Raw genomic sequence first — 109,266 nt, forward strand, 5'->3', positions numbered from 1 at the left:
TTCAAAATGATATCCAATAAACTGCTGAGTCGTTGGGTGGGTGCTGCAGGTCCTCCAACAATAGGACGGAATGTTAAATCTGCGGGATGTTCACAAGTAATGTATTCAGAATTCTGTTTTTGTATAGCTTCTTTGATTGTTTTTGATTTGTGAACTTTTGGTAACCCATAGAAGGAACTTTCTTTATATTCAAACTCAGTGACAAATTCTTTCTCCTTATCTGTTAAAGTAGAGGAATGTTTGAGTAGCAGTTTTTTTTATTTTTTGTAGGATTGCTTTGTCCTGGTTTTCAGATATTTCAGTATAAAATTCCGTGTTTGAAAGCATATCCATTATTTTTTGCTCATAATATACTGTGTCCATAATAACCACGGCTCCGCCTTTATCCGCCTCTTTAATTACAATATTTTCATCACTCGCTAATGATTTTAAGGCATTGGTTTCTTCTTTAGACAAGTTTTGTTTAGTAGATATACATTCAGTACTATCTAGTGTTAAGTTCTGGAGCGTTTCACAAACAGTGTCTAGAATGTTGTTTCGTCCTTTCTTTGGGTTGAAATTAGATTTATTTTTCACTAAATCTAGTTGAGTATTTTCATTTTCTTCGTCGCTCTCCGTATCATTGAAATATTCGGCCAGACGTAATTTGCGAGTGTATTCTTTTATGTCTTTTCTTAATTCCTGTTTATTACTACACGGGGTTGGTGTGTATTTCAATCCTTTTGATAGAAGCTTTATTTCGGATTCGTTTAATTGTTTGGTGGACAAATTGATTATTTTTGGATCCACGCATTTCGTCGTTGCTGTTGTTGTCGTTGTCGCTGGAATCTTTGTCCATGTCCTGGTTTGCCTCCGCCTAAAAAATACTTATTTAGTCCTCTGCCGATGTACGTTGTACCGTTTCTCCGATATGTATTCCCTAGAGAGCAGTTTGGCCTTACATGCCTGTTATTGTTACTGCTGTTGTTCTTGTTGTTGCTGTTGTTATTGTTGTTGTATGAGTAACTGGAAGTTTTCCTTTGTTTCACTTGTTGTGTTCCATTGTTTACTCTTTTTTCATGGCCCGTATATTGTGGCACGTTGTGCTGTTTTCTTCCATATCTGTTACGTGTATTTTCTTGTGGTCGCAACGTTGACCGTTGTTGCTCATTGCTCGTTGATTGCTTTCTGTTTTCTTGTGTGGAATTTTGATTGACAATTTCAGCAAAACTCGGTTTATTTCGTGCTGCTCTATTTATTACGTTTTCTTTGGGGATTTTTAGGGGCCAGAGTGCTTAAATTTTGACGCAATATATCTAGAGGAGACATATTTTGTTAAGCAATGAACAACATTCTTAAATTTTGACGCAATGTATCTAGAGGAGACATATTTTGTTAGGCAATGTAGAAAAGAAAATGTCTGCATTGATGATTCTAATCGATTCCACTAATCAAAACACCAATGTCTGTCCCCATTAAGGATCTAGAGGGCTGGCCCCTAAAATATTTGTATCTCAAAAATTGGTGTAAGAACGAACAATTGTTAGTGTTTGTGAGACCTTTCGAATCAATTCAAGAGCAAGAGGCTGGCCCTTAAATTAGGGACCAAGACACTCGTAATTAATATTACAGATAACTTAAAAACAATCAAGATTTTGTAATGCATTATAGAAGAAAAGTTGTTGATCGTAACAATATCTATCAGAAAAAATTATTGCCATGCCCATTTATTACGTAATATGGGATTTTTAGGGGCCTGAGTACTAAAACTTTGACGCAATATATCTAGAGAAGGAGATATATTTTATAGGCAATGTAGAAAAGAAAATGTTTGCATTTATGATTCAAATGGATTCGACTTATCAAAACACCAATGTCTGCCCCATGAAGGATCCAGGGGCTGGCCCCTAAAATATTCAATCATTTGTATCTCAAAAATGAACAACAATTTTAGATGGTTGTAAGAACAAAAAATGTTAGTTTTCGTAAGACCTTTCGAATGAATCCAAGGGCTGGTCTCTTAAATTAGTGACAAAGGCAGTGGTAATTAATATGACAGATAACTTAAAAACAATCAATATTTTTTAATGCATTATAGAAGCAAAGTTGTTGATGTAACAATATCTATCAGAAAAAATTATTGCCACGCCCATTTATTACGTAATTGTGGATTTATAGGGACCAGAGTACTTTAACTTGGATGCAATATATCCAGAGAAGGAAACATATTTTGTTAGGCAATGTAGAATAGCAAATGTCTATATTGATAATTCTAATCAATTCCACTGATCAAAACACCCATGTCTGTTCTCGTGTAGGATCTAGAGGGCTGCCCCTAAAATATTCAATCATTTGTATCTGAAAAATGAACAACAATTTTAGATAGGTGTAAGAACATAAAATGTAAGTATTTGTCAGACATTTTAAATGAACTCAAGAAAAAAGGGGTTTGCCATTTTAATTAGGGGTTAAAAGACTCGTAAAGCCTTTTACACATACCTTAAAAAAGATAAAAATGTTGTAATGCATTATAGAGACAAAGTTGTTGATCGTAACAACATCTAACAGAAAAAATTAATTGCTACGCCCATTTATTACGTAATTAGGAATTTTAAGGGGCCAAAATACTTAAACTTTGACGCAATATATCTAGAGAAGGAGAAATATTTTGTTTGACATCATAAAAGAGAAAATGTTTGCATTAATGATTAATATCGATTCCACTTATAAAAACAGCAATGCCTGTCCCCATGAGGGATCTACAGGGGTGGCTTCTAAAATATTCAATTATTTGTATCTCAAAAATGAACAAAATTTTTAGATGGTTGAAAGAACAAAAAATGTTATCATTCTTGGGACCTTTTGAATGAACTCAAGGAAAAGGGGCTGGCCCCTTTAATTAGGGGCCAAGACACTCGTAAAATCTAATGCCAATAGCTTAAAAACAATAAAGAATTTGTAATGCATTATAGAAGCAAAGTTGTTGATCGTAACAATATCTATCAGAAAAAAATTATTACCACGCCCATTTGTTACGTTAGTAGGGATTTTTAGGGGCCAAAGTACTTAAACTTTGACGCAATATATCTAGAGAAGGAGACATATTTTGTTTAGCATTGTAGAAGATAAAATGTTTGCATTTATGATTCTAATCGCTTCCACTAATCAAAACACCGATGTCTGTCCTGATTAAGGATCTAAAGATCTGGTCCCTAAAATATTCAGTCATTTGTATCTCAAAAATGAACAACAATTTTAAATGGTTGTAAGAACAAAAAAACTGTTAGTATTCGTGGGACCTTTTGAATGAACTCAAGGAAAAGGGGCTGGCCTCTTTAATAAGGGACCAAGACACTCGTAAAGTCTCTTACACATACCTTAAAAACGATCAAGATTTTGTAATGCATTATAGAAGCAAAGTTGTTGATCGTAACAATATCAGTTTGTTAAACTCATTGCCACATCAATTGATGACGTAATTAGAGATTTTAGGGGACTAAAATCTTAAATGTTAAATGTGCTGTATGTGAAAAAGCAAAATTCTTTGTTAAGCATTTTAAAGGGTATTGACAATCGTATGCATTATCTAAAAGGGAGGGGTTGAGTTGAAATTCTGAAATTTCATTGATATTTAATGGTAATGTTTAAAAAATTAAACGGAAGACCTACTCGGTATATGTACTCGTACATGTAACGAGATCGTATCTAGTTTTTTTTTCCAAATTTCGTGCACGAGATTTCTCGAAAACTTTTCGACTGATTTCGACTATGTTTACACAGATGTTTGGACGTGATATAAGCTTTATACTGTTTTGTTATTTTTTCATACTCACTTCCGGTACCGAACAATCGGCCATTTTGTAATTTTTGACGACCCATTTTGTGCAGCTTTAAGCTCAGAAACCATAAGAGATATGAATATGAAATTTTCAGGATAGGTAGACTATAGTTTGAAGTTGTGCAGCATTTACTTGTTTAACGCCTGTTGCGCCATTTCTTGGAGCTCGTCTGGGTGCGAAAATTGGGCACGAGTTTTCATTCAAAATTTCTAACGTTTTCATCTGTATCTTTTTATCAGTTGATATTTTGTAAATACATATATTACAAAAGTAGTAGATAATCAGACGTTCTTTACAAAAAAATAGAGAATAAGGGGCTGGCCTCCTTTTTAAGGGGCCAAGACACTCGTAAACTCTATCACAAATAATTTAAAAATGATAAAGATTTTGTAATTCATTATAGAAGCAAAGTTGTTGATATTACTAATATCTATTGCAAAGAATCATTGCCACGCCTATTTATTACGTAATTAGGGTTTTTTGTTTGGCCAAGGTACTGACATTTTGACGCAAGATATCTAGAGAAGTAGACATATTTTGTTAAACATCATAGAAGAGAAAATGAATGCATTATTGATTTAAATCAATTCCACTTATCAAAACACCAGTGTCTGTCACTGTTAGGGATCCACATGGCTGGCCTCTAGAATATTTAATCATTGGTATCTAAAAAATAAACAACTAATTTAGATGGTTGTAAGAACAAAAAATGTTGATATTCTTAAGACCTTTTCAAAGAAATCAAGAAAAGGGGCTGGCCACTTCAACTAAGGGCAAGGCACTCGTAAACTCTATTACAAATAACTAAAAACTATAAAGATTTTGTAATGAATTATAGAAGCAAAGTTGTTGATCGTACCATATCTATCAGATACAAATCAATGTCAAGCCCATTTATTACGTAATTAGGGATTTTTAGGAGCCAAAATACTTAAACTTTGACGCAATATATCTAGAGAAGGAGACATATTTTGTTAGACATCATAGAAGAGAAAATGTTTGCATTAGTGATTTTAATCAATTCCACTTATCAAAACACCAGTGTCTGTCCCCATTAAGGATCTACAGGGCTGGCCTCTAGAATATTCCATCATTTGTATCACAAAAATGAACAACAATTTTAGATGGGTGTAAGAACAAAAAATGTTAGTATTCTTAAGACCTTTTCAAAAAAGTCAAGGAAAAGGGGCTGGCCTCTTAAATTCGGGGCCAAGGCACTCGTAAACTCTATCATAAATAACTTAAAAATATAAGGATTTTGTAATGCATTATAGAAGAAAAGTCGTTTATCGTAACAATATATATTAGAAAAAATCAATGTCACGCCCATTTTTTAAGTAATAAGGGATTTTTAGGGGGCTGAGTACCTAGACTTTGACGCAATAAATCTAGAAAATGAGACATATTTTGTTTAGCATTGTAGAAAAGAAAATGTCTGTATTTATAATTCTAATCGACTCCGCTCATCAAAGCACCAATATCAGTCCCCATGAATGATCTAGAGCGCTGGCAGCTAAAATATTCAATCGTTTGTGTCTAAAAAAAAAAAATAAACAACAATTTTAGATGGGTGTAAGAATAATAAATTTTGGTATTCTTGGGACCTTTTGAATGAAATCAAGAAAAAGGGACTGGCCACTTAAATTAGGGACCAAGAGACTCGTTAAGTCTCTTACACATACCTTAAAAACGATCATTATTTTTAACGCATTATAGAAGCAAAGTTGTTGATCGTAACAATATAAGTTCGTAAAAGGCATTGCCACACCCATTGATGACGTAATTAAGGGACTAAAATCTTTAATCTTTAATGTGCTGTTTCTGAAAAAGCAAAACACTTTGTAAAGCATTTTAAAGGTTATTGACAATCGTATGCATTATCTGAAAGGGATGGGTTGAGTGAAAATTCTGAAATTTCATTGTCATTCTAATCGTATCGTTTAAAAAATCAAACGGAAGACCTACTCGTTACTCGTAACGAGATCGTATCTAGTTATTATTATTATTTCCACAAATTTTGTGCACGCGATTTCTCGAAAACTATTCGGCCGATTTCAACCATCTTTTTACAGATGATTGCCAGTGGTCATAATTTTAGATGTTTTTTGAAATTTTGAAATCGTCACTTCCGGTTCCGATTTACGGCCGATTTTGTAAGTTTTTACGACTAATGTTGTGCAGACATAAACTCACAAATTATCAGAGATATAATTATGATATTTTCAGGATAGGTAGACCATAGTTTGTAGTTGTGCACAAAGCAGTTTTTTAACGCCAGTGGCGCATTGTTTTGGAGCTCGCCTAGACTTGAAAATTGGATACGAATTTTGAATCAAAAGTTTCATACGTTTTGACCTGTATCTTCTATTCAGTTGATATTTTGTGAAGACATACTACAAAAGTGGTAAAAAAAAATTAAAAGTTCTTTCCAAAAAAATCAAGAACAAGGGGCTGGCCATTTTTTAGAGGCCAACAGACTCGTAAACTCTATTACAAATACCTTTAAAATAATCAAGATTTTGTAATGCATTATAGAAGCAAAGTTGTTGATTGTAACAATATCTATCTGAAAAAAATATTGCCACGCCCATTTATTACGTAGTTAGGGATTTTTATGGGCCAGAGTACTAAAATTTTGACGCAATATATCTAGAGAAGTAGACATATGTTGTTGAGCATTGTAGAAGAGAAAATGTTTGCATTGATTACTCTAATCCATTTCATTAATCAAAACACCAATGTCTGTCACCATTAAGGATCTATACATTACATTAGGGACCAAGAGACTCGTAAACTCTTTTACAAATGGCTGGAAAATGATCAAGATTTTTAATGCATTATAGAAGCAAAGTGGTTGATCATAAAAATATCAGTTTGTAAAACTCATTGGCACACCCATTGATGACGTAATTAGGGATTTAAGAGGACTTGAATCTTAAATCTTTGATGTGTTGTATCTTTAAAAAGCAAAACAATTTGTTAAGCATTGCAAAAGATATTGACAATCGTATTCATTATCTAAAAGGAAGGGATTGAGGGAGAAAATTCTGAAATTTCATTAATATTTAAACGTGTCGTTTAGGAAATTGAATGGAAGACCTACTCGTTACTCGTAACGAGATCGTATCTAGTTCTCAATAATTGTTGTTGGACCCAGCCTCATAAAACCTCCAACAAGCCAACACGCGTGTTAGATTTCAGACGTTTATATAGACTTTACATGAAATATACTTTTTCGTGAGTTTGGTATGCATCAGCACCAAAGGCCTGATTCCAACTGACTTTAATTCAGAATAATATGTAATGAACAATGGAACAACACAATGAAGGATTAACATAATAAGTGTTTATGTGAGTTCAGTTCTCAAACAGTTACTGATCAAGTAAATCATGACATTTTACATAAAAGGATTAATAAGGTGAAAGATGGAGTGTCAATAAACATAAACAGAAGTCAATAACTGATTGTGCCTCAGGTGGGATTAAGGCTGTGCGGAATTAGAAACGTTTTTCAGAACAGTTGTTGAAATAGAGGGAAAGTTTTTGTACAATTAACACAAAGTCCAAAACAAGTTAATTTACACAATAATTAAAAATAATCCGAATGACTGGATGTCACACCTTGACACCATATTTTAATCTCTTCATCTCCTGGAGTAATTGGGTCTGGATAGGAAAAACTTCAAGAGTCAATAGTTTTTTTTCTAAATTCTGCAAATCTAAAGTCTAAAAAAACAATATTTTTGTGTTTTGTCCCATTGATACCTCAATAATCCACAGACTAGATAGTACTTATAAACCGACAAGGGTGAATATTAACTTTCGTCCTTCTTTCAAGCATCACATAAAAAGCGCGTAAAAAATAGCTCATCGTTGAGACAAATTCAATCGGCACTCTCTTGTTTTCCCTCCTTGTACCAGTTTTCGAATATGCAAAATGCCTAACTAATATAAAAATATCCAAGCATTTCAATATCAATATTCTGGATTCTGGCAAGTGCCGTGAAGTAATAACGTTTATATCAAACTCATTTTCAAAACTGATTTAATGCAATAAAATCATGTCAATGAGTTCGGTGCGGTTACAAATCTTATTATAATGCTTTTATACGTTTTTTTCTGTAATATAAAATGTGTTTATCTTTCGTTTATATATCCGTGTGCTAAACCGTTTCACTTGTAATCTGCTCTCTAAATATCACTAACATTTTCTCCAATCAAAAAATATTTAGAACATTCTACATCAATATGAATTCGGTTTGATATTTTTATGATTTTGCAGGTTAACTGTGTATAAACTTCATGATATGTCTACGCCCGGACTGCGTTTCCCCTCATTAACTAGTTAACGAATTCTTGAAAAGTTGAAGGTTTTTCCACATCTTTATTTTTTATGTTTAAACTCTTGGTTTGAGGTAACTCTTGCTCTTTGACGTCCAAAATAAATACGTCAAATTTGTTAAGTTTACATGTACCTATGTCAAACAAATTGTGCACTATCAGTATATCACAATTCTTTAAACATAAGGTAGCATTTGCATGCTTAATCCATCGGAGCAAATTAATACAAGCTTCGATAAAAGTAACAACAATCTAAAAACACTAAAGAAGAAGGCAGAATCGCTTACATTACATAGATAAATCAAATAAACCAAAGCATAGAGTAACATATTTAATAGTATGCATGAAATGACTGTAATATACATGTTTGTACAACTTTCTTTTGTCTAAAATCGCTAGGTGTCGCTAGGATATGAGTTTTAATGTTTAAATCTTATTACTCTCAGTTTGAATCTGGAGTCTTGAATCTTCAAAAACTTTTTTCTTTTCATATGCCATTTATATCATGTATCATTTTTAAATGTGTTTTTATCTGATCTCCCTTTTGATAATTTGTTTAGATTTGGCTGAAAAGGAAAAACATTGGACTGAACGTGTGAAATCACGGGATCTTCAGAATTTGTTTGGTTCATTCAGTGCTAAAATGCCAGAGGATCACTTAGAATTGTCGTTTGCTATGGATGTTCTCAATGATTTAAAATTCAGTGACTTAGTCGATGATATCAGTTCACTTTCAACGAATATCGTACTTCACAGACACCTAAGAGACAGGAACAGTGTACGCGTTTGTGGTTGATGTGGAATGTAATAACAATCAAGTACTTATTTGTGAAAAGGTAATGTTTGTCTTTTTTATCATGTTATTTATAAGTAATCAAAATATATTACGAATGTTGATCTGATAACTCTATATATATGCACTATAATGAAATAATTATATTTTTCAGGCAAAAAATATCGTTTATATTCTGTATTTGAATTATGTTTTAGGACCCCGAGGAAAAACTGATATTTTTCCAGGAGAAAAACCAGAAACTCATTAAAGTTATCTTAATCACAGGCATTTCACAAGAGGTTTCAGAAACAAAAAAGAAAGTGTTCCAAAAATACAAAGAATATTTTTCTCTTGAAACATTTCATTTGCAGCATGTATCTGAGAATTATGATGCAGTATCAATGTTATGTGCGCATCAAGCAATTATGTCATTTCAGGAACTCATTGAGTCGTTTATGGAACGCATATCATTGCAGAAAATTAATGATAATGTCAAAGATGTTGTTGATTGTGTTTTATCGAAAGAGAATATCACAAAAATGTGTTTGAATGTTGACTCAAGCTCTTATATAAGAGATACAAAACGCGAAATGATAAAGAAACCAATTGAACACATAGGATCAGAAATTTATGCTGAAATACAACGACAAATGGAATTGAAATTCGAACTGAATTTTGGACCAGTTTTATGTTGTTTTCCCATTAATTGTGAATCTGAGAAAGTGCCTGGAACATTGCTTAATATTGTCAGGTCCTTAAATGCTAGTCCTATTAAACGAATATTGGAAACCGCTTTGCTTCCCTTATGCGCAAATGGAAGTTCATCCTTGCGACTGACGAATGTTGTTGATGAAGTTTATGTAATGATGCTAAAAAACAAAGAGAATATTTTAGAACAGCTATCAAACCATATAAACCGAAAATGTAAGATTACATCAGATCATTTAGAAGCAATTTGTGAACAACTGGAATGCTTTAGAAAGCGTATAGATGCAATCAACCGAAGACCACGTGAGTATCTTTTAAAATGTACAATATTTTCACAGTGTACACTCTAATTATATACTTTTTAATATAAGTTTTAAGTTAAAAAAAACAATTCTAATATTGAATAAGTTTTAATTACACATTTCTGAATTTCTAACTTGTTTTTTGAAACATCTTTTTGTGCTTTTATCTGGGTTTTTTTCATTTGCATACTCTAGCTTAAAGTGTAAAATGCTAATTAAAATAACAGTTATCATTGTTTAAAAACTGTAATACTGTATGACAGGAAATAAACTCGCGGACTTCATTTTCGCTTATAAATGAGGAAAATTTTTTTACTAGATCGTTTATATCATCACGAAAACACAAAATATGTTTTCGTTTTAATGGCTTAGCATTATAGTTGACCCCGCTTACTGTAATAGTTATTTTATCAGGGAAAGAAATGCTATTAAGCATTAAGTCATACTAACCAACGGTTATTGTTACTCACTAGAAAAATTGCATGATCCACCAACAAACTTTTGATTAGCTTTCATTTCATTTTTCCTCTACGTCCGGTTTTGACTTATCTATCATGGGGGCAATTTGTTTTTAAATAACTTCTTTTAATAGAATAATCAAAGAACCCACAAGAGTTGTGCAAAACCTTTCTTTCTCAAGAACATTTTTCATATTACATAAACGTTAAAAAACTATAGTAATCAAAGAAACACTTGACATGAACCCAATCCACGTGCGGTAATTAGTGTGGTAGTACAATGTATAAGTACAGCTATAAACTTAGCGAAACAATTCCCATGGCATGTGTGATAGCACGAGGGGATCGGAGAAAACACATTTGTCCAAGCGCGCGTCAGCCATACTTTATTACATACAACCACGGGGATCAAACTAAGGTCGCAGTGGTAAAACGCGCATGGATGTCAACTGTGTGTGATGACAAGTTTTAGCCGTCTCCGATTGTGTATATTACATTTTTTAAAATTCAACCAATACATCATGTAAATATATTTTTAAAAAATCATAATTGTCAACTCTTTGCTTGTATTGATGTCTAAGCATAGAGATAATTACAACACTAAACAATTTGCTCTATAGTATGAACAAAATCAAGATAAACGTGTGTACATTCAAATTATATGAAGATGGGCATTGCAGTTGCACCAGTTTAAATCTTTCAAAATAAATCATTTTATTCGTTTGGTTAAATTAAGTTATTGATAGAAACTAAAAATAAAATATTTTCAGAAAACAGTGTATTTCTTCATTTGTTCAATTTGTTCAACATTGTCTTATCAGTAGTATTTCATTTGAAATACTTTATTGTAGTTTGATTGATCAGCGGCGATACTATGGAGTAATAAAATTCCATTTTGATATCACACATCAATCGGAATATCACATCTGTTTACAGCTGCACGAATTAAATCAAAACTTTGATATACAACGTGCCAAAAAAGCATACTGTGCTTAATAAATGCATGTCAATAGCCTCCTATAAATGATGCTTTTGTAAATAAAAATGTTGCATTTTCTGTTTTAGACCAATTAATCTAGCATACATGCATGTTGTACATAAATTGTCATTCACAACACTTCTGTATGCTGTATATTTTTTTTTTATTTTTAAACTGTTGTATCATTTTGCTCTTACAATCTGTATCTTCACAGTTAAACAGGTTTGAATTCAGCTCCAATGCTTATGACAATTAACGAGAAGCCCCTTTCAGTGTTATAATATATCATGCCTTTCCATGACCATTGTATTTTCGTTGTTAATGTAAACGTTTACAAATGGACGTTTTCTTATTTGCATTTAATGTATATACATTTACATAAATTACAATGTTATATCTCTGATTGACCAGTGAATGAAACTATTAGATGATCAAACATACAAGAAAATAAGACAAGTTCTATTCAAGTGAGCGAAAGACTTTAGTTTCTTGCATAAGCACACGAACATAACGCCTTGCTGTAGACGATAAGACTCAAAATACTTTTGTATATCAGTAAAAAGACTGACACAATCTGATCAGCATTATTGGAATTATCAAAATATCTTGATGTAATGCACCTTTTTGAAAAAATTTCACAAACTATAAAAGATGTGTATGTCACTATCTTTCTCTGAATAAAAGGTTTATATCTATTTATTACGTTTTAGAAATTTTATTTATCAATTTCAGCTTTACTGAGTTGAAAGACGGTAGTATCAATGCACAGTGGCGTGTAAAATGTCAGACATTTTGTTTTAAAGCTGACGTAAATTCCTTTTTCGAAGCGAAAGTTAGATGGATATATATTTCTAGTTAACTCAACCCCCCCCCCCCCCACAAAAACACTGTCCCAAAAATCAAGCAGAGTGGAATAATATGTCATCTGCTATCAATTGTAGAGCAGAAAATGAATATATGTGTTTGCCGTTGTAACGTAGAATAATGACCCTCGTAGAAAAATGACTGGGGGTCATTTTTCTACGTAGAATAATGACCCCCGGTCATTATTCTACGTAGAAAAATGATCCTTTTGCCTGACGAATGAGTGTTCTTTTATAAAAATGAGCACACTCTACATAAGAAAAAGTGACACCTGTAGAATAATGACCCCGTGATATATTACAGTTTTTCAGTATAATTTTTTTTTATTTGTGAAATTTTTACTTGTAATTTTTACTGCAGTTAACATAAAGTAACAACAATTATATTTTATATTCAAAAAAACTTAAAGTGAAAGAAGGGGTATATCTTAGAAATGAAAGTCCTTTTGCATAACAAGATATACTGACGTATTGTAAAGGGGTATGGTTGTTATCTTTTAAAACGAGTTACATTTGCCTGTATATCTAATCTGTATATACAAGACACTATAAAACAAAATTCTGTTTATTGGCAATAAAAGAGTAGACTCGATATTGTTCATGAATCATAATTGCATTGACGATTTTCCCCTACTATAATCTACTGGGTATGCAAGTGCATCACCCAGAATTAATGATGAAACCAAAATTATGAAAAGTTTACTCTATTGTTAGGCATTATAACCATGCTGAAGTTATCAGCCACTTACAGCAGCCATTCAATAAGGGAAGTCGTCAAAGTACTGAGAGTACTCAAACAGAAAATATATTTTACTTTATAATCGGCATACTTTAATTAACATCTATGTGATTAATACATCAATAGTTTGTGGGAGCATTGACAACTTCGGAGGCAGTAAAGATCGTGTGATCAAGATCAAGGTAGATATAAACACCTCTCGGAATTATCTGGTGGTACCCGTACAGCCCAAATTTGGGACAAGGAAATAATAGCCCTATCGGTCTCCCGCACTGCCCTGTTTTTTGTTTGAAGTACACTATAAAGAAAAGGGAGATAACGGCCCAACAAACACCACAATATCAATTTAAAGAGTTAAAAAAGAAGACAATGTTCTAGTGAGCTAAAAGGACATAATTAGATATGATAGAAGCCCTCAGACCATTGTTATTAATATTAAGAAACTTCCTCACTTAACGCGTGTGTTTCTAAGTTCGTATGACCAAAATCAAGGGGGATATAAACCTTCAAAATGAGCCCTTAATCCTTATCAACGCTTTTAGAAATAACCACTTATTACGTTCGATCAGTGTTTATTATCTATCTAATTTTTACTATAGTCAGGTACTCTTCACTTATTCGCTCTAAAAAAGTATATTCATGATCACAAATACAACATTACAATAAATGATAAGAATATTGATGTATATGTATTACATGTACATGTTCGCAGAAGAAAACAACACTAACGTAAAATGCTTTTTTTAAATTAAGGTGTAATATCCTTCCGCTATTAATTTTACAATACATTTTCTTTTTCATTTTCATCAAAGTTCGTGTGATGAAGATCAAGGGAGATATAAACCTCTCGGAATTACCTGGTGGTACCCGTACAGCCCAAATATTGGACCAGGAAATAATAGCACTATAGGTCTCCTGCATTGCCCTGTTATTTGTTTGATGTACACTATAAAGAAAAAGGGAGATAAAGGCCCACAATTCCCCACAATATCGTTGTGAAGAGTTAAAAAAAAGAAGTGCTAGTGAGCTAAATGGACACATTTAGATATGATAGAAGCCCTCAGACCCTTGTTATTAATATTAAGAAACTTTCTCTACTTCATGCGTGTGTTTCTAAGTTCATGTGATCAAAATCAAGAGGGATATAAACCTTCAAAATGAGCCCTTAACTTCTGAAAAACGCTTTTAGAAATAATCGCTTATTATATTTGACCAATGTTTGATATATATTTAAGATTTACTATAGTCAGGTACTCTTCACACATTTACTCAAAAAAGAGTATTTTCATGATCACAAATACAACAATAGAACAAATATTTAGAATATCGATGTATATTTATTATATGTAAATTCTATATGTTCGTAGAAGAAAAAAACCCCAACGTTAAATGTTTCTTTTCAAGGTGTAATATCCCTCGCTATTAATTTTACCATATATATATATTTTAATTAGTTTTGATTTTCATCAAAGTAAGTACCAAGAGATTCCAAAGAAACAAAGTTAAAAAGATTAAGCGCTGCTAGATTTCTCCAAAACTGACAATGTGTGTAATCATGATATGAAGAAAAGCAGACAAAGTGATTAAAAAACCAAAACTTAAAATTAAAAATATTGAATGCATATGAAAATAATATTTAGTTATATACAATGTCAAATCATCTTACAAAACATAGTGAAGCGCTGCTTTTTAGTTCAGAGGAACACTTTGTTGTCAAGGTTTGTAACAAAAACTGCTTCAAACAGCATGTGTTATCTACAAATTGCATCTTTTAATATTTGAATTAATTAAAAATAAATGTCGCCTTCCAGCATAAAATGCAGCCTAGTATATACCCCGCCATTGTTGCTTGTTGTCCTTGTTGCATTAATAATTATGAGTTATCGGAATCAAAGTAAGAATATTTTCTACAGAAGTTATCTCTCTTATCAGAGGAACATTCCACCTTAAAAATCCCTTTCCCCAGCACGAAAAGATATATATCATTCTTGTAATATGTAACAATAATACTAGTAAAATGAAGTGAAATTTACCGTGTGAAACATCTCATCGTGAATGAAAAGTCTCACCCAATTTTGTGACGCTGTTTCAAATGAAATATACATGAAGTCGGGTTGGTGTCGTTGCGTTCAATGTATTCACACCTATTAGCCAATGACTGAACAGTTAACCACGAGTTAGCCCCGCCTCGATCAAATCGGAGTTTGTCACGTAATGCCGAAAGTCCAAGCACGTGTAATAATGGTTCTAAGAAGTAAAAAAATATTAACTTCAGTAACTGTTTCATTGTGTAGAAAAACAGTTTCTCTGTATGTCTGTCTGTCTGTCTCTCTTCTTCTTCTCCTCTCTCTCTCTCTCTCTCTCTCTCTCTCTCTCTCTCTCATGAGACTCAGATAGTGATTCATGCATGTGATGATTAAGTATAATTATGTTGTAAGGAACGATATGAATATAAAAGAAAGAAGTAAGAATTTACACGGATATGAAGAGAGTATTTCAACATAGAATTTAGTTCGATATATCTTAAGTATTCCTGGCTTTTATACGATTTTGATATTTTACATGCCAGGAAAAGGTCAGGCCCTGGGGCCATAAAACTTAGACAAGCTTACTTTTGATCTAAGTCTCACTTTTCCACTACATGTTCCTTTTGTAAAAGTGAGACTTAGATCAAAAGTAAGCTCGTCTAGGTTTTATGGCCCCAGGGCCTGAAACGACGCCAATACAAAACTGGAAAGTCACTGCCCCCAAGTGGATATCTTTTAAGATATTAAGTGAGCAGTCCCTGTATTAGGGAAAACAGGGAAGAGTTTAATTCAAAAATAGAAACATATACTTGGGAAAATCACAAAAATACTGAGAAAATCCGTTTATTTTCACACTCATATAGTATACACTAAGGAAATTATATGGGTATTCCAATTTAATTGCAACATACTTATAGTACTATATTTGACTTTTAAAATTCTTGTGAGAAAAAAACATCTAATATCTTGAAGGGGTGGGGTGGGGGTGTGTGTTGGAATTGCATCAATGAACATATGCCAAAAGCCAAGGACACACGTAAAGTTTCTCATTTTAATATTTTTGGGAATGTGCACGAGAGTTTAAGAAAATTCACTAATTGAAATATTTTTGAAATTTCCAATTTGAGGATCACGTTAAACCGAAACAACGTGTTCAAGGAAACTGTGTACTAAAGTTGCTGTACCCCTTTTTGTGGGGTTTTATTGATGGTTCAAGTTTTTCTCACTTAGTCAAGGCTTGAACATGTGTGTTTAGAATTTATACATACATACTGTGTCATTTTTAATCTTAAGTAACGTCCATTGATATTTTTGAGCAAGCCTTTTCCTATTCATCTTTAAAATTCGAAATACATGTGTTAATTTTGATGCATTTGACATAGATATTTGGTTACTTTAGATAAAAAAGGAATAGCTATATGAATTATCTAAATAGTTACTTGCTAATAAAATTAAACAATTTAAGAGATGAATATTCCCACAGCTAAGCTATATAGAGAAAAATCTCTCACATGAAAATGCGAAGAAGCTATTTTAAGTAGTACTTGTATTTTCAATCGATTGCATAGAATAACAATAATCCCCTTCAAATCTCTCTCTCTCTCTCTCTCTCTCTCTCTCTCTCTCTCTCTCTCTCTCTCTCTCTCTCTCTCTTTCATTAATTCTAGCTTCGATCATGCGGGTTATGATTAATTTAAGTGTTATAAATATTTATTTTTTTTAACATAAACAAGCTTTTAATTAACTGTAAATGACCCGAATTCTCAAGCAGAATATATACGTCGATCATACTTAATGTTTTTCCATAACTGTGTATTTAAGAATAACATTTGATGTCATAACACCAATTTTTATTTGTAGAAAGATACTAATATAATACTTAAGACTATGGGGTCACCGGGACCCACCATCCTTATATTCGAGCGTTTATAATCAAATGTTAAACCAAACAATGCATTTCACCTTACGTATACTTAGACATGTCTATGCTCTCGATATTTTAATTCAAAATAAATAATAAAGATCGTAAGGTAGGTGATGTTCCATGGTAAAATTTCTTTAATATTTTGAAAATAAAAATCAATTACTGGTAGATGGTTCGGAATGGATACTCTACCTTCCCGCAGTAAAATTAAAAAGAAGTTGCGGCCTATATTAGACAAAGAACACATCTAGATCTCTGCAGCTACATGTAGTATCTATGGTCACCTAGGAAGCCAAATATGTACGTCATAATTTTAAAAATATTGCCAATACAAAACTTTAAAATTCGAAATATTATCTTTATGTTTACATCTAACGCCCTTTAACCTGCGTTTTAATTACTTACTGCTGATTCTTGATTACTTTCTATATTTCCAAGTAAGATTGCTTTTTGTTAACTTTCAAAATAGGTTTTTATTATCGATATTTCGAGGTACAAAGAAATGAACCTTGTTCAAAATTACTCTAAATTTTACAGCGTTTTTGACACTACAGAGGAAAGACGATTTATAAGCCAATATTTTCCACATGCAGACAGTAACTGTTTTATGAAAATTTAAAAAAAAAACAACAATCGTATAGATAAACCACAGGAAGTAGGATTCGCCCCCCCCCCCCCCTCACACATACCAACACCAACTCCTCTTAAAAATATTTAGTTCCAGGGTTAGCTCCAGAATGTGAAGTTAGAGGGGGCGTCAGTATAAGACAGGGAGTCTGGAGAGGCCGTTTTGTGGCCTCCAGATGGTCCAGGGCAAAGTCCTGTTGGTGACCCAGGGGGCAAAGCCTGCCCTAGAAGCTCCAGGATTCTAGAGATTTTGTAGGGTAAAAAGGAAGTCTTTAAATAGACGTTTAAGATATTTCTTCCCGTGATTACCGGTATACTTAAAGTAATAAAATTATTTACAATTTTTAAAGGTTTGTAGATTTAAGACCTACAGTCATCAAATTCCTCTGTCTTGTAGAAATCCAAGAAACATATCCTTTTTTTTTTTTTCGAATGACTGTAAATTAATCAGTTTAAAATCAAGTTCAATGGGACAATGTAAATTAATGAAGTTTTAATAAAAGATAACTATATATACCAGCTTATATTATAATAACAATGGAAGAGTCGTTAAAACACTAGTTAGTATGACCAATTACTTAAAGGTGGGTATATGGGTGACACCAGGCTGAAGCTAGCAGCCACTAACAGCAGCCACTAAGACCGTAGAAGCTAGCAGCCAATAAGGAAATTCATCAAAGTACTGAGAGTACTCGAACAAAAGTTTTTATTTTACTTAATTATCGACATATTTTAATTAATATCAAAATGATTAATGCTCAATAATTTGTACGAGCATTGGCGACTTCCGAAGCAGTAAAGCTCGCCTGGATAAGAGTTATAAATGCGTCTTTGTTGGATAAAAATGAAATACGTTTATACGGGTCATAAGTTATGAAATAATGTTATCTTAAGTGTAGTCTTATTGATACAAATAGAAAAACTATATACATCGTATGAGGTGATTAAAAATTAAAAGACATCGTATCATTACAAATATGAGACAATAGAACACCCAGCATTGTGATTTTATTCTCATAAAAAAATTATCATATGTAGCAGTCAAAAACAGCGAAAATCATCATGTGAAATTGGGATTATTTTGTCTCAGCCATGTTTTGACGTGAACCTTCGAAGAATACAACAATGACAATGAAAAAGGTCGGTTTAGCTCACCCGAACTTTGTCATATTTTAGCATTTCACACTGCTATATGGGTGACCAGCGGGCCATTATCTCTTTTATCTTTGAAGTGTGCATTAAACGGATACCAGGGCAGTGTAGGGGACCTATGGGGCTATTATTTCCCGGTCTCAAATTTGGGCTGTAGGGGTACCACGAAGTGGCTCCCAGGGGTTCTGGCTCATTTCAGGGGTTTATATCTCACTTGAGATTGACCACAAGAACTTGATAACACTAGGATTAGGTAGAGGGCCTCAATAGGTATTCATAATAAGCGATAGAGGGCACCTATGACCCCTGCAAGGGTCCAGTTATCTCACCCGAACTTTGTCATATTTTAGCATTTCACAATGATATACGGGTTAAAAGTGGTCCATTATCTCTTCTATCTTTGAAGTGTGCATCAAACGAATAACAGGGTAGTGTAGGGGGCATATGGGACTATTATTTCCCGGTCTCAAATTTGGGCTGTAGGGATACCACTAAGTGGCTCCCAGGGGTTCTGGCTTATTTCAGGGATTTATATCTCACTTGAGATTGGCCACAGGAACTTGCAAACACTTGGATGAAGTAGAAGACCTCAAGAGGTATTCATAATAAGCTTTAGAGGGCACCTATGACCCCTACAAGGGTTCGGTTAGCTCACCCGAACTTTGTCATATTTTAGCATTTCACAATGATATAGGGGTTAAAAGTGGCCCATTATCTTCCTTATCTTTTAAGTGTGCATCAAACGAATAACAGGGTAGTGTAGGGGGCATATGGGGCAATAATTTCCCGGTCTCAGATTTGGGCTGTAGGGATACCACCAAGTGGCTCCCAGGGGTTCTGGCTCATTTCAGGGATTTATATCTCACTTGAGATTGGCCACAGGAACTTGCAAACACTTGGATGAAGTAGAGGACCTCAAGAAGTATTCATAATAAGCGATAGAAGGCACCTATGACCCCTACAAGGGTTCGGTTAGCTCACCCGAACTTTGTCATATCGCAGGACAGATAAGGCAACACATCGCTTTGATATGCTAATGAAGGGATAATGAGTTATGACGTCATAATATACGCCCCGCCTATGATTACCATATATAGAACATATACCGAAAACAGCAGTTTAAGCATAAAATACGGCTGATTTGATACTTCATAAGCAAAATATAACTACGAATCACTCATGTGTGTTTTTATAAGTTTACAACAATCAGAATGTACGAAGAATTTCCATAACGCATCTGTCGTATGGGTGTGAATCTGCGTCCCAAAAGCGCTCGTCAGACGATGTAAACACGTGTAGCTGGTATTCCCGATGATGGCGATCTTTTGATGATTTATCAGGTATGTAGAATATATATACAGTGTATTTGTAATATACCAGATAGCTCAATAACTATTTTATTGTGATTTTATACTGTTGATGCATTTCTGATCGACTTGATGTGTTGTTTCGTTCAAAACATGAGGAGAGACTGCATTGTTTACATTTAGGCCTATACAATGTACATTGTACATGTAGCTTTATTGCCAGTCTGTTAAATTATTGATCATTTTCACCAATCGACACGAATCAGTTCATAGTACTTGTACTGACAATATTTAGCTTTACACAGCTGTTTGTTTTTATTTCAATTTGTAAGTAAACAATACAAAGACTGTGTAAAAACAGCTGATTTGATTTTCTGAAAATCAGTACAGTGCAGGCTAAAAGATGCTGATTTCATTTTCTGGAAATTGATGAACAGCTGATCAATAACACCTTTCTACTGTGTTCAAAATTCTTCCATGACAGTTCATTTATATTTTTTACACATTCATCCAGTTGATATATTAAAATGTTTATGCACATTAGTTCTTAATTATTACTATAGTTTGTTTTTAGAACTCAGTATATATACTACCATAACACTGTTTGAAATCTTGTCACCTGGGTTCATACTTATGATGCTGTACTATTGGTAATAAAAAAAACCCCAATAATAGTAAACAAATGACTGCATGTCTTCATCTGATTTTCTCTAAATGAGGAATCTACATTCATGGTCATATATGGTACTGTTTGTGTAGAATGTGCATATGTAACTTTCAAATAAAATTTGAAGTGTTGGTCATTTTACCCATCCATGCATAATATATGTAGACCTTTCACAAAAATGTTCAAATTACTGTTGACATGTCCTTATAAGCATGTCAATTAAATTGTATGACTTCTCATAATTATATTTTGTTATTTGCAGAGTAATTTGAAAAGTGTCACACTGATTTGAAAAAAAAGGCTGAAAAAAAAAGTAAGTAAATAACATACATGTATATAAGTTCAATAATTTATCAATGAAATAATGACCAATCTGATTATTCTATGAGACAATTCAATTAGAAAAAGTATTTTCAAGTACGAATGGTTTCATTTAATGTTTTAAAATGATTGATATAAACCTATGTTATTTATAAATCTACAATTTTGAATATTGCTCATTAACAAATCAACAATACATGGTATGTTTTAATTCACACTGACTGCACCAGCATTATATAATATCAATCAATCAAATCAGTTGTGTGTGTGTGTGTGTGTGTGTGAGAGAGAGAGAGAGAGAGAGAGAGAGAGAGAGAGAGAGAGAGGTGCATTTTTAAGGTCAGGCCGGGTAAAATAAAGGGGTGCAAATGCAATTAAACTAATATCATACACATATCAGGGGTGAGGATGTGAAAGATTTCAAATCGATCAAACTGAAAAGCTGTATTTGAATTTGTGCAAAATGAAATGCACATCTAAACATAATGAAATGTTTATTAAGATAAATAAATTCCATTGACTATCAATTGTAGAAAATCCTCCATTTCAGTCGTTCAGCCATTTTGATAACAAGTTAAACTTACTGAAATATATATAATTTTCATTTTAGCTGCTACCTGCTTTGTCTTGAGATATACATAAATGATGTTCTTATTGGTGATCATTTACCCGCACCCTTATCCTGGTGTCATATACAAGATGAAATGATGGAAAGAAAAACCTGAACTTTAGGAACAGGAAGACTGTGTTTTTGAAGAGAGAAGAGGACCAGAACTAAGAAGTCATACAATATACACATTGACCTCATAAAAAGAAATTGCAATTTTGAGTTTGCATGCATATGTCAGGTTTAAATGTTGTCACAGAATTTTTTTTCAGAAAGTCCCTTTACCTTCTTGAATTATTAAAACAAATGAACCAAATATAATTGTTTCTCTATATATAATTTTGTTTGAGAAGTGAAAAGGGGATGGTATGTAAATGGGCGGGAGAGAGAGTCTCTCACATAGGAGAATTCAGACTCATTTAAATTCAATATATTGATGTGAACCAAAAATGGCTTTTGATCGCCTTGTTGCAGGATTTACACACTCTCTTTCCTTTCTCGGTAATGAGAAATGAGCGTTTAGAATTTATTTTGTGAATGAATAGATATGCTCACCCTCCCCCCTCTCCATAATCTTAATCATTCTGCATGTGTTGAATAAAAATAAAAGTCAATTTTAATGAGTGTTTAAATTACAAGTGTAACATGTGTAATACAAAGGTGAATACTGTTGATTGCTTATGGGGGATGGGAAAAGGCCTCATACATGGGCAGATCTAGATGTATAGTCCCAGTGGCAAATTCTAATTTAATTCACAATTTACATAGTGAAACACCATGGTACCTGGCCCCTGGCAAACAGAATAAAGTTACCTCTTTGAACCCCCTCCCCAGAATAATATTAACAGACCCATGCAGTGCTATAGAATATGCAGTCATTGGGCAAAGGCTGCACATAAATAATGAAAAAATACTCCATATCTTATTTTTTAATATATATTATGAGAACAATTTAGTTAGTATATTAATATCAGGGGCTTCATTTGTCTCTGTTGACATCTAATCCCTCAAATAATTGTGTACAATTAGCTCTTATATATTTTTCTCCCATTACTAAAAAAATATTAAGAAACCAATAACTCCGCGAATGCGGTTAACCAAGAGAGCTGATACACAACGGTTTTTTGTTTACATCCATGATACAACAGAGGAAATGCGGACAATTCATCGTAACCATCTTGTCTCTTTTAAAATAAATAAAACAGAAGCACTATGTTTAAATAACCATTTACATAATGTACTGTTGAAACATATCTTAAAATTAATTCGGATTATGTGATAAAATGACATCGCGCCTATATCAAGAGAGTTATCGCTCAAAGAGTTACCCCCCCCCCCCCCTTTGGGATCACTTGTGCGTTTGAAATGTGTAATGATTTGAGAGGACTTCTACATTGAGAACTTAAATGCAAAAGTTCAAGTGCAAGACGGCTATAGATATTATTAAACTTGGTATGATTTTCTTCCCTTTTACGAGTTCTTTATAAAAACTGATGCTCATTTGTTGAGAGATGAAGGTTTACTTTGTAATTTTAATGAAAATATACAAAAATGCACTATTTTAGGAACAAGTAGCCAGTTTTTAAAGAAATTTATATAACTAGTAAACTTTACAACTGAATGATCATTGATTTCTATGATGTATGGATAATTTTGAATATGTTGCCATATTACTTACTCTTAAATTTCTTTGCCTTGCCCTTGAACTTTTTGTCTCATTTTAGCATTGACGATTTTTGTCTAAAAGACGCCCACGTGACCCTAAAAAGTCACGTGACCGACAAATTTAGACATGGTTAAGTAAAGGAGACCCATATCTTTACAATAGCACCCAAAATAGTTTAGAACTATTCATTATGCAGAAATAAATAGACAAAAGCAAAACAACCTCCTTTTACTGCTGTTTAAAAGCAAAATGTTGCCTTAACTGTCCTGCGATTTTAGCATTTCACAATGATATAGGGGTTAAAAGTGGCCCATTATCTTCCTTATCTTTGGAGTGTGCATCAAACGGATCACAGGGTAGTGTAGGGGGCATATGGGGCTATAATTTCCCGGTCTTAGATTTGGGCTGTAGGGATACCACAAAGTGGCTCCCAGGGGTTTTGGCTCATTTCAGGGGTTGACAATGGGTCACATGGCCGATACAAAATAATCCCAATTTCACCTGATGATTTTCGGTTTTTGACTGCGACATATAATAATATACTTATGAGAATAAAACCACAATGCTGGGTGTTCTACTGTCTCATATTCGTAATAATACGATGTCTTTTTAATTTTTGATTGATGTTGTTTCCGGGGGAGTAAAAAGGCCCGAGGATAAATTTTTAAACACGCACATGTTCACATCGATGTAAACAAATTATCTAGCCACACTGAGTTGGCTTTGAGTTTTTATTGTATTTGTATCGTTTTATGCCTTTAAATTTACTTTAATTTATCATTTCTTTTATATCACAATACGCTTGCATATCACTCAATACGATGCATATAGTTTTTCTATTTGTATCAATAAGTCTACACTTAGGATAACATTTTTTTCATAACTTATGACCCATATAGACGTATTTCATTTCTATCCAACATAGAAGCATTTATAACTCTTATTCAGGCGAGCTTTACTGCTTCGGAAGTCGTCAATGCTCGTACAAATTATTGAGCATTAATCATTTTGATATTAATTAAAATATGTCGATAATTAGGTGAAATATAATTTTTCTGTTCGAGTACTCTCAGTCCTTTGATGAATTTCCTTATTGGCTGCTAGCTTCTACGGGCTTAGTGGCTGCTGTTAGTGGCTGCTAGCTTCAGCATGGTTATGGGTGACTGGTCATATTTGAAGGACAGCGTAACCAAAATGTTTTTTTCTGGGTTTTTTTAGTTACACCATTGAACACACGCGTTTTCTTCATATTAAAACAGTCTAATGTAGAGAAATCCCCCAAGTTAAAAAAAAAGATAATTAAGACTCGCAAGTTGTACATTTTATTTGCCAGAAGGAGTATGATTTAACTTTATTTGGACAATTTTTTTTTTAGGGCTGTGGGGGGTGGGGGAGGGGGGACGCCGGGTGCGACCTCCTTTACTCCGCCACTGATTTACCGCTTATTCTATAAAATGTTTCCCTTTCCAAGTTTTGTGGCATGCAACATATATGATAATTGCTTAATAAGTAAGTATTAGAAAGCGTTAGACTTTTATGCATCCCCTATACTTTGTAATGTTTAGAACTAACCTACATTTTCACTATAATCAAAAAATGGACCCAGCAAGTACATCTGGTTGAAATTGATTAATAACGATACATGTACATTGATTTCTTTGTTTTAAATGATTGGGTGTATTGGTCGTATTTGACAAAAAACAGAATTCTTAAAAAGTCGAGCTAGTCAACGGTAGTATTTTGTACGTAGTTATACATGTATATGTACATTGATTAATGAAGCAAACTATCTAAAAGTTATTTTGATAATCTTGGTTGCAGTTCGCCCTTACTCTTAAATTCACCTCCTTTATATCTAGATATGTCATTAATAAAATAATTCATATACATGTAAATATGATTAAATTAGAGCGTATAATACAGCAACGTTACAATATGAACAACATTATATGTTTGCACTGCATTTTTATATAGATTAAATGTCTTGAGTACGACTTTGAGAAAGCTTCAAAGCTTACTCAGAAAATCGCATTTTTGTACTCAGCCGGAGTACGAGTAGGAGTATGAAAAAGTTTTATAACCTCGATATCTTGAGTAGGAGTACGATTTGGAGCACGGAGTACGATTTGGAGTACGAGATCGTACTCAAGAAAGTTTTATAACCTCGGGGCCAGGTTTCGTCAGTCTATGAATATTGATGAGCTAATTCTATCAGCGAATCAGAAAGTAGGTCAGTATTTGACAGCTTGTTTTGCTGCGCAAACAAGATAGTCACCTCCTACCGAAAGTCCAAGCTCGTGTAACAATGGTTCTACTTTCATGGTAAGAATTCACCATATGTTTTTTCAGTTATTTAGATTTAACACTACATGTAGTATTCAAAAAGTGTAATTACAAGCGACTTTTTTCTTTGAAAAAACCCTTCAACTTAATGTCTCTGGTCCGCGAAACAATTGATAAAAGTCAAACAAAAGATTGAAGTTTTTGAATAAGACGACCTCATTCCTCTCGTTCAAAATTAAATTCATGGGTTACATACCTATTTCTGAGTCCGCGTGAATTGTAATGAAAGACTTAAAATAATACAGTGACTTTTTAAATTCAACCAAAGACTTGTGCAATAAGAACCTAACCGTTATTAATTAATTGATTCTGAATTTTTTATTTTCAGAGAAAGTTAGAAGGCTATACGTTTCCAGTTTACTCAACAGAGTTATGTCCTAGAAATCAAAATGTATGTTGCATTAAACTGCATTGACAAAAATGGATACAAACGAAAACATCACGGAACTGTTAGAGTTCTGTTATAAAGGCTCTTTCTTATGGATGGAGGAAAGTAAGTTACCTGAGCAATAATTATATAACACTAATAAACTGAACATGGTGTATGCAAAGCAAAAAAGCAACATATAACCTTCCTTTCATGCCCGTTTTCTATTTCGATAAATATGTAGACTTTAAAAAAGACGGAACTGTTAAAGAATACAGTGGCATCGGAAGCAAATTGAAAGTGGCGGTGGAGGGGGGGGGGGGCTTGATTTATCATAAATCTTGACGAGCAAAAAAAATGCTTTTATTGGTCTAGATATTCTTGCTCGGGTTAATTAGTGGGAGCAATCTTTGGAATGAACTACGTAACGGAATGCACAAAGACCTTGACAATTTACTTTGTTGATGAGCTCTTTAATCAATAGAACATAATAAAAGAATCAATAGAAGTTGCAGGTTGAATTGAAATGAAGTGTTTGTGATTATTCATTACAGTTTACAACGTTATCTGATATTTTGAAAAGTTGTGAATTCTATTGCCTGAATGCTAACTGACCTTCATGCGCGAGCTTTACACCTGAATAGGCATCCTCACAATGTCAGGGGTCCCGAGTCAACTCGAGGCCGTGGGATGTTCCTTAATTAAGTGCAATATCTAACTACATGTTGTACTGAAAGAAATCATTGACCGTGATATTACTAAACCTTTAAAACTGTCACTTGCTGAAATATTAAATCTATGAAAATCAGTGCCCTTGAAATTTTATGACAGCAACGTAATCGGACATAAATACACGTTACTATAATCATTATAAGAGTTAGAGATGTATGCTTGTGTTATAACGGTTTTCTCTGTATGTACTCGCTTTGCTGAGGTACCGGGGAATAAAGGATCGTCGGGGACTTCGAAATAAAACCAAATATTGAAATAAGGCCAAAATATAAAGTTTATTAATTTAGATCGCAAATGTCAAAGGTGAAACTCACAATATAAACAGTTCTTAAAATTGACAATTAAAAATAACATAAAATGAAAATATATTTACCTTCGAAATAAAACCAAATATTGAAATAAGGCCAAAATATAAAGTTTATTAATTTAGATCGCAAATGTCAAAGGTGACAATTTGCGTTTGGCTTTTGGTTTTATTTCGACGATAATTACAAAGTCACGCCCATAAAGTTAATCCCGAAATATAAAATATAATTGGATATTTAATTACTTATGGGCGTGGATAAAAATGAAACGAACAGGTAACAATCATTATAATTAGTGTTAATAACCACTGTTCAAATTATGTAATTAAAACGCTCACAGGTGCCAGGTAAGATGTCAAAACAGGTTGAATTATGTAATTAAAATACTAAGCGGTCCTGTGAGGCTTATTTAACAATTGACGTTAATTTGAAAATTAAAGAAATAAGTAATTAAAGATTTCGACATAAAAAATAATATTAACTAATTATTAAGTAGAATCATTATTGTGACATTTGAATATTCCCTTTTTTTCTTCTTTTTTTCTATTTTAAAAACGTATATACAAAATAATTTATCTACAAATTAAGAACATAACATTATTAAAATAGCATTTGATATGAATAAAATATACACAAAATATACAGGGTAAGTGATATATAAAAATATAAACAAAATATATACACGGAGCATAAAATTCTGTAACAATGCACTTGGTGCATAATTTAGGAGAAACCCCTGTTGGAAATTTTCTAACCGATAACCAAACTTTGTCACCTTGCTGGAATTCTGGAACTTTTGCATTTTGGTCGTAATAGGATTTTTGTTTGTCTTGTGCTTTTTGCATGTTGGAGGCTGCGATTTCTCGAATGAGCTTTAGTTTGGCGATAAGATCTTCAAGATGAGATTTGAAATCCTTTGACACTGTTGTATTTGGTGTTAACGATGTGTCAATTGGCAGTCTCATTTGTTTTCCAAACACCAACTCGTACGGTGAATACTGTGTGGATTGGGTTGCTGGAGACATTCGAAATGCCATCATAATCCCAGGAAGAAGTTTTGGCCAATTTGAATGAGCATTGGCATACATCCTCAAAGATTGGGCTATGGTAGAGTTCAATCGTTCCACAGTGCTGTTTGTTTGAGGGTGATATGAACTCGTGTGGTGTCGTGTAATATCAAAAAGTTCACACATGGCTGCAACTAACTTCGAAAGAAAATTTTGTCCTCTGTCCGACACAAGAATGAGTGGTGCACCGTAACGACAGATAACTTCTGCAAATAGCGCTTCAGCAACAACAGATGCTTCTTGTGATTTTAACGGTATAGCTTCACACCATCTGCTGAATGAATCAACCACTAATAGCACATATTTGTAGTTTTCAGATGTTGTTGTAAGTTCCAGAATATCCATATGCCAGCGATGGAAGGTATCTGTGATAGGCATGGGTGTCAAAGGAGCTTTCCTGGCATGAAATGGTCTTTTTGCTTTTTGGCAGGCAATGCACGATTCTATGTATTCTGTAATGTCACGGTACATCTTTGGCCAGAAGTATTTGAAACGAATCGCTGTGTAAGTTCTGTCAATGCCTAAATGTGCACCTCCTGCAATTGAATCATGATATGATGCAATGAAGTCTTCTCGGAGTTCTTTGGGAACAGCTAACTGTTTGATGATTCTTGCTGGTCGTGGTACTCCTCTAGTTCTGGCTGTGTAAAAATGATATAATACATCATCCGTCATCACATAGGATTGTGCTTGTGCAGTAATTGTTCGGGCTTCTCTTGCATTGTTTGGAAGTTCTTCTAAACAGATGTAATCAATGATTGGTTTGAAATCTGTACACTGTTTTTGAAGCTTGGAAATATCTTCCATAGTAAGTTCGCGTAGAAGGCTAGGATGAATTGGAGGTAATGTATCTACGTCATTCGTCTCTTCAGGTGCTGTGTACACTGGTTGTTCTTCTGTAACATCCGCAGCAAGAACACACAGAATTGAATTTTGATTTTTGTAAAAGAATTCAATCTGCGTATATGAAGTGCTCTTTGGTTCATCACAAGCGACTAGGACTGCTGCATTGTCAGGATCAGATGTATTACCATAGTCTCGTCTACTAAGGGCATCTGCATTTTGGTTCTTTGGCCCGGGTTTGTGACAAATCGTGAAATTATAAGCCTGCAACTTCATTGACCACCGTGCTAGTCTTCCAGTTGATTCTTTAATACTTTGAAGCCATTTTAGTGCAATGTGATCTGTATACACTATAAAATGGTTGGAAGCAAGGTACGGATGAAATTGTTTAATTCCTTCCACTAAAGCTAAACATTCCCTTTCTGACACGTCCCACTTGAATTCAGCACCACGCAGAGATCTTCCACCATAAGCAATGGCACGTTCTCTGCCTTCGCTATCAGCTTGGCTTAGCACGAATCCGATAGCTGTTGATGAAGCGTCTGTTGAAAGAATAAATTCTTTTGATGTGTCTGGAAGAGCTAGAATTGGTGGGGAAATTAAGGCATCCTTTAACTTTTCAAAAGCAATGGTACATTCACTTGTCCATTTGAATGGTTTATTCTTATGGAGCAGCTGGTTCAATGGATTTGTTATCTTTGAGTATCCAAGGATAAAACGTCTGTAGTAATTACACAGTCCAAGGAAACTCCGCACTTGCTTTTGATTTTTGGGTTTTGGAAAAGATTTCACAACTGCAATCTTTTCTGGATTGACCTCAATTCCGTCTTTGGAAATAATATGACCTAAATAATTCACTTTTTGTAGGGCGAATTTGCATTTGGATGGCTTCAGTTTTAAATTTGCTGATCTTAAGCGGTCAAACACTAGTTGTAAATGTTGAAGATGATTTTCGAATGTATCACTAAATAACAGAATATCATCCACATAGACTAGCACAAATTTCCAGTTTAATCCTTGTAGCACTTGTGTCATAAGCATTTGAAATGTTGTTGGAGCATTACGTAGTCCAAATGGTAGCCGTTTGAATTGGAAAATTCCGTGATGTGTTACAAAAGCGGTTTTGTGTTTTGTTTCCGGGTCCAGAGGGATCTGCCAAAATCCGGATCTCAAATCTAAAACAGAAAATATCTTAGCTTTGGAGTTTCCAATGGTGTCGAAAACGTCCTCTAAACGCGGAAGTGGAAAACATTCAGGCTCTGTAACACTATTTAGACGGCGGTAATCCACACAGAATCTCATTTCGCCGTTGCTTTTTTTCACTAGCACTACCGGACTATTCCAAGGACTGGTAGACGGTTCTATAATATCATCATGAAGCATTTCTTTGGTTTGTTTTTCAATTTCGTTTTTCATAGTTGGCGATGCTCTGTAGAATTGTTGTCTTGTTGGACGAGCTGTTCCGGTGTTAATTCGGTGTTGATGTACACATGTCTGTCCTAGTTCAGTCATGTCTTTGGCGAAGACGTCACGATTCTTGCGTATGAATTCAAGGAGTTTAGTTTTGTTGATTTCTGTTAGATCAGCATCATCAAGTGAAATTCCAAGATCTTCAGCCTTTTCATTGTTAGTTTTCGATGAGGTAGTCCTTGTTTCACCTTTATCATTGGAAGGATCTTCAAGTGGTTCTATGAAGTTTACATCAACAGGAAATAGCTTACCAACGATTTGTTTGGGATGAAGATGAATTGGAATGTTTGTATGGTTGATTAGTTGGCACACTCCTCTTCCGTTCCTGGCTTTTAAGAGAACTCTAGCACTAGTCACATGTTGTAATGAAGTCACTGGTTCCAGGAGACAAAGTGTATTATGTGGAACTCTTGACAAGTGAACGGGTATATTTGTAATGCAGTTTGGTCGAATGGTAAATGGTTTTGAAGCCCTGGCAATGCCAATGTCAAATGTAGTAGAAGAAAGAAAATTTACCGTTTGACAGTTTGGTAATGTGATAATATTTTGAGAGAAGTCAAGAATAACATCATTATTATCCAAAAAATCCATTCCTAGAATAATTGAAAAATGTAACCTTTGAAAAACATGGAACTTTTGGAGCACTATACAATTTTGAATATTGACGTTGAGTTCAATACAACCAACAACATCTAGAACTTCACCCCCTACGCCTCGGACATGGGAAATGTTAGATTTTTGTAATTTTGTTAAAGATGGGAGTTTGGAAAGTTGGGACATAGAAATGCATGAAATACTTGCACCAGTATCAACTAACGCTTTCATAGGAACACCTTGAATTGAAATAGGTAGCACATTTGAATTTAAAGTCGTCATAGCGCCAATACTGATACAAGAATTTCTGTTAGTAGGCCTAACTGACGTTGTCCCTAAGTCGTTAGATGGCAAACACCTCTATAATGCAGAAGGTTTTAAAGACCTTTTCGTTGTAACGCATGCTGTTGAAATATGACCTTTTAGTCCACACCAATTACAGATAGCATCCCTGTATCTACATGCTGATCTGAAGTGACCGGGTTTGTTGCATGAATAACATGTGTAATTTGAATGAGGTTTAGAAGTACTGAAGGAATTTGGTCTTTGAAAATTTTGATTTTGTCTTACAAATTTTGAATTTTGAAGAGGAGTTGTAGAATTTTGAAAGTTACTTTGATTGAAATTTCGTACCCCTTGACTTTGAATTGCCTGGATTGAATAATTTTGGGTTTTGATGAGTTCAGACATAGCTTGAACTAATGTCTGAAGTTCAGATTTTGAATTTCCAGCTTGACAGGTATTACTTGAATCGGTTCTGAATGCAGGATTAGAGCGCGCAGTCTCTGAAAGTACGGCGGCGCTCTCCAAATCCTCAAGAGTGCGAGGGTCCTTCATTATGACTTTTTCCCGAATCTCGGGAAGAAAACCATCCATGATGGCCTCTAACACTTGGCGATCTGGAGTGCCTAAACGTGCAGCCGTTGCTCTCATAGACGTAATGTAGTCTTGTACATTTTCACCTACTCTTTGTTTTTGTTGGAATAAAGTTGCTGTTGAACATTTACTCGGGTTTAAAAATCGAGATTTAAACGCGTCCGTTATTGTTTTGATGTTTGTTTTATCTATCTCCGAATGAATAAACCAACGTTTTGCATTTCCCCTTAGCAGCGTCGGAAATCCCAGAACAACATCTTCGTCTTTTAATTTATGAGCTTTTGCATAATGTTCTAAATCTATCAAAAATTCATATGCCGCATTATCGTCAGACCCATCAAATGTGCCGTAGTACTTAATAAAACTCTCCATACCTGATCGACGAGCCGGTGTTGCGGTCGGATGATTAATTGGTGACGGTTGTTCGAATGTAGGTTCGGGCAGTCGCAGTGTTACTTCTGAGTCTGAATCCTCAATATCTGAAGCGGGTTGTTCCTGTTCCTGAGTTGGATCCACAGTGGATGGTTCCGTGAACGTCAGTTGAGTCCGGGCTTGCAGGCGCGTCACTGGTTTCCGGTTTGCTGCTGTGGGCATTTAGGTTCTTCCACCACTTGTTATAACGGTTTTCTCTGTATGTACTCGCTTTGCTGAGGTACCGGGGAATAAAGGATCTTCGGGGACTTCGAAATAAAACCAAATATTGAAATAAGGCCAAAATATAAAGTTTATTAATTTAGATCGCAAATGTCAAAGGTGAAACTCACAATATAAACAGTTCTTAAAATTGACAATTAAAAATAACATAAAATGAAAATATATTTACCTTCGAAATAAAACCAAATATTGAAATAAGGCCAAAATATAAAGTTTATTAATTTAGATCGCAAATGTCAAAGGTGACAATTTGCGTTTGGCTTTTGGTTTTATTTCGACGATAATTACAAAGTCACGCCCATAAAGTTAATCCCGAAATATAAAATATAATTGGATATTTAATTACTTATGGGCGTGGATAAAAATGAAACGAACAGGTAACAATCATTATAATTAGTGTTAATAACCACTGTTCAAATTATGTAATTAAAACGCTCACAGGTGCCAGGTAAGATGTCAAAACAGGTTGAATTATGTAATTAAAATACTAAGCGGTCCTGTGAGGCTTATTTAACAATTGACGTTAATTTGAAAATTAAAGAAATAAGTAATTAAAGATTTCGACATAAAAAATAATATTAACTAATTATTAAGTAGAATCATTATTGTGACATTTGAATATTCCCTTTTTTTCTTCTTTTTTTCTATTTTAAAAACGTATATACAAAATAATTTATCTACAAATTAAGAACATAACATTATTAAAATAGCATTTGATATGAATAAAATATACACAAAATATACAGGGTAAGTGATATATAAAAATATAAACAAAATATATACACGGAGCATAAAATTCTGTAACACTTGTCAGGATATTTTTAAACAGAATTAATCTCTTCCAAAGCAAACATTTTATTGTCATTGAATATTTCTGTAATTATTTGGACAAATATTGTCGGCTAAAAAAAAGGTATATCATTTACAGAAAATAAAAAGGGCAACTTTGCAATAATAACAAAAATATCCAGAAACCATATCACTGTGAATAAAAGATTTAGTTCTTTCCAATAAACTGTCTTTAAATGAGTGAAATCTGTTGAACAATGACTTTTTCCTCTTTCCTCTTTTCTTGCTTCTCTCCGCATTTCTAGTTCATTCTCACCCTCTCTAAAATTTAATGTAATACTATTTGCAATAAAAAAGACTTGATGGACAACTATCACTTTCCCCTTCATACACTAATTCACAAATGTCACAATAGAAATGATCATTAGCTCTTGCATGTTTCTGATTATAAGCTTCATTTGTAATCTTTTCGTCTACAAATAAAGCAAAAGTAAAAAAAAAAATCCTGTTTCCCGTTTCCTTATCAAAAACATTAGGGTAGGTACGTGGGGAAAAAAAATAAAAATTATTTATTTTTAAAAACTTGGTGTGTGTCATAATGAGGGAAAGATGTTTATTCACTGTGTATGATACTGTAATGACGATTTTCAATTTCCAAAGATCTTAGTGTTATTTATACATGTAATGTATAACGTTAGTCAACAACAATTAATGAAAAAAAATTGATTTGTTAGGGATCACACGTCCACGAGTTGACTCAGGACCCCTGACATTGTGTTTTACAAAAATTCGACAAAATTTTTTTATCATTTGAAAATATAAACTTTTGAAAAGTTACGGTGTTCAAAAGTAAGAAATCAAATTAAAAATAAAAAAGAAATATAATTTAGCGTTGGGCCAGCACATAAATATTGAGTTTCCCTTCCGTGTTATAGCCACGCAAGCGCGGGACGCTCAAGTCAAATTAAACAAATCCGTTTGTTTACATTTGTAATTTCCGGATGAGTTTTAACTACTTGTAAACTAATAGGTGATGGCTTATGATGCGTGAAACCTTCCGTATGCTGAGCTTTCGTATATTTCTTTGTATATCCTTTGTCATAATCAAAAGGTAAAACATCTTTTTTAGTCACCGTGTCATTTTAACTTATGCCAGTAGAAATAACGTTCCGATTGACAAAAATCTGAAGTAAAGTATCAAGCAGGTTACGGAGTTATTTATTCACTCAAATGTAAGAAAGCCTATATTTGTTTACATATCATGTAGAGTAAAAATTTTCACTTTTTATAGATGAAAAATGGCATTAAAATTTGATAAAATCAAAGTATCATTATATAAATAGTGCCTGTTTGGGAGGGTAACACTTGAAATTGACACCCCGAGAAAACCATTGTCAACCGACGCGAAGCGGAGGTTGACAATGGTTTTCGAGGGGTGTCAATTTCAACTGTTATCCTCCCAAACAGGCACTATTTATTTTGTTATACTGAATGTCTTTGTTAAAATTTTTAAGAAAATTTTACTGCTTTTATATAGGAATAACGTGAATTCTACAGCGAACCGTACGCGCATAATTTTCGCGCATGTAACATTTTTTAATGTTACCCGTTGCCAAGTGAGTTGCTAACGCTGAGGGTAATAGTAAATATTATTAACTGCGTCTTAACCAATCAGATTTCAGTATTTAACATGAAAGTATAACAATGAAAAATATCGGGGAAAGAGATTAACTGTTGAATAAAACTGATACAAATCCAACACATATTTACATGTAACTCGAGCCTTGTTAATAAAACAATAGATATGCAATTCGAATTTTTTTACAGAGCATTAAAAATACCCATATTGCCCATTCTAGACATTAGAAATTAAGACTAGAGCTCAAATGGTTTATGGGTCCCTTTAAGAATATCAGCAATATATATATATATAATATTTTTTCTTTACAAATAGATCCGAATCACGACTGGTACAACACAATTTGGGAAAACTCGTGATTATGTAATAAATAAATGATATCTATATAAAAAAGATACAGCGAAGTATTTATGAAACAAAAAAACATTTTCAGATTTTTTCAGAAATAATGCTTGATCCCTAGTCAGCAAATCCCTACATACTGTCATATCTGAAATTGTGTATACTGAATGTGTTCGAAAGAAACATCTAAATGATATTTATCTGGTTCCTACAATGTCCATGCGAAATAATGATCCCAAAGAGCCAATCTGCATTATTATACTTTCATGTAAAATACTGAAATCTGATTGGTTTAGACGCAGTTGATAATTTGTTCTATTACCCTCAGCGTTAGCAACACACTTGGCAACGGGTAACAAAAAGAATTGTTACATGCGTGTAAATCATGCGCGTACGGTTCGCCGTAGAATTTATGTCATTTCTATATAAAAGTAGTAAAAAAAATTTCTAAAATTAAGACAGTCAGTAAATTTAAATAAATAGTGCCTGTTTGGGAGGATAACAGTTTAAATTTCAGCTGTTACCCTCCCAAACAGGCACTATCTATATAATGGCTCATAAATGCAATAATACTAAATAACAAATAGTTCATAAAATCACATTGTTCACTGTTTTGATAATACTTTTTCGAAGCGACGTTTAAATTGAAACTAACACATTAACAAGCAAACATCAAAACTGACTTTACTGCTGAATTAAAATTTGCCATGCCCCAATACAGAAATAACTATGCCATCAGCAAACACAGGCTGGACACCCGTCAGCTCCCAGCATGATTCCCTTGTTACACGGTGCTGTACATCTGACTGGTGCGCATGTCAGTTGCGCCTGCGCTGTTGTAGTTTGTTGTGTCGTTGTTAGGTGAGCTACAATGACCAAACGTGTACGTAAATGAGAATAGAAATAGAAGAAGAACGAATGAAACGGAGCATGAATTTTAATGAAGTAGAAAGTCGGTTGCAGGAAAAAGCAAGTGTACATGTAATGTACCTGTACAAATAGGACATCCGTTAACAATAGCCACGTGACCTCTCGGACAGGTGGGAGGAAAAGCAGGGCACATCGGCGAGGCTGTAATCAAACTGGACAAATTTATGTGAATCCGACACAGATAAAAGGGCTTTGAATATCATACTATATCATGCCATTGGAACTCGATGAATTAGTACGAAAAACTTCGATATTCAAATTTTCTTTACCTGTCGTTGAGGATGGTATCTTGACCGGACTGCTTGTTGGAGCGTTGGTATTTAATCCTTGTTAAACAATGTAAATGTTAGAAACGCATTTTGATGAGAGATAAAGCATACCAAGTATATTTGAGAGAGAGAGAGAGAGAGAGAGAGAGAGAGAGAGAGAGAGAGAGAGAGAGAGAGAGAGAGAGAGAGATTTTACCGCATCCAGATTTACACGTGACACATCCAGTCACGGCATCAATTTCCTTGCAATCCACAGGACATAGAGATGTTATGACCTGGTCACATTTACCAGGTAAAGTATTTACACCGGAACTGCCGGATTGCATGGTAAACGCTTAAGCCGAAAATCATTAAAATAATTGACATACATACAATTATTAATTGAATGTGTGTAATATTTTTTTTTCTGAAACATAATGAAACTGGAATATTTCAAAAAGTACAGAATATATCACGTACACTAAAAATCCTTACATCCGGGACCGTTTTGTCCTTGATGTTGAACATAACCGGTTCCGGTTGCGCCCGCGCTTTGCTGTTGATGGCTGATGTCAAGATAACCCGTGGCGTCTCCGGGAACCTTAATGTTGTAAAGCCCGGAAAGATCCGCAGGATTGGACACCGAGAGACCGAACAGTCCCAGGAACCTCTTATCCAGAGAGAGACCTAAATAAACCGAAAATTCTTTGCACATTCTTCGGAAAATAGTGGTACTTTTGTAGTTTTGTCCATGTTTATTTTACGTTCGTTTGAGCAATTTGTCTACACAATCAAAGTGATTTGAATCTACTATACCGACATTTTCTTGACTTACTAGAATACTGCTTTATTTGGTATTCCGCATGGTGTTTGATTCATAAAGATAAATATAGATTATAACTTTTAAAAATGGGTTACCTATCCCATAAGATTGCTGTTTGAATGTTCACATTTCGTGTAGTAGTTTACGTATTATAATATGCTATCTAAGGCAAACATGGAAGTTTTCCAATAAATAAAATAACGCAAAGTTTCGTCAGCAGAGAAAGAAAAACTTTAAAACCAATTAAACAACATCATGAAATATGAAATACTAGTAAACAAATCATAGTTCAACACTAACATTAGTTTAAATGAAATTCAAGGACATTAGAATTGATGTAATGTATAGAATGATATTACATAATCTTAATGTAGTGTGATTAGAATTATTAAATGACTATTAGCTAAGATACAGAAATCTATAACATACGCGTAAAAAGAACGCTCAAATGAATTTCTGTCCATTTTAATGAATTAAAGTATATTAGTTCATTTAAACAATAAAATGCTTTTTTTGGTGATTCATGCAGGATATGAAGGTGGCGACATTGCAGAAAAAATACACGTACATAACCTTCTTAAGCGGGTTATGTAATTTTTTTTTTGCAATGATCGCTTCCCTCATAACCCGCATGAATCATCATCAGAGAATGCATTTATTGTTTATATTTACATTTTTATTTTAACAAATTCATAAATTGAATGTGAAAAGTTAGTAAAATTCACTTAATTACTGTTAACGTACATGTACATCATTACGTTAGCTAAAAGAAAAAGCCAAATCGTCTCCTATTAGAATTTTAGTCGATCTGACATCACCATATATAACATATATAATATTAACATTTCATTTGCAAATAATATACTTAATTGAAACCAAAACTAGGAATAAAATTATAACAAGGTAGAAAAACAACAGCTTAAATATGTATTTAACCTTACGAAGAATCAACAAAACTAACCTTTTAAAGTAGGAAGAAAACAAAAACAAAAGAAAACAATGAGTTTGACCTCCATGTGTACAAGATGATTACGGTACGAGATAATGATAGACAGATACAGGAGGGATCAAGATAAGGCACACAGGTGAGCAATCAATTGATAAAAGCGATAGGTGTCGCTAAACTATTGAAAGACAATCTAAAGACTATCTTAAGGTTTGACCTACGACAATCTAACGACCTGTCTCGATCATTTCAGTAGCCTTAGATTATAATGATCGATTACGCATCGTTAAAGATCAAATATAGAGCTGTTTTTTTTGTTGGTTAGTGCATGTTTAGACGGTGCAACACAGGTAACTGGTATTGAAAAGAAATCTGATTTCAATTTTAAAAATATGGCATTGAACCAAATATCAATATTCTGAACAACTTAAACGCGTCCATTGAAAACAAACTTTAAATTGATCAATGTTTCGGTTTCGAAAAGAGATAGAGATCAATTGAAACGTGACGAGTTAAATTGTGTTTTCTTTCAACAGTCAACATAGAACTGCGTCAAGGATTTCGTGTTTTGATTTTTTGATTAAGTTTACTTCTGTCCTCTTGTTTTTAATTTCAATTTTAAAAATCTCGCATTGAATCAAATATCAATTTCTGAACACATTAAAAGCGTTCATAGACGGAAAACATTGGACTTTAAAATTATTCCCTGTTTCGGTTTCAGTTATTCAGTAAAAAATATAGATCCACTTAAACGTGACGAATTGAACTGTGTGTGTTTATCAAGTCAACATGGAACTGCGTACACGATTTCGGGATTTGCGTTTTGGATTAATTCTACTTCTGTCTTCTTGTTTTCTCATCTATGAGTCTGTAAGTAAACGATTTGTTTTCTTAATAACGATGGAAATATATTGTATTGATATAAAAGTTAAAAATGATATGTCATGCGCCGATCAAGATCTTTTCTAAAAGGAGGGGTGGGTGTCCTATGCGTTATGATGTTTACCTGGAAGAGGAAATGGTCAAAAGAGGAGGGAGTTTGTTTACAAGAGGGCTAGACCCCTTATTCTATATAAGTACAACATACAAGCTTTATTAATTGAAGAAGGCTGGATTCAAAGAAGTTCGTTCCCCTGTTTATGGCTAGCCATTTTGGGTCACCTCTAGTCTGAAAATTCTGCGTCATATATTAATTCTACTCGTATATTAAATATCTTACAACGTCAAATAAACTTTATTAAATAAATAGTTAAGATAAAATTACATATTCACACAGTTTAGTCAGGGACTATATTTTGTGATGGAAGGGTTTCAAGAGGAAAATGAACATTTTTCATAACTCAAAAGTTTTAGAGTACTATAACTTTACATGTAGCTTAGAATTCCTAATTTTCAGTGCAGACCAAATTTCCAGATAGTTTGTGCATTTGGATATTTGATATTCTAAAAACATATCTGAACAGTTTTCTAATATTTTTATCGACATATATAAAATAGAAGATATACATGTAGGTTCGCGATGATAAGGGAAAGTGACAGAGGGCAAGGCTTGCAGAGACCTCTTCACGTTTCGATCCGAGTCCAGATATCGCAAATATTTCGAGATAGTTATCATGTATTTTGTTTATCCTCCACATGATTTCACATTTAACGCCTCAAATGAGGCATTTTTTTTTTTTAATTTTGGTGCATATCTGCAGTTCAAACTATGATGCTATGGCGTAAACGAACCAAGGAAGATGACGTCACAAAGCATTTTGATAAATTCACAAAGCTATATTGAGGCATTGACCGAATATAGGCCTACCTTTTTTTTAGTGGCTTACCTTTATTCGGTCAGTGCAAGGGATAGTTGTAGGATAAATTCAGCGTATATTTTATATCAGGTCAAGAAAAACATTAACTCCAAATTTCCTCAAATTAAGTTATTTCATGCCATATTAAGTTAGAATGTTCTATCGTTAAAATTACAGATGTCCTACGGACCCGGTTTAACGATAGAATTCGTCCCATATCCTCGCTTCGTAGCAAATAAAAAAATATATCACGCGCACCTTGCCTAACTTTTCGTAGGATTGGTCTCAAATACCTACCATGTTGCTCTTTTATAATCCCATATTACCACATTAACTGTTTTTTCCAACGAAATCACTGCCACTTTTAACATGACGTCTGAAACTTGGCTGTTTATGGTCGCCATGTTAATGATAAAATCCGAGATATTCCGAGTGCGATTTCCGACAAAATGGCAGGCAAATTCAAACGCATATTTTAACAAAATGACTTGGTACGACTCATTAAATGGATTTAAGAAATGAAGATAATAATTTTTCTATTGATCGACGTATCAAAGAAAAAATTGTCCGGTAAACTTCATCAATGCGCTAAGCGCAATTATTATCTTCATTTCTTATCATTTAATAAAACATTTTCAAATAAAAAAAATGTGAAGTGTCATTGATCAAAAATGTAAATAATGTAAATGAAGCGGTGCGTATCATTATGAATACAAAACAACAACAGCAACAATATTCAAAATGGATGTGCCTTCAGCTGATGCAGAGCTATTGAGCTGAATTTAATGGATTGAACCGGTTGAATTGAAAACGAAAGGAAAATACCTGAGATAGCTTGTGATATTATTCACTGTGCAGAAAAACTCGTAATAAAACTAGTTTTCATGTGAGATCGCTGGAATATGCAACTGGACATAATAACCATCCAAGGAAAAGCGATCGTGGACGAAAATAGCTGATATGTCGACGAAGAATAGTATGTATAAGCGACTTTTGTAAACGTTGTGGTAACTAGATAGCCAGTGATGTACTTAAATGGTATATCTGCCGCTTGGAATGCGCCGAAGGAGTTGATGCATTACTCATAGCTTTTCTTTACGACGCTTATTCTGATGACCGATCATGTACGTGTGTAAATTAAACAAGTATTCCTTTTAAAGGAATGATCGGCAATAATGATACATTGATAGCTAGAAACAATCAACATGATCAGTTTAATGTAAAATAATTAAAAAAGTACTGTATTTTTACAAAATATAGAATATTTTGAATCTGTACACCATAATTTCATCATTATAAACCGTGAACAAATTTAATTTTGAAATAAATTTGGGGAAAGCCGTTCGTAAACTCCTTGTCTAGTTTTATATTTTTAACGTAATTATTAAATGTTAATAAATGTTTCTCCTTCTTCTTTAGAATACTGAGTAGGGCTCTTCAAAGAGCATTAACACGTATACAAAGAAAGAGTTGTATTAAAATGATTTAATGCGACTGAAAAACATTGAATGCCATCATAACTTGTTATTGAGGTCGCATTATAACGTAACCTTGTTTATAAATCAAGCCGTCTTTCTAGCTACTATTATGCAACATCAATAGATCGAGGTCAGTTCATGGAGCATCTTCTTACGATTGAGGTCAGTTCATCGAAGTTAACTGCATTACTGAATGAATCTTTTGATCGAAATTCTTACGCGTAAGACAAAATGTGCATTATTGAATTAACATGTCGAACTGTAAATGAATTGAAATAAAACTGATCGAGTAAAATGTTATATAAATACTAAACCAAACTTCAAGTTTTTATAAGAACTACTTATGCAAGCGGAATGTGTGCGCACGTGGAAACATTTGCCGGATGCCTCATATGGACACAGTAGTGATCGGCCGAAGCCGATCACCAAAATTATCGTTACCAAATTTGAACAGCAGTGTTACCGTGGAAGTTTATAGCTCTATATGTTAGTTATAATATTCCTGGAAAAGGAACAGCCAGCCTCGCCGTAAATGTTGATTGATCTCAAGCAGATGGAATCGTGAGAAGACGCTTAATTTTCTATTTCGTGAATCAAATAATGTTTTTTGTTTATTTTTTGAAGGTTAAACTTTCAAGTTTTTATATTCATAAGGTTGCATTTGGTAAAAATCGTGCCTCGTGTTTGTTGTCTATTTCATAGAATCTAGGTACTCGTAGTTAAATATAAAATCTAAACATTTATTGATTTTAAACTTTATCTCCATTAATTGGTGGATAAAATGTGTTCTAGAAACAATGCAAACAGATTTTTTTTTTCTGCTGTTGCAAAAATTAACATGCTTAGTAGAGATCCCCTATAGGGGCTTATTTTCGATCCGTGCCTGACCTAGTAATAGCATCAATAGTGAAACAGACTATACTATTTTATGCAGAATGTTCCTTGAAAATGGCTCGAAATACTAAGTTTTTATGCAAAAAAGACACCAATTTAAAAAAACAAAAACCTGGCATTGCACACAACAAACATCAAACATGGCTATGATTTTATTAAGCAACCCAATGTTTCTATTTTCAACCACTCTTCACGTGGCTGAACACTAACGATAACTCTGTTCTGAATGTCACTTTAAAATAATTTAAATAACCAATTAAATACAAAATTAAAACTTAAATGATTTTCATGTTTTAACATAAATCAAAGTTTAATTGGATATGGTATGAAAAACGATCAGTTCTTACGTATTTTGAGAATATTATCCGAACACATTTCCTTCCGCTCGAAATTTCACAGGAACTGAACAAATCTCGGTGAAGTCTCGATAACTTTCATTCGAGCACCTCTGGATTTTTCATATACTTAGCAACGATAAAGAAAACATTCCGAACACATTCGCAGGGGTGAAGCGTAGTGGTTACTCATTCATATTTTCTTTCGTTTTAATTTTCGTCATGCAATTTTTACGTTCGAATTCGCTATTGGTGACCGATAACCCTGATGATTATTATAAATGGGCTTATCCTTAAAATTGAAAGTTTAATAAAATTATACAAGTCCGTAAATTTAAGGTCAATGTCGTATAAAGCATTTTAAGAAAGCACTTTGTTTTGGCTTAATTGGCTCAGTGGTTCGAGCACCAGACATGAGGTAACTATGTAACTAGACTTTTTTTAGGTGGTTGGTTTTTTTGTTTTTATCATTTCTTAAAGTCTTTAAAACTGAATTAAGTTAGACATCGTGCGTTTGCAACTTTTATTATTATCAAATAGATTTGATTGACAAAAATAACTTTGAAATCGTATTTTATGACTAAACCAAATGCACACTTGCAACATTATCACACCATCTTCCATATCTAAAATCGTAATTATTTCATTAGTTACATGTATCAGATTTTCATCTTTATAAAACACATTTTCCATCGAAAAGTCTTTAAAAATATACCTACAACGTATTCTGTACAATAATAAATACATTAAATAATTCTTCCGTCGTTTTTATTTCTCGTTGTTGTTTTGTTAATCCTAAATCCAGTTTATACCTTTTTTCGTGTGACTTTATTGATTTTTGTTTTGAGCTACAAACGTTTTCAGAAAAATCAATAAGTAAAAGCCAGCCATCAAGAATTTGAAATTAAATTTAGTCAGAATGTTTTTTTTTAATTTTTGGATAAGCTTAATTCTAATATCAGTATACTATCGTTACCTTACTGAATTAAAAGAAATATGTATCAACACCCACTGGATTGTAGAAAATCAGAGTATTGCATAATTGACGACGTTAATTACTTTTTTCCAGAGGAAGTTGAACGGTTATAAATTTCCAGTGTACTCAACAAAACACTGTCCCAAAAATCAGACAGAATGGAATGAGAGGTCGTCTGCTATCAATTGTACAACAGAAAATGGATACGTTTGTTTGCCGAATGAAAACATAACGGAACTGTTAGAGTTTTGTTATATTTATCCTTTCATATTGATACAGGAAGGTAGGTACACAAGTTCATTGTTATAATGTTAAACAAGTACTAACATAATTATTAATGTGCAGTTTCGTTTGTATTTTGTTATAATATTATTTTTTAAAAAAATTGATGCGTTCTAAATACAAAATGTTTACGTCACATAATTTGCATATTTTCGGAAAAATGCTTTTACGTAATTTCTCTTACATGAAATATAAAATATAAGACAATAACTTACTTTTAATTTCAAGCATGTCAAGAACCTATTGAACTTCTTTGTTATTCACTTATATAAATGCCACAGTACCAAAATCCAGGGATTGGGTAGATTACTTTCCAAAGTAATCGTTTAAATTACAATTACTTTTGGATTTTAAAAGTAGTAATTGCTTACTTTAGATTACTTTTTCCTTCTTGTAATCATGATTATTACATGTGATTACTTTAGATACTGTGGAATCATTAGATTTCGTGGTAGCTCAATTTTCGTGGAATTCGTGGGTACCTCTCATCCACAAATTAACATCCTCCACGAATTAATAAATTAGGGCAATAAAGTCATATTTCCTCTGTAGGTTTAAAAGAATACATGAAATTACGTCCCCACGATCCTGTAAAATTTAAGCAATCCACGAATATTGGCCCCTACGAAATTTAATGATTCCACAGTATCATAATAAGTATTTCTCGTTTTTTGTCAGTTTACCGTGATGCACTTTCGATAAGAGTATTAATTCGGATATCAAGTTATCAACTTTTACAAGCTTTTTTCATTTCACTGTATTATTAACATTTTGAGGAAGTTTTCGTATGGTGTGTCAATTGCCATTTGAGATATGTTTTTTGAGTTGCTTAAATATCTTTTTCTATGTTCTAAGAAGAAAGGCATTGATTTATCTACCTGTATTAAATAAGACACAATTTTTTAAAAATCATATGATTAAAAAAAACTGTTTACAAATAATTGACCGTGTTGACATGTGTTGAACTTAGCCTACAAGGTATACCGGTGATCGATTACAGCCGATCACGATTACTGATTATGATTACCCCATCCCTGCCAATATCTTATGATGAATCTATAGTTACTAAATTTAATTAAATGATATTATTTTGGCTTAATTTCAGGTATATGTTTATATTTGAATAGGCGCTACTCAGCTGTAGATTCATACAGCTGCACTAGTTTTATAACCGGATGTCCTAATACTTCTTTTGTCTCACATAACCTGTTCAAAAGTAAGTACCAAATTATTGGACGATAAAGAGAGAAAAAAAACAGTGTTTGTCTTTTTATTAATTATATGATGTGCATTTGACCCCTTTTTAAAACAGGAAAAATGTATGAACATTACATTAGAGTATCAGTATTTCTCATTGTAGTCATTTTGACACTTAATTGCTAAAATAAAAACAAAAGTGTAATTAATTTGATGATGTAAATACATCAATATAATCATGTTTTATAATTAGAGTGATGTATAATTTTATATCACTTGAAAGGAAAGTGATATTCCATCCATCTGATTTATCTATGTTTTATTACTGTTTGTTGTCATTTATAATTATTGTCATGCAACTTCACCCATCCACTTCGGAGTATGGATTTATTTGTTAAATTGAGTGGGGGTATGTAACATCTTCGTGTTTGTACAAAATTAAACTAGGGATTTGCACTGAAGAACACAAGTATCTTTCTGATTAAGCTCATAAAACGAATTTATGTTCATCTGTTATGATGATCCTTAATTCACAACGCCAACGAAGTGGGGTTTTTAAGACATGGTCATTAGTCAATTATGTGCAGGGTAAGTACTTTTATATAGACATTTTAAACATATGTTCTTTGTAGTAAACTCCTCCACATTTTATCAAATATATTTTTTTCCGGTCACCCAATTATTTTTATTTACTTTGTAAGTTTTTTTTAGAGCTTATAATTATTTAAGATCTGCAAAAATGTTATAAAGTTGAATCACATATGTCTCTTTCTCATAGATCCACCATGCACATCTATTGGTAATGGATGTTTCCTTGCTGAACCATCCTGTCAAAGGCAAGACTAATCTCATTATTAAGTTTTATTGACACATAACGTTGTAAATATTAATATTTTAAGTTATCGAATACTTACGTTGATGTATTAAAACTCCGATCGTGAAGTAGGTCAGGCAATTAGAATTATTTCTTTAGATTAAAAACAAATGTATGATTTCTTCCTTGTCACTATTAAATTCTAAGTCAATTGTTTAAGGGCGATGTTCGGCTATGTTTTTCATTTGATAATAAAAATGTACAAAATTTCTTCTTCTCGCTTGTTTCTGGCAAGAATTGACTAAAACTTTTGTCAAAAGATAAAACAGCAATAATATGGAGCTCTACATGTTGTTTTGTATGCAAATTACCGGTACTATACAAGAACAGAACAGTGCATTTTTAATCACTTAGAACAGCTGTAGAACTGTGCAACTGCATACTAACTAGTAGTTTGAATATAAAAAAAAACTCTTGAAAAAAGATAGGGGTTCATTGGTGTCCTCTGTAGAGCCATATGTTGAGATAAAGTTTTAATATTGCATACTGAATAAATGTAATTACTTTGCCTCAAAGTATGATACCATATTTTCATCAGTCGGCATGGGATATATTAAGAATAAGAAAATTCAAGTCTATATTTAGAACACCTGTGTCTATGGTGCCACCTTGACATTACATTGTAATCGAAAAAATAAGTCAATTTGTTAAATGTGACAGACATCTCTATACCAGTTTCAATAATTTTTTTTGTTAAATTTCTATTAGTATAAATTAAATTTATTAAATTGCTTTCTTTTTATCAGTAGGGTAGGAATCCAAACAATGAATTGTTTAAATAAAAAATATGCATATATTTTTTAATGAAAGTTAAACTTAAAAATTTATAATATGGAAAATAAAAACACCCTTTTATATTTTTGTCAAATGTTTATATTTCTGATTTTTAATCCTTTTAATGCATTGTTCTGCGGCATTTGCATACAAAACAACATGCATGACGTAATTTTGTTTATCTTATATATTTATATATCGTAATGTAACGAATTAAGTCAGTTTTTGGCAGTAACAAGCCAGTTCATGATCAAGAAATGTTCACAATTTTACTCTCGAATATACAGAAAAGCTGCTCACCCCCTTTAATGGACAAAGGGGGCATTTACTCTGAGTATTTAAACACTACATTGGGATGTTTTTCTCCTCTTTTTGATAGTGTTACATCAACAAGCTACCTTCCACATGCTACAGATAAAAAAAGACTAGATGACAACAAACATTGGATTTTATTTGTAATAACTTTTGTAGTGTTGATTATCACCTGTTTCGCTTTTGTCTGCGTTATATTCATCAAGCCTAAAATAGGTAAGGTTTGAAATTAGGTATGGAAATTACAACTTTCGATTTACATAACCCAAAGTTTTGAAGCTTAACTAACTGTACTATACCCCCTCTCCCTTTCTTCTTAAAAATGCTACTGTACTTTAATATATATGTAACTTAAAACTTTAAATAGTGTAAGTTTGAGTGAATAATCCTATTTAATGTAAACATTCTGACAAACTTCCCTAACAATTCAGTTGACCATAGGAGTGTTTTGTTTTCTTTAGTAATAAATAAATCATGACGGATAAATATTACTTACGTTATTTTCATCTTATCAAACATACGTTATTTGGAAAACGATACATCTTTTCAGCTCAGTTTGCTGTTTCATAAATTATCAATTTGAAAGAATGGTTATTTGCCCACGATCTGTTTTGTAATTTTTAACAGAAAATATTTATAAAAATTATGCTTGTAAGGTTTGCATTCAGATATAATTCTTTGGTGGATTGAAAAAAGAAGATTTTTTTTAAATTTTGTTTTAATTTAATCAGCAAATTGCAATTCCAAACCAATCGCCACTGTCTTAACCTGTACAGTTTTGTTAGTAACTTTGATTGATTCAAATGCATAAATCATCATTGAAGAAGTCATTCACATCTTAATGTTTATTTTCTCTGTATCATAAAAGTAATTGATTTTGAAATTTGCTTTGTATCATAAACGTTATTGATTTGTATTTCTAGCATTTAGAAATAACAAAAGACGTAATGATGTTGAAAAGCATGAAGAAGATGAAGATAAAAAGCTTTTGCTATTTGCTTCACATAATCGAAAAGATATAAGTTTTGAAGGTATGAGACCAGCATGATTTGTCTACATCTGAAGAAAGAAAACATACATTAATTTAACGAACAACTTTCCTTTAAAAGAAATAAAAGCCATGGTTTTAGATATAATAGTAAAAGATTATCCCATTGTATTTATCCTTTTTTATGAGAAATGAAGAAGGAAGAAATCAAACTATTATACAAAGTCAACATTATTAATATCTTATGCAGTAATCCCCATTTATTAGTCCAAGTGGCCCGAAAGACGATGATTTTATTTCAACAGTATTGAAGAGGTCATTAATTTGTCAAAAAAGACTTATATAGTATAGAAATATTGCATTTGACATTTACTCCTTGTAAGGTGATCAAAAAATCATAACAAAATATTTTTTTAAAATATATGTATGGTTAATCTCTCAAAATATTTTCTTTGATAGTTTGTTTTACACATAGACTTCTTGATTTTGTTTATCTTTTCACTTTCTTATGAATAAATATGAGACATAATACCCCGAGTTTGTAAATTTTACAATGTTGCATGTTTCTAAATTTAAAATGTTTTAGTGATATAATAAGGCAGAACGTATTTTAGTTTTAACAACAAAATCACCCTTTTTAGCTGACCTGAACCAAAGGTTCAAGTGAGCTTTTCTGATCACCTGTCCGCCGTCCTTTAAATTTTCACATTTTTACTATTTCTCTAAAACCATTGGGTCAAATTTAACCAAATTTGGCACAAAGCGTTTTTAAAAAGAACGAGGATTCTAAATTGTAAAAAAGGGCACAAACCAATTGAAAGGGGAGATAATTGCAAAACAGTGATGAAAGGGTGCATGTCTTAAAAATCAAGAACCACTGCACCAGACATGTCAATACTTACACCAAAGCTTCGAAATACAGTGAACATTTTTAATAATTAAAAAGTGACTCTCAGAACAAAACTGGGCCCCTAAAGGGTTTATCATAAAATATATATAGGTAAAATGTTTGTAAATCTTCTTAATTACTGATGATTAATGATATTATTTTTTATATTACTCTGCAAGGTTCTTAAATATGGGTTCTTAATTGTTGAAAAATCGTTATACCATAGAAAGGTTTTAAGTTAAATAGAAAAAAAACCCGTTTAAATATCTTCTTTTAAGAATGGCACAATTTGTGATATAACTATGCTAGCATCCTCCTATAATACAGATTCTAAATTATTAAAATAATATATGTCGATTAAGATAATCCTGTAAAACCTAATTATGACAAGAAACTTGATGAGATGAAATCTGTAAAAGAACAATGGAGCAAACCACTAGGTAAATCTCTTTTAATTTCTCAATTAAACCATTTATTCATATTATTACCAAACCCTAAGTGTAATACATTAAAAGTATCAAATAATATTCTAATCAAAATTTTGTTTGGAATTCAAAATATGATTGATTTTAAGGACAGGTATTCATTTAAAGGTATGAACATGGTGGGTTAAGGATGGTTTGTATAAATTCCTATATTAAAGAAATAAAGTCTACTTGAATTAGGGATTAATTAAGGATAATTATTTAAAATGGAAAACACTGCTGGTGAATATTATCAACACAATAAAGCTATTTAATACAGGTAAATATTATATTTTGCAACTACAGGAAATTTTAAGAAATGATCTTTAGAAGGTAGTAAAAAAGCTTTAAAAAAATGCAAGATAACTCAAATGTAAACTCTAGAAAGGATTATAGTTGCCAGCCATGGTGACACAATAATAAATTTAAAATAGGAAATCAGCCCCCCCCCCCCTTTTTTTAAAAATAAATCTTGGTATGTGAAAGGAGTAAGATGCGTAATGGACTTGCTTGTTGGAAATAAAAACTTTTCAGATATTGAAATGTTAAAACGAAAATTTAATATTCAAACGAATTATTTTATACAACTTCATTAGAAATGAAGGTTTCAAACCTTTTATATCATTTAATATTAAAACCTTTGTAAGGAAAAATGGAGTGAACATTTTGTTATTACAGAAAAACAATGAACGTCGATCTTTCATCTACTCTTTACTATTACCACAGACTCTAAATTTCAATGGTTGCAGTTACACAATAAACCATTAAATATTAACTACAAACAGTTTTCGGTATACAATAGGTAACATGGATACTAATCTATGAACCTTTTCTGAAAATGCCGAAGAAACAATTTATCACTTATAACGGAAATGTCCAAAAGGTACAACATTTACTAACAGAACTTGTTAGAGTTTGCAGCTCTAAAGAAACTAGAATAGACTTTGATAACAAAACTTTTATTTTAGGTGATTAGATGGTGTGAAGTCAAAAGAGTTTAATATTGTACTCATCTTAATTAAAAACAAAACATATACAGAAGGAGATGTCAAAAAACAAATTATTAGTAAATGACCTTATAAATGTTTTAAAACAGTTATATAAAAATTTCGAATTCTGTGCAAAGGAAAAAAGTGACATGGATATGTTCAACATCGGAAAATTGGACCCCTGGGATTAACTCGCTATAGAATGTTATTTCTTTCTTTCTTTCTCTCTCTCTCTCTCTCTCATCAAAAATGTGTTCTAATGTGTAATTTTATTTCTTTTAGTAAACGTTTAATATTTCAATATGTTTGCAATGTTGATGCAATTGTTTCATTGCATTCATTGCGGTTAACGAACCGCTATTTATATTCTTGAAAATTTTTGATGTATGCAGAAGCGATGGGCTCAATAATATGTTTGTATCATAAAATTTGAATAGAACAAACAACTTGGGCTTTAAGAGAAGTTTTTAGTTTACAAAAAATTATTTAATGAAAATGTTTAAAATAAGCTTTTCTCAAGAACTGGAATGATGTAATTTCATTGTGTACCGAATCGGCTAAGTACAGTATCGTCCCAGCCTTAGTAATTTGTGACATTACTTTATTTTATTAAAATAATACAGATTATAAATTGTTTAAATCATTACAACCCACTCTCCAAAACTAAAACTGGGGCTCCAAGAGGGGTTTAAAGTTAAACATAGAAGTATATAGGTTTATGCTTTAAAATCTTCTCAAGAATTACAATGCTACAATTTATAAGATGATTATACAATCGTACACAAATAATGTTCATTCTACATTGTTGAAATTGTAAACACCGGATTAATGCTTAGGGCCCTAACAAGGTTCAAGGTTTTACATAGAAAATGTAGAAAAAAATATTAAAATATTCTTCTCAAGAACTAAATGCTTCAATTCCTATGCAAGCATTCTTAGAAAGGGTAAATCCTAAATTCTTTTATATTGTAAGAAACATTACATCTTTTCCTCGCAGCAAATATTTTTCTTTTATTTACATCTATAAACCTGAATTATCATGATATCTCCCTCCCCTTCTACTTTTTAGGAAGATGTGAAATTTGAAATGACAAGAAGTAATTAAGAGTAAAATTGAAGCAATAGGTATACTTCGTCCCCCCCCCCGTTTCCCTGACTACGAATTTCATGGTTTTTGGAAGTTGTCTATGAACTGTTGTTCAGATGAGTAATGTGACCCATAGGCCTCTTGGTTTTCTTTTTCAGAATTGCCACTTGACAAAGTCCTCTTTAAGAGATGGCAAGAAGACAACAAACAGTTTGTAGAAACAAAAGCGAGTAGAGAAGTGGAAGGACTTATAAAATGTAAGAACATTGTAATTGTGACCGGTCACACAGGATCTGGAAAATCCGCCATCGTGCACCACGTCGCTCTTAAATGTAGAAGTCAAGGTTGGAGTGTTAAACCGATAAGTGCAGTGATGGATATGATACAAATTATAAATGCATCTACTGGTGATCTTGATGGTAGAACAATTTTTGTTGTAAGTGATCCTATAGGCAAAGATTCATTTGATGAAATAGAATATAACTTATGGAGAAGATATGAGGAAAATTTAAAAGCATGTTTAAAGAAAGTCAAACTTCTGATGTCATGTAGAAAGTATATTTTAAGTGATGGTAGAGTAAAAGGATTATTGAAAGATAAATCACATGTCGTAGACCTCAGCAATGAAAAATTTAAATTGAGTATTGAAGAAAAAGAAAATATTTGGAAAAAGCACGATGTTGACAAAACTGTATCGAAAAAGGAATTAAAGCAAATACTTAAAACCGAAACGTATTTTCCTTTATTATGCAAATTATATTTTAGCAAAAAAATCTATAAAAATAGAAAGGAAAACCTGAGATTTTTTAAAGCACCCGTAACGATTTTTAAAGAGGAAATACGACATTTCAGAAATTCAGACAAAGACAAATACTGTGCATTGGTTCTTCTTGTACTGTTTAACAATCATCTTTGCATTGAAGATATACGAAATTCCGTGACATCAAGAGAAACATATAATCTTGCGTTAGAACTCTGTGAAATGAAGAAAAACACAGCACCCCATAGTATTGGTGATGCTTTCGAAACTCTACAAGGATATTTCGTTAAGAAAATTGGCGATACGTATCATTTTTATCATGACCTTGTTAGGGAAGTTACCACCTTTGTGTTTGGAACAGACTATCCCTTGGAGTTAATACAATATGCAGACATTGGTTTTCTTAGAAAAAAGGTTAAACTCGAATGTCACGAGAAGAGTGATCAATTCACTATATATTTACGTGACAAACACATTGATGCTCTTGGGAAAAGACTTTTTAATGACATTTTTGGAGAAGGTTTGCTAGATGTTGTACTCAACCCGTGTTTGAAAAATGAGAAAGTGATAAAGATTTTTATAAATGAGTTGGAACACCATCCAGAGAAACTTGAAATGCTACTTGAAAAGAAAAAGCTTCAAATTGATTATCAAGAAATAAATCAAACGACAAATACCCTTTTTTTGTCTAAACTTGTATTTGTGATTTTGGAAGAGGAAATATCTCCTCTTTGTGCTATTATTATATTTTGTGATACAAGTTTATCCCTATATTGCTTGAAATCCCTGCAACAAATGCCCCATTATTTCAAGGGCAATTCCCTTTTATCTTCTGTATGCTGCAGTGGCTCAAAAGATCTTTTAGCTTTGTTTGAAAAAGATCATGTTAGAGAATGTTTGGCAGAAAAATGGAAGTTTCTTTATCCCGTACATATTGCCTCCGCTTTTAATAATACTGAAATATTAGATGAACTGATCGAAATTGGTGTTGATGTGAATCTAAAGACTACCGATGAAAATTTCTGGACTCCCTTAACATTAGCAGCTGGAAACGATATAGATGAAACCAAAGAGAATGACATGAGAAAATCTCCTCATTTAAATCGAAGGAGCATGATCCAACTTTTATTAAAAAACGGAGCAGGTATCAATTTATGTAAGGAAAATGGAGCAAGCCCCTTGTATATAGCTTGTCAATCGGGAAATAATGACATTGTACAGCTGTTACTGAGTAACGGTGCCGACATTGATTTATGTATGAAAAATGGGGCAAGTCCTCTCCATATAGCATGCCAGGAGGAACATGATATAATTGTACAAAATTTACTCAGAAATGGAGCAAATATTAACTTGTCTATGAAAGATGGAACATGTCCTCTGTTTAAAGCTTGTCACGATGGGCATGATAAGACAGTAAAGGTTTTACTGCAGCATGGAGCAGATATCAACTCCTGCATGAAGGATGGGACTAGTCCTCTCCACATTGCTTGTCAGGAGGGACGCGACAAAATTGTTAAAATTTTACTGATTGAAGGAGTGAACGTTAATTTATGTAAAAAAAATGGTGCAAGTCCTCTCTATGTAGCTTGTCAAATGGGACATGACAGCATCGTTCAAATTTTACTAAGCAATGGAGCAGATATAAACTCATGTCTAAAAGATGGAACCAGTCCTCTTTACATTGCCTGTCAAGAAGGACACGATGCTATTGTAAAACTATTACTTAAACATAGGACAGACAGTAATTTATGCAACGAATATGGAGCCAGTCATCTCTTTGAAGGTTGTAAACGAGGACAAGAAAGTATTGTACAACGGCTACTAAATAATGGAGTAGATGTTAATGTATGTAACGAAAATGGAGCCAGTTCTCTTTTTCAAGCTTGTCGAGAAGGACAAACAGGCATTGTTCAACTTCTGCTCAGTAATGGGGCAGATATTAATTTATGCAATGAATATAAAGCCAGTCCTCTCTTAACAGCTTGTTTACACGGACATGTTAGCATTGTACAACTTTTACTGCGTAATAAAGCAAATGTCAATTCCTGTAACAAATACGGAGCCAGCCCTCTTTATGTAGCTTGTAAACATGGACAAAAAAGGATTGCACAACTTCTTATTAGTAATGGAGCAGCTATCAATTTATGTAAGGAAAACAAAAATAGCCCTCTCCATACAGCTTGTAAACATGGACATGATACCATTGTATACCTCCTACTGAATAAAGGAGCAGACATTAATTTACGTAACACGAATAATGTCAGTCCTCTTGATTTTGCTCTTAAACGCGAATATGAAAGCATTGTACAACTTCTTCTGAATCATGGAGCATTCATGTAGCAAATCAGAAACCAGTGCATTTTTTCTACTTAGTGATGTAGCGGACATTGATTATCAAAATTATAATTACATCATTCTTTTATTTGGTAAATAGGAACGTTATTCTCTGAGTGGCCGAAAGTATTGCATCAAATATGACCAGGGTTATCACAATTTTGCTCGTTTCATTTTTTTCCGCATAAGGAAGTATATTCGGGGCATATTGTCCGGGATGTAAGTTATATGGGTAATACCGCTTATGGTTCCCAGATGCAGGCAATATCAGGTGAAAAAAACTTATGTAAACAATATCGAACAAAGTTTCCAGAAAAGGCTATGCAAAAAAATTTCGAAAAAAAATGTGACTATGTAATTTGATCGTTAACTTCATTAACCGCATGAATCATCCAAAAAGCAATTAATGTTTATATTTACATCTTTATTTTAACAAACTATTAAATTGATCGTAAAAAAGAAAACAATTAACCAAATTATTTTAATTTATATCCGTGCAGTCGCTAAAAGCAACAGCCAAATCGTCTCCTATGGTAATTTTGGTCTGACATCTTCATGGTTATTTCGTACAGTCCGTGATATTGCTTAGAAATTGATAAACGGGGCGTGTAGATTTCAGTCATGTCAGTTTCCTGTCAGTTTCAGTCGTTGTTTGTTTCGACCAATCGATTAACCGGGTGGGTGGGTGGAGGGGGGTATACTTCAGTCTGGCCGTTTCTAAAAAGCTATGAAATCATAACTATACTCCGTATATGTAAATATTTTACTTTATTAGCTTCTTAGTTTACTTAACTAAGGTGTTGAATAACAGTTGAATTCAAATATTGATATCATATCTGTTGTATATTTTTTGTTTCAGATTGAAATTATAACAAACTGTATCGTTTAATTTAATGTGTTCAGTAATCAAAATGTGTACATGTTTTAAATATAAATTTTGAAATAGTTTACTTTAAAGTATTGTTCCCCATTATTGTATTTATTATAATTATTTTTTTGTAAATATTTTCTTCTATTAATAAAGGTTATGTTTCGAAACTTCATAAAAGGAAGTATTCTGTATAGAACTCGTTAACAGGAAAAGGTATAAACAGAGAGAGAGAGAGAGAGGGAGAGAGAGGTAAGGCAGGCAGGCAGGCTAACCTATTTATCATGCATAATCACATAAAGATGCATGAAAAAGAAACAAACGAAATATCCGGACGAAATAGACTAGAATGAATACTTAAAAAATCAAACATTCTCTAAGTGTTCGACTTTCAAATCAAATCAAATTAAAATCAAAGTTCCGTGCTACATTATTACATGAATGCGATATATGCTGGCACGATAAAAGAATTGTATCGAATTGAGGGATTCAGTGATCATTTAAAAAAAATATTCACATGAATTTTTAAACAAGTTTTGTTTTGATTTTAAACGAAATTATCACGTTCATTTAGATTTTAAATTCAAATTTTCACTTCAACATTTAAAATGTTAACAAAGATATGACGTAAGCTTTATTTACATTAACACGAATTTTAAGCTCTGTATCTCCTTATTACACAACCTCTGATTCTCAAATTTTGTTTGATCATTGGAAATGCCTTTCGTAAGCATTGTAATCATTTAAAAAAGGAAACAGATTACCAAAATCCTAACTAACCATGCCCTTTTATGTTATATTGTTATTGTTTATCGTAATGCAAGACCCATGTTTTAATTATTTATACTGCTTCTTTTATTAATATTTGTAAAACGTAAATACTCTCATTAATGAACTAATTGTGTGAATTGGTTTTTAGAAGTAGCTGATACATTTCTCAAATAATGACAAAGTATGCTTATGATGGTAAAGATTTATTCTTGAATTATTTTGAAAAAAATGCTCATTTTTACCAAAGACAAATCATGTAGTAAGGTATCAAAATACTATTTCGAATTATATTGAAATAAAACACTTCCTTTTTACCAAACAAACAGTAACCTTTACGTATTTAGATATTAACATATCGTAAGAATTATAGAAATGAATGTTCATTTTTATTGAAAAAATGAACAAAAAACCACTGTGTATTTATATATCATAAAACCAATAGTGACTGGCAGCTATAGCTGAATAATTGGGCTCTATCACATACAAGACGAAACCGAATCTCTCTAAGGTGATGTTATCTGCCTTCATTGCAGGATAATTCAAAACGGCATAGTACACGCCCTTTTCGCTCCTCGTATAGTAGGTGTCGACGTACTTAAAATACTCGCGAATGGCTGGGTTTCCAGGATAGTTTAAATCACGTGACCCCCATTGAATAGAGCCACCTGATTGGTCGACTAATAGACAACTAAAGTAAGTTGATAGTTTGTCCTGATCCGCACAATTTCGGACCGTGGCAACATATTCTGTGATATTACCCCTCTCATACTTTTCCACACCGACTTCGCAACTGTTTTCAACGAAAACTGTTTGCGCACGCATGTCGTAGTTGTCATTGGAGATTAGGTTGACGGTTTCTCGTGTGGATGTTGACTTCAAAGTTATCCACTGGTCGTATTTGTACTTCCTGTTTGTGAAAACTGCTTCAAACATATTATTTTCACCTGAAAGTAAATATTGCTGTATCAACATCCACGTGTATTGTCATAAACATGTATAATAAGTACATGTGCATTAGCATGGGTTGATTAAATAAATCCCCATGATTTTTTCAATGGAAAAATAACAATATTTCAAGAGTTTAATCCTTGCCAATTGCAGTCTCACGAAGTAATTACAATTCACTTCAATACATTTTACATAGATAAATATTTAATAAATACGCAAATGGGTACCCGAAACAGGAAAATAAACAAAATACTTGATCTTAGAGGGATCTATCAACTCAAGATCTATCCCACAGTTATTTAAGTGTCATATACTCTACGTAATGGTTAAAGTTGTAGCAAATGAGGGGCTTCATTTTCCAACAACATTTTTATCTAGTATATGTTAAATAGAAAAAACAATGATTTATGCAACCACAATTCTATAATTCTGAGAGAAGTGATTGTTATGAAGTGGGATCAAACTATTTTCTTTTCAATCTGTTGTAAGGTGAAAAGTTGTTCTATCATGATTTGCAAAATCGACCAATATTTAGGGTTTTTATATTTAAAAATGCGTCTGAAAATTCATAATTTATTTTGAGTTGAAAGAACACTCTAATATCAACTAATTCTTTATTATCTTTCTTAGGAAAACGAGTGGGGTGGATAGTGCATACTCAGTATGCGTTAAACATTTGTTCCTTTTTTTAAATATCAGATTGATGCATACATTAGCAGCCCATTAGTAATCTACACCTACACGTGTGTTAACCGTTTAAATCCTACTTTATAATATCAGAAAGAAATATCGTTGCCAAAGTAAGCAATAATCTTATTACAACTTCAACCTTATTGATGAGTATCTGATATTGTGGAATCGTCATTGTTTGTGGGCGACCAATGTTCGTGGCTTTCGTGAGTTACCCTTGCCCCACGAAATTATATCCCCACGAATCTAAAGACACCATTTTTTTTCATTATTTATTAAAATGATCCCGATTACATTACCAAAAACATTACGTTCTAACGAACCAGAAAAATACTGGCCACCCACGAACATTAACCCAACGAACAAAAATGATTTCACAACACTATGAAACAGTACAGACCTTGGGTGATGACGTCCACAGTTCCCCTGTAGTTCTTTATCTCTGTATCAGCAGGAGCACGGAAGTAGCCCGTGTAGGTGGAGCTACTGTCGTTAAGTGGATAGGTTGTCATGGCAATTGTTTGTAATAACGGTTTCTCGAGTCTACGCACAGTTTCAGCAGCCTGAGATGTGAACAAAAACAAAATCATAAAACCCTTCACTGGTGTTCTACAATAGTTTTGTTTGTTTGTTTGTTTGTGTTGTTTTGTTTTTGATGTTCTGTATAGGCAACGTTTCAAACAATATGTATATTATTATTCTCTGTTGTATCACTCAATACGCATTTCTTTTTACATTTAATCAATATGTTTCATAATAAAAAAAAATTAAAATGCGTCGTTTTATAATGGCGGTGAATAAAAAATAACTGGAAAATGTACCTGAATTACCATTAAATTTGATTAACGTTAACCCTAATTTTTTTATTAGAATTTAAACATTTTACTGTGAAACGCGATCCCTTTTTAATATGAAGCACATGTTGATCTGAAAAAAACATTTTATTACAGTAACAATCGATTCGTAATATCTTAAGTAATAAGTCATTTATTAGATGTTAATCTCTATATGTAATTGATATCACTAATGAAAGTAAATTTTGATATAACTCTGTGTATTCTTACGCCGCGTGGCGTCATATAATTAAACATTAAGTAGGTTTATGTTTGCTTATTGCTTTAGTGAAAAAAGTTGAAAAGTTTAGTGTTATAATTGTTAAGCATTTAACGCCGTTTTATATTTTCCCATATGCCATCGCTAATCCTGACAGATACACTCTAACAACTAGGTTAAATTTATTACAATTTTATCATAGGCTTAAACATTTGTAAAATTAAATTCATTACTCAAGAATGGTTACTTATTAATAAAAAAATTCACCATTTATTTTACATTTTACGTATCTTAATCTAATTATTAACATTTCTTTCTGATAAATGAAGAATTCAACGTTTAATACATGTAAATTTACTTCTTTTAAATCACTCTTGATAACAAATTTTATTAATAAAAGATTACTTTATATATTTTTATCGGTTTCCCGACTGGATGAAAACCTCACAAATTCAAATTTAATTTCACAGATTTGAAAAAAAATAAATACATTTTAAGCACATTGAGTTTGTTTAAAAATTATTTCAAAACGATTTTTAAAAAGTACAACACTAAAAAAATAATGTGAAAAAAACAAAGTCCTAAATAGGAATGTAAACTTACAGAGTTAGAGTATATTGCCAGGAAGATCCCGAAAACTTGAACAAGAAACACATGCAAGCCCCTAAATGCCATTCTTTTATCCTTGTGTCTCTGTGAAGTATGACCGTAAATATGGCTTACAAACTTCGATAGTGTCCAATATATTAACATTTAATATAATAAGATAATTTATGTACATTAACACCATGTTAAATTTATGTTGCAGTTTCGACATAGGAAATTCTTTAAATATAGGTATTTAACATTAACGATAAGATCATATACTAGTTTGGACGTATAAATGCACGGTATAATTTGAGAGACAATTTTCGCCTGTGATATTTCCTATATCAAGCATAATTAAATGTGACAATTATCTATCAGATTAAATTATGTTATTTTTCAAAACCATCTGCTTCATTCGCGCAGGCACCAGTGCTAAAATCCCATAATTAGGCTTAAGTGATAAAAGTAATCAAATCTAATCTAGCGAAACATCGGTCAGTACATTTACAAATAACTAATTGAACTTTAAAGGGACATGATCACGGTTTTGGTCAAAAATTATTTTTCTCATTCTAATGTTCACAATGCTTCAGTAAGGCATTTTAAAATAGGCAACCACAGTTTAAGCGCCATTTGTTGAATTATAAACAATTTACAGATCAAGAGCTTACAATTCTCTGTTATGTAAACAAAGCTTTTGTTTATACATTTTGAATGTCGGAGAACAAAAATATTTACACCTAAAGTGAATGTACTAAATATTGGGATATTGGGAACATTAAATCATATATAAAATGAATATCAAGATTTAAAAAATTGTTAGATTTTTACTGGTATATTAAAGCTATGTAAACAAAAACGGGACACGAACCTTGTTTATATGACAAAGAATTGTTAGCCCTGTACCTTGCTCAAAACTTTACGACTGACTCTCGAATTTCATTTGATCATTAGAAATGTATTCCTGAAGCATTGTCAATAATAAAAATAGAAACATACAATTTGACCAAAATCATGACCATATGTTCCTTTCAATGAAATTCAAATGTTTAATGTATGTCAGACATTATCATCGGTAGATGTTTTACTTATTTAAGTTTTCCATTAAAAGGCGATGTTTTGTCTGATTTTTGACCTAAGAATGTATCAACAACTTTTTCGTTTAAACGAGCTTTCATCTGTGTTATCTTGCAAGGTTTTGTAACATTCAATCAATTATTAAATCGGGTACTTTAATAATAGTTATCTCTTACCTAAGGGTCAAGTCATTTTCCATTATCTTGTATGGTCTACTCATATTTAGTGTTGTCATATAGTTCAACGAGTTCTAACTGCATTTCATTTAACAAATTCAGGGAAAAATGACTGATTTAATGTCTTTTATTTTATTTTATTTTTTTTAATTTAAACAGGATTTTTTCAGAAAATTTAATTTTGCTAAACATTAACGTTTACAATAGTTAATCGGCAGTCACAATTCAAAGTTAGACTTTAGTTAGTATTTAACCGAATTCCATCCGTATATTTGCAACTCACAACTGTATATCGACGCATTTTTCAAAACTATATTATGTTAGAATTTCAAATTTGATTTTAAAAAGGTTAATTGCACGTAGTAGCCTTGAATCATTTAAGGTGCTAACAACAGTTCCTTAGAAAGAATAATAACCTTAAAGCGAATTATATGATAAAGGTTAAGAACTAATCATAAACACAAAGCCAATGAATAACCAAGTTGTCTACAGTTTTTCGTAAGGAAGGGTTGGGGCATGTTTTAAACGAGAGACTGTGATACCGGATTTATCTGTTGGTAGTTATTACATGTATCTTATAGCATTGCGATCATCACACAAGTGGTAGTTGTCCATTTTATTTCATGAAAGCACATTTTATTAAGGTATTTGACAATAATATTACATTTTATAGATGACCAATCATGCATAAAACGCTTTCTTGTTGTATGCATCTAGGTTTTTTAGGATGTCAAATCATGCGTGCCACCTTGTGAGCTACAGCTGGTTATCTTAAACAGGTTGCCCCCACTTCCTGCAGGGCCCTTTTGAATTTCTTATTCTAAATATCTGGTCAACTCTTGTCAGATGAGACTCACGTACCTGTGACCCCGTGACAAGGCTTTACTATATAAAGTTATTTGTTTCTTTTTTTATAAGATCTAATTTTTTGTTTCAATTGTGGAAAGGAGGGGGAGGGTGGTATTAAATAACACATCCAGATCCAAAATACATTTAAAAAGAAGAAATCACAATCAATTTTTATTACTTTTCATAAAATGATTTTATTAAATCAATTTTTATTTACACTAGTTTATTTTGTTCAGATATTCATACGTGTAAAAGTCAACTGTCGCATATCCTTGCCCACTTCTTTTAAAGCTGCGCTGAGGTCAAAAGAAGCAAGGCTAAAAATACATACGGATACTCAATATTTAAAATTGAATAAATTAACACATTTATATAAGAATTACTTACGATCTCTCATCAATAAGATGAGGAGTTTTTAAAAATAGAAGTATGTGAAAAAAAATCATATGTACCGCAAATAAATCTTGCATTTATTTCCTAAAAAAAAATCCACATAAGCCAATCAAAGATATAGTTAAATGCCATTTTTGTAAAATTCACAGACAAATACACCTCTTTATTCCGGTAAATGAATAATTTACTAAAAACTTTACCAAACGTATGTTGAATATAAACTTAACAATCAAGACAGGCGACCAACTTGCACAGCTTAAACATTTAATCACCTTTAGATTATTTTTCAACCACCTTTATATATGGGAAATGGCAAAGTTTAATCCTATGAAACGACTTGACGCTTTTAAGAAATGAAATTAAAGGATAAAAAAAATAATACATACGTCGTTCACAGATGTAGCCAAACATTTGATTGCAGTAATCATTAGACCATTGGTAATGAAAATCCTTCCTCATCGCTAGACAATGCTGTTTTCCTGTAAGTGTGTATATAGTATGCATATATACATGTAGAAATTAATGTATCTATCAGTATTTTAATAACTTTTTATTACTAATCAAACATTCACAAATATAGAACTTTATACAAAAAAACTAACAAATTTAATCATAAGCATGCAAACAGCTAAAGAAAACACTTAAACCTGATATTTTAGTACTCGGATTATCCAGCGAAGTAAAGTAAAAAAAACGTGAAACAAAAGTATTAGTACCTGGATTGTATGAACGAGTTATAAAAACGTAAAATATATAAGTACCCGGATTGTCGGGTTCTGTACGATACCAATCACTGTATCCAGTTTTAATGTTTTGTTCCGTTTGAACCCAGTACCATTTCTTGTCAGAACGAAATTGGTCGGTAGCACCCAGCCAAAAATAAAGACTTGCTGAAAATTTAAATAAATACCCTCGAATTTTTATTGTGCGACGCTTGCTTTGTCGATATACATGTAACACTTTAATTCTCATTTAAAAAGAAAACTTAAATGAAACTGTATGGACAATATTCCTTTTATATTATATTTTACTTTTAAACGCAAATGTCCTCCATTCATTTGTCTTATATGTTTAGAACCAAGTAACTATGAAGTAATGATTTACATAATGAAATACTTTTTGGCGTTTCATGATAAAATTACAGCAGCGAGCATTATAAAAAAAAACAGAGGAGGCGTTGGTTGATTATGTATTTTTCTTCAATGATTGCATCTTTCAGAGACCGAATGAGAACTCGGTAAGAAACATTTAATTTGTTTATACTCCCATAAATATATATACCGGTAAATTTGTCATAAATGGTGAGTTTTAGTACTTAAGTTACCAATACTGTTAATGTACACATTACTGTGTACCACTAAAACTAATTCTAACTTTGCGATGGAGTTCAAGTTTATCAGCTTTTGTTCGATCAAAAGTAAATTATCAAAGTTTTATAATAAAAAGTACGAAATATACATCAGTACTGTATGCAGGAAAATATTCGCCACCATTTTATTTCGCCCCATTTGCCCTCGTTGTTAGAGGGCGAATTTAAGACTAGACGAATTCTATACTGCAAATAATATTTTTGTTAACACAACTGCGTCTGGACGAATTCAAGACGGGACTATACCGTTTGCAATTATTAAAGGGCGAAAATAACATGGGGTGAAAATAACCCTATATACTGTAATTGAGGTTTAACCGTTCTATACATGTACAAATTGTATACCTATTGAAGTGAAAATGGACTTTTAATGAGCTAAACGATGAATGCTTATACTTATAAGAGGACAGGACTAGATATGGCAGATTTTTGGACCGAGTCTGTATATATAAAAGTAAAAATCAATGTTCTTCAGAAATAGAAGATATCTTTTGTTGGTGTAAAAAAATCAATACTCACCAAACTCATGATATAATCTTGACTTTATGAACATATTTTCTGACTTTGACTCAATGGCTGCCAACCATCAACCAACCGAAGCACAGCTGTCCTAAAAACATTGACAAAGAAATGCATATGATAATTGTTATTAACATAAATAAATCAAACAAAACAATTCAATTATGTTTGTAAAATATGATATGCAACTACACATTTAAAATATAAATACACCAAATTCATAAATATAACTTTATAATTTGCTATATACAATCTCTAAAAGGAATGCAAACTTTATCAATAATGTACAACTGCTAATATTTGAGAAATTTATAGATGCTGTAAGTAAATAATTAATAGAACTACAAATATACGTTTTTTTTTTCAAATATCCTACCAATGAGTCTTTCCAGTTCAATTTGTTCTTTGAGAACAAGTAACAGGAAACGCCATGTTGCTCCCATCCGACAGGACAACGATAGGAGAGAGCCTCTATGTACAATGTATAAAACACATATCAAACACAAATTCCTTGGTTTGTCAAAGTGTCATCGACTGATGAATATTAAATAGGAACACACAGTTTAAAAAACATACAAAGTTGTTCTATTATTCGATGATATTGGTGACATTTATTCCAGGATTTAAAAAAAACAAATGGATACCTTGAATAGAGACCACGAATATTACGGCGAGAACCAAAATATTGCACATTTTGCTTTATACTCAGAGAGCTTTATCAGTCATATTTATACTAATGCAATTTCATTAGTTAATTTAACAGTGAACGCGCTTATAAGTATACATATCACGTGACACATTTGGTACAGACGATCAATGTGAAAGGTTTAAGCGAGTTCACACCAGGTAACATAATGGGGTGGGTCAAACAGATTATTTTACAAATAAAAAAAGAGGGTAATGAGGTCTATTTTTTTCCTCTCAATTCTACAATAATTTTACAAATACTATGATGACGAGCTAAAAGAAAAACATGCAACCAATTGATTTAAAGGCATTAAAAATGTGGAGCGAAATTAAAGGTATACATAGATTGTATGTAAACAGGGTATCACTTCATTATTTTTCATATGATAACGTATAATAATATATAGCATATAATTTCAAACTGCAGCATAAAATCCATGGTTTATTACGTTAAAATTTCGTTTTAATTTTTACAATTTTTCTCATTAAAGAAATGAATGAAATTTTTGAAATATGCCCATGTTATCCAAAAATTTGAAGATGATTTCCTGCCACAATGCAGTGCGACTTTCCATAAAAAATGGAAACTGATTGGTTGTCATCTTAAAATTGAGCTATCCTTAAAAAATTGGACGGTTGCCTAGACCGTTTTATTCTAAGTTTTCTTAATACATCCTGCAACACCTTGACACCAACGGCGTTAACAAATAATCACCTGTTTTGAATTATTTAATGAACATTTCCAACACCTTCCAAAACTACGTTAATTCTATATGCTTGTTTCTTAATTGCTTTCATTTTCAATGACCCGAATACGAAGCTATGTTGATTAGCATATTTGTAGCAGTCAATTAAGAGTTTTTACGTGTACATGTTTTACTTTATCTTCCTTGTAATTATGCAGGACAGACAGACATAAATAAAATATATAAATGTATTTTGTAAGTGAATGTATTGCAATGCAGGTAATTCTCTCGAAGAGAGGAACTGGTTTTCAATTAAAAATCGTCAATGCATCATTGGTTTTTATGGATAAATGTTTACGACCTATTTTTAAAGAGCATTTACACACAGGCCATAGTGTTTAAAAGACACTCCATGTTTCTGTTTCAGTTATTCAGAAGAAAAAATTGATTTTTTGAAACGTGTTGAAATTAAACCTTCAGCCTGTTTATTGAGAGACAACATGGATCTGGCTTCAGGATTTCGTCTTTTGCTTTTCGGAATGACATCGCTTCTACATTCTTGTTTACTTCTCTACGAGTGTGTAAGTAAAGCGATTTTCCTATTCAAGTTGAATGATATTTTTCATCTATATAGAAGAAATGAAGTGGGCAGAGATAATTTATGATGGCTGAAGAAGGTTGTCCAGAGCTTATGTTTAGGTTCATAATATGTGAATTTGTGAATTTAATATGTTTGAGTATTCCAGACAGGATGTATTGAAAAAAAATAACTAATAATTATTATTTTTTTTAATATTTGCTTTATTTCTATTATTCATTATATACAATTGTTCATTTATTTTTTTTTACCTTTTTAAATAAATTACACTGCTGGTTTGTATGACAATTGAAAGTAAATCATTAATTGGTAAGATTCACTTTGTTTGGTCATCATACCTTTATAGTGTATTAAACGTTCCTTAATAGTTTTTTTTTCTCAGAAAACAATTAAGAGGCCCACTTGGCAACAACTTTATGTTATTAACCACTTTCATGTTTCAAAATGGGCTAATAGAAACTATTTTCTCAAATAAAATGTAAATCTATATCTAAAAAAAACTCTACTGACTTTGAATTTGCCTGAACACATAAAACACTTTAAACCATTAAATTAAGTAATGCTTATTTGACTTCAGTTTTCCTAGTTTTTTGGTTTCTTGTTTTGTGATAAAGAAAAAGCAGCAGACCTCATCTAGCTGAGCAATGTTTATAAAATTAAAAAGCATTTGGCATTGTTAAAAAGTGGCCGATGTTAAGGAACAAAAACATATATTCTAAAAAAATGGTTGCGTGAATTAGAAAAACAATAAGAACTTTTAAATTGATTTAATAAAGAAGAAAGGTTCAAATATATTCATACAAAGGTATAATTGGCATGAAAAACATGAATTATACATTTGTATGTTAATTCAAATTCTATTCTTGGATCAACCTTGCTTCAGGTAGTTTTGATAATTACTGTTAAAGATATCTTACTTTCTAGTTTTCCTTTAAAATTTACATAATGTACAATAAAAAAATGATTTTTTTTATTTTAGTTTTAGAAAAAAAAAATCAATGTTGAATGTCTATTATGTCTATTCAGGGTGCATCTTCCAATACATGTTCAATTGATTGATTTTTGCCCATGTTCAAAAAGGTTTAAATATGTCTTTTGAAACTTTTCTTTTCTTTTAGTATACAGAACATTCAATAGGGAACACACTTTTCTAAAACGTAGTATGAGAAAATTAAAACGATATATTTGTCTTGTATTAGAATAGTACACTCTTACACTCTTCATTTGGCTCTAAAATGTTTTCATTTTCAATGACGTTGTTATCACAACGCCATGTTGATAAGCATATATTTAGCAGTTTAGTTAGAGTTGTAAATGTAATACTTTATCATTCTTGTAAATATTTAGGACAAACAGACACACACGAAACTTGAGAAACGAATTAAAATATGCTATCTTAAACACTCGAATCAGATGAATTAGACATGCACTGATAACATGTTTCCTGTTTACAGCATCGTGTTCAGATGGTATATGGTCATTGTATACATGTAGATTTGTATTAAAATGTATTTAGAAAGTACATGCATTGCAATGCAGGTATTTCTCTCGGAGAGAAGAACCGGTTTTCAATTAAAAACCGTCAATGTATCATTGATTTGTGGTTAAATGTTTACGACATATTTTTAAGGAGCTTTCACAGACAGCCAATACGGTAATAAGGTAATTCCATGTTTCGGTTTCAATTATTCAGAAGTAAAAAATGATTTTTTGAAACGTGTTGAAATAAAATTTACTGCCTCTTTATTGTAAGACAACATGGATCTGGCTTCAGGATTTCGTCTTTTGCTTTTTGGAATGATATCGCTCCTACCCTCTTGTTTACTTTTCTACGAGTGTGAAAGTAAAGTGGTTTTCCTATTTAAGTTGAAATGACATTTTTCATCTATATAGAAGTTAAAATTGTAAAGCACATATGTATTAAGTTTAATTAGAATGGAAGTGGGGATCGGAGAGATAGTTTATGATGGCTGAAAGAGAGGGTTCAGACTTTGTTTTTAGTATTATTATTTCTGAATTTAATAAGTTTGAATTTCCATCTAGAAGTCTGTTGCTTCCTTTATGCAACTGCAGACGTATCGAAGAAAATAACTTATAATTAATTTTAATACATGTTTTTTTTTATTTGAATTATTAATTATATAAATTTGTTCCTTTATCAACTTTTCCAATTTATACTGTAGATTTTTATGACAAATAAGAGTGAATCATGATTTGGACAAAGTCACTGTGTTTGGTCATATATTTATAATGTATTGAAAGTTGTTCGATGATTTGTGCTGACGAAACATATTAGAGGCGCACTAATCAGCACATTAATGTTATTGATCAGTTTTATCTTTCAAAAAGGGCTAAGTGCAACTATTATCTTTAATATAACGTCTATTCATACCTTAAATTAAAGTCTACTGACTTTGAATTTGCCTGAACACCCAAGAACATTTTACTCTAGTAAATTGAGTTAGGTCTTATTTGTCTTCATTTTTTCTAAGTTTTTTGGTTTCCTTTTTGTGTGTGAAAGAAATAGCAGCAGACCTCATCTAGCTGAGCATTGTTAATAAAATCTAAAATCATTTTGTATTGTTTATAAATTGACCACATGTTCAGGAACGCAAACATAAAATCTAAAAAAAAATTAACCTTTGTTTAAATAAAAAAAGTGATAAGAACGTTAACATTGATTCAATTAAGAAAAATACTATAGAATTTTTCATGCAAAGGTCAGGTTGATCAAAATGTAATTCACGTTTAGGTAGTTTTGATTATTACAACTGAAGATATTTTATTTTTCTAGGTTCGTTTTAAATTTACTCAACAGGATGATTAAAAATGAAATTAAAAAAAACGATCAATGTGGGATGTCTATTATGTCTACTCAGGGTGCACCTTCCAATACCTTTTCAATGCATTGATTATTGCCCATGTTCAAAGGGCTTTAAATAATTCTTAAATGAACTCTCATCCTCTTTTGGTATAAAGAACACTCAATCGGGAACGCACTTTTCTAAAACTTAGTATGAGAACATTTTAATGCACATATTTGCCTTGCATGAGAGAAATACACTCTTAAACCCTTCACCAGGTAGGTATTGTTATGCTGTGGTGTCAAGTGTGTAGTTTTGGGCCAGTCTGGCACCGGTTTATGTAACATTTGTTTGCTAACGTCAACCACACTCAAAATAAAACTCGTCATGCTCAATATCCTATAGTGAACAAAATCCATATGTCATCTATTTGATTGAAAGCTAGACCTTGGCCTACATACAAAAATAAAGAACGTTAGCGACAACATAAATAAAAAAACAACAATCAAACGTTACCATACTCGTAATATAAGCCCTTTCTGGTCGCCTTATTGATATTAAAAGGCATAAGTTCATATAAATTTCGATTGTTAACAGTGTTTTCTCAAATACTTCAATAGTATGCAGATATGCTGGTATTAAGAGAACCCATTGTAGATATATTTTTTCAGCTGTTTGACAGATAATTTGTTTGCATTGAGTTAATCTATGTTATTGAGACAATTGTTCATTTATTTATATGAAATATCACACTACATATGTATCTTGGGAAGAAATAATTAATCTCGGCCTAGTTATGTTTATTATGATTTTAGAAAGGAGATCAAGAGCTAAGCTATTTATTTCTAAAAATGGAGGCATTCTTAAAATACTTTAAGTAAAAGGTCCTCAAATTATTCCAAGATTATATTTTTATTTCTTCATATTTTATTGAATATGACTTATCACATGCCTTTCCGTTGTGCTAATCAAAATTAAGCTTTTCAAAACACATTTTTAAGCAAAAGTTTAAAGAGGTTATATATTAAACTTAATGAACCGCTAGGTACCTTTTATTTCATATAACTATATTTTGATCTGGAACTGGTTGCTATTAACAACTTTCTCATAGTTGACTGAAATATCTATTTTTAGAAAAAGTTCGATGGTTATGAGTTTCCAGTTTACTCAACAAAATACTGTCCAAGAAACGAAACAGAGTGGAACCAGAGGTTTTCTGCTATCAACTGTACAAAAGATAATGGATACATGTGTTTACCAAACGAAAATATCACGGAACTGTTAGAGTTCTGTTATAAATATCCTTTCATATTGATACAAGAAGGTAGGTAATACGATTAATGAAACGAAAGCATTAGCTCTATCTTGAAATATGTTAAGCACAAAATCTTCAAACTTAGTCGTAATGTTTAAGCAAATTCGCTCAATTTGAAAAAAAAAAATGGAAACTGTAAAAAAATGTACAATCGCAGAGAAATGTATGAATTAATTAGTATATCAAACAGAGCGTTTAAAATTTGCTATTTTTATATACATGTTATTAGGTGAATAATGCTCTAAATTTACACTTTTGAATTTAAGTCGGTCGGAACAAATTATTTTCTCCGGTATGGACTATGAACGACTCATATTTATTATGACGTGATGATGCATCCCCCCTTAAAATATGAAATGTTTCATAGTTTAAGTATGCTTGAAAATTTAAAGTTCGAAGAGTGTCAGGAATAATTATACATCTTTTTTAAAGTTTGTTTTTTAAAGACACATTTCAAAACACTAATTTGAAATATAACTATGGTTTCTAAAGTAATTGGATTGCTACTAATTGCTTTTAATTTCAGATATTTGTTTGTATTTGAGAAAGCGCTACTCAGCTGTGGATTCCTACAACTGCACTAGTTTCCTGTCTGGATGTCCAAACACTTCTCATGTCTCATACAAGCTGTTTGAAAGTATGTTTCAAATTGTAAGACGTGCATAAAAAAAGGGAAAATAAATAGCTTATCAAAACGTATAAAAAAAAATCAGGGGTGCTTGGAGACGAGATCCCACATTACCACCCGCTTAAAACCCAATAAGTATTTCTCTATTTAAAAAAATGTGATCAAAGCATACTGTGGTTTCATCAATATTCGTTAAATACTAATAATCGTGGATTTCGTTGTTAAGATAATCCAGGAAAATAAATGTTCACTGACGTACAATTTCTGCTAACAGTTTGCATTTAAAACAATCATTGGCCACGAACTTACGTATTCTTGAAACTTTATTTCAATTGAATCAAAAATATTGATCCCCACAGATATTAATGAAACCGCAGTATCGCAGCAGAGGATTTCTAAATGTAGTCTTAAAATGTAACTTGATACAGTGGGGATACAAAATGGATCTATTGTGATTTTATCAGTGATGCTCTTGAGAGATGGTTTGTCCCTTTATCTTAATTAATTGTCACTTATAATTCAATGTCGTCTTTAATTTTATCAGGTCTAGCCTCTGTTGTTTTGAAGATAAACTCTTACGCTGTTCTGTCACGTAAGAACGCCCTGGTCCGGTCTTGCACAGTATGGTTATTCTCTTACATTAACAACAACTCCCAGGAAGATAGTCAATGTGTACGTGTATTTGGTAAAAGACTGAAATATAAACAAAGGATACAATGAAACACTTTGAATTTCATACAAAATAAATTCACACACCGTTAATATATAGGTATCAATAATAACACTATACATAAAGCTTATGACACTTATGGGCTTCCACAGAAATAAAATTTTGCGGCATAACACTTGGAAACATAGTTAACCACAAATATTAGCTCAAATCCATCAGAAAACATTCAAGATAACTTGTACAATTATCAATATAAAGTTCAGCAAATGATTCACAGAAAGTTGATCAAATCAAAACAAGCCTATGTTTACATTTGTTGAAGACGACAACACTGTAATAAGAAAGCTTCAAATATTACACGTAAAAATGATTATGGCTACTGTAAAGGCTATAAGCATGTTAAAATCATCTTTTTACAGAATAATAAACAAGTTTTAAATCATTACTTACTCTGTGGTAGGCTAAACTTAGCAAAAAATGCAGAGCGCGGTGTTCAAAAGTATAAACAAATGGCGGGCTTCGTATGAAACTTTTACCTAAAAACACAAGAGTGTTCTAAAATGAAAATTTAATAATAAAGGTGGCTCTATACACCACTTTTTGATGACGCAGTACGCAAAAAAGTAAATCTGGAAGCATGCAATTCCGGTACTGGCTGGTTAAAACTGAAGCGATATGTATGGGGACCGCTCTTTTGAAAAAAATTGTTAAATGAATAGATTTAATTTGATAATTGAAAAATTCATTACTTTCAAGTAATGTGGTATATGACACCTTCACGTTGTGTGGTATTATTTATCGAAATAAACAATAAAATCAAGTATATATTTTTAAATAGTTTCTTTCCCATCATCGATATGTTACACCGTAGCGCAGTGGGTTAGTGGGTTCACTAAAAACCTGTAGGTCATTAGTTCGATTCTCGTTGAGAACAATGAATTTTTTAACTTTCCAAAATTTTATAAAAAGTATTTTTCGGTTGAATACTATGAAAGAAAATTCTAAACCGGTGAAAGTATTTCAATTATAATATATTTTAATGAACAGTATCGACAGATGTTCTTTACCACCTCAAGGGGATGGGAGGGTGGCATTGAATTTCTCTCAGGTTGGGATACATTAATCCTGTTAGCCTAGTCAATTTGTCCCTTTTATTTATTTGACTAAGTTTTGCATTAAAGCGAATATATTCAGTTATTCAGTAAAATTCCACCGAATGACTATTTTTCTCAAATTATTTTACTTTAAAAATGATGTCTGACAATTTTCTGTTATAAAGTTGAAAAGATTACTTTCGGTTTATTCCTTTATGTGCTTCAAAAAGGGCAAGTCAAAAGGAGACATTTTTTTCAATAAGAAAAATAAAAAAAATTGCAATTAATTAAGCAAAACAATTTCTTGAGTGATAAACTCAATCTATTTTTTTTTTTGCATTTCCGTACAGCAGACAACATTTGTTTACGTTTTAAAGCGGCGTAGTAATACACTTTGTAAGACAGAATAAGTATTCCTCATAAGGAAATGATTGGCTTGTAATGTCTTTGGTCAGCTCTGTAGATGCAAATACGAACAAATTAGTTTTCATTCAATATATAATATATAAAATATATATATTGATTTCCGAAGTAGCAAGGCGTAAATAAGCTTTACTTTTAGTAAGCGAATTATACTTCCGATCAATATTCTTACGCACATATGTTAAGAAAAACGTGATTTGAATCATTATGAATATAACTGTATAACTATTTCTTTTTCAAGGCAAACTGATAAGAGTTACCTTTTTTTTTTTAGTAATCTACGTGTAATTAAAGATGACCATGACGTTTTCATTATACATTTAATAAAGTAGTGCAAGACGCAATGCGTGTGCAAATAGTTAAATTTGCCGAATGCCTCATATGGAGCAAACTCTGTTCAGCCGAAGCCGGTGATAATGCGAGAAACACACGTCCAGTCCTGTCATGTGAATATACCCATGTTATCTTCCGAAAATGAAGGAAATTATCAACAACGAAGCAAAACATTTTCCTATATATATGCTACATATATATGATACAATATGGACGTCATCTTGATATTGTTGTATCCAAAAAAAAACCCCGGAGATTGTCTTGATCTCTTTGTAATAAATGACACTTTTATCCATATCGATGTTAAATGACATTTTGAAAAATCATGTTGGATTGCTTGGTTTGTGGAAAACAACTAGCAACAGTAAACTTGTCAATAACTTGACTGGAAATGAATGTCTGTTTAATCTTGTTTTTTAAAATGAATATGTGATAATCTGTTTTCTTCCTTCACAATGCATAACGAGGAAGCAATATTTTTTATGGTAGTAAAAGTAGTCGTATATGTGCATATGTAGACACTTTAATTGAGAGTCATACATTTTTATTAACCATAGTACAACCATTGGCATTCAGTCAAACATATGTCTTGTCCTTCATCAAGTATTCAGATTTAGTATCTTTTGTAAAACACGGTTATAGCAAACATTTGCATTTTCCTTACAGAACATCATTGCACATCAATAGGTAACGGCTGTTTCCTTGCTGAACGATCTTGTCAAAGGTAAGACTCAAGTTGTCACTTCAAAAAAAAAGTAAAACATTAAATTTTTCTTCCAATCACCGTATCCTTGCGTAACAATGTACACGGTGGAAGATGAATACATAAACTTTAACCCCAGATACACCGAATATGAGAATAAACAACAAGAAATAACCATTCTTATCCAGGTCCAATCAAGGGTGTATAGGGGTTTACCCCGGGTTGTATTCCATACATATATGGAATACAACCCGGGGTAAATCCCCGTACACCCGTGATTGGACCTGGATAACGAATTTATTTCCTATGTTATACAAATCTTAAACTTGAAAATCTTGTCCAAGATAAATTGACGATAGATATATAAATCACACAGTACGAGGGTCAATCAAAAAATACGTGGACAATGTTCCTCTTTACTTTTTTTTCGACAAAATTTAATATTTCTACATAATTATTTTTTAAACCATATTTTTATCTTATATGTAAAGTTTCATTGCATTTAATCAAAAGGTGGTCATCATATTTAAATTTCAAATACACATGTATTGTAGTCACGGCGCATCCTCATCAGCACTTTTACGTCAAAACCCGACGTCACGGCAACTTGTGTTTTACAGCTTTTCAAAGTACTCCTCTCTGCATTTCACACAAAGTCTGTGGCGCTTGACCCACTCATTAAAGAAATTTCTGTACCACCTGTCTTCTAGTTTGTTTACAATTGTTCGAGTAGCATAAACTAATTTTTCGGTGTTCTCAAATTTTCTACCACGTAATTCAGCTTTCACTGTCGGGAAGACCTTGAAATCCATCGGCTATAAGCCCGGGCTGTATGATGCGTCATCTACACGTTCAAAACCTAACAAATCTAAATCAATGATAGTGCTTTCAGCTCGGTGAGCAGGGGCGTTGTCTTGATGCAAAAGAAAGTGTTCATTTTTTTCTGGGCCGCTTTTTCCGTATTGCATGGACAAGATCACGCCGAATTACTTGTTATAGAAGAAAATGTCATGATAATTTTCATTTGACAATACAATGTATCTAGAATTTACTTGGTTTTTTAATGCACGGGTGGTTGAATTAAAATCATTTTACAGTGTGTATATTTAAAAGAGAATTTTAATTCTATTCCGCTTTTATCTTCTTAATGTAACTGCAATAATAATATAATAGCTAATTAAATGCGTTCTAAAACACGGGAAGTGAAATATTTTAACCTTTGCGTAATATTCTGCATTGACTGTTTGCCCGTGGGGTACTGCATGCAGGAGTAGCATTCCAGAAATATCCATAAAGAATATAAACATGTTTTTCCTTGCAGACTTTTGAACTTGAGCTTTGAGGGGAGGTGGGGATGATTTTGTTTTCCATGCTGAGGACTGTTGCTTTGTCTCGGGATCGTAATGGTGCAACCATGTTTCGTCAGTTGTGACAATTCGTTGTAGAAAATCATCTTCATTAGTATACCGTCTCAAGAAAGCCCTTGATAGTTGTACTCGTTTTGCGTTGTCATGTTCAGTCAGTAGTCTGGGTATCCAGCGAGATGAAACTCTTCTCATATCTAAATATTCTGTAAGAATTGTAAAGGCGGTGCCATAACCGATATCAAACATAGACGCAAGTTCAGCAACAGTGACGCGCCCGTCACTTTCCATGACGTTGCCAATTCTTTTAATCAGTTTTCTGCAAAGAATTCTTTTTTTCCAGGCCTTTCGTCCTCCAGTACAGAGTCTCTACCGTTCACATGATTTACTCATTTTGGACATTTTTCCTGCTTCTTCCATCATTTTTGCAGTCTGTTTTGGTGCTTTACCAAGCGCAACACAAAACTTACAGCCATTCTTTGCTCCGTGACGTCGTCCAACGTCATTTTTTTGCTTTTTTAATAAGGAGTACATGTTTTCTAACACTGATATTTTATCAACGGATAAACATGTTACGTCATAATTCAGCAAATATATAGCTGTATAAATTTAATTTTGATTTGGCGCCATATAACAAAGATCTTGTCAAAATGTTGTATGATGAAATTTTTGTAAAAAGCTAAAATTGACCGTACACCGTGACCGCATTTCTGAAATATTAAAATCTTAATTATCTATTGATAAATTGGAATAAACTAAAAATAAAATGTGCAATTGGTAAGGATTTATTGCTACAGTATGTCTTTAAAATTTGGTAGTAATATGCCGTAAAGTAATAACGCTATGACAAAAATCTTCGTATTTTTTGATTGACCCTCGTATAACATATTTTATTGATTAATCATAATAAGCAATGTATTTTAATTCAAATGTTAAACATGAATATGTTTCACCCATTTCTAGGTGTACTGTAAACAATAATTGTATTTGTGATGTCAAATTTTATTTCCATCAGGCTTCAGCAGGTGGTACGGAAATTTACACCTACCTTGTTAACCAATCAGATCTCGCATTCTAGGCGGCATAGGAAATTTATTATCGATAATAAGACTATATTAACATTTAGTGGCGAGTTTTGTCACAATCTATTTATACAAAGTAAGCCCATACCGGCGAAACCCAAGGAACACTACCCACCTACAGGGTTGTCCTCTCCTGGCTAATGGCGTGATAGTGTCCCCACTGGCGATTGTGGCGGAAACAGTCCTCTAGCTGCCCACCAGAGTGATTGCCACGACCAAAGGAGGAAATCAAGTTCTGACTCGGGCCCTAACTCTAAACTGCCTCCCCTGGTTTGTCCCAGCTGGTGATACCACACCGCACAGGGTTTAACCCCCCCCCCCCCCCCGAGTTTTGAGACAGACATTTGAGAAATCCTCCTTAATGGTAATCCCTGGACTCCGCCAAATGAACTTGCTTCTACGAGTTAAACCGCCACTAAATCGCGCTAAATGTGTATACTTAAACTGTAAATTATTTCACCCAACAAGCCTTACCATAAGCATAATAAATGAAAAAGTGCACTAAAATGTAACAAAATTGAACGTACATATATTTACTTGTCATCTGAGAATACAGTGATGTTTGATGATAAACACACCATGGTTCCAAGGTCCCCTCTGAAGGCTTTTGAGGAATACTGCATTGCCTAAATCTTTAAGATGTGTTTCATCATATCGGAACAGCTGTGCCATCAATCTTGCTAGCTGATTTTGCAAAGTACCAGTACAAACGTGGCAACATGTCTGACCAAATAATAGTCATACCTGGGGCCAACACTTTGCAGCGTTATAAAGAGCATTTAAGGCATCTCACTTCTCACAATTGATTTCATTGCGCAGATGATCATTATATTTTAGATGAATATGATTTTATCTATTAAATTATCACAAAAAGATTATTATTTCATTATTACACAACAGTCATAAATAAAATTTATTTGCATTTAAGACACAGAAAAGTTTTTGGGGAACAGTTTTTTCGCGCAGAAGGTTGTTTATCAATTTTCAATATACTTTTCTTTTTATTATACTCTATTTATTATTCACATTTTTAGCTCGCCTGAGCTGAAAGCTCAAGTGAGCTATTCTGATCACATTTTGTCGTCCGTCTGTCCGTCCGTCCGTCTGTCCGTCCGTCCGTCTGTCCGTCTGTAAACTTTTTACATTTTGAACTTCTTCTCTAAAACCGCTTATCCAATTTCAACCAAATTTGGCACAAAGCATCCTTATGGGAGGGCGAATATAAATTGCAAAAATAAAAGTCCGATCTGTATTCAAAGCAGAGAAAACCTTGAAACTGTAGAAAAAGGGAGGTGCATCTTCTTCTTGAAAATCTTCTTCTCAAGAACTACTGATTCCAATTCAACGTAGTTTAGCATAAATTATCCTTATGGGAAGGAAAATATAAATTGCAAAAATTAACTGCTAATTCTGTTTCAAATCTGTGTTATTGCGAAAATAATAATAAGGGAAAGGTGTATTTCAATCAGTTTAATACCTTCGGGTTCGGCACCCGGTAACGTGGGTAGGCAAGCCTTGGCCTGGGCAAAACAAAGATTGGCAGTTATTAATCTGCCAATCTCATTAAAATTTTTGGATACTTGATGGGCCAGTATATTTGTATTCGCTGTAAATGTTGCTGCAAAATAATGCGTATTTGGAATTGACAATTGTCGATCTGCCTTGGCTTTTATTTTGCCACGGCCCGGGTTTTCATACCCATTTTACCAAGACTCGTATTCCATACTTCTAAAACGAGGTTCTTTGTTTAAAGCAGCCATTACATGATACGAAAAAGGGTCGATCTGACTATGATGAATTTGATTGTTGTGCAACAGTTCGCGTATGAAGGGAAATTTTTGAAACATACAAAATATATTGGTGCCGATTTTGTGAAGTAAATTGAGGCTAAATATTTCAATGCGTTGACAGTTTTCACACATAACGTTGGTGTTAGTTTGTTCTGATTTTCGTTTCGTTTTCATTATTTCTGCTTTGTAACCTGGAAACTATCGTCTGTATTTCGTGATTTTTACGTATCAAATCAAACAGAGACTTCGGTAAATCAAACAGTTAACTGTTTATCTGCGCAAATTAAGCAAAATATGATGTATCAAAAAAGTACTGAAATACAATTCATTCTATCGGTAATTCGATCGGCATTATCTTTTGCGTAATGGTAGATTAATGCAATAGGTTTTGTTGTGATGCTCGGCATTTTCTCGAGTTTATTCAGTTTAAATAAAGGTTGATATCGCTGACGGAAATATGTAGGTATATACATGTATATATATGATTCATTTCGAAAAAATAAATTGTGTTCTTTATTTGTTATATAGTGAATGTTTCTTGTGTTTAATTGTTTTCAATTTTTATTTACTAACCATATTTGAGTGTTAAGCTTCCAATTATGAGCAAGATACAGAGATATGCTCACAATTCTATGTTTGTTCACAGATCTTAAAAACTAAAGATTAAAAAAGTAAAAAAAATTGTCAATATTTATTAAGAAAATTTTCAAAGTCTGTTCTTCCAGAAACCAACTTTAACATCTTATTGTATTGTAAACTTAACCTTTTTTCGTCATTATTACTCCTACTGTACATGTGATCCTTCACTGTGTTTGTGTACATTTGTATAAACTGATTTTGAACTTCAAATACCAGTGAACTGGTCTTGAGTGAATAAAATAATTGAAAATCTTAGGCCTTTCTTTTTCTCCATTTTAAATGCTGAATAGGAAATACCAAGTTAAAAATCATAAGCTGAATGTAATAAACTCATGTGAACAAAATATGACTCAAACCTAGGCGAACTGTGAGCTCTGTATCTTGCATTGCTTATAATTCTACGATTGACGCTGAAATTTTGGTTGAACATTAGAAATTCTCTATGAATTAGAGTATGTTAAATACTTGTACAAACAAAATAAAAGAATGATAGTCTGTATATACCTACTCTCTGGGGCCATCTCTTTATACAATAAATAGTGTGAAATCTACATCAATTTTGATAGTTTTTCAGACACGAGTAAATAAAAACGACATCTTTAAAACAGTTTCCATAGTTCTGACACATTTCTGTTGCGGAGATAAAGTAATTATCGCTATTCCTTAGAATATCACAGCGGAAAATTATCCTGGTTTGTACGCGAAGTAAATAACAGTCATTTAATTATAATGGAGAAGACAAATACATTTTTTGAATGTTTTTTGTTTTTAATTTGAGGAAGGAGCACATCTATACATGTTGGATTTTTTAAATAAAAAACAATAACTATTATATCTTTTTTAATACAATAACACTAGTAAGTAGTTGATGAAAAAAATGTACCTATATGCTCTCATATATTTTGATCGCTTTACAATGTGGGGGGGGGGGGGGGGGGGGGGGGCAGAAAAAATAGTATAGGGAATTGGAAGTTAACAACTAAACAGTGTACCCCTGCCAAATCTTTAGTTTAATATATTGCGTAGGATTTTCTTATTCTGGTAAAAAATAGTATTTCATGAAGGTACAATGTCAAAGATTACGTGTATTCAAAAATACGTGTAAAATTCGAATACTTTACAATATTTATTTTTTGTTATTCTACCGAGGGACCATATGGCACAATATCTTTTGAACGCCCATTGTTGCTCAGGTGAGCGATGTGGCCCCATGGGCCTCTTGTTAATATAAGATAGGTTTGTACCATATTCTATAGGTTTGGTGTTACATATACAAAATTAAATCTTGAGAGAGTGAAAGAGGTTCAGCATAAAATTATGCATATATATGGAAAATGTCTGAAATGTTAAATCCAAATTTTGCGAGAATTTTGCCTTTGAAGCCATAAATCCAAAATTTGACATCACTGACCTCCACAGTTTATTAAAAATCAAAAATCAAAATAATGCTGAATACAAATCTAGGCAAACTGGATTAATCTTATAAAGTTCTTGACATTCAATTTTTTTTTATTTGAAATCAAATTGTAACTATCAGACAAACCTATTTTAAGTGCAAAAAGGTCGCTCAAAAATTTATGCAGATTCATACAAACTATTTTTTCGTAGTTCCTCTATTCAGTTTGACCGTTGTGCATAATTAAGAACATAAATTAAAGAATAAAGTTTGCATTATCAAAAATACTGACAACAAATCCTAATCAGGCTAAAATTGCATAGGTGCAAAACAGGTCAAATTAAACTGGAAATAACTCATAGGGACGAACACTGACCCCTCATTATTTTTGTTTATATAAGTATGTTTTGTCTACAGATTTCAATGATATACTTCTTGATACAAGAACATTGAGGAGTGGTGTACCTTAATAGTATAAATTAGTTCAACTCCGCACAAAATGCCATGGTCATTTGAACCCAAGTGAACCACCAGGTAATCTGGTGGTGAATTAGACTTCAACTTATTGTCAAAAAGAGAATCAAAGTCCTTCCATCTCTTTTCCCCAACTCCAAACTACAAAATGTTAATCTTCTCGATTGTAGGGTGAAATATCTTCCTCCCGGCCGAATACAGGCACTTTGTGCGGCTCAGAACACGATGGACGATCCCGTGATCATATCACTTTCTTACATCCTGTAAATCTTAGTATTTATTAATGTAGAAACAATAGAAAAAAAGTAATAAGTAACAATAATGCAACAAGCAAACGTATATATTACAGTATTAAAATCTAAAATATGATGCGTAAGACTCTGACTTCCAGCGCCCCCATTATTTGATAACTTGATCGGGGATGCCACTCATTGCTGGCTCTGTTGCATCCCCTATACGAAACGAATGAGACTTAAATCGTCCAATCTTACCCTCACAGAATTACAATGATTTCGCAAGTATGGCTGAAAAACTGATAATGTGTCAGGGGCTTGCCATGAAAATGAACTAAGAATTGACCTGACCTAAACCCAGAGATCGAACCTTTAAATAGTTTACCACTATGACAACAGGGCATGCCTGACCTCTAGTTTCTGACAAAAATAAGGTAGATGAATGACCTAAATGACCAATCTTTTATTGTCTAATTGTGACTTTCTCATGTTTACACCCACTTGCCTAAACAATGGCAATTCACCAAAATGCAAAGATCTCAGTCCCCGACTTTTCAGTGATTTTGATCAATTCCCCTACTCTCAAGAATAAAAAAAATGCTAAACAGAATTCTGCCTTAAATAAACAAGCTTTACAACTACTAAGGCAGAACTTTTCTTATGCCTGCAGCAGTGTTATCAGGATATTAAAAATTATTGGGGTTCGGGTGTCGTGTGTTGGGTTTTGTTGGCCAGTCCCTTCTAACAATTTAATGACTATAAATTAATTTACTACATGTATGACAAGCCGGATATATAAAGGAGCTGGCAATGAAAGAGGTAACCCATGCAAGTACCTGAAACGATTGAAACTATCAGAAGCTCTTTTATATGTTTGCCATGTACTTTCTGCCATAGAAGCCTTTAAAGTCTATTGGTTTCCTCCGTCAAAACTGCCAAATCTCTGGGGGTAGTTGTGTCGGTGTTAAATGTACAAATGAGGTGGAAAGTGTGAAAAGTATGTCTACATATAGAGTCATCTGACTTCCCTGCAAATAAAAAATCGTCCAAGCAATGTATGACGTTTTGATAACCAGATTTCTTGAATGTTACCCAATGTAAAAATGTACTTAACTTGCTATGTCAGGCACACAAAAGCTTAGAACTAAAGGGAAGGCATTTGTCAAAAAATATTTGTCACCTAACTTAATACCTAAAAAGATCAAAGTCTTCTAGATAGATATATAATAAACGAAATGCGCTCTTGAGGGCGGTTTTGGCCAACAAAGTGCCCTGCCAGAGTAACTGGATCATCAGCACTGCCTTATTTATGTTACTATGTTTTACCTTGCGAATATCTAAGTCAAAAAAATAATTAACCGAGTTAAAGTCTAGGTAAAATAGATGATGATTTAGACGAAAATTCCCGTTCTTCTTAGGTACAAGGTCTACAGGTGAAACCCTAAACGTTGGGAAGGAATTTTGACAAAAGGACCAGCCATCCTTCCCAAGCTAACCTCCTTATCTAACTTTTGCTGCACTAATTGAGGAGCATCCCTGGCTGATTTAAGGTTTTTTGCTTCATAATAGTTCTTGGTGCGGCATACTGTAATTGAAAACCAAATTTGAAATATTTTCATCAATTGAAATTTGTCATTTTGAAAGGGGTATGAACCCAGACTATACAGAGGGATGTACCTGACATACTTACTTTTGTCGCTGACAATTGGTTTGAGGGTGGGGTCCTCCACAATGTTCACATCTGTGTCAAAACCTGCAGGGGGTTGAATGGGCAGGACCCCATAGCAGTTGCCGCTGGACCTAAGTAGCTTACTGGTATTTTGACATGGTTTGAATCCTGCCCAAGCGCCGTCAGAGTTGGAACCCGGAAACTGCGCTTGGGTTTGTATACCTTGGGAATTGCGGAAGGGGCAACTAGACCCAATATTACCTCCCAACGTGTCCCTATCTGATGAACGTATAGGTGACTGTTGTAATTGCACTGGTGAAAGTAGGGTGACCCACAACTCGACGTCTACATGACGATGTCGGATGACGTTCCATTTTCAATCTAAATTGATCGTCATATTAGGACCAGCCAAGATAACCCTGGCTGCCAACTGCCAATTAAATATTATGCATGTATACAAGCATATGTTGGGCTTTACCCAGGAACTTTTAAAGATAAATGGACATGAAAATTGTGAATGCGATTGTCCAGCTTTGTTTGTCGTTGATAGACTCAAGGTGTTGTTTTTCGATTAAAGGTTGTCCAAGTTTTAAGATGCCCGTCTGCAGTGCATTCGTCGTCTGATAAATCAGTATCTAATAGAGGCTTAGTGGTACCAAACGTTGTGTATAAGTATATGTCAACATCATAGTCTCAAAGACGTTTGAATGAAAAAATGATGCAGAGTTAACGCACTTCCACTGGAATTAAAAACATTTATCACAATAAGGTGATAAATCCAAATATAGTGAGGTGATAGAAAATATCAATGCCATTCTTAACAAAGCAAATGCGCGTTATTCTATGCCATTCCTTTTATGACAAAAATTCTAATATTAGTAGAAAAAAATCTGAAAACCATGCCCTAAAAGCATTTGACACGTGTTAAATGTATGCTCGTGGATTATCTAGACGATGTTTTTATCTTTTTAGAATAATTCAAAGACATTTGTTTTTTTTTCACTTGTTTGATGGATTATACTCTGCTACTCTGATTATATCCACTATATTTTTTTATTATTATAGTTTGACATCGACGGTTAATATTCCAGACGATGCATACCATATTAAATTAGACCAAAGCAAAGACATGGTTTTAGTTGGAACAACAATTGGGGTGTTTATCCTTATCTGTATAATATGCTGCTTGATAATTAATCATAGAAGCGGTAAGAGTGTGTTAACTTCTCTTAATACTTTTTTGTCTTTTAGAAATTAATTTTCAAAATCATTATCGATAGGTTAAACACAAATTCTTTAATGTTATTTTTTTATACTAGAGATTGACAAAAAATTGTAAATTATCTGGTATTCGATTCATATTTGTTAAAATATGCCTCAAAGCCCTAAGAAATCATTGAAATTTATTTCTTGCGATATTTTACTACACTTAACAGTAAATAGTTATCTAATCGGTATTGATTGGTTACACGGGGTGCCTGTATGTGCTATCTTTATTACTATATTAAAATAATAAAATTTTTGGGCTTTAATACCGAGAAATCGGATGAGTGCTGTCTTTTGATGTTTATATATTTTAAACATCATTGGTACTTGAAGATTACCAATTTGTTTTTATTTTTTCTTAATCAAGGTTCGCTTATTAATTATCAACGAAAAATCCGGAAATCATCTGGATTTTTTGGATTTTACAAATGTTTCGTATGCACATTACATTCACGTTAAATCAAGGGAGTTCCTTTAGTTATTTTGTTTCCAAAATATTACAGTTGCATGGATAAACTTAGAAATGATATTACAAATACGTGTAATTTGTCATCAAAAGAAATACAGAAAATAACTCCTTGTGCATTAACAGCTTCAAAATGGTTTGTTATGAATAGTTTGACTGTAATTTTTAATGCAGCTTCATTAATTTTCTCCAGAATCGTTTCCGGGCGATTTTGTAATTTTTTGCAACACTACTGGTATATGGGGTGCATTTTAAGAGGCATTCTCTGTAAGCATTTAAACACTTTTATAGGAGGTTCGGCACGCATAGTCACGGATTTTTCTTAAAGTTTAATATGATGCATATTATCATATACCTATCATAAAAACATCAAAAATGTGGTTGCTAGGCAACTCTGTTACCATGGATACATATACACACCATTCTTAGCACAAAATGGTCTTGATTTCTACTGAAGAACACACTTTTCCAGCTTAAATATATATTTCAATTAGATTAGTTTGTGATAAATCTTCATCAAACTCTCAAAGCAGCATATCTTAACTATTGAATAATACATTAATCAAATCAAATTATTTTTGTTCTTTATTGTACCAGGGGCTTAAAAGTACTTGATTAACGACTTTGTAAAAATCCTTAAAATGAAGCATATTTGGTGATCCCCTGTAAATTCTTGCGAACAGGTTACTGCAAACCGACACCAATCCTGAATTGACTGGGTCTTCTGTTATCATGGAAGTTACCTCAAAATTGTTGTTTCCATGGAAACAAAAGTGTATATCTTACAACTTTCAAACTTCATAAAACCCTTACTATGGTTCATAAATATGTGTTAATTAAGTCCTTTTGAGAAAAAAAAATGTGAATAATTAAATATGCAATAGATTGAGAGTGATTGTAATATTGGTTCACAAATTATCGAATCTAGGTAAGATATGTAAACAATCCTTACCATGGAAACATGATACACAATTCCGTTCAATTCTATGTATAATAGACAGTTTATGTCTTTGTATCTCATTTCATTATGTAACGATTACCAAATTTTGATGAAAAAGGAGAGCATAATTTATCAAACCTATGTTTTTAGCTCACCTGAGCTGACAACTTTTTGTAGGGCATCTGTCTCTGTCTGTCCGTCCATCTGTGAACTTTCCACATTTTAGCTTTTTCTCCAGAACCACTAAGCCAATTCTTACCAAACTTTAAACTAATCATCCAGAAGTTAAGGGGGTTCAAATTTGTTAGAATAAGGGTAATACCCTCTTTCATGGGGGGGGGGGGGGGAGTGATAAAGGACTAACCATCTGATATGATATTAACATTTGACCTTGAAATTGGTTCAAGGTCACTGCACACTTTTTACATAAAAAGTTATGTTTATGAAAAGTATGAGCCAGACAGAACTTAAAGGAGGGTGTATATGCTTAATTTTTTTTATAGTAATCTGATATGACCTTCCTTAGATGGACAGATGTTTGGATGAATGAATGTACAGACAAACAGATCACTATAGGTCACATTCAGAGTTCGACCCTTATTTATAATTTTTAAAAATTCGTTGGCAATCTTTCAAAATCTTCTCAAAAATTACTTTTAATTATAAATTTGCTGGTCAGAATCCCAATGTTGTAGTGTCCATTTCTCCGTTGCTAATAAAATACCAATTCACTTACTCAAACAACTTGAATTTTTAATTCATGGATAAACCCGTTTGCTTATAACCAAACAGTTTGAAGACAAGTTTAAAGAACCCTTAAAAATTTATCTGGAAACTGTTTCTCAGTATACAAGGTTATTTTTCAGTTACCAGATATACACTTTTAATACCAAATAAGTCCTTGTAATAGAACTGTATTTGGAACACTCTATTCCCCTTAGATCAAAGTATTTGCATGGCTGCTAATTTCATTCCATATATCAAGGATCAGGAATTGTCAAATTATCTTCTTTAAAACTTCACAATCTATAATATACAAGTACCCGATATGATGTTATAACTATTAATTAGCATGCATTATTTACAAAAATACAATTCCTGCAATTTACCAATGCAGAGAATTTTTAAACATGTTCATCCAAATAGCAAGTTTGTATTCAAAGTTATGGTTACATTCTTAATGCATAATATTTCATTCCTTTCATTATGTCATATCAATTAACAGTTTTGGCTGAATCAGAATGGCTCATTTATATAGAACTCAGCATAGAAGTTATAATTTCTCAGCAAAAAAATATTACTTTCATCAAATAAGCTATAAATTCATTACTTTTCCCAAATGTCATACAATTTGATGCTGATTTCAAAAATTGTTAATGATTATAAATCTTAAGGTATGTGAACTTCAATAGATAATTAAAGTAAATTAAGGTAACTCCTATCATAATACAATGGACCCTACAATACATTGTAATAAAAATAATTTTGAAGTGTTTTCCTGGGTAGGCAGGATTTATTGTCATTTTTTAGATCTCTTTATGAAATGTGTAATTCTAAATACAACAGGGGAAGTGACCCTGACTTCCGACACCCCTATAGATCAGTGCGTGTAATAACAAATTATTTATACTCAAGTTTTTGAAGAAATAATTAGTTAAAAGATCTGCGAATCTGATATTTACAGTCCTATTCCTATATCCCAATGACAATTACTGGCATAAAGACCAGTAAACAGAAGCCTATTTTAAACAATACCTATCAATACAATACCTACATGCTCTTTTATTTATTGATGTGAGTATGCTTGGAAAAATAATCCCCTCAAACAGTAGAACAGGTAGTTTGGTAACATGTTTCAACTTTTCTTACTAGCTAGCAGGAAATTAATAAGAAAGTAACAAAATTCACTACTCCTAAAATTTAGAAACTACCTCTGACTGTTGGTTGTATCCCCTACATATATGAATGCATTCTACATACAACAAAGTGTTGAACAAACAGTTGTAATACATGTATTTTAAAAAATGGTTACATGTACATTTAAGCATATGTGAAAAGTGTTTCGTTTTAAAAATCAATTATCTAACTTTCAAATGATACATATGTGATTTTGTGTGTATTTTCCAAGCTTTTGTAGCGAGGAAGTGGATAATTTCCATACGATTAATATAATACCAGAATATATATGGTAATAGCTATATCTTTGCACACATTTTTTTTTTTGCTTACAGATTTAATTTCTTTGGTTTTCTTGTGTGTATTGATTTTCTTGTTTTGTTTTCATGCAGGGATTGAAGGTACTAAAAAGGGAAACAACTCATATATTTTAGATTGAAAGAAACAATTTCACATTAATAACACATGCATGTAAAATAAGTTCCAGTGGTATTGTAATTAATATAACTGGTATTTTTATTTGTAATTTATGATTTTTCTCAGTAATTCATAGAACTGTAATATAAAGAGAAACGGAAAAAAAATCACGGAGGGTATATTAAAAAAAAGGTCGACAAGGTTAAACTTTGATAACTGTAATTTACAATAGACGACATGTTATCAGACAAGATAGATTCCCACTGTACTAGACAACTTCTGTAGGATTTACGTAACTCAATCATATGTTCCTATAATTGCTGTTCAGAAGAAACAGTTTTCCTTGTGATTTTATATATATATATATATATATATATATATATATATATATATATATATATATATATATATATATATATATATATATATATATATATATATATATATATTTATTTATTTATTTATTTATTTGTTTTCCCTCGGACTGAAATGCCGCACTTTCATTGGTTTAAACATAGCACGTGATTGCCTCCTATATCTCTATATTTGTTCGGTGAAAAATAATATTAGGCAATATGGACGTCATTGGTCGACGTTTCGCTTACTCGTTTCGGCATTTCATAGTATTTAATACATAAACTGCATGCCGTAAGTTCTTAAAGTATTTGGAGTAGTTGCCCTTAGAAATTCTTTAAAATTAGAGTAGTTGCCCTTAGAATATTGACGTCACATAGTTTTGTCTGGAGCAGAACAAAATGGCAGCGTCGAAATTTGCTCCAATCTCTGCAGAGAAAGAGAGAAAATATTTAAAATTGAATAGCAACAAATCATTGTAAGTAAACATGGTTGAAGCAAAGATTTTTAAAGAGTAATTGAAAGGTGAGATTGACAATTTTGAAGAAATGAGTTAAATTGGACGAGTTGTTAGGCATTTTGTACATGGCTTTGCGCAGATCATCGCTATTTGTAAATAAAATATGTCTCTTGATAGTCTTCGGGAAAAACAAAACACTTATTAGGTTAGTTACTGACTCACTACGGAAATATATTGGGTTGATCAATCTCATAGATGGCGAGGCGAAGCAGTAACTAACCTAATAAGTAATAATATATATATATATATATATATATATATATATATATATATATATATATATATATATATATATATATATATATATATATATATATATATATATATATATATATATATATATATCGTTTTAAAACCATTTTGATACTCTGCTATGTTTGTTTAATCAGTGAATCGAATCTGCAAAAGACATAATGTTGAAACTCAGGAAACGGGAGAGAGTTTACCATTTATTTCTGCTGGGAATCAACATGCTCTAAATGAACTACTTGATGAAGGTATTGCATCCTTTATATGATCATTATTTTGCTGAAATATAAACTTTTGATTTAAAAGTATAGCTGTAAAGACTTACCATTGTTTGTAATCTTGTATTTTTTGTAACTGTTGTTAAAACTTAAATTAAAAAAGAATCGTTACAATCGATAACAATAATAAGATTCTTACCTATTGCTTCCAAAGCCCATCAATATGATATGCAATATCAAATTATAAGACGATTTTATCACATATTTTGATATTTTGTTTTACGTATAAACCCTCTGTGGAAGTCTTTAAGGTACAATAAATTGATATTATCATAACATCATTCATTCTTTGGTTGCCTTGAAACTTTACGATGGAAAGAGTAATACTGATATTATTAACCACACTTAATCGCGAGTTTTTCTTCGCATATAAGCAAAAACAATCATACAAAAGACAGCATTTAAGACAATAAAGTCGCCGTTACTCAATGATAAAGAGTGTACTTGACACCCTGTGACTTTATCTAGTACGACAATCATACTATGGGATTTCAACTCATTATACAATTGTTTATCTTGAAAAATTAGGCTGTCTTTCTCTGTAGAGGAACAGTAGTTTGGTCTAATAGCCTGCATGTATGAGTTCAAATTCGGCTGAGGCTTTTGTTTTTGTAAGTAGAAATATAGAAGGTTTGACTTGTATGCAAAACCTTTACCAAAGGTTTAAAGGATCCTTACCAAAAAAGAAGCAGCCGGTAAAAAAACCCCCAAATAGCTATATTTTATCGAAGAATTTACTAATATTCAGCTTTTAAAACCATTTTCATCAATCAAATGTGATTTTTGTATATATATGTATATGCATGTCCATTGCTGTTTTAGTGAACTATATATTTTATGCAGGTCCCACTAGTATTTTGATGGTGAAGAAAGGTGATCGATTGAATATAGAAAATTGGTCACCGAACGGTAATCTTCTTTGAGATTTAAAATCATAACGTTGAATCATTTAAAAAAAGAAAGAATAATTTAAGGGATCCAATTAAAAAAAATGTATCTTTATTCTTTGTTTATCGTACATCTTAATTTATGCTACCGAATATTTAAATAGATTTTTGTATTTTAAAACGAGGAAAAAACAACGCAGTATAATATTCAGTCTGTAAATCACGTTAGTTACATGTATCAAGAAGTTTGTCTTCAGGAGCATTGGTGGATCGCATTTTCATAAACTAACTGCATAATTATTTTTCTAAGTTTGATAGTTTAAAATTATTTTCAACATAATGAAACGCACCTTATGAAAAAGAGGTTAAACATACCAACGTGTACGTGTGTAAAGAAAAAATTGTACATTTTGTCCTAATGTTTGTAGTGAAAATTTTCTACACGTATGTTAACGAAAAACATGTGTAGTTTGCAAAGCGCCCTTTAGGTAAAACTCATAGGTAATATTTTTTTGTAGATCATTTTAATCGAAGAAATGTGTTCTTCTTATGCAACAATGTTTAATGCGAATATAGATGAAAAAAAAATGATTTTGTGTCGTAAGGTTTCAAAACATTTCTCTCCTCTAATAAACATTCCTATGACTCTATGACTCTTAATCATCTGTGTTAACATACGTGTATGTTTTACCTGAAACGACGGCGTTCAATTAAATTTAGTTTTCGACTGTGTCTATCTTACCTCAAATTTATTAAATAGAGATGATATTTCTATATGTAAAATATATTTAAAACATTTACAAGTGCAAAAAGACAAACTGCAAAACTAGAAGGGTAATTTGAATTAGAAGCATATCAACTTGAAGCTTACACGTACATGTACAATCATCCGTTGGTCTGCTTAACCTTTCTATTTTATCTTTTTTTCACATGTTTCTTCAGAATTTCCACTGGATCAAGCCCTCATTGAACAATGGAAAGAAGACGACAAATGCTTTGTTGAAACAAGTGCGAGTAAACAAATGGAAAAACTCACAAAAAGTCAGAACATCGTAGTTGTGACGGGTCACTCAGGGTCCGGAAAATCCGCAATCCTGCATCATATTGCTCTTAAATATAGAAGTAAAGGCTCGAATGTAAAACCCGTTCGTTATGTGATGGACTTGATACACATTATTAATTCACCCAAAAGCGTAATACAGGATGAAACCCTTTTTGTTTTCGATGATCCAATTGGCAAAGATTCATTTGATGAAATTGAATATACTACATTGAGAAAATATGAGAACAGTTTAGAGGCATTTTTTTAAAATGAACAAACTTCTGGTGTCGTGTAGAAAATATATTCTTTTTGATAATAAAGTTAAAGGAATTTTTAAAAATAAGGCAGACGTTGTAGACCTGACTTACGACCAATTCAAACTGAGTAATGAAGAAAAAAAGGATATTTGGAAGAAGCACGGAGGTGACGAAAACGAGTTTTTATATGGACTATCGGAAAATGTTCATACAGAATCATATTTTCCTTTACTATGTAAATTATATTTTAGCCCAAAGTTTACAACAACCAAAACACTGAGATTTTTTGAAGCACCCGTGGAGGTCTTTAAAGAGGAAATAGGAAATTTCAGACAATCAAGCAAAGACAAATACTGTGCTTTAGTTCTTCTTGTACTATTTAACGATAGTCTTTGCATTGGTAAATTAAGGGATTCCGAAAAAACAAGAGAAAAATATAAACTTGCTTTGGAACTGTGTGAAATGAGGATAGAAACCGCACCTCATAGTATTCGTGATGCATTAGAAACTTTGCAAGGTTTGTTTGTCAAGAAAATAGGTGACATTTATTCTTTTTATCACGACTTTGTGATGGAAGTTACCACTTACGTGTTTGCAAACGACTATCTTTCGGAGATAATAGAATATGTAGATATTTCTTTCCTAAGAAAAAAAGTAAAGTTAGAATGTTGTAATAAAGAAAGTGACCAATTAACTATACATTTAGGAGACGAACATTTTGTTGTTCTTGGTAAACGATTTTTCAATGAAATTTTTGGAGAACATTTATTAGATGTTGTACTCAACAATTGTTTAAAAAATGAGAAAGTAATTCAAATTTTTATAAATGAATTGAAAAGCCATCCAGAAAAAATCCAAATGTTGCTTGAAAAGAAAAAGCTTCAAATTGATTATCAAGAAATGATTCAAACATCAAATAATTTATTTTTGTCCAAACTAGTTTTTTTGAGTTTAGAAGAGAAAGTATCGCCCCTTGTAGCTATCATTATATTTTGTGATACAAGGTTATCCTTATATTGCTTGCAAACCATACAACAAATGTCACACTATTTTGTTGACAATTCACTTTTTTCTTCTGTGTGCTGCAGTGGCTCAAAAGATCTTTTTGCTTTGTTTAAAATTGATCAAGTTAAAAAATGTTTGAAAGAAAAATGGAATTTCTTCTACCCAATACACATTGCATCCGCATTTAATAATACGGATATACTACTTGAACTGATTCAAAATGGTGCCGATGTGAATCTAAAGACTGACAATGACTGGACTCCCCTATTGCTAGCAGCTGGAAACAATACCGATATAAACGAAGACAATGACATGAAACAATCTCACCAGTCAAGGCGTCAAGACACGGTGCAACTTTTATTGAGTAAAAATGCAGATATAAATTTGTGTATGAAAAACGGAGCCAGTCCTCTCCTTATAGCTTCTCAAAATGGTCACGATAACATTGTACAACTTTTGCTGAAAAATGGAGCAAACATTGACATCTCTATGGAAGATGGAGCCAGTCCTCTTTTCGTTGCTTGTCGAATGGGACATGAAAACATCGTACAACTTTTACTAAGTAATGGTGCTGACATTAATTTATGTTTGAAAGATGGAACTAGTCCTCTGCACGTTGCTTGTCGAGAAGGACACTTTGAAATTGTTGAACTTTTACTAAAAAAAGGAGCAGGTATTGATGATTGTACAAAAGACGGAGCAAGTCCTATATCCGTTGCTTGTCGGAAGGGACGCAAAAAGATCGTTCAACTTTTATTAAGTAATGGTGCTGACATTAATTTATGTTTGAAAGATGGAACTAGTCCTCTGCACGTTGCTTGTCGAGAAGGACACGTTGAAATTGTTGAACTTTTACTAAAAAAAGGAGCAGGTATTGATGATTGTACAAAAGACGGAGCAAGTCTTGTATACGTTGCTTGTCAGAAGGGACGCAAAAACATCGTTCAACTTTTACTAAGTAATGGTGCTGACATTAATTTATGTTTGAAAGATGGAACTAGTCCTCTGCACGTTGCTTGTCGAGAAGGACACTTTGAAATTGTTGAACTTTTACTAAAAAAAGGAGCATGTATTGATGATTGTACAAAAGACGGAGCAAGTCCTATATCCGTTGCTTGTCGGAAGGGACGCAAAAACATCGTTCAACTTTTATTAAGTAATGGTGCTGACATTAATTTATGTTTGAAAGATGGAACTAGTCCTCTGCACGTTGCTTGTCGAGAAGGACACGTTGAAATTGTTGAACTTTTACTAAAAAAAGGAGCAGGTATTGATGATTGTACAAAAGACGGAGCAAGTCCTATATACGTTGCTTGTCAGAAGGGACGCAAAAACATCGTTCAACTTTTACTAAGTAATGGTGCTGACATTAATTTATGTTTGAAAGATGGAACTAGTCCTCTGCACGTTGCTTGTCGAGAAGGACACTTTGAAATTGTTGAACTTTTACTAAAAAAAGGAGCAGGTATTGATGATTGTACAAAAGACGGAGCAAGTCCTATATCCGTTGCTTGTCGGAAGGGACGCAAAAACATCGTTCAACTTTTATTAAGTAATGGTGCTGACATTAATTTATGTTTGAAAGATGGAACTAGTCCTCTGCACGTTGCTTGTCGAGAAGGACACGTTGAAATTGTTGAACTTTTACTAAAAAAAGGAGCAGGTATTGATGATTGTACAAAAGACGGAGCAAGTCCTATATCCGTTGCTTGTCGGAAGGGACGCAAAAACATCGTTCAACTTTTATTAAGTAATGGTGCTGACATTAATTTATGTTTGAAAGATGGAACTAGTCATCTGCACGTTGCTTGTCGAGAAGGACACATTGAAATTGTTGAACTTTTACTAAAAAAAGGAGCAGGTATTGATGATTGTACAAAAGACGGAGCAAGTCCTATATACGTTGCTTGTCAGAAGGGACGCAAAAACATCGTTCAACTTTTACTAAGTAATGGTGCTGACATTAATTTATGTTTGAAAGATGGAACTAGTCCTCTGCACGTTGCTTGTCGAGAAGGACACTTTGAAATTGTTGAACTTTTACTAAAAAAAGGAGCAGGTATTGATGATTGTACAAAAGACGGAGCAAGTCCTATATACGTTGCTTGTCAGAAGGGACGCAAAAACATCGTTCAACTTTTACTAAGTAATGGTGCTGACATTAATTTATGTTTGAAAGATGGAACTAGTCCTCTACACGTTGCTTGTCGAGAAGGACACTTTGAAATTGTTGAACTTTTACTAAAAAAAGGAGCAGGTATTGATGATTGTACAAAAGACGGAGCAAGTCCTATATCCGTTGCTTGTCGGAAGGGACGCAAAAACATCGTTCAACTTTTATTAAGTAATGGTGCTGACATTAATTTATGTTTGAAAGATGGAACTAGTCCTCTGCACGTTGCTTGTCGAGAAGGACACGTTGAAATTGTTGAACTTTTAATAAAAAAGGAGCAGGTATTGATGATTGTACAAAAGACGGAGCAAGTCCTGTATACGTTGCTTGTCAGAAGGGACGCAAAAACATCGTTCAACTTTTACTAAGTAATGGTGCTGACATTAATTTATGTTTGAAAGATGGAACTAGTCCTCTGCACGTTGCTTGACGAGAGGGACAATGTGAAATTGTTGAACTTTTATTGAAAAAAGGAGCAGACATTAATGATTGCACAAAAGACGGAGCAAGTCCTATATACGTTGCTTGTCAGATGGGACATGAAACCATCGTAGAACTTTTGCAAAGTAATGGAGCTGTCAGTAACTTATGTAAGAATGATGGAACTGGTCCTCTTCACGTTGCTTGTCGAGAGGGATTCGATAGAATTGTTGAACTTTTACTAAAGAAAGGAGCAGAAATTAATAATTGTACAAAAGACGGAGCCAGTCCGATATTTATAGCTTGTCAACATGGACACAATGACACTGTACACATTTTACATAATAATGGAGCTGATATAAATTTATGTACAAAAAATGGGGTCAGTCCACTTCATACAGCTTGTAAACACAACCGTGGTAGCATTGTAAAACTTTTGCTGAATTATGGAGCAGACATTAATTTATGTGATAAAGATGTAACCAGTTCTCTCTATTTGGCTTGTGAATCCGGATATGATAGCGTTGTAAAACTCTTACTGCGTAATGGAGCAAATATAAATTTATGTTTGAATGAGGGAACCAGTCCTCTTTTAATAGCTTGTTTACATGGTCATGGCGAAATCGTGCATCTTTTACTGAATAATGCAGAAGATATCAATTTATCTATCATAAACGGAGCTCTCCATAAATGTTGTGAACAGGGGCTTGATAACTTTGTTGAACTTTTACTGAGCAAAAGAGCAGATATAGATTTATGTATGAAAAACAAAGCTCTACATACAGCTTGCCAACACGGCCATGATGGCACTAAAAAAATTCTACTTAAACATGGAGCAGCTATCATTGAATGTGATAAATAAGGAATTTTATCTATATAAAGCTTGTAAGTATGGATACATGCATGACAACGTTGTTTAAATTATATTATTGCTTTTGTGTGTGTGTGTTTTGTTTTGTTTTCTGTTTTTGTTTTCATTAATTTTTTTTTTAGGATCTGATATAAAATACGAGTGCACTTAAGCTTTCGAGAAGGGACTCTTTACAGTGCCGTTTTTATGTAGAAAATATCAACAAATAGCTTTTTCACGTAATATCTAAGCACTGATGGATAATTCTGATTTAAATACACGCTTAACTTTCCCAAAATTAGCATACATTTTGAACAACAGAGGATTTTTAAATGCCTATAGATAATCTAAATCCGGGAAAAAGTACTGAACATATATGAATTGTATCTATTTAAATCGACACTATTCTGTTGGTGGATTGATTGGCACATTTGCTGAGTTATACTTTATGCGTTATTTTATGTCTGGAAAAAATTCGATTAAAACTTTGAAGTTGCATATTACCATAGTGATGAAACACATTCCTGACTATATAAAGTCGATGAAAAACGATTTAAAACGCGTCAGTGTTTTACAGTCAGCAGATTTGACAAACAGCTACCTGGACAGAACCCATGTGACAATTCAAAATAATTTATTCAACATGTGGGTTCAACATGCCTTGAACTTGCTCGAGACACGTAGATAATAGCTCTAGCTTGCTTTGAAAAAAAAACCCTTCCAAAGCAGGGTCTGTCTTGCAAGTAAAAACTCATCAATTACCGTAGTATTGCATATCAAATAATCAATATTATTATTATTATTATTATTGTTATGGACGAAATTAGTGTCTTAATATTTGTAAAATTTAAAAAAATAGTGCTTGCAAACTAATATACGATCTGTACAATCCGCAGTCTGTATAATATGTATATACTTGTATTATGTTTTGTAAGGGATTGTTTTATCGTGGCGATAGTAACTGTCCGCACCGCAATTTGTATAACTTGTGTATATCATGTTTTGTAAGGGGTTGTTTTATCTGGGGCGGTAACCGTCCGCCCCAAAATCTGTAAAATGTGTGTATGTTTTATCTGGGGCGGTAACTGTCCACTCCAAAATCTGTAACTATTTGTGTATGTCATGTCTTGTAAGGGATTGTTTTATCCGTAGCGGTAACTGCCCACTACGAAATATGTATAATTTGTGTATATCATGTTTTGTAAGGGATTGTTTTATCGGAGGCAGTAACTGTCCGCACCGAAATCTACATGTATATATTTTTTATCAATAAACTTCGAATTTAGAATAAGATTGCATTATTTCACGATAGTAGAATATTTTGATACTTTAGAACTTAATTTGAATTTGAGTTAAAATAAAGCGAGTTCCAACACTCAGGATAGATTAGTTAGGATGAGCTAAAATCCCCAGTGCTCATAGTGATTGGTTCAACTGGTTGGTGACTCATATGCATAAGCACTAAAGCACACACCATGCAGTAATTCTACAAAACTAGGTAGCATACTAGAAAGGCTGTTTAAGAATCAGAGTAAGGATGCATCTACTACATATTTAACATCCTCTTGATGAGAGAAAGGAGGTTTTGGTTGAGGCATGGCAAACAAAATGAAAAATGGGGGTCAATGCCCCCATTTCAATTACTTTAATTGACATTAGATACACACAACCGTTTTTAAAATGATTATTTTTACTTCTTTTATGAATTATTAGCATTATATTATGTCGGCATAATTTCTAATTTGCTTCCTACGACCACCTTACTTAATAATTATATGCTGTTAACAGTTATAACCTAAAAGTAATAAATATTGCAAATTAAAGCAATACAGAAATTATTTGAAAACTTGTATCCGTACAATAAGGATCATAATTTAAAAAGAAATAATATAGTGTGCTGAGTGGACTTATAATTAACACATTCTGTAACTGAAAATTGTACATCTCAAATATGTACAAGGACAATACGTGTGATATTTAGAACATGGTATAGTTAAATTTGTTTACAATGATCTCCGAACATAGATAATATTCTTTTGAATGACGTCACAGTGGCTTAAAAACTCTACACTTCAATACTAAATATGCACCTATTAGCTGGAGTTAAATTAATGAAATGTTTTGTTTGATATAACCATGCTTTAATTTGGTTAATATCAACATGTCTTGTAACACTCATTAAAGTCCTTTATAAACTGACTTTACAGGTTTTAAGTTTTTGGGGCGATTGAAATACTTTCTTCTTTGCATACTTTTAACATGAAATCCTGGATTTTGCATTATCGTGAATGTATCGAGTGTGATATTTCTAGGGAATTCGTCAAACAATGACATAAATAAATGCATTTTGCCAATTATAATTTAATTATCAAATTTTAATCAGATTCCAATTTTCAAGAAATCATTAACAACAGAATAATTATGATGGTTAAAGCTGCAAAGTCAAAATTTCACCAAAACTTTTAAACGTCCAAGAAAAAAATCGTTTACAAAATTCATAATACTAAGCTCTCTTTAATTTCATTAAATTTGACATTTGAATTTGAATAATTTAGCAGTAGATATCATACAGTGTTATCCTATTAAAATTAGAATATAAAGTCTCAAATATCCGAACATGCATCTTTACTACTATATTGAGATAATAGACTCGAATTTCGGGGCTTTAATACCGAAAAAAAGGAAGAGCACAGTCTTTTGTTTTATATATTTTAAACATCACTGGTACTTGAAGATTACCAATTTGTTTTTATTTTTCTCAATCAAGCTTCGCCAACAAATATTCCTTTAAAAACATCCAGAAATTATCTGGATTTTTGGAGGATTTTATAATCTTGCACATGTGCATTACATTCACGCTAAATTACGGGATGCTTTTTAGTATATATTTTTTCACAATATCACATTTGTATGGATAAACTCAGAAACGATATTACGAGTACGTGTGGATTTTCTTTGAAAATTTGTCTTATATTCTGTTCATCAAAGGAATACGGGAAATAACTCTAATTGATGGCATTTAATATGACTATCCCGAGAGTCCCGAATGTCAACAGGGTGTGTAAAATAAAGCGAGTAAAAAACGTTGGTGAAAAAGTGTTGAATTCTTCTTTAAAATGAATTAAGTTTTTAGATGAAAATGTCAATGCGGGTTCATTTATTTTCTCCAAAGTCGTTCCGGAGCGATTCTGCATTTGTTTACTACATTACGGGTATATGGGAGGCATCTTAACTGTGGTGAAGGCCTGTTCCAAGACTCAGTTAGATTATTTTAACTAAGCAGAGTGTAGTGAAATTAATAGCATTATTGTAGTCTCAAATTTTCGTATTATTCATAATGAAAATATCCTCTTTAACTCTAAAACCAAATAAACTCGAAGAGTTTATACAGTGCCATTCGCATTTTTCTAAAATAAATTTTAAGTAATCGATTATAAATCGAAACATGTTATACAGTCATCAATTACAATATATTACGAGACAAAATTAAATGTAATCGAATAATAATCGATTACACAAAATACTTCAATGTAATCGATTAATAATCGATTATATTTTAAAGTTATGGTGCTATGCTTGTGACTAAAATACTAAATTTTGTATCGTGACTTGAAAAATATCATATATAATATCATAAAATTCAAAATTGTACAATAGAATATCATTATATATGATACAAAACATATAATACAATATCGTATTACTTTTAACAGCATTGTATCATATCACACTTTGTCGTAAAATATAATTCAACACGTATCACATGATACAATATCATATCATAGAATGAAGTATGATACTAAAAGCTAAAATATCATATGATATGATATAATATTATGTCATATTATATTTCTTAATATCATATCATATGATTAAAAAAAGTATCATATGAAACACTGTTGTTTCATATGATATTGTATTTTATTACAAACTTAGTAATAAATACAGGTTTTTTGCACATGTGATGCAGATGACATCACAAAATCCGTATTGGCCCTCCAGGGCTGATACGGATCCGTATCACACCCCTTGCGGAACTCCTCTGCCTTTTTTTGCTTCGGCATTTTTGCATGTTTACAGACGAAAAATAAAAAATACATTTTCAGTTACAGTCGACATTTTTAAGTGCAGTTGAAAACTTCAAATGGTAGCACATTTTTTAAGCAGTCAACTTTTAAAACCTAGTGAAATTCCGTTCTGTAGCTTCATGTTTGTTAAAACAAGAAAAACTCATATTTTTTTTAAATACATGTACATGTCCAGACTTCTTTCGAATCATATGAATAATCAATTTGTTCAAGTTGATGGGTTTTCTTTTTAAATTTATTTCTAAGTATGTAATAAATATAATAATAGATACCCTTTTCCATATCACAGCTTGTATCAGCCCTTGACCAATATCAAACCTCGGGCCTTCGGCCCTCGGGCTGATATTGGAGTTTCGGGCTAATACAAGCTGTGATATGGAAAAGGGTATGTATTATTCTCTATATATATTACGATATTGATATGTTATGTGGTTGGTTTGGTAAATTCTATTTACACATACATTGTTATATCTCTTTTTACATGAAAGTCTGACTAAACTAAACTAAATTAACTGTCATGTGGTTATGTATCATACGAAACACCATCTATGCAAGTATGGTGAAGATAGGGCCAGAAGTAACTTAGACATGGTCATCAAAAGGCACCTGTCTTAAAAGCTTTAACCAGTTCCAAAAACTTTTATTCATCTAGCATCCAAAACATATAGCTCAGATATAGAATAGAAGGCTGTGGTTTTCATCAATATTACACGATGCACTATTAATGCACGTTTAGTTAAGATATGACCAGAAATAACTTAGATCATCAAAGGGCACGTGCCCTCAAAACTTTGACCTGCTCTTACATGTAACACATTACCTCCTCCAGCATCTATAAATGCATTTCTTAAATTCTCATCAAAGTCTTCCAGGTCCACGAGAAGTTTCAGATGCATCATCCATGCAAGTTTAGTAGAGATTAAAACAAGTAATAACTTAGATACAGGACCAGCTCTAAAAACTCTAACAAGGTCCGGACGCTGACGGCCATGGTATAGAATAAGCTCCCCCTACTTCGTCTAATGATCAGTGAGCTAAAAATTTATAAAAAGATATTTTTTATAATCTGTTATGCATACATACTCTAAACGGTACGCAAACTTTTACAGTAATGTATAATTGTATATTTTTAAGAGAGTTATAGATGCTGAAAGTGAATAATAAAAGTTAAAAAAAAAATACTTTTTCCAAGTGTCCTACAATGAGTCCTTCCAATTCAAGGTGTCCTTAGAAAACAAGTAACAGAAGACCCCGATGCTGCTCCAAACCGAGAGGACAACGATAAGGGACAACCTCTGATGTATAGAGAAAATCACATTAAATATAAATACGTTGGTTTGCCACAGTGTATTGTACGTGATATCTAGAAATAATTTTAAAATCAAATTCTACAATTTGAAAAAGACAAAACAATTTTTGTGATATTTGATGATATGGGTGACATTTAATCAATATCAAAGACAAAAATGAACATCTGGTTGAGAGACCACGGTTTCCCCGGGGGAACCAAAATCTTCCGCTTTCTGCTTTATAGTCAAAAGGCTTAATCAGTCATATTTACGCTAAACAATATTATAATTCAATTTAACCTGATACAATTATTTCATATTATATTCCACATATTATCGATAGAACCATGAAACTAGTATTACGTTGTTTTGAAATCATGTTTATCGCAAATTCTTTTGAAATGTATCAAAATAAAAACGACCCTTTCACGCGTCTTACATGTAGCAGCCAATAATTCAGCAATAGCTGTGAAACAGATGGGAGTAGCAGAATAAAATCAACATAGATTTTATCACACTCACAATCAAGTGTTGTTGAATGTTTTTTTTGTTTTTTCAAAATCATAATTTGCAACATAAATTTAGTATCCTCCGTCAATAAATCATCGTCCATTGATCTGTTTACTATGAAGTTGATTGCTGATTAGGTCGTCACTGACAAATTACAGGGGTTTTTTTTTATCAAATTAAAGATCGACAAAACTCGCAGATAAGCTGCAGCTGGGATTTTCAGCACACATATTCTTATATGATGCTAGTTAAACCGGGAAAACTATTATAAACCGATTTTTTTTTATCAAATGAAATGTTTTTGGAACGGAATGATTTTGTGACAACAGTCCTTTCAGAAAAAAGCAAGGGAGTCAGCGACTGTAATAAGAAACTCGGGTGTGTGCCCGTGCTGTTCACATTTGCATATGGGGGTTTCCATTTTTATATTTACACTTATGACGTCATGGGAGTATAAACTCGAGTTCCAGTTTAAGTCCCAATGATGACTACAGGGGACAGAAATGTTGGTCAATGTGTATCAATGCACTTTTTTCTTTTTAAAATTGCGTGCAAACATTTATGCGCAAGACTGTGCAAATTATACGTACTTTGTGGAAACCCAATTAAGTATAGTGTTTTTGGCACAAAAATGCTTTAACTTAAACCCAGATGATACAAGCTTACATGAGGCTGATGAGCTTCTTCCCCAAAGTCTCTACTTCCCTTGAAGGGGATCCAGTATAGTTAACACCAATTGTAGCCAATGAAATTGTTTGATCTATTATAACTTTAGGCGAAAGTTAAAATTAAATAATTACGGAACAACAATTGTTTTAATATTGTATAATGAAAGGAAAAAGAAATGCATACATCAATGTTTAATATTTTATTGTAAAAATAAAAAAAAAAATAATAATGCAAATATGTTTATAAAACCATGAAGTTTATAGTTGAAAAGGGTCTCCATATTCTTGCTAGACACACACATCAGTCATCCGTAGCGTTTGATTTGATTTTGTGATTGTGTTTTTCACAAAAATCGATTTTTATTCGAGCATACTTAGAGAAAGTGAACACAAACTGCATAATACGGTGGTTAATTGAGGGACATTTTGTTTTTGTTCTTCAGTTTTGGTTTAAAAACTTTTTACGCATTAACATGTCACACTTGAAACTTTAAAAAGACAGGGGACGAGCTTTAACATAGCTAATTGAGGATTGTCGCATTTCGTGTTTGTCAGACGTTTTGGGGTATCTCAATCGAAAAATTTTTGTCTTCGTGAAGGTGTTAGAGATACATAAAGTATCAACAACCATAAACGCAACAGAAGGCCTCGATTAAGGAGGATCTCGCCATTTAAAGCGACAGACGTAGGACTGCAGTACAATCTGACAACCTTTTTCCTTAAAGATTGAGTGAGAAAAGAAATTGATTAGGGGTTTGGCATTATATCCAGGGGATAATACATGAATTACAGAATAAGGAGGATGTGGTGTGCCTTGATTGGTTAGGCGATTTGGTCCGCATCGCTCCAGCAGCATGTGGCTGACGAATCAAGGTTTATTTTACAAAGGGCAGATGGTCAAACACGCGTGCACAGACGCCGTAGACAACGCAATGCTGGCGTATTCATAGTAGATAGGGATCGCTTTGATGGAGGATCAGTCATGGTGTGGGAAGGACTTACGTAAGATCAAATGATGACCCTTGTTCTGATAAACAGAAATCTGAACGCAGTGCAGTACCGTGATTTCATCCTCTGTACAGATGTGTTCTATGTTCAGCAGTGTGGTAGAGCGAAATTTTATGAATTAAATATGTTTATTATATTATATGTATTATTGCATAATTTTGGTGATTATGTTCAAATCTTTTTCTAACATGAAAATATTTGAATATTGGTACAGTGTATTATTTTTATATTATTATTATTTAATCAATGCAATATTGAACAAAAATATTTAATACAGTTATCTAACCTTAATGTAAGAGTCCTATCATTTGTTATTTTTTACTCTGGCAATGCAAAATCTATATTTAGAAGGAATACCCTTTTTTCCTGTATTCCTGTATTTCTATTGGATAAAATTGGTCAGCTGTTACTTTTTTGGTCATGTGACAATTTTAGTAGGAAATTTCTTAGTTAAACCAGTTCCTATTTGGAAGTCTACTTGTGTCTACTTGAAATTTACATTCTTCATCAGGTCAGTTAATTTACAATTTTTTTATACTACCTAATATTTAAATACAGTTTTATTGTGAGATTATTTATAAAGATATCTAAGATATTATATAATTGGCTTAGAAATGAAATGACTAAATATCAGAAAGTTTGTTTACTAGTAAAATTCAGTCTGATCAAATAGTACAAGGCATTGTAAGTGTATTTTATTTTCTTAAATTTAGATTATCAACTACAGTATTATTTTTACATCCTGAATATTTTTCCTAATCAACCTTTACACCTCATGTGAGGTAAGCATTGTTTAAACATGGTTTAAGCTTAGTTCATGTATAGTTATATATAAATATATATCATAGTATTAGTAGTATTATAAAACTGATTAATATTTCTACAATTTAATTATAAACTCATATGAAATAAGTTTGACATGATAACAGTTCTATTTATAAAGATGCGATTATTTTTGTTTATTTATTTAATAAGCAGATAATTTAAATATCGACACAAATATTTTTGAGTCTAGTTTGTAAGAGGAATATTTTAATATTTTGTCAAAACTACATGCTTGTAAGAGTTATCTTTCCTAACTCGCATTTATTTCATTGCAGGGTTTATTTATACCTAATTTGTAATTTATTACAACAAATAAAGAAGTAAACTGAATACATCTCAACCTTATATCCACAACGGACTTAAGACCGACCTAAATACCCCGGGTTACAATGGCGCCCAAGGTGTTTTGTGGATCCTCGACAGACTGTGAGTGAATTTCCCGGAACCAACCAGCCGTCGAAGAGTTTGGACTTTATTTCCGGTAGTGACAGCACCTGCTCAACGAACATTATTATTCTGACTTTGTAAAAAAACCAAACAGTAATTCTTTAATTAAGGTTTAATTCAATTAGAAATTTAGCTTTAGACACTTATTTTTGAGTGCCATATTCAACATTTATTCTGCATAGTCAACATTTTGTTGAATTATCATTTACATTGGTCTGTTGGTATTTAGAATAGTATAATCATTATGAGTATTGATAGTAAATTTTAGTGATATTATGTGAAAGGAAATAATGATTTCAAGTGATTTCTCTTGGAATTCTGGAATTCTGAGAGGAATTTCTAGTGCTTGTGTTTTGTGAAATATATCAATATAAGTGGAACAAATTGTGAAATCAGTGTGAATGAAATAAGTGAATTCCAAGTGCAAATTTATCGTGATTCTGAATTCAATTATCATTCATCATGAGCGAAGAGGAAGATAATGTCATCAAAACTCAGCCGACTAGTCATTTTGAGTCCGAACCAGTTGACAAAGCGGTCTATGAGAGGATGCTGCACACATTTCAATCAATGGGACTAAATCCAAAGGAAAATAACCCAGCAGAACTTGGACAATAGATGAAAGACTATATAGCCCAAACAAAAGATATTCCACCAGGTGCTAGTAAAGTGGAACAAACAGGGGTAAGACAAGATGTAAAACCAAAGATACCCCCACTCAGTTTACCATCCGAGTGATCCAGCATATCAAGGACACGATATGTGACAACTTTGTCTACGTATCCCCCGAAAATAAGAACATTCTCCGGTGGAGATAACAAAGGAGATACAACCTATGACATCTGAAGGTATGAAGTGAAGATAGTGTTAAAAGACTCAGGATACACAAGAGAACAAAAAGTTTCGCCATCAGAAGGTCGCTTACAGGATCAGCAGTCAGAATAGTCATGTACCAAGGCCCGGATAAACCATTAAGCAATATTCTAAAAACATTAGATAGCGTGTACGGCAGTGTAGAAAATAACAGTTATTATCAGAATTTTACGGAGCAAGACAGAGAGAAGATGAAGACATCACGGCATGGAGTGGGAGACTGGAGGAAATCATCGGAAAGGGATTAGAGAAAGGAATAGTCAGACAAAATGAAGTGAATTACATGTTACATTCAATGCTTTGGACTGGACTGAGACAGGAACTTAAAGATATAAGTGGATCTAAATACGACGATATACAAGACTTTAACAAGTTAAGAATAGCCCTGAGACAAATCGAAAAGATCATCAGCAAGATCAACAGAAAACATCCAAATCAAATACAGCTACCAGTATATGCAAATCAACAAACAGTACAGCAGAAAACAGTGACATGGAAGAATTAAAGGGAATGGTGCAACAACTGGTGTCCTCCGTTCAACAGCAAAACGCTCCACAGCAATACAGAGAAAATCAACATTACAGAGGAACACAATACAGAGGAACATACAATGGACAACAACAAAGAAAGTCAAACACGTATCAATCATCAGCTGACAGCAACCAGTTCCAACAACAGCAAAGAGGACCAACTGCAGACAGAAACAGGGGAGAGATCATCTGTCGTCGATGTAGACAACCTGGACACATAGCCATAGGATGTCGTGTGAGAGTAGACCATTCAAGTCGCAATTTTAACTCCAGGAAGCCTATACAGAGGGGCCGGTATTAGGCTGGAATAACAGGATATCTCGTTGTCCCATTCCTACAAACAATTATGTGAAAACACCAATACCACCAGGGATATTTGGACCTCCAACAGAAACGGAAATTATTATCAACGGAAAAAAGATACCAGCTCTCATAGATACAGGGTCCACTGTATCAACTATAAGTGAATCCTTTTATAACAAAGAACTATCTCAAAGTGTTGACATGAAAACTTTAGACAACATTCTACAGATTGAATGTGCAGGAGGAACTCAGTTACCTTACAAAGGTTACATAGAAGTTAACTTGGAAATACTTAAAAACATTTCTCATACATCAGAACATGTAATGTTAGTGGTACCTGACAGTAAATACAGTCAACAAATACCTGCTTTAATTGGAACTAACGTTTTGGAATCCATGATGCAACTACTCAAAGAAGAACATGGAGTTCAATATTTACAGAATTTATCTCTGATTACACCATGGTACCTCAGCTTCAGATTTTTGAAAATACGTAAAAACCTACTCAGAAAAAGGAACTATAGACTTGCAGTTGTAAGAACAGTGAATAGAATTACACTCCCGCCAAACAGTGTTGTTGATGTAAACGGATATTATGACGAAGAAATTCCGATTCATAAAACTTCATCAGTTTTACAGTCGTTTACTTTAACACCGGACTTCAAAGATATTGATATCACGAACTCTCTGAGACCGTATAGTTATAAGAAGAACGGAATAATTTCTGTAAGATTGTCTAACGTTACTACAAGAACTATAACGGTACCGCCTAAACAAATCATATGTGAAGTACAGCCTGTTATTGTCGAGAATCTACAACCGTGGAAATCCGAGACAACAGAATTGTCAGATGAAGTCGATATAACAGAAAGTGATTTAACCACAGAACAGCTACACAGCGGAAAAGATCTCCTATTGACTAATTCAGATATATTTAGCAAGGGAGATAATGATGTCGGCCATACAGACATGGTAAAACACAGAATCGACCTTACAGACAACACTCCTTTCAAACAAAGATACCGAAGGATACCGTCATCCATGTACGACGAAGTGAGATCACACCTACGACAATTATTAGACACTGGTATCATCAGACCATCACATTCACCATATGCATCTAATGTAGTGTTAGTGAGAAAGAAAAACGGTACTCTTAGGATGTGTGTCGATTACCGTTAATTAAACAAACTGACAAGAAAAGACAGCTATGCTCTTCCAAGGATTGAGGAATTACTTGACTGTTTATCTGGTAACAAATTCTTTTCGCGCATCGACATGAAGTCTAGATATCATCAGGTAGAAATATATGAAGATCACAAAGAACGCACCGCATTTTCCGTTGGACCACTTGGATTCTGTGAATATAATCGTATGTATCCTGAATATGTTTCCTAATCAACCTTTACACCTCATGTGAGGTAAGCAATGTTTCAACATGGTTTAAGCTTAGTTCATGTATAGTTATATATAAATATATATCATAGTATTAGTAGTATTATGAAACTGGTTAATATTTATACAATTTAATTATAAACTCATGTGAAATAAGTTTGACATGATAACGTACAGTTCTAGTTATACAGATGTGATTATTATTGTTTATTTATTTAATAAGCAGATAATTTAAATATAGACACAATTATTTTTGAGTCTAGTTTGTAAAGAGGAATATTTTAATATTTTGTCAAAACTACATGCTTGTAAGAGTTATCTTTCCTAACTCGCATTTATTTCATTGCAGGGTTTATTTATACCTATTTTGTAATTTATTACATCAAATAAAGAAGTAAACTGAATACATCTCAACTTTATATCCACAACGGACTTAAGACCGACCTAAATACACCGGGTTACAGCAGCATCAACTGATGCTACAGCAGTACAATCTCGGTCGCATGTTGCCTGAATCTGCCGTAAATATCTGCAGGTTTAAAACGCCAATTCCCTTTGATGGCCATTATGCAGCCCAGCCAGATTTATCGCCCATAGAGCATGTCTGGGGTAGGACTGATTCACCAACAAGAAAAGGCGACACTATCGTAAAACAACAAAAAGCACAACTTCAAACTTTAGTCTACCTAACCTGAAAATTCTTGTCTGAGAAAAATAACATTTTATTACTCAAAAATCTTAACAATTCTAACTTTCTAATTGTTTTCAATTTTTTATTTTGTTGGAATTATTCAGATATTTAATTAAATTTAATTTTATGTTCATTTATAATATGGTCAGATAGAAAAATGGGAACTTGTTTGGATATGAGGTGGGGTGGATGTAATTGTCTCTACGACTTAGTTCTTTCTTCTCTCTTAAATTTTTGATAACTTCTGTTTAACTTTTTTACATTTACCCAGAAACGGTACATTTTCCCGAATCTATGCAAATTGCACTGTGTCTTTTAAAATGGCATGCATGTGTAATTAAAAAAATTAATAATCACACAGGTTGTACCCAATAGTACGGTGAAAACCGGTAGTAGACTAATAACTAACAAAAAAACCGTTTGAAGAAAAGACATCTATATTTTCACCAAGACCAATATTAATGTATTCTGTGTTCTATATGATTGCTACTTGAGAAAATATTCTTGTCACAGAAACTGTGTCTGTATCCTGAACATTACTTAATTAATTAGAAATAAATACCTTTAAAAAAAACTTGTTTCATAATTACAAGAATTAAAAGTCGAATTAAGGTCAGATGACACGTTCATCTAACATCTTTTTTAACTACTCTGAATAAAGAGTTCCAATAAAAACAATTCATGCAGATTATTACCGAAATCGGCCTAAAAAAATTATATTTGGTTATGCCCCTTTATATATATATGCTTGGTAAGGTGCCCTAATTTTTTGCAAGAAAGCTTGTAAAAGTAAATCAAAAACAAATTCCTTGAAAAAGTTATATAAAATTGAGGAACGTATCGTCTGACCTTGTCATCCCAAGATAAATTGCAGTAGTGTTTTTAGGATATACAGTTATCTAAGTTAGACTGTCACTATTAATCGTGACATCGGATGACACGATAATTAAACATAACTTGGAATAATTATTTTGTAAAGACATAAAAGTGAAAATGAAATCAAGAAATTAATTAAATACTTCTTGAGTTATATGAATTTACACTAGTGACTC

At 32.6% G+C, this 109,266-nt stretch overlaps 5 protein-coding genes and 1 pseudogene across 5 annotated transcripts; 3 read left to right on the forward strand and 3 right to left on the reverse strand.

The window, feature by feature from the left end:
• Nucleotides 1-35,971: 35,971 nt before the first annotated feature.
• On the reverse strand, nucleotides 35,972-38,341 carry LOC128173404 (uncharacterized). The gene is made up of 6 exons (XM_052839074.1): nucleotides 38,265-38,341; nucleotides 36,976-37,167; nucleotides 36,698-36,835; nucleotides 36,502-36,558; nucleotides 36,293-36,373; nucleotides 35,972-36,168 (listed from the first exon to the last, which is right to left on the reverse strand). Exons 1-6 carry the CDS (start codon nucleotides 38,317-38,319, stop codon nucleotides 36,038-36,040), a joined length of 654 nt encoding a protein of 217 aa, XP_052695034.1. The 5' UTR covers nucleotides 38,320-38,341; the 3' UTR covers nucleotides 35,972-36,037.
• A 465-nt stretch (nucleotides 38,342-38,806) lies between these two features.
• LOC128174211 (uncharacterized) lies at nucleotides 38,807-54,684 on the forward strand. The gene is made up of 5 exons (XM_052839823.1): nucleotides 38,807-39,119; nucleotides 43,822-44,011; nucleotides 45,116-45,226; nucleotides 48,091-48,198; nucleotides 51,743-54,684. The coding sequence occupies exons 1-5, from the start codon at nucleotides 39,039-39,041 to the stop codon at nucleotides 54,682-54,684; spliced, it is 3,432 nt and encodes a 1,143-aa protein (XP_052695783.1). The 5' UTR covers nucleotides 38,807-39,038.
• A 1,702-nt stretch (nucleotides 54,685-56,386) lies between these two features.
• LOC128170605 (uncharacterized) lies at nucleotides 56,387-59,797 on the reverse strand. The gene is made up of 3 exons (XM_052836384.1): nucleotides 59,612-59,797; nucleotides 58,356-58,518; nucleotides 56,387-57,261 (listed from the first exon to the last, which is right to left on the reverse strand). Exons 1-3 carry the CDS (start codon nucleotides 59,759-59,761, stop codon nucleotides 56,738-56,740), a joined length of 837 nt encoding a protein of 278 aa, XP_052692344.1. The 5' UTR covers nucleotides 59,762-59,797; the 3' UTR covers nucleotides 56,387-56,737.
• A 2,081-nt stretch (nucleotides 59,798-61,878) lies between these two features.
• LOC128174212 (perlucin-like protein) lies at nucleotides 61,879-64,672 on the reverse strand (annotated as a pseudogene).
• A 1,180-nt stretch (nucleotides 64,673-65,852) lies between these two features.
• Nucleotides 65,853-73,945, forward strand: LOC128170606 (uncharacterized). Its single transcript, XM_052836385.1, has 4 exons — nucleotides 65,853-65,933; nucleotides 69,889-70,078; nucleotides 70,596-70,706; nucleotides 73,884-73,945. Exons 1-4 carry the CDS (start codon nucleotides 65,853-65,855, stop codon nucleotides 73,943-73,945), a joined length of 444 nt encoding a protein of 147 aa, XP_052692345.1.
• An 18,511-nt stretch (nucleotides 73,946-92,456) lies between these two features.
• Nucleotides 92,457-106,046, forward strand: LOC128174213 (ankyrin-1-like). Its single transcript, XM_052839824.1, has 3 exons — nucleotides 92,457-94,401; nucleotides 100,897-100,975; nucleotides 105,839-106,046. Exons 1-3 carry the CDS (start codon nucleotides 92,457-92,459, stop codon nucleotides 106,044-106,046), a joined length of 2,232 nt encoding a protein of 743 aa, XP_052695784.1.
• Nucleotides 106,047-109,266: the final 3,220 nt, after the last annotated feature.

Source organism: Crassostrea angulata, chromosome 2 (genome assembly GCF_025612915.1).
Source record: "Crassostrea angulata isolate pt1a10 chromosome 2, ASM2561291v2, whole genome shotgun sequence".
NCBI lineage: Eukaryota > Metazoa > Mollusca > Bivalvia > Ostreida > Ostreidae > Magallana > Magallana angulata.

Excerpts from the sequence above, each read along its gene's own strand:
- LOC128173404 (XM_052839074.1), bottom strand. The coding sequence starts at position 38,319 with ATGGAGGTCAAACTCATTGTTTTCTTTTGTTTTTGTTTTCTTCCTACT. Across the intron at positions 37,168-38,264 it reads TTTTCTTCCTACTTTAAAAG|GTCTCTCTCTGGATAAGAGG; the intron begins GTTAGTTTTGTT and ends CGGTTTATTTAG. Across the intron at positions 36,169-36,292 it reads CGGATGTCCTATTTGTACAG|CTCACCTAACAACGACACAA; the intron begins GTACATTACATG and ends TGGTCATTGTAG.
- LOC128174211 (XM_052839823.1), top strand. The coding sequence starts at position 39,039 with ATGGAACTGCGTACACGATTTCGGGATTTGCGTTTTGGATTAATTCTA. Across the intron at positions 39,120-43,821 it reads GTTTTCTCATCTATGAGTCT|AGGAAGTTGAACGGTTATAA; the intron begins GTAAGTAAACGA and ends ACTTTTTTCCAG. Across the intron at positions 45,227-48,090 it reads CTCACATAACCTGTTCAAAA|CATTTAGAAATAACAAAAGA; the intron begins GTAAGTACCAAA and ends TTGTATTTCTAG.
- LOC128174213 (XM_052839824.1), top strand. The coding sequence starts at position 92,457 with ATGAAACAATCTCACCAGTCAAGGCGTCAAGACACGGTGCAACTTTTA. Across the intron at positions 94,402-100,896 it reads TTTACTAAAAAAAGGAGCAG|GTGTCCTTAGAAAACAAGTA; the intron begins GTATTGATGATT and ends TTCCAATTCAAG. Across the intron at positions 100,976-105,838 it reads GATAAGGGACAACCTCTGAT|CAAAACGCTCCACAGCAATA; the intron begins GTATAGAGAAAA and ends TCCGTTCAACAG.
- LOC128170606 (XM_052836385.1), top strand. The coding sequence starts at position 65,853 with ATGGATCTGGCTTCAGGATTTCGTCTTTTGCTTTTCGGAATGACATCG. Across the intron at positions 65,934-69,888 it reads GTTTACTTCTCTACGAGTGT|AAAAAGTTCGATGGTTATGA; the intron begins GTAAGTAAAGCG and ends ATCTATTTTTAG. Across the intron at positions 70,707-73,883 it reads CTCATACAAGCTGTTTGAAA|AACATCATTGCACATCAATA; the intron begins GTATGTTTCAAA and ends TTTTCCTTACAG.
- LOC128170605 (XM_052836384.1), bottom strand. The coding sequence starts at position 59,761 with ATGTTAATATATTGGACACTATCGAAGTTTGTAAGCCATATTTACGGT. Across the intron at positions 58,519-59,611 it reads TGGCAATATACTCTAACTCT|GCTGCTGAAACTGTGCGTAG; the intron begins GTAAGTTTACAT and ends TTCACATCTCAG. Across the intron at positions 57,262-58,355 it reads TGTGGACGTCATCACCCAAG|GTGAAAATAATATGTTTGAA; the intron begins GTCTGTACTGTT and ends ATTTACTTTCAG.